This window comes from Oncorhynchus tshawytscha, linkage group LG12 (assembly GCF_018296145.1).
Source record: "Oncorhynchus tshawytscha isolate Ot180627B linkage group LG12, Otsh_v2.0, whole genome shotgun sequence".
NCBI classification, from domain to species: domain Eukaryota; kingdom Metazoa; phylum Chordata; class Actinopteri; order Salmoniformes; family Salmonidae; genus Oncorhynchus; species Oncorhynchus tshawytscha.
The window spans coordinates 39,233,372-39,377,550 of record NC_056440.1 but is presented as its reverse complement, the minus strand read 5'-3'; the positions used below and the strand labels follow the sequence as shown (position 1 = coordinate 39,377,550).

Here is a 144,179-nt window from a genome sequence, read left to right as displayed (position 1 = left end):
TTGACCCCACCTACATTTCAAAGTGCACAAATTATTGAACATTATTATTTTTTCATCACATACCCAGTGGGTCAAAAGTTTACATACCTCAATTAGTATTCAGGAGCATTGCCTTTAAATTGTTTAACTTGGATCAAACATTTCGGGTAGGCTTCAACAAGCTTCCCACAATACGTTGGGTGAATTTTGGCCCATTCCTCTTGACAGAGTTCTGCCCACAAATGTTCTATACGATTGAGGTCAGGGCTTTGTGATGTCCATTCCAATACCTTGACTTTGTTGTCCTTAAGCCATTTTGCCACAACTTTGGAAGTATGCTTGGGGTCATTGTCCATCTGGAAGATCCATTTGTGACAAAGCTTTAACATCCTGACTGATGTCTTGAGATGTTGCTTCAATATATCCACATAATTTTCTTTCCTCATGATGCCATCTATTTTGTGAAGTGCACCAGTCCCTCCTGCAGCAAAGCACGCCCACAACATGATGCTGCCAACCTCGTGCTTCTCGGTTGGGATGGTGTTCTTCGGCTTGCCTCCCCCTTTTTCCTCCAAACATAATGATGATCATTATGGCCACACAGTTCTATTTTTGTTTCATCAGACCAGAGGACATTTCTCCAAAAAGTACGATCTTTGTCCCCATGTGCAGCTGCAAACCATAGCCTGGCTTTTTTTTATGGCGGATTTGGAGCAATGGCTTCTTCCTTGCTGAGCGGGCTTTCAGGTTATGTCGATATAGGACTCGTTTTACTGTGGATATAGATACTTTTGTACCTGTTTCCTCCAGCATCTTCACGAGGTCCTTTGCTGTTGTTCTGGGATTGATTTGCACTTTTCGCACCAAAGTACGTTCATCTCTAGGAGACAGAACCCATCTCCTTCCTGAGCGGTATGACGGCTGCGTGGTCCCATGGTGTTTATACTTGCGTACTATTGTTTGTACAGACAAACATGGTACCTCCAGGCATTTGGAAATGGCTCCCAAGGATGAACCAGACTTGTGGAGGTCTACAATTTTTTTTCTGAGGTCTGGGCTGATTTCTTCTGAATTTCCCATGTCAAGCAAAGAGGCACTGAGTTTGAAGGTAGGCCTTGAAATACATCCACAGGTACACCTCCAATTGACTCGAATGATGTCAATTAGCCTATCAGAAGCTTCTAAAGCCATGACATAATTTTTGGAATTTTCTAAGCTGTTTAAAGGCACAGTCAACTTAGTGTATGTTAACTTCTGACCCACTGGAATTGTGATACAGTTAATTATAATTGACATAATGTCTGTAAACAATTTTTGGAAAAATTACTTGTGTCATGCACAATGTAGTCCTAACCAACTTGCCAAAACTATAGTTTGTTAACAAGAAATGTGTGGAGTAGTTGAAAAATGAGTTTTAATGACTCCAACCTAAATGTATGTAAACTTCTAACTGTGGCATACATTTTTCTAAACTAATCCAATGGAGGCTGTTCACCAGCTAAAACACAACGAAGGATAGTCACCTGCCTATGCTGGTCTATGCTGTTTTTAAAAAATCTGAGTCGTGTTGAACTTTTTAACAAAATATTATTTTCTACAAAAAGTAGAAATGCACCGTTTTCACATAATAATAATGAAAATGGGGTTGAAAACCACTACCTATTATGTAGAAGCTATGAGAAAGTGAGAGAGATATGTTAAGAATAATCTCATCTTTAACCTACAGCTTTTCTCAAAGTATCTAAGAGTTAATAAAACAAAATAGACCAAGAAGAGATTGCAGAGACGCAAAAGCCATATATAGTAAAAATATCAAGAGGAGATGAACATACCTACAACTCAGTTAGCAGACAGAGCAGTGGAAGTACTCCAGGTCTTCGTTCCATTGGACATGCAATCCCACCAACGCCTCATCCAAATGGATAGAGGAGCATTCTGATTATCAATCATCAATTTGTTAATCACCTACACTGGATGAGATAATAACAAACTACATAACGACCAACACATCATTCAGACTTTCATTGAGTAGATTTCACATGACAAATACCTCCTCAGATCAGTTCTGTTGCTTGAAAATCTGGAACATCTGGGTCTAGGATCCAATGACATTACTAATATTTCTGACTTTATATTTAAGGGACTTAGTAAATTGAGGTTCCTAAATTTGTTGTAACAAGATCTCTCAGTTTACAAAGAACACTTTCTTTGGCCTGCACGACATAGAGATCTTATCACGGGAACTAAACTCACTCCTACACATCGAAGCTTCTGCACTTATTTAGCTCACTTCACTGAAGAACATAGATTTAAGGGACATTCACCATCCAGCCAGCCAGTGGGAGGTGTATGACTTTAAATCTGATGCTCATATTTGGTGTCTTCCCTTTGGGATTGATGTACATGAACATTACCTCCTTTTTTGATTGTCTCAACATTATCATCAGCAGGAACAGTACCCCAGAACCAGGCTTGGCCCTTCAGCTCCGTGCCCAAAATGTGTCATTCCAGTACTGCTGGCGGCCATTCTTCAAGTCCATCGTCAGCCTCACAGCCATAGCGGAGCACCTCCTGTGTGGATCTCACTTCGCTGCAAAGTAGTTCCCCTCCCTGGAGTATTTTGACTTACAGTCTATGCTCTAGCAGACTGACCTGAATACACTTGTGCAGCTGAGGTATCTTAAGCTGAAATGGGTGGACCTCATCCTGCATCTAAGGCTAGCTATCATGCTCCGCAACCTGACTGGGCTGGAGAGCCTGAACCTCATATCCTGTCAGATCCTCACTCTAGAGGAGGAACTGAGCAGAGACCTGCACTCCCTCAGGCAGCTGTTTATCAAAGTTGAAGAGGAGTTCAGTGTGTTGGAAGACTTCCCCGAGCCCCTGACCAGCCTGATTTGCCTGTTGATTTTACAGACCTCATCTGCACTGCAGATGTGAAGACACCTGGATGGACACCTAGGCCAGGGGTCAGAGGCATATATAGGTCATCATCTGGCACCCCAATAAGGCTGATCTCACCTGGAATTATGAGCCCGCAGTTCCCTGGATGTGGGCTTTGTCCTGTTCATATTCACCACCCTGGGACTGTTCCATCAGCTGGCTGGGGACTACTTGCTGGCATGCTGCCATAGCGTCCTTGGATGGCTGGGGGAGACAGTGCAGAAGCCCAACCCCAGAGGGCGCCACCACTATAATGCCTTTGTGGCATACAGTGGTAGAGATGAGTGCTGGCTGGTGGAGCAGCTGCTGCCGGGCCTGGAGCTGAGGGGGCCTCCCTTCCTGCATCTCTGTCTGCATAGCAGGGACTTCCAGCTGGAAAAGGACATTGTGGACAATGTCACAGCCTCTATGGCAGCCGCCACACCCTGTGTGTGGTGAGTCGTCACTACCTTTCACAGTAACTGGTGCTCTCTGGTGCTGCAACTGTCCACCTTCAATCTGCTGGTGGAGCACAGGGACAACCTCATCCTGGTCTTCCCGGAGGACATCCCCCCTCACCAGCTGTCTGCCCACCACCGCTTGACCAGGCTGGAAAAAGACCAGGACCTACCTGAACTTGCCCCAAGACCCGGCCCTAAAGTCTGCTTTCTGGGACCGTCTGTGGACCAAACTGGTCCCTCCTGAACCAGATCCCAGACAGTAACACAACACAGATATACATGTTTACCTACAGTACATTCGGAAAATATTCAGAGCCCTTGCCTTCTTCCGCATTTCTTTACGTTACAGCCTTATTCTAAAATGGATAAAATATTTTTCCCCTCATCAATCTACCCCATAATGCTATTTTCAGGTCTCTCCAGAGATGTTTGATCAGGTTCAAGTTCGCTCTGGCTGGACCACTCAAGGACATTCAGAGACTACCGAAGCCACTCCTGAGTTGTCTTGGCTGTGTGCTTAGGGTAGTTGTCCTGTTGGAAGGTGAACCATGACCCCAGTCTGAGGTCCTGAGTACTCTGGAGCAGGTTTTCATCAAGGATCTCTCTATACTTTACTCCGTTCATCTTTCCGTTGATCCTGACTAGTCTCCCAGCCCCTGCCTCTGAAAATCAAATCAAATTTTGTTGGTCCCATGCTGTCACGTTCTGACCTTTATTTCCTTTGTTTTGTCTTTATTTAGTATGGTCAGGGCGTGAGTTGGGGTGGGCAGTCTATGTGTGTTTTTCTATGTTGCTGTTTTGAGTTCAACCTAGTATGGTTCTCAATCAGAGGCAGGTGTCGTTAGTTGTCTCTGAAAGAGAATCATACTTAGGTAGCCTGGGTTTCACTTTTGAGTGGTGGGTGTTTGTTTTCCGTGTGTGTGTTTGTTGCCACACGGTACTGTTTCGGTTTCGTTCATTTCACGTTTAGTGTTTTGTAGTGTTCAGTTTATGTCTTTAAATAAATGTTATGGACACTTACCACGCTGCGCATTGGTCCTCCGATCCTTCTCGCTTCTCCTCCTCAGAAGAGGAGGAGGAATGCCGTTACACATGCGCCAAATATAACAGGTGTAGATCTTGCAGTAAAATGCTTACTTACAAGCCCTTAACCAAAAATGCTTTAAGAAGTTAAGAAGAAAAATGTGTTAAGTAAAAAATAGATAAGTAAGAAAAATTAAAATAAGATAAACAAATAATTAAACATCAGCAGTAAAATAACAATAGCGAGGCTATTTACAGGGAGTACCAGTACAGAGTCAACGGGGGCACCGGCTAGTCGAGGTAGTTGAGGTAATATGTACATGTATGTAAAGTTATAGTGACTATGCATAGATAATAAACAGAGAGTAGCAGCAGGGTAAAGAAGGGGTCTGGGTAGCCCTTTGATTAGCTGTTCAGGAGTCTTATGGCTTGGGGGTAGAAGCTTTTAAGAAACCCCTTGGACCTAGACTTGGTGCTCCGGTACCGCTTGCCGTGCCATAGCAGAGTGAATAGTCTATGACTAGGGTGGCTGGGGTATTTGACAACTTTTAGGGCCTTCCTCTGATACCGCCTGGTATAGAGGTCCTGGATGGCGGGAAGCTTGGCCCCAGTGATGTACTGGGCCGTACGCCCTACCCTCTGTGGTGTCTTGCGGTCGGAGGCCGAGCATTTGCCATACCACGCAGTGATGCAACCAGTCAGGATACTCTCGATGGTGTAGCTGTAGAACCTTTGGAGGATCTGAGGACTCATGCCAAATCTTTTCAGTCTCCTGAGGGGGAATAGGCTTTGTAGTGCATTCTTCACGACTGTCATGGAGTGTTTGGACCATGATAGTTTGTTGGTGATGAGGACACCAAGGAGCTTGAAGCTCTCAACCTACTCCAAAACAGCACCGTCGATGAGAATGGGGGTGTGCTCGGTCCTCCTTTTCCTGTAGTCCACAATCATCTCCTTTGTTTTGATCACGTTGAGGGAGAGGTTGTTGTCCTGGTACCACACAACCAGGTCTCTGACCTCCTCCCTATAGGCCGTCTCATTGTTGTTGGTGATCAGGCCTACCACTGTTGTGACATCGGCAAACTTAATGATGGTGTTGGAGTCGTACCTGGCCATACAGTCATGAGTGAACAGGGAGTACAGGAGGGGACTGATCACGCACCCCTGAGGGGTCCCCGTGTTGAGGATCAGTGTGGCGGATGTGTTGTTACCTACTCTTACCACCTGACTCAGTCGGGAAAAGGTTGAAAATGTCAGTTAATATACTTGCCAGTTGGTCATCGCATGCTCGGAGCACACTTCCTGGTAATCCATCTGGCCCTGCGGCCTTGTGAATGTTGACCTGTCTAAAGGTCTTACTCACATCGGCTACGGAGAGTGTGATCACACAGTCGTCCGGAACAACTGATGCTCTCATGCATTACTTGCTTCAGTGTTACTTGCCTCAAAGTGAGCATAGAAGTAATTTAGCTTGTCTGGTAGGCTCGTGCCACTGGGCAGCTCGCGGCTGTGCTTCCCTTTGTGGTCTATAATAGTTTGCAATCCCTGCCACATCCGACGAGCATTGGAGACGGTGTAGTACGATTCAATCTTAGTCCTGTATTGACACTTTGCCTGTTTGATGGTTTGTCGGAGGGCATAGCGGGATTTCTTATGTATGTACGGCCACTGTGGGGACGAGGTGGGGACGAGGTCATCAATGCACTTATTGATGAAGAGAGTGACTGATGTGGTGTACTCCGCAACACCATCGGAAAAATCCCGGAACATATTCCAGTCTGTGCTAGCAAAGCTTAGCATCTGCTTCATCTGACCACTTTCTTATTGACCGAGTCACTGGTACTTCCTGCTTTAGTTATTGTTTGTAAGCAGGGATCAGGAGGATAGAATTATGGCCAGATTTGCCAAATGGAGTGTGAGGGAGAGCTTTGTACGCATCTCTGTGTGTGGAATAAAGGTGGTCTAGAGTTTCTTTACCTCTGGTTGCACATTTAACATGCTGGTAGATATTAGGTAAAACGGATTTGAGCTTCCCTGCATTAAAGTCCCCGGCCACTAGGAGCGCCGCCTCTGGATGAGTGTTTTCCTGTTTGCTTATGGCCATATAAAACTCATTGAGTGCGGTCTTATTGCCAGCATCGGTTTGTGGTGGTATGTAGACAGCTACGAAAAATACAGAGGAAAACTCTCTTTGTAAATAGTGTGGTCTACAGTTTATCATGAGCTACTCTACCTCAGGCAAGCAAAACCTCAAGACTTCATTGGATTTGTGCACCAGCTGTTGTTTACAAATATACATAGACCGCCACTACACAACATGATGCTGCCACCACCATGCTTCACCATAGGGATGGTGTCAGGTTTCCTTCAGAGGGGTTTTGGCCAGGTGGCGGCTCCCATTACCTCACTGCTGAAGGGTGGGCTGGCGCCTTCACGGTGGTCGGCAGAGGCGGACAGAGCTTTCAATCGGTTGAAGGCGCTCTTCACTGATGCTCCCGTGTTGGCACATCCGGACCTCTCTTTAGCGTTCATAGTGGAGGTGGACGCGTCCGAGGCTGGGGTTGGAGACGTGCTATCACAGTGCTCGGGCACGCCACCGAAGCTCTGCCCCTGCGCTTTCTTTTTGAAGAAGCTCGGTCCGGCTCAGCGAAACTATGATGTGGGGGACCGGGAGTTGTTAGCTGTGGTAAAGGCCCTGAAGTTGTGGAGACACTGGCTTGAGGGGGCCAAGCACCCTTTCCTCATCTGGACTGACCACCGTAATCTGGAGTATATCCGGGCAGCGAGGAGACTGAATCCTCATCAGGCAAGGTGGGCCATGTTTTTCACCAGATTTAGGTTTACGATCTCGTATAGACCAGGTTCCCTGAACACGAAGGCCGACGCGCTATCCCGTCTCTACGACACAGAGGATCGGCCCTATTCCCATCCTTCCAGCTTCTATGCTGGTGGCACCGGTGGTATGAGAGGTGGACACGGATATAGAGTGGGCGTTACGGTTGGAACCTGAGCCTCCACAGTGTCCTACAGGTCTTAAGTACGTGCCGCTTGGTGTTCGTGATCAATTGATTCAGTGGGCTCACACGCTACCCTCTTCGGGTAACCCTGGTGTGGCGAGGACAGTGCGGGGTCTTAGGGGGAAGTACTGGTGGCCCACCTTAGTTAGGGGCGTGAGGTTCTATGTCTCTTCCTGTATGGTGTGTGCTCAGAGTAAGGCTCCTAGGCACCTGCCTAGATGGAAGTTACAGCCCCTCACTGTTCCACAACGGCCGTGGTCTCATCTGTCAGTGGACTTTCTTACTGATCTTCCCCCATCTCAGGGGAACACCACGATCCTGGTCGTTGTGGATCGGTTTTCTAAGTCCTGCCGTCTCCTCCCATTGCCCGATCTCCCTACGGCCCTACAGACTGCGGAGGCCCTATTTACCCACGTCTTCCGGCACTACGGGGTGCCTGAGGACATCGTCTCTGATCGGAGTCCCCAGTTCACGTCCCGAGTGTGGAGGGCATTTATGGAGTGTCTGGGGGTCTCGGTCAGCCTGACCTATGGTTATCACCCCGAGAGTAATGGGCAGGTTGAGAGAGTGAACTAGGAAGTGGCTAGGTTTCTGCGGTCGTATTGCCAGGACCGGCCAGGAGAATGGGCGAGGTACGTCCCATGGGCAGAGGTGGCACAGAACTCACTCCGCCACTCCTCCACGAACATGTTACCATTTCAATGCGTGTTGGGCTACCAGCTGGTCCTGGCACCGTGGCATCAGAGACAGACCGAGGCTCCTGCGGTGGAGGAGTGGGTGCAGCGCTCTAAGGAGACCTGGAGGGCCGTCCAGGAATCCCTCAAGAAAGCTGGTGGACGGCAGAAGAGGAGCGCTGACCGCCACCGCAGTGAGGCCCCAGTGTTCGCACCGGGGGACAGGGTCTGGCTCTCGACCGAAACCTGCCCCTCCGCATCTGAGCATCCATTTCAAACACCTTTTCAAATAGAAAGGGAGTTCAAATAGGTTCAGGCACCAAGAGATACTGAACTAGTCAGAGAAAATAAGTCACAGACAAGACAACAGCATATTAAATGAGGTGGTACAGGAAGTTACAAGTATAGCTACAGACGTTTACTAAAGTAGAAATGTTTCTGAAATACAATATTTTGCTGTGTCTCGTGCATGTGTGCATCTGTGTGAATGTGTATAAATGTTTGCATGTACAGTATAAGGTTGTATGAATAAGCTAAGGTAGTTGTTTGAGGTATAGAGCTCTTGTTTACAAGTGGACAAACTACAGAGGAACTTTTAATCAAGAACCTTTAATGACAATGCTAATTAGCTTACGCTAAATAGACACAATCCAATTTCTGCAGGATCAGTGTGTGTGTGTGTGTGTGTGTGTGTGTGTGTTGGTTATTAACCTCACCCACAGCAATGTGTTTCTAGTTGGGATGTTTGTATTGTTTTTGAGGATGTAGTACACTTCATATACAAAAGAATGTGGACATCCCTTCAAATGAGTGGATTCGGCGATTTCAACCGTACCTGTTGCTGACAGGTGCATAAAATCGAGCACACCGCTGTGTAATCTCCATAGACAAACATTGGCAGTAGATCGTCTGTTGTCGGTTGCAACACTCACTACCGAGTTCCAAACTTTCTCTGGAAGCAAAGGTAGCACAAGAACTGTTTGTCGGGAGCATCATGTAATGGATTTCAATGGCTGAGCAGGCGCACACAAGCCTAAGATCACTATGCGCAATGCCAAGTGTCAGCTGGAGTGGTGTAAGCACACCACCATTGGACTCTGGAGCGGTGGAAACGCGTTCTCTGGAGTGATGAATCACGCTTGTCCATCTGATGGACAAATCTGAGTTTGGCAGATGTCAGGAGAACGATTCCTGCCCCATTGCATGGTGCCAACTGTAAAGTTTCGTGGAGGGGGAAGAATGGTCTGGGGCTGTTTTTCATGGTTTGGGCTAGGCCCCTTAGTTCCGGTGAAGGGAAATTTTAACGCTACAGCATACAATGACATTCTAGACATTCTAGGTCATGTAGTGTATGTCCTACAGTATTGTTTGTGCCCGTGTCTTACGACTCCCCAAGCTTTCCCACTGGGCAAAAACTGATTGAATCAACGTTGTATCCACATCATTTCAACCAAATAATGAAATGTGATGATGTTGAATAAACGTGGAAAACTGATTGGATTTGCAAAAAGTAATCGACGAAATCGAATTTCGTATTTTCTTTCACACAACTTCAATAACAGGGTGAAATATTTTGTTGATTTCACATTGAATTCGTGTTAGTTGACAACTGAACCAAATGTAAATCAGAACTAGACATTGAACTGACGTCTGTGCCCAGTGGGTTGTTTGTGCTGTGTCTGTTAGGAGTAGTTTTTGTATTTTGCGTTGTCTATGCTGATTGTGTGTGTGGGTGTTATAGTGTGTGAGACTGTGTGAGACTGTGTGTGTTTGTGTGTGTCCTGCAGCGTTGTTTCTGTTGTGTCTTCCAATGTGATGCTGTTGCCCTCAGTGAGAGCAGCCCAGCTAGCAGGCCCAGTTCTGTTTTGCTTCCATGTGTCACTCTGAGTCATCAGTCAACTTGTCATCGCCATGGTGACTAAACAGTGACATATGCCCGCTTGTCTGCTCTTTGACGGACACGTGAAAGACAGATACGTAGAGACGGAAACACTTTGTCAAATAAACTCACACCTCGGTATCTGGGTGCCAGTGTGTGTGTGTGTGTGTGGGGGGGGCTGCATCGATGTATGTGTATCTGTGTCATGGGTGTATCTGTGTTTGTGTGTGTATCTGTGTGCTCACAGAATTAATTCAATTCATAATACTCAGATTCCCAAAACAGACCACAGACTCCATTTTAACAAACCAAACGCAATGGTAAATAGGATCGCCAGTTGTATCGCTATAGGTTCCGGGGTGTGTCAGAAATATTTTCACTATTATCTCCATCACAATTATCGGCGTACTTGCTGGTGTTGGTGCGAAAGTGCTGGGTTTTGATGAACAAACAAATTGTGGGTGTGTCAAAGTTTACCCCCTCAATCAGAACCGACTCCAGGGCGAAATATGTGGTTGCCTCAAGTAATATATTCACAGACTCTTATGCATTGCCTTTGGAATCAACTCCATTCCAATGTTAGTCCGTTATAGTTTGTTAAATGGCTTACAGAAACAAAATAACAAAATGTAGACCTATCTTTGCTAAATACATTAACTTGAACCGATTTACAGTCCACATTGTTCTAAGTAATTGCATGGCTTTAATAGCATTCACACTAATATAGGGACTGGGCCTACTGTAAATTGCTTTATGGCTAAGCATGGACATGCCAAACATTGTCAATAAGCAAGATTAAATTAATTATTGATAAGGCCTATAAAAATATAACAAATAATTATAATCAAATTCTAAACATAGCGAAACTACAACTTGTTTTAAATAGGCTATGTCACACTTACAGGCACCATCATTTCTCCCCGTGGTCATATAATATTAAAACAACGCAGACTGTGGAGGGTTTTATGCTCATCCACACTTTTCACAGTAGCTGGGCAAAGATCGAATATAAATGGAAAGGGAGAATGCCCACTTACCGTTACACCACTCCCAAATAGACCTGTTTTTTTTTTACATAATCATAACCATCTTACAGATCAGATCGCATTCTTGCATTGCAAGTGCGCCACGGATGTTGTCACTATAAAACCAGGAAGGTGAATCATTCCAATAAGTTTGATTGTAATAAAAGTGAACGAAAAAACAAGCGATCCAACAACAAATCCATGTAACATGTAATGTTATCATAAAACCGCCAGGATAAAAACGACACATATTGCTGTTGAACCATCATTCATTACAGTAGGCTTCACGATGGGCTTGGGTTCTACATCATGAAGGGTTTTTACACACGTCCAAAACTGTATCTGTATGGATAACATAATGTGGGCCTGCCTACAATGCAGAGATAAAAGGGGAATGTCAGCTCACTGTTTTACTCCTCTCAAACTTCATATTTTAATAAAGCTTTGGTGATTAAGATTGACAGTCTTAACTACCTCGCTATTGCATTGGGCAGACAAAAACAAAGAGCCTTAATTGAGAGGAGGGGAGGTTTTTAAACAAATGAAACGAAATGGGAAAAAACATTTGTTTTTTTATATTTCTTCTGTAAATACTAAGTATACAGGCACCAAAAGCACATTAGGCTACTCTTGTTCCATGCGCAATATGGGCAGTGTGCATCGTGTCTGGATAGGTTGCGCTTCCGCTGTAAAAATTCATGCCTTAACCAACTGCGTTACTGCTAAAACCAGCTTTTGGTTGGTCTGAAATATCCCTATAAGCGCTGCCTGAAATTAGCACTGTCGATCATATTTTTAAGGACACATCTCAAATATTTCCACCCCGCCCATCTGAGCGCAAGCGAGCTGATATAAGACAGATAAATTGCCAAACCTGGCGTTAGGGCTGGAAAATGTTAATGTAACAGTTTTTACATGAAATGGACATTTGAAAAATAACGGGTGTTTGACGTTAGTGCCGCCTTAACGGCAACCGGAAGTAGAGCCCCACATGAGTAAACAATGCTGTCTGACACAATTTGTTAACTGTACATTTGCACATACATATGTATCTATTTTCACATATTAAGTTAGCGTGTGTATTTTCACATAGACGTGTATTTGGACGTATTAAGACGATGTTAAGTTTACGCATGCTAGCGAGTGGTTAAGGTAAGGGTTAGGGTAACATTAAGAAAACAAAAACATGCCAAAAAACAAACAAATACCTGGATTCGAACGGCTGCCACTCAGGGAATAGAAGTCCTGGATGTTAAGCCTTCAACCACTATCAAGCTACCAATCTGTTTGCCACTTCCGGTTGACACGTTTAATCTCGCCACTAATATGTTCACAAACACAAACTGAGCTTCCATACAAACAACAACTTGAAACAAAACCACTCACTTAACACAACCTGTCTTAGAATTGATTTCCAGTTCATGTTTGAGTGAATTTCTTCAAATCCCCCCCCATTTTAGAAAAATACTGTGTTTCTTTCAATATGAGACACCAGTACGATTTTTAAAGACAAAAAAAAAATGACTGAAGATTTGATGTTTTTGTTAAATCGCCCCAATGTCTGTACACCCCTAATGTGAGCACATACAGTGCGAACAGATCAAATGTCACCACTGGTCTCTAGTCACCCATATCTTACACTCAGGGCATATTTAGCATTTAAGCCTCCCGAACCAGGACTGCTAACATTTAACGCCAGGGAAAGGACACTGGCGGAGGTGTCCTCAGGCTCTCTGGATGGGCCAAGGGGAAGCTTTAATTCCTGCCATCATGGTTCATTTGTTCCCCAGATTCCCCAACTGAATCCCTGCAATGGCCACTCATGTGTGCATCCCCAATGAATTATTTAGGACAGGGAAGAAGAGGGGAAAGGGGAGGAGATGTGAGAGGAGATGAGGGAAGCTTGGAGAAGGGGGAGGACAGGTGTAGAGAGGAAAGATGTGAGGTGCATGAGAGTTGAGAAGAGAAGCGGGAGAAAAGGTGCGTGCGTGAGAAGTGACCGTGAAGAACAGGAAAGTGAAAATACTACAGAGTGACCGAGGTCCTCTAAGCACTGACTGAGACTTTATAATAAGAATAAGTGAATACTTCCAGGTATACTATCTGCTGCATGCGTGTAGGTGTATGCGTGTGTACGTGAGGTACACTACTTTCAACATCCTTTTCGGGTTGTATTGCTAATTTTCATTATTCATGAGACGTTCTCTCTCTTTCTCTGCTAATTAATTTATCTCTCCTCTGTACAGATTCACCCATTTGCCAGTGACATTGAATACCAGTGACTGTGTGCTGCATTGGAGAGCTAAAGCCTCTTTGTCTCAGTTGGATTCTATCAGATACAATTCTAATAGAATAGGATGAACGTGTTAATAGCATGATATACTATAGATGGTATATCGCAGTGTGTTTGAATTAGAGTAGCGGTCACCAACCTTTTCGGAGTCAAAATCCAAGCCAAAGATCTACCGCTCAATTTTTTTCAACATGACTTAAAAAATCTTAGCCTGTGCAACATGAACCTAATAAAAACAGTTATGTAGGATTGAGGTTTGTGCAGTAGGCTTAATACATGATCAAAATCATATTGGCTATACTTGGCCTGCCAATATTGTTCTTCACAGACCATATTATATTTCAAAACATGAGCTACGATAACAGCTATGATATCAGTTGTTGTATTACTTGGGAGGCACAGCTGAGCATAACAATTCCATTGAAATAATTAGCTTTTTTGCATTACTTGATTTTTCTGATGATCAGTCTCAGCAGAAGGAGGGACAGAGCAGCAGAGGGTCCCGTTCTGTCTCCCTTCCAATGGTGAGTCTGGCCAGAGAGATGGGACACCGTCTTCAACCTGATGGCAAAACTCCAGTCGCACTGCATTATTTCTGCCTCATGCACATATTCATGTTGCTGTTCCTACGGCCAAAGAAAGTGAAATATTCCTTGATATTAAAATAGACACGACGAGCCGGTAATAATACAAATGCAGGCCTATTGACAGGCTACCTTTGGCTACTCATTCATTGCAGCTGCATTGCTGGTTGGTTGTAGCGAGAGTGGAAGTAGGGAGAAGCACGTTTTACGGTTTGTCAAAGTGTTAAATGAAAACCATGTTAACAGTGCTGAATAAAAATGCATTAAACATGAACTCACTCATAAAAACAGCAGCTCTCTGTTGCATTCTTTAACAGTCTCTCTCTGTTCATAGTTTTGGGGCGGCAGGTAGCCTGGCGGGTAGGAGCATTTGGCCAGTAACCGAAAGGTTGCTGGATCGAATCCCTGAGTTGACAAGGTAAAAATCTGTCATTCTGCCCTTGAGCAAGGCAGTTAACCCACTGTTCCCCGGGCGCAGAAGATGTGGATGTCCATTAAGGCAGCCCTCTACGCCTCTCTGATTCAGAGGGGTTGGGTTAAATGCAGAAGACACATTTCAGTTGAATGCATCCAGTTGTACAACTGACTAGGTATCCCTTTCCCGTTTAAAAGTAATGTGAACAAGAAGCTGCCATGTGGGAAGTCGCACAATAGGTGGCTCATTTCAGCTAGTTTTATCTTGATCTTGATACCATGTCTTCTTTTGCGGTGTTTAGACTAATTTAATGTTAATGCTACTATGGCACAACATTTTATAGTTAGCTAACCAACAACTGTAATGATGTATTTGAGAAACAACAAGTGTTCATTGTGCAAATGTATTTACAGTATGTTTTCAATAAACATTTGGAGACTAAATATACTATAGTTTACATGTTGTCAACAATTGTTTTGCCCCATAGTTGCACATGTGTTGTTGCTAAACAACCAACCCGTCTTTAAGTACTCTTGATTTAGCTCTCTGGGCCCACCGGGTAGGTGGAGTTTGTACCTTCAGACAAATGAAATGGTTTAAAATGGGAACACTTCGCCTACCTGGCGTGCACGGCAGCTGAATCAAGTGCACCTACCGCCAACAGCGCAATACGAATTTAAAACAAATCGGAGCGGGAGACTTTTTTGATGGCATTTCTACATAAATGTTTGGCAATCAACTATGAATGCCTTGAAGATCGACCAGTTGATCGTGATCTACATGTTGGTGACCACTGAATTAGAGGAAGTGACAGACAATCATAGCTTAATTTATTTGGTGGAATAAAAGAAAAATATCTAGCAAATTAGCTAGCTTTGCTAGTTTGCTAGCAGTAAGATGTATGGTTACCAGCTAACTGTAAATAAGTGAATAGTTTTGTCCCACAGTTAGTCAAGATGGTTAGCTAGCTAGCTAAACTGGTTTGCAACTGCTTAATTAGCAACCGCTCCTATACTCGTTTACTAGCTCCTGTAAAGCTCTTATATCAAATGATGAGGTGTCTCCAGTTGTGTTTGCATTTTACCGATTGTGACGCAATCCACTTTCCAAGAATATTACTTTGACCCATTGCCGTTCATTCTAAAACGGCACAGTAAAAGTTGAGTAGGCAGAGTAAAGCTGGGCTGGTAGCCACGTCATAGTCTCTACCTGCAATCAACCTGCAATTAGGTGACATAACCAACTCAATGTGGGTTGGGTGAGAACTGGGCACAAAGTAACACTTTCAGTCTTTTGCTTATTTATGAAAATATAATTTGAGTTAGATTAAGAATGTTTTATTATATTATACAAATAATATACATATCTCAGCTACTTTTACACACTGTAATTACTTTTCTAAGACATACTAGTCATTTACAATTCCACTGAAAGTGGTGGAAGTCAAAATATTACACTCTCTTCAATGATAAAAAATGAAAATAATTCTCATTTGAAACGGATATTTGGAGGAAAATACACAAAACTGACAGGAATATATTTCAATTCAATCTTTTAAGCATGTCATATTGACCAAAAACAGAGTAGCCAGAATGTATATATTATTTAGTTGTTACACCAGTCTCCCCTACCTCATTGCATGCAGTACTGACAATGACCTGTCTCCAAGTGAGAGAGAGGCTTTGAAAACGTAAAGTTGGAACCCACCAATAAGTGGTTGAAACATTGTCAAATAAATCACATGGGAGCATAGAATGCAGTGTCTCTCTTTTCACCTTTTTATGAAACATTTTGATATCCACCTGCTCAGAGACAGTACATGTGCGCAATGTACAGTACCAGTGAATTTTTTGGACACACCTACTCATTCAAGGGTTTTTCGTTATTTGTACTAATTTCTACATTGCAGAATAATGGTGAAGACATCAAAACTATGAAATAACACACATGGAATCATGTAGTAACCCAAAAATAAATCCAAATATATTTTATATTTGAGATTCTTCAAAGTAGTCACCCTTTGCCTTGGTGACAGCTTTGTATATTCTTGGCATTCCCTCAACCAGCTTCATGAGGTAGTCACCTGCAATGCATTTCCATTAAAAGTTAATTTGTGGAATTTCTTTCCTTTTAAATGCGTTTGTGCCAATCAGTTGTGTTGTGAGAAGGAAGGGGTTGTATACAGAAGATAGCCCTATTTGATAAAATACCAAGTCAATATTATGGCAAGAACAGCACAAATAAGAAAAGAAATGACATGAAAGTCAGTCAATGCGGAAAATGTCCATAACTTTGAAAGTTTCTTCGATTGCAGTATCAAAAAACATCAAGCGCTATGATGAAACTGTCTCTCATGAGGACTGCCACAGGAAAGGAAGACCCAGAGTTACCCCTGCTGCAGAGGATAAGTTCATTAGACTTAACTGCACCTCAGATTGCATCCCAAATAAATCTTTCACAGATTTCAAGCAAAAGACACTTCTCAACATCAACTGTTCAGAGGAGACTGTGTGAATCAGGCCTTCAATTGCTTCAAAGAAACTACTACTAAAGGACAATAACAAGAAGAAGAGACTTGCTTGGCCCAAGAAACACAAGCAAATTGACATTAGACTGGTGGAAATCTGTCCTTTCGTCTGATGAGTCAAAATGTTAGATTTTGGGTTCCAACCGCTGTGTCTTTGTGAGACGCAGAGTCATGTGTGGTTCCCACTGTGAAGTATGGAGGAGGAGGTGTGATGGTGTAGGGGTGCTTTGCTGGTGACACTGTCTGTGATTTATTTAGAATTCAAGCCATATTTAACCAGCATGATGGCTACCACAGCATTCTGCAGCGATAAACCACCCATCTGGTTTGCTCTTCATTTGTTTTTCAACAGGACAATGACCCAACACACCTCCAGGCTGTGTTAGGGCTATTTGACCAAGAAGGAGAATGATGGTGCTGCATCAGATGACCTGGCCTCCACAATCACCCAACCTCAATTCAATTGAGATTGTTTGGGAGGAGTTGGAGAGCGTGCCAAGCTGTCATCAAGACAAGGGCTGGCTACTTTGAAGAATCTAAAATCTAAAATATATTTTGATTTGTTTAACACTTTTTTGGTTACTACATGATTCCATATGCGTTATTTCATAGTTTTGATATCTTCACTATGATTCTACAATGTAGATAATAGTGAAAATAAAAAATAAACCTTGAATGAGTAGGTGTGTCCAAACTTTTGTCTGGTACTGTATGTATGTAATCCTTTCCTACCCACTCATAAAAGCATGCACTCACACACACACACACACACACACACACACACACACACACACACACACACACACACACACACACACACACACACACACACACACACACACGCACGCACCAATGCCTTGTCTGAAAACCTGTACCTTATTTTTGACTTGCTATACTACTCTTTGACTACTGTAAACACTCGCTAAATAACCATTCCACTAGGAGGGTGAAGATAGGATGGGGGGTTAGAACATCCTCATGGGGTACGAGCTGATTGGATCCCCCCCTCCTCTCTGGCTCTGTCTGGGGGAGGTACAGTAAGCCCTGGCGGATTTGAGAGAGGCCCGGATTGCTCATTAATAAAGAAAGGATGAAACTCGGAGTGGGGGTTAGGGGGGAAGGGGCTGACTAAAAGGGAGTGGGAGAGAAAGAGAAGGGGAAAGACAATGTAGAGATAGAGAGGGGGAGGGGGAGAAGAGGGCTACTTCATATTAGACAGTAATTAAATAATCATGTTTCCCTTGTTCACCTCCTCCCCTCCGCCTCTATAAGCACCAGCGGCCACAACACCTGTCACAACTCATCGCCCTCACACAGGCGCGCGCGCACACACACACACACACACACACACACACACACACACACACACACACACACACACACACACACACACACACACACACACACGCGCGCACTGCCTCATACTGTAAACATTGCACAGAGACACACCTAAACACATAAAAAAATAACTCACACAAACGCAAAACAGTGATGTGTGTGAGTACTGTATGATGATGCTTTTGTGGATCAGTATATCTTATGGGAACTACTTAGGGGGATTTAAGGACAGGGGTCTTTAAAAAAAAATAGGGTATACCCCCCCACTGTGTAACGGATATCTCCCAAGGTGGGGGTTAAGCTCTGATCAGGCATGGGTGATCGGGGGACGAGTGACGGGGATGAGGAGCCACGGTACCGGGTGTTGAGGGGGTGGTAGACTGAAGGCTGGAACTGTATCAACAGTAATTAAAAACAACCCACACCAGGACAGAGCAGATTACTATGAAGACAATCACGCACACACACACGCACACACACACGCACACACACACTCAACATCAGATTAGGCTGCAAATCATCAATAACAACAGCTATGTCTAGTGTATGTACTATTGTCTCTAGATAATAGTGTTTATTAATGTTATTACCTCCAATGTGGATTTACTCATGAGGTTATCTACAGTGCTTTATTTGTAAATTGGTAGGTGACAGAACATCATTGAGCGTGAGAGGGGGTGTTGATCCGAGTACTGTCTCCGAGATACCTGAAAGCATGAGAAGAAAAGTGTCAAACACAACGTAGCATCGCAATAGACGGATCAAACAGTCAGTTAGCTTTTTATGGTGCTAAAATGGAAAGCGCTCTCCGGCGCTGAATCATTCAAATAATGTTTGATGTCATTACAGGGCCTAATTTCATATGAAATTACGCATAACAGAATACCGGAAAACATGAGATTTAAAAAAGTGTTAAACACAATGCAGCAGCGCAGCAGATCTATGTATGGTGCTGAAATGGACAGCGCTCGCCAAGGTGCTGATTAATTGAAAGCATTTTATATGGCACTGCTAAACACTTGTCATACGCATATGCCCAGATACTCAGCCGTGGGGCTTACCCGAACGTCATATCACTTTAAAAAAAATAGGTTAATATAGAATAGAGCAGAACACACATAAGAATGTATAGGCCTGTCACCTGTCTATGTGATAATCTGAAGCGCATATAAATCAAATCAAATAAAATTTTATTTGTCACATACACATGGTTAGCAGATGTTAATGTGAGTGTATCGAAATGCTTGTGCTTCTAGTTCCGACAATGCAGTAATAACCAACAAGTAATCTAACTAACAATTCCAAAACTACTGTCTTATACACAGTGTAAGGGGATAAAGAATATGTACATAAGGATATATGAATGAGTGATGGTACAGAGCAGCATAGGCAAGATACAGTAGCTGATATCGAGTACAGTATATACATATGAGATGAGTATGTAAACAAAGTGGCATAGTTAAAGTGGCTAGTGATACATGTATTACATAAGGATGCAGTCGATGATATAGAGTACAGTATATACGTATGCATATGAGATTAATAATGTAGGGTAAGTAACATTATATAAGGTAGCATTGTTTATATATTTACATCATTTCCCATCAATTCCCATTATTAAAGTGGCTGGAGTTGAGTCAGTGTCATTGTCAGTGTGTTGGCAGCAGCCACTCAATGTTAGTGGTGGCTGTTTAACAGTCTGATGGCCTTGAGATAGAAGCTGTTTTTCAGTCTCTCGGTCCCAGCTTTGATGCACCTGTACTGACCTCGCCTTCTGGATGACAGCGGGGTGAACAGGCAGTGGCTCGGGTGGTTGATGTCCTTGATGATCTTTATGGCCTTCCTGTAGCATCGGGTGGTGTAGGTGTCCTGGAGGGCAGGTAGTTTGCCCCCGGTGATGCGTTGCGCAGACCTCACTACCCTCTGGAGAGCCTTACGGTTGAGGGCGGAGCAGTCGCCGTACCAGGCGGTGATACAGCCCGCCAGGATGCTCTCGATTGTGCATCTGTAGAAGTTTGTGAGTGCTTTTGGTGACAAGCCGAATTTCTTCAGCCTCCTGAGGTTGAAGAGGCGCTGCTGCGCCTTCTTCACGATGCTGTCTGTGTGAGTGGACCAATTCAGTTTGTCTGTGATGTGGATGCCGAGGAACTTAAAACTTGCTACCCTCTCCACTACTGTTCCATCGATGTGGATAGGGGGGTGTTTCCTCTGCTGTTTCCTGAAGTCCACAATCATCTCCTTAGTTTTGTTGACGTTGAGTGTGAGGTTATTTTCCTGACACCACACTCCGAGGGCCCTCACCTCCTCCCTGTAGGCCGTCTCGTCGTTGTTGGTAATCAAGCCTACCACTGTTGTGTCGTCCGCAAACTTGATGATTGAGTTGGAGGCGTGCGTGGCCACGCAGTCGTGGGTGAACAGGGAGTACAGGAGAGGGCTCAGAACGCACCCTTGTGGGGCCCCAGTGTTGAGGATCAGCGGGGAGGAGATGTTGTTGCCTACCCTCACCACCTGGGGGCGGCCCGTCAGGAAGTCCAGTACCCAGTTGCACAGGGCGGGGTCGAGACCCAGGGTCTCGAGCTTGATGACGAGCTTGGAGGGTACTATGGTGTTGAATGCCGAGCTGTAGTCGATGAACAGCATTCACACATAGGTATTCCTCTTGTCCAGATGGGTTAGGGCAGTGTGCAGTGTGGTTGAGATTGCATCGTCTGTGGACCTATTTGGGCGGTAAGCAAATTGGAGTGGGTCTAGGGTATCAGGTAGGGTGGAGGTGATATGGTCCTTGACTAGTCTCTCAAAGCACTTCATGATGACGGATGTGAGTGCTACGGGGCGGTAGTCGTTTAGCTCAGTTACCTTAGCTTTCTTGGGAACAGGAACAATGGTGGCCCTCTTGAAGCATGTGGGAACAGCAGACTGGTATAGGGATTGATTGAATATGTCCGTAAACACACCGGCCAGCTGGTCTGAGCATGCTCTGAGGGCGCGGCTGGGGATGCCGTCTGGGCCTGCAGCCTTGCGAGGGTTAACACGTTTAAATGTCTTACTCACCTCGGCTGCAGTGAAGGAGAGACCGCATGTTTTCATTGCAGGCCGTGTCAGTGGCACTGTATTGTCCTCAAAGCGGGCAAAAAAGTTATTTAGTCTGCCTGGGAGCAAGACATCCTGGTCCGTGACTGGGCTGGATTTCTTCCTGTAGTCCGTGATTGACTGTAGACCCTGCCACATGCCTCTTGTGTCTGAGCCGTTGAATTGAGATTCTACTTTGTCTCTGTACTGACGCTTAGCTTGTTTGATAGCCTTGCGGAGGGAATAGCTGCACTGTTTGTATTCAGTCATGTTACCAGACACCTTGCCCTGATTAAAAGCAGTGGTTCGCGCTTTCAGTTTCACACGAATGCTGCCATCAATCCACGGTTTCTGATTAGGGAATGTTTTAATCGTTGCTATGGGAACGACATCTTCAACACACGTTCTAATGAACTTGCACACCGAATCAGCGTATTCGTCAATGTTGTTATCTGACGCAATACGAAACATCTCCCAGTCCACGTGATGGAAGCAGTCTTGGAGTGTGGAGTCAGCTTGGTCGGACCAGCGTTGGACAGACCTCAGCGTGGGAGCCTCTTGTTTTAGTTTCTGTCTGTAGGCAGGGATCAACAAAATGGAGTCGTGGTCAGCTTTTCCGAAAGGGGGGCGGGGCAGGGCCTTATATGCGTTGCGGAAGTTAGAGTAACAATGATCCAAGGTCTTTCCACCCCTGGTTGCGCAATCGATATGCTGCTAAAATTTAGGGAATCTTGTTTTCAGATTAGCCTTGTTAAAATCCCCAGCTACAATGAATGCAGCCTCCGGATAAATCGTTTCCAGTTTGCAGAGAGTTAAATAAAGTTTGTTCAGAGCCATCGATGTGTCTGCTTGGGGGGGGATATATACGGCTGTGATTATAATCGAAGAGAATTCTCTTGGTAGATAATGCGGTCTACATTTGATAGATAATGCAGTCTACATTTGATTGTGAGGAATTCTAAATCAGGTGAACAGAAGGATTTGAGTTCCTGTATGTTTCTTTCATCACACCATGTCACGTTAGTCATAAGGCATACGCCCCCGCCCCTCTTCTTACCAGAAAGATGTTTGTTTCTGTCGGCGCGATGTGTGGAGAAACCCGTTGGCTGCACCGCCTCGGATAGCGTCTCTCCAGTGAGCCATGTTTCCGTGAAGCAAAGAACGTTACAGTCTCTGATGTCCCTCTGGAATGCTACCCTTGCTCGGATTTCATCAAGCTTGTTGTCAAGAGACTGGACATTGGCAAGAAGAATGCTAGGGAGTGGTGCACGGTGTGCCCGTCTCCGGAGTCTGACCAGAAGACCGCCTCGTTTCCCTCTTTTTCGGAGTCGTTTTTTTGGGTCGCTGCATGGAATCCACTCCGTTGTCCTGTTTGTAAGGCAGAACACAGGATCCGCGTCGCGAAAAACATATTCTTGGTCGTGCTGATGGTGAGTTGACGCTGATCTTATATTCAGTAGTTCTTCTCGACTGTATGTAATGAAACCTAAGATGACCTGGGGTACTAATGTAAGAAATAACACGTAAAAAAACAAAAAACTGCATAGTTTCCTAGGAACGCGAAGCGAGGCGGCCATCTCTGTCGGCGCCGGAAGTGACAAGGACTCTTACTAAACTAGAGACAGCCAATCAGCATGACTTATTATTTGACATCATATCTATTTATGAGTGCCTTTTAATCACGTGTACTGTGTGTTTACAATGATTGCATTTCACTTAATTCCTTACATTCTCCCACATGAAAACCTCTTGGCTCCTGGTGTCTGTGCCATATCTGTGTCATTTAGCGATCCATGAACTCACATAGGGGACGAGGTTGAATTTGGTCAGGGGAGGACAAACAAGATTTAGAAAAAGTAGCTCTGATATGGTGGAGGTGTGCAGAGAGGTGAGGGTTGAGGTGCAAATCAGGTTAATTTGAGAAAATCCCTGCTCGCATTCTGCACTGGAGATGGGAACGGTGCTGACCACCGCCAACAGCTCCATCAGTCCATCTGGAAAGTGTCCATTACCATTGTTGTCCCTGTACTGTCTGTAGGCATGCATGACCGTGCGAGGACTGTCAATGCTAAACTGCTGGCATCGAGATTCTGAGGACTCTTTATTTTTTTATCATGCCTGAGGTAGAGGTTGCTGTACATTCCACCCACTCTTTTGCGAGTTTCCTTTTTGCGTGTTGTACAGACCAGTCTCAAATTTTGCATGATGAGCCAGGGGTTATAGGCTTGCTTGTTCTTGAACTGAACCTCCTTCCAAATTGCACCTGCTCCGGGCACTTCGTTGGTGGATACACCGTCCTCCTAGTCCCCCTCTCCCACCGAGTCTGTCTCGATAGTAAGCCTACTAGCTAATGGAGGTGGTATTGGTGATGCTGAACTGGCAGGATTAGCAGCGATGCTAGCAAAGGTATCGTCATCAGGAGCAGCTTCCTCAATCCTCTCCTCTGGCACTGGAAGTTCTCTGGCTTGTTTCGAGTTAGATGCTTCACCTTTTTGCTCTGGATTTTTGGACTTGAAAAACGTCATCAAACTAGATAGCCTTTTTTTAATCCCACGTTTCAAATTGAGAATGATCAATAGACAAGCGAAATGGCTAGCTAGCCTAGGCTATGTGACGTGATTATGGAGGGACCTCTTTTCTAGCCGACCACTACTAAGACCTGTTTCAAGATCAGGTACTTATCCCGCCAGCATCGCCATTAACCTCTATGTAAAAATAAGAGATCAGGTCTGAAATCAGTGTGGCAGGATAGGATGATTGCACAAAAGGGATCACCCCGCTTTTACGCAATGGTTTTTCTGGGAGGTGGAAGAAATAACCAGGAAGCAACTTGATTTAACTCTGATTGTTTTTATTAGAATGTGTACTGGGCAAACAGAGAAAAAAATCAACTAAATCATGGCACATGGATCTGGGCAAATAGGTGTCATAACGAACAAGGTCAAATCTGAGAGGTGCCAGATCTTGTTTTATTTGTCACATGCGCCAAATACAACAGATGTAGACCTTACTGTGAAATGCTTACTTACCAGCCCTTAACCAACAATGCAGCTCAAGAAATAGAGTTAAGAAAATATTTAGTAAATAAACTAAAGTAAAAAATGTAATAAAAAGTAACAATAAAATTACATGACAATAAGAAGGCTATATACAGGGGGTACCGATACCGAGTCAATGTGCGGGGGTACAGGATAGTCGAGGTAATTCGTACATGTAGGTAGGGGTAAAGTGACTATGCAAAAATAATAAACAGCGAGTAGCAGCAGTGTAAAAATGTAAATAGTCTGGGTGGCCTTTTGAGTAATTGTTCAGCAGTCTTATAGCTTGTGGGTAGAAACTGTTGAGGACCCTTTTGGACCTAGACTTGGCATTCCGGTAGAGCTTGCCATGTGGTAGCAGAGAGAACAGTCTATGACTTGGGTGACTGGAGTCTTTGACAATTCTTTGGGCCTTCCTCTGACACCGCCTAGTCTATAGGCCCTGGGCCGTACGCTCTGTATTGGGCCGTACGCACTGCCCTCTGAAACGCCTTACGGTCAGATGCTGAGCAGTTGCCATAGCAGGCGGGGATGCAACCGATCAGGATGCTCTCGCTGGTGCAACTGTAGAACTTTTTGAGGATCTGGGGACCCATACCAAACCTTTTCAGTCTCCTGAGAGGGAAAAGGTGTTGTCTTCACATCTGTCGTCTTCACGTCTGCCGTCTTCATGTCTTCACGTGTGCCGTCTTCACGTCTGTCGTCTTCACGTCTGTCGTCTTCACGTCTGCCGTCTTGACGTCTGTCGTCTTCACGTCTGTCGTCTTCACGTCTGCCGTCTTCATGTCTTCATGTGTGCCGTCTGCACGTCTGTCTTGGTGTGTTTGGACCATGATAGTTTGTTGGGGATGTGAACGCAAAGTAACTTGAAATTCTTGACCAGCTCCATTACAGCCCCATTGATGTTAAAGGGGGCCTGTTCGGCCCTCCTTTTCCTGTCGTCCACGATCATCTCCTTTTTGCAAACGACTGGCTCAAATAAATCCCTGCTTATCTGGATATATACATGATTCAGTATAATTCAGGAGTAAATGTAACTCTGTTCCCTGTGTAGGGGACATGAGTCAGACTCATGGTCTCGTGATGAGGTAGCCTTGCCTTCAACTTCAAAACCGAAAGGGAATTTCCTCTTTGTTTAAAGGTCAAGACGTTGGTTTCTCCAGTGCGAGACCTGGGTTCAGATCAATAGAGGTTCCTCAGAGGAGAAAGGGGAGGACCATCCTACTCAGTGAATTTCACAAAAATAAAAACAGTGAAACAACAAGTGATCCTGTTTAGATAAAACTATGTCAACAAATAACTACAGTCGACTCAACAGCACCCTCTAGGGTAGCACCATGGTGTAGCTGGGATAACTATTTTCCGTCCTCCTCTGGGTACATTGACTTCAATACAAAACTTAGAATGGTTCTCACCCCTTCCATAAACTTACACAGTAATTATGACGACTTTTGGAGGACATCCTCCAACCTATCAGAGCGCTTGGAATATGAATGAACATCTTGTCCATCCAATCAAAGGATCAGAGAATGAATCTAGTACTGAAAGCATAAGCTACAGCTAGCTAGCACTGCAGTGCATAAAATGTGGTGAGTAGATGACTCAAAGAGAGAAAAGGACAATAGTTGAACAATTTTAAACAAATTAATTTATTCAAAAATTAAGGAGAATTAGCAGAGAGAGCTAGCTATATTTTGTATTTTTTTTCTTAGTTTACCTTTCACTTACTTAGCTAATGCAGCTAATTTAGCCTACTCAACAACCTGACTCAAATATAAAGGAATGCTATTTATGTTAGCTAGCTGGCAAAGGCTATCCAACACTGCAACTCTTCCAAGTGAAGGTAAGCTTTCGTTTTTTTTGCCAGGGGGCCTGCCAGTGTAACTGCTAAACTGCTTGCTGTACACTGTACTGTGTGATTGTACACATGGATTGCATAGTAGGTTCACTAACGCGTTAGTTCTAGGTTGTTGACAATGCTATGAATGTGATCTGAGTGTGCGAGTGATCAGGCATGTATTTTTCCGCCAATTCGGTTGCAAAACATTTCTTAAATGGAAGCAAACAGAACGAAACAGGGAGGGACCTACCTGAATTTGTCCAATAGAAACTCTCGTTTGATTTGCAAACTGGAACGTTTGGAATAATGATTACACCCCAGATCAGCTAGATGCAGGCAAGAGTGTGCAAGGTGGCATTGAATGTGTCACTAGCTAGGTTTCCATCCAATTGGCAGATTTTCATGTGAAAATTCAAAAATACGCATAATGCATAAATTTCCCACCAGTGGTGTTTCCACCAAACTGACTTGTTGCAGATAAAAAGCAGTGTGTGATGACATAGTGAGCAAAAAAAACAAGTTTATCGCTTATGTTTTCATGTACCAAATAAAAATCTAAAGTTCAATGTTTTTCCATTGTATTTTCAACTCCACCGATAGTTTTGTCACAAAAACTGTTGTGTTACATAGAAAATGTGCCCACTCTGGTCTTGGCACGTGTGCTGTAGCATCAGATATAGTGTGGGTAGCCTAGCCTACATGCGAAGATTATTACGGATTAAAGCAAGATCATTTTTATTTGTCAAACCGCAGCCAGGGATCGATCATCAGGTCACCAGAATAGATATTAATTGGAAAGGAGCATCAAACTCAACACCCTGCACTTTTACCATCCTGTGAAGTTCATCATAACATATACTGAACATAAATATAAATGCAACATGTTAAGTGTTGGTCCCATGATTAATGAGCTGAAATAAAAGATCTCAGAAATGTTCCGTATACAGAAAAAGCTTATTTCTCTCAAATTTGGTGCACAAATGTGTTTACGTCACTGTTAGTGAGCATTTCTCCTTTGCCATAGATAATCCATCCACCTTAACAGCATGATCATTGCACAGGTGCACCTTGTGCTGGGGACAAATTAAAGGCCAGTCTAAAATGTGTAGTTTTGTCACATAACACAATGCCAACATTCCTGCAGTCAAGCGTGCAATTGGCATGCTGACTGCAGGAATGTCCACCAGAGCTGTTGCCAGAGAATGTAATATTCATTTTTCTACCAGAAGCCTCCTCCAATGTCATTTAGAGAATATGGCAGTAGGTCAAAACGGCATCACAACCGCAGACCGCGTGTGTGGCGTCGTGTGGGCGAGCGGTTTGCTGACGTCAACGTTGTGAACAGAGTGCCCCATGGTGGCTGTGGTGTGATGGTATGGGCAGGCATAAGCTATGGACAACGAACACAATTGCAATTTATTGATGGCATTTTGAATGCACAGAGATACCATGACGAGATCCTGAGGCCCATTGTCGTGCCATTCATCTGCCGCCATCACCTCATGTTTCAGCATGATAATGTACGGCCCCTGTACACAATTCCTGGAAGCTGAAAATTTCCCAGTTCTTCCATGGCATGCATACTCACCAGACATGTCTTTGAGCATGTTTGAGATGCTCTGGAACAATGTGCACGACAGAGTGTTCCAGTTCCCGACCAATATCCAGCAACTTCGCACAGCCATTGAAGAGAAGTGGGACAACATTCCACAGGCCATAATCAATAGCCTGATCAACTTTGTGTGGAGGAGATGTGTCGCGCTGCATGAGGCAAATGGTGGTCACATCGGATACTGACTGGTGTTCTGATCCACGCCACTACATTTTGTGTTGACCAAGATGCATATCTGTATTCCCAGTAATGTGAAATCCATAGATCAGGGCCTAATGAATTTATTTCAATTGACTGATTTCCTTATATGAACTGTAACTCAGTAAAGTCTTTGAAATGGTTGCATGTTGCATTTATATTTTTGTTCAGTATATTTCATCTATAGCCTAATAAACTGCATGCTTTCCCGAGTTGAAAATGTAGCGACAAATGTGCTGTTTCCGTCAGGCCTGTCGTGTCATTTCTTATCCAACATGTACTTTACTTGCATAAAAAAGTTTGATGGAAACATGGTTAGTGTCTGTCACCTTGATTACTCCAATGTGTCTCTCGACCTGTGCACCTGCATTATGAACGTTCATTTGTAGTCTAGGTTGTAGCAACATGATGCGTATAGCGAAAATTTGAGTAGTAGCCTAAACCTATCGATGTTACATTGAGCTGGATGAATGGAATATGAATGACAGTCATCCAGTAGGATGTAATAGAAATCAGGCCATGTTCGTAAAAAAAAATAGTCTTCCCTAATCATGAACGGCACTAACCGTGCCACTGGTTCAGATCACGGCCGTGACACCTGGTTGTGCCTCTGGATTACAGAGAGAGTGATGTCGGCAGGGATTCAAACAAAGGCACATAAACGACGTGTGAACTACTGATTGACCTTTACATTTTTTGGTATACTCTGTATATATTTTGGGTGCCTTATTCTAATTTTGCATCATTACGGTTTGCTGTGTTTCTCAGCTTGTGTTTCCTAATTTATTTGTTTATAGACTCCCCCTTGGCTTGTCTCCTTGGAGACGGGAGTTAGCCCAGGTCTGCCACACCTGGGCCTGATTTACTTATTATTAAGCTCCCAGCTCACTCCTGGCTGCTGAGAGGCAGAGGGAGGGTTGAGATGGCGAGGGCAAAATTGTTGTTTGAAGATGAAAGCACGTTGGGTACAGTTGGTGAGAAAGATGTGTGGACAACAGTGAAGTCCAAGAATGGAACAAAAAGGGCTACAATTGTTGTGGAAAATGAGTCTGATGAATCGTTGCTTGTTGGAGTACGTTTTTTGGGGGGATGAGGATGTTCATTTGGAAAACCCTTTAGAAGTCACGAGGACGGTGAAGAAGGCGTTGGGAGAAGTGGATGCAGTGAAAGTCCCCAGGATTGGTGTGGTGTTGATATCATGTGTATCTAAAGAGTAAAAGGAGAGTGCACTGTGGCTTGCGAAATTATCGATGCATGAAGTGGACAGCTTTGATTTTCGAAGCAGGGCGCCGGTAAAAGGTGTTATCTCTGCAGTGCCATTGGACATTGATAATCAATATCATAGGCTGAAAATTCCAGGAGTAGTTCATACACGTTGCTTGACCTGTGTGGAGAAAGGGCAAAATTGTTTTAAGAAGTCCAAGAAGGTGGACGTCATTATATCTGCAGCTGAGAAGTTTTGGGCCTCCGAGACATCATGTTAGAAATCCTGTAAGGACTTTTGGATCCTTCTGAGCCTGTGTTAGGGACCTGATTAGAACAGAAAAGCAGGCTGATTTAGTTTAAATCCAATTTCATTATTGATTGTTTGTATGGAATTTTTTTATTATATATATTTTTTTTACCCCACATTATTTCCTTTTTGGGATCTTCATTATCTACCTGTATAGCGGAATCTGGGACCGAGAGACTGAAAAACAGCTTCTATCTCAAGGCAATCAGACTGTTAAATAGCCATCACTAGCACCTTAGAGGCTGCTGCCCAATATACATAGACTTGAAATCACTAGTCATGTTAATAATGTTGACATATTTTGCATTACTCATCTGAAATGTATATACTGTATTCTATTGTATTTTAGTCTATGCCACTCCGACATTGCTCATCCAAATATTTATATATTCTTAATTCCATTCATTTAATTTAGATTTGTGTCTATTGTTGTGACATTTTTTTGGTATTGCATGTTCAATATTACTGCACTGTCGGAGCTAGAAACACAAGCATTTCACTACACCCGCAATAACATCTGCTAAACATGTATGACCAATAATATTTGATTTGGAATGTAACACCCCGGCACCGATGACCTTGCAACCGAAGGGGGACCACGTGTGAGTGTGGTCGAATACTTCTGTTCAGAATGGCTCCCTGCTCATGCATGGTCACCCCCTGGGCTGGAAGTCAGACGCTTGATCAACAAGGACGAAGAGGAACGACTGGCAACGGCAGATGACGAACCGACAAACGTTGGCCGTGACCCCGAGATATTTGTAATTAAAAACCTTATTAGCCTGGGATCAAAAAAGCCTGTAACTTTGACATCAACACACACAAACATTCTACTAACACACCTACATTATGTCAAGCAACATCCATATTTGCTCCACCATAACATGCATTCCATACATTACACTGTACCTTTAACGACAACGGAAAGATATTAGATTCTACACTTAATGAAAACATGTCAGATGTACAACATACCCAACTATCCTTTAAACATCCCATACGTGATGGTGTAATACCCCAATCTCCATTTGCACAGAGCTACACCAGACTGAGTGCATACACACCCAAAAACAATTACATTGGCAACACTCTGGATACCAAATAAACATGGAGGTTACATTATGTATAATTATACAACATCATATGGCTGTGGAGACTGCTGGCTGGGCCATCAGTGTTTGACTTTAAGGTTGTAGGTGGGCTGTGTAGCCGGTGCCTGTTCCATCACGCAGGTTAGCCAGAGGCAGGGTAATGTAGCATATTGGTAATATGGGCTGTTAATATGGCCACCATTAATGACGGTCATCTACAGTGGCTTGCGAAAGTATTCACGCCTCTTGGCATTTTTCCTATTTTGTTGCCTTAAAACCTGGAATTAAAATTGCAAAATATTTTTTATTGTGAAACAAGAAATAAGACAAAAAAACTGAAAACTTGAGCGTGCATAACTATTCACCCCCCACCCAAAAAAAAGTCAATACTTTGCAGATCCACCTTTTGCAAAGTCTCTTGGGGTATGTCTCTATAAGCTTGTCACATCTAGTCATTGGGATTTTTGCCCATTCTTCAAGGCAAAACAGCTCTAGCTCCTTCAAGGGTGATGGGTTCCTCTGGTGTAGTTTAGTTTATTAATTTGACCATTTATTTAAAAAAAACAAGCACACACAAAACTTGAAAAATCCATACATGCACATGAATAAAATCATCAAGGATAACACACAATAAAGTCTGGGACTTATTTCCGTTGTGGTCCTCTTGAGACAAGATGGCTAGACAAGATCCAACACAGTATGGCAGTGAAATAATAAAACAAAAACAGAGAAGAACATCTGCCTCGTCATTCCAGTTACATCATAGGTGTTATTCATATGGGCACAGAAGACATCAAACAGGGAGAACGTTGTTTTTATGGGCAGAGGCAAATCATTCTATTTTGAGGCTCTAGCATACAAGAAAGTACCTTTACCAGCATTACTCCTGAACCTATATAAGCACGTATCAGCAACACCTGATAGGGTGCTGTGATTGTGTGCATCCCTAACACGAGGAAAGTAATCACTTAGATATCTGGGCGCAGGACCATAAATACCCCTCTAAACCAAACCTAGTCTAATCTGGGACACAACTAGCCTCAACAGGCAGCCAGTTTAGTTCTTGAAAGCAGCTCCTGCCTATGTGAGTACGTGGACTCACCTTTAATACTACCCTGATCAGCTTATTCTGGAGCTTCCCCTTCATAAGTTTAGATAAGCCCACAAACAAGGAAGTACTAGCATAGTCAAAATGGCATTGAATGAGGGCAGTAGCTAGCACTTTCATAGAGTCCTTATCAAGCAGCTTGGACTTTCTAGCCAAAAACTTAGTCCTGGCATTAACCTTACCTAGCACCTTATTGGCCATGCTCACACCTCCCAGGATTCCACCAAGGATACATCCCAAGTAGCTAACAGAGGTTTTAGTAGTCAACACCTCACCCCCTAACTCCACTCTGATTTCGGACGACCTACACAATGTAGGTCTGAATCCCAAAATAATTGCTTAAGTTTTCCCTAAATGCAGAGATAGCTTATTATCTCCAAGCCATTTGCTAATGTTAGTAAGCTCTGCGCTAAGTATGCTCTCCAACATAGTTTTACTTTTGTGAGACACCAGAAGTGTAGAGTCATCCGCATAAATAAAAAGATGGCAAGAACAAGCATCTTTCATATCGTTAATATACTATAAAAACAACAGAAGCCCAAGCGCGCTCCCCTGTGGAACACCACAACTCATTGGTTTTGCTTGAGACAGTGAACCATTAACCTCTACTACTTGCCAGAGGTGGGACCAAGTCATTGTTGTACAAGTCATAAGTAAGTCTCAAGTATTAGCACTCAAGTCCCAAGTCAAGTCCCAAGTCAAGACAGGCAAGTCTGAGTCAAGTCTCAAGACAAGACCGTCAAGTATCAAGTCAAGTCTCAAGTCCTAAACTTTGAGTTTCGAGTTCTAAACAAGTCATAATGTGCTCTTCACCAAATGTAATACCTTTTCATATTTTTAACAAGTGTAACAGTATTTTACATTCATGCAAATCATGAATGCTTTTAAAAATATCTATATATTTATTACTTCCCAAATAAACATTATATTTCCATGGAAATACATGGGTAGCCATGAGAAAGACACCCCCCCTGTAGTGATCGATTATCGAGGATCGCTATGGGGCGCAATCAGGCAATGTAGGCTTGTACACAATCTCCCAACCTTAAAACACACTCACACACACACTCTCTCTCCGTGTGGTTACAGTAGGCTAACGTATGTCAATGGTTTTAGGAAAAGCAGTAACTTCAGGCAGGATTTAGGCTACCAACTGCCTAGCCAGTTGTAGCTCAATCTGGGTGCAATGATCACGTTCCCGCACTGACTGACTGTGTGGAGGCTCATTGTTTTAACATTATTTAACGTTAGCCTACATGATACACCAGTAAAGTAATAAAATATATAGCTGTTGGCTATATTAGCCACGACTTACCATTCTTTGTGCAGCTTCAAATGTTGAATAACGTTGGAAATTGTTGCGCCTCCGTCTGTGATTTTCTTCCTGCTTGTTTTGCAAGTTGCAATCCGTTTTTTGTTGATACAGCGTCGTCTTTATATCCAAAAATAATAATTTGGGGTATCATCTTTCCAAGCGCTCTGTCTGAATTCACCTGCAGACATTCCTCTGCACTGCCACGCACAACTTTTTCACAGCTGGCACAATTTGATTGGCTGCTGTCCGATTCAAACTGTAATCCGTTAAATGTAGAGTGGATGCGCTGCACACTTTTTTTAATAGCATCATTTTTAATATTGGGGCTAGGGGAGGGTATCAAGTCAGGTCAAGTCATAATGCTCAAGTCCAAGTCAAGTCACGAGTCATTGGTGTTAAAGTCAACGTCGAGTTGCAAGTCATCATATTTGTGACTCGAGTCTGACTCAAGTCTAAGTCATGTGACGTGAGTCCACACCTCTGCTACTTGCTCCCTTCCTGATAAATAGGACTTTACCCAGCCTAGAGGGGTACTGCTTAACCCCAGTGCCTCCAGTTTGGAGATTAAGAGACAGTGGTTAACTGTATCAATGTCCTTCAGTAGGTCAAGCAGTATCATTCCAATCTTGTACACCAATCTTTAAATCATACCACAGATTCTCAATTGGATTGAGGTCTGGGCTTTGACTAGGCCATTCCAAGACATTTATATGTTTCCCCTTAAATCACTCGAGTGTTGCTTTAGCAGTATGCTTAGGGTCATTGTCCTGCTGGAGGTGAACCTCCGTCCCAGTCTCAAATCTCTGGAAGACTGAAACAGGTTTTCCCTCAAGAATTTCCCTGTATTTAGTGCCAACCATCATTCCTTCAATTCTGACCAGTTTCCCAGTCCCTACCGATGAAAAACATCCCCACTGCATGATGCTGCCACCACCATGCTTCACTGTGGGGATGTTGTTCTCGGGGCGATGAGAAGTGTTGGGTTTGCGCCAGATATAGCGTTTTCCTTGATGGCCAAAAAGCTCAATTTTAGTCTCATCTGATCAGAGTACCTTCTTCCATATGTTTGGGGAGTCTCCCACATGCATTTTGACAAACACCAAATATGTTTGCTTATTTTTTTCTTTAAGCAATGGCTTTTTTCTGGCCACTCTTTCATAAAGCCCAGCTATGTGGAATGTACGGCTTAAAGTGGTCATATGGACAGATACTCCCATCTCTGCTGTGGAGCTTTGCGGCCCTCTCTTGGCAGGTTTGTTGTGGTGCCATATTCTTTCCATTTTTTAAATTATTAAATTTTATTTTAATTTGACCCCCTTTTCTCCACAATTTGTGGTGTCCAATTGTTAGTAGTTACTATCTTGTCTCATCGCTACAACTCCCGTACGGGCTCGAGAGAGATTAAGGTCGAAAGCCATGCATCCCCTGAAACACAACCCAACCAAGCCGCACTGCTTCTTAACACAGCGCGCATCCAACCCGGAAGCCAGCCGCAACAATGTGTCGGAGGAAACACCGTGCACCTGGCGACCTGGTTAGCGTGCACGGCGCCTGGCCTGCCACAGGAGTCGCTAGTGCACGATGAGACAAGGATATCCTTACCGGCCAAACCCTCCCTAACCCGGACGATGCTAGGCCAATTGTGCGTCGCTCCACGGACCTCCCGGTCGCGGCCGGCTGCGACAGAGTCTGGGCGCTAACCCAGAGTCTCTGGTGTTACAGCTAGAACTGCGATGCAGTGCCCTAGACCATTGCGCCACCCGGGAGGCATTCTTTCCATTTTTGAATAATGGATGTAATGGTGCTCCGTGGGATGTTCAAAGTTTCGGATATTGTTTTATAACCTAACCCTGATCTGTACTTCTCCACAACTTTGTCTCTGACCTGTTTGGAGAGCTCCTTAGTCTTCATGGTACCGCTTGCTTGGTGGTGCCCCTTGCAATTTTTTTATTTCACTTCACCAATTTGGACTATTTTGTGTATGTCCATTGCATGAAATTCAAATAAAAAATCCATTTAAATTACAGGTCGTAATGCAAAAATTGGAAAAACTCCAAGAGGGATGAATACTTTAGCAAGGCACTGTAGATGGCCTTATTAGATATAGGCATGCAAGGCAGTATCATCTGCTGGAAAATACATACTAGATTTTGAATCCTCTTTTTGTAAATGCTATGCCTGTGAAAATGTCAAATTAGTGGAGAACTATTATTGTCCTGAAAGCTTATTGTACATTTCAGACTCTATAGGCCTTGCGGTACAAGCTGTTAACCATTTGTTATGTATCTTTAAAAGAACACACCCACATACACACACTCTGACACATGCTCATTAACATGCAACAAAACAAACATACAATACTGTCACACACAAAAACATACACAAATGTATTTAACAAATGAGCATGCATGAAGATAAACAAAACTGTTTAAAACAAACGCACACACACACACGCACTCTATAGTCCTGTATCTACAGGAGAAGAGGAACCAGGATTTGATCATTGGAATTTAATCTCCATGTATGTAACGTGATAATGAAAAGGAATATTCATATTAGGGGAAACAAACTATTGAAAAGCTCCTCATTAGACCTCATAAATAAATGCAAATGCACTTAATTAGAAAGAGGACCTTGGGTGCCTCTGCGATTCCATCTCTTTGCGCTAGTTTTTTCCCCTTGTTTGTTTTTCTCTTGTTGTTGTTTTTAAAGTCATTTTCTGTTCCCTCTCCTCCTTCTTCCATTCTCCCGGTTCTCTCTTCCTCTCTTCCTCTCCTTCCCTGTGGTTACTCTTAATGTCTTTTCATCACTGTGGTACCGACCCGACCTGACCTATCCCTTCTCCCCGGACACCCACGGCTCTCTGCTCGTCTGTACTGGAGGATGGAGATGCTCCACAGGAGGAGCCCTGCTTTGGTGTCTCTCTCTATGTGTTGTTGTTCCGGCCAAACCCCCTCACACACCGTGATTGTCATGGGCCCAATCTGATATCCACATTGAGCTTCTAATAAACACACTTTCCATTGGGGCTGATGAATTCTTATCAAATCTTTATACGGTTGAAGTATGGCACCTTAACAAAGTCACAATGGACCTGTGCATGTTTTAGGCGCTAATATAGAAGTATTCCGACTTCAAGTTCAAGTTCAAGTTTAATTGAATTGCCAATTGTAACATTCTAATTTCTATTTGACGAGAGCTCAATAGTAAAAATGCAGAAGAAGAATATATATATATGTATATATATATATATATATTTAAATCTATACAAATAGACACCTGGGGTGCAAGTGGAAACACTTTTCAATCAGCCTGGGGGCCACTGTCAGCCAGAAGATAGTCTGGATGAGGCCGTGGGGGTCTCATTTCACGGTGAACATGCAAGTGTCAGTGAGATGTGTTGGACTTCTTTTCTCTGCTTGCAGTCAACTTGTTATATCACTTTTATTTTTGGCTCTTGGTACACCTGTTATTTTTTTTTTTCGAGACAAGCAATTGGCTTGTGTGGTCAGGGTAAGGGAATCAGTGGCTAATTGAACAGAGAAGTAAACTCTAGGTGCAGCAGCAGGCTGCCAAGAGGTGGCATGAGTGACAGCCCAACGGAAGCAACGGTGTTATGTAACATCATCACGGGGTGTGACAGGTTGTCCTAACACATGGCCTACATATAGACCATACATACAGGCCATGTGACACACATACATACTGTACATACAGTTCATATACACACTGACTCATACATCATAGTACGTACAGTAGACTGTTAAAAGGAAGTGATTCAAAATATGCAAATAAGCTGCCACCATTTTGGCAGTGTTGGGAATCACCGGAAAAGCTTTTCAAATGTTTTTCTGTGGATACTCGACAATTTTACTCATGATTTTTTGTTTTTTAAACAATACATGAATTACCTGTAATACTGCATTGTAAAGCATACCCAGAAACAAACACATCACAGATCCCTTTCAGGTGTTTCCCAACACCTGCAAAATGGTGGCAGCTGGGTGTATGAATGCATCCAGTTTTCTTGGTGTTTCAGAACAGTAAACATACAAATATCACCACTCTGGTGATTTTCCGGTTGCTGATGATCTCGACTCAATTCAATAAAACACACAGTGAATTGATGATATATAGTCTCTTATTCCAAGGGTCACATAAAAATAGGGTTTTGATACGGTAACTAAACTATTACCAGGTAGACTTCCGTCACAGTTAGATGGTTCCAGTTTTCGGACTTGGAAATAGACAGCTTACAGTCTGATAGTGCTCCCGCTGGACCGCCAACACATTCTCAAAGCGCTCAACAGAGGAAGCCGTTATGATTCTTTTAAAGTTACAAAAACACCCGATGGACAGCTCATTACAGTAAATTACCAATAAAAATCAACTTATCAAAACGGTCTTCATCTTACAGTCCATGAACTTTCCTTGTGATTCTCATGTTGTCCCCCCCCGTGCTTTTAATAAGTGAACATGAAAAATGATCTCTGATGACTAAAGAAAGCAATATTTAATTGGACTTAAAGAAAAGTCTTGCAATTTTCTTCTCTTTTATACGTTTCTTGCATTGTACCATTGGACTTTTTTTCTGCTTTCATGTCAGTTCATTACATTTAATTTATTAATATCCAATATTTAATGTGCCAAAAATGTCAAATTCAAAGACATGAAAATGGGGCATTTTTTTCCTCGTAAGGGGGATGCTCAATCTGTTTGGTGTCTGTTGTTGTGACTCAGGGGGATCATAGATGGAGGGAGGGGAAGAAGGAGTGAGACAGAGGGAGGATAAGAGAGCAAAAGAGTGAACTCATCAGTCAGACCTGAAGTTTATCTTTAAACCAAGTCCCAAACCACAGTGATGCTGTGTGCCAATAGGCACAACTTTACACAAACTAACCTCAAAACATGATATAAGACAGTTACAACTTCACACAAACCAACATCAGTTCATGACTGTATTGCAGGCAATAAGAATTTTACTCTAACTTAACCGGCAACATAAATACATTTTCACACAGTCACAATGCCGTCGGGACTGCAGAAGAGTTCATGGTGTATATGCATGAAGTTTAAATACAGACACACATACACACATATTGATCTGCTGGCTGTTTGCCCTTGACGTCTGTCCCTCTCTCATCAGAGGTGATCGATATTTCATTGACTTGCTGGGAAAGACACAAATACACTCACACGCACACACACACGCGCACACACGCGCACACACACGCACGCACGCACACACACACACACACACACACACACACACACACACACACACACACACACACACACACACACACACACACACACACACACACACACACACACACACACACACGCGCACACACACACACGCACACACACACACACACACACACACACACACACACACACACACACACACACACACACACACACAGTATATGTGAGTTTACTGCATCTGTGAGAACAAACATCTCATTTTCATGCCAATAATCTGCAACAGAACAGTTTGCTTGTCTTGAGTAGTATGCACCGTTGAAGGACATGTGGGAAACCACTTCGTTTAAGATGTAAGTCGTCCACGTTCCTTTTTCCTCTTTGTCAAGCAGCAGACTGTTGTGCTAGAAGCTCTGACGTCACCTCGTCTTTGATCAAAGTAGCAACGTGCATGCCCCGCCCACCTGAGAATCTGTATTTTTCGGCCATCTATTTCCTGTGTTTGATGGGTGAAACATCCACTTGTCACTCAAATCTCATTTGAATAATTGCTTTCATTTTACTCCTGCGACTGTTTCATACTCTTGCTCGTCCCTGTTGATTTTCCCCCGTTAACGTTGCGATGACGGAACTGTTTGCAATGACATGTCAAACAAACCCTGGTAACGGTTGAAATGGGTTCAATTGGATATATAGTTTTTGTGTTGAATCTATAAGAACGCTAAAGCTTCTTTCGGGGATGTAACGCACCGTCTCGACACTTACATCACAAGAAAGAGAAGAAAGAGAACTTTAGTTTGATGGATGTTCATTTTTTTGTGGAATTTGTTTTAAAGTATACAGTTGAACTATTTACAAATTAGATGTGCTGAAATGAAAGCATCTTCCCGAAAATTAACACTGGGATTATAAATCAAATCAAATCAAATTTTATTTGTCACATACACATGGTTAGCAGATGGTAGTGTGAGTGTAGCGAAATGCTTGTGCTTCTAGTTCCGACAATGCAGTAATAACCAACGAATAATCTAACCTAACAATTCCACAACAGCTACCTTATACACACAAGTGTAAAGGGATGAAGAATATGTACATAAAGATATATGAATGAGTGATGGTACAGAATGGCATATGCAAGATGCAGTAGATGGTATCGAGTACAGTATATACATATGAGATGAGTAATGTAGGGTATGTAAACATTATATAAAGTGGCATTGTTTAAAGTGGCTAGTGATATATTTTTTATATGTATGGCAGCAGCCACTCAATGTTAGTGGTGGCTGTTTAACAGTCTGATGGCCTTGAGATAGAAGCTGTTTTTCAGTCTCTCGGTCCCTGCTTTGATGCACCTGTACTGATCTCGCCTTCTGGATGATAGCGGGGTGAACAGGCAGTGGCTCGGGTTGTTGTTGTCCTTGATGACCATCGGGTGGTGTAGGTGTCCTGGAGGGCAGGTGGTTTGCCCCCGGTGATGCGTTGTGCAGACCTCACTACCCTCTGGAGAGCCTTACGGTTGTGGGCGGAGCAGTTGCCGTACCAGGCGATGATACAGCCCGATAGGATGCTCTCGATTGTGCACCTATAAAAGTTTGTGAGTGCTTTTGGTGACAAGCCGAATTTCTTCAGCCTCGCTGTCTGTGTGGGTGGACCAATTCAGTTTGTCCGTGATGTGTACGCCGAGGAACTTAAAACGTTCTACCCTCTCCACTACTGTCCCGTCGATGTGGTTAGGGGGGTGCTCCCTCTGCTGTTTCCTGAAGTCCACGATCATCTCCTTTGTTTTGTTGACGTTGAGTGCAAGGTTATTTTACTGACACCACACTCTGAGGGCCCTCACCTCCTCCCTGTAGGACATTTTGTCGTTGTTGGTAATCAAGCCTACCACTGTAATGTTGTCTGCAAACTTGATGATTGAGTTGGAGGCGTGCATGGCCACGCAGGCGTGGGTGAACAGGGAGTACAGGAGAGGGCTCAGAACGCACCCTTGTGGGACCACAGTGTGGAGGATCAGCGGGGTGGAGATGTTGTTACCTACCCTCACCACCTGGGGGCGGCCCGTCAGGAAGTCCAGTACCCAGTTGCACAACCCGGGGTCGAGACCCAGGGTCTCGAGCTTGATGATGAGTTTGGAGGGTACTATGGTGTTAAATGCTGAGCTGTAGTCAATGAACAGCATTCTCACATAGGTATTCCTCTTGTCCAGATGGGTTAGGGCAGTGTGCAGTGTGTTTGCGATTGCGTCGTCTGTGGACCTATTGGGGCGGTAAGCAAATTGGAGTGGGTCTAGGGTGTCAGGTAGGGTGGAGGTGATATGGTCCTTGACAAGTCTCTCAAAGCACTTCATGATGACGGAAGTGAGTGCTAAGGGGCGGTAGTCTTTTAGCTCAGTTACCTTAGCTTTCTTGGGAACAGGAACAATGGTGGCCCTCTTGAAGCATGTGGGAACAGTCGTGTCAGTGGCACTGTATTGTCCTCAAAGCGAGCAAAGAAGTTGTTTAATCTGTCTGGGAGCAAGACATCCTGGTCCGCGACGGGGCTGGTTTTCTTTTTGTAATCCGTGATTGACTGTAGACCCTGCCACATACTGTACCTCTTGTGTCTGAGCCGTTGAATTGCGACTTTGTCTCTATACTGACGCTTAGCTTGTTTGATTGCCTTGTGGAGGGAATAGCTACACTCTTTGTATTCGGTCATGTTTCCGGTCACCTTGCCCTGGTTAAAAGCAGTGGTTCGAGCTTTCAGTTTCGTGCGAATGCGGCCATCAATCCACGGTTTCTGGTTTGGGAATGTTTTAATAGTTGCTGTGGGTACGACATCACCAATGCACTTGCTAATGAACTCGCTCACCGAATCAGCGTATTCGTCAATGTTGTTGTTTGACGCAATGCGGAACATATCCCAATCCACGTGATCGAAGCAATCTTGAAGCGTGGAATCAGATTTGTCGGACCAGCGTTGAACAGACCTGAGAGCGGGAGATTCCTGTTTTAGTTTCTGTCTATAGGCTGGAAGCAACAAAATGGAGTCGTGGTCAGCTTTTCCGAAAGGCGGGCGGGGGAGGGCCTTATATGCATCGTGGAAGTTAGAACAGCAATGATCCAGGGTTTTACCAGCCCTGGTAGCACAATCGATATGCTGATAGAATTTAGGGAGTCTTGTTTTCAGATTAGCCTTGTTAAAATCCCCAGCTACAATGAATGCAGCCTCAGGATACAGTGGGGCAAAGAACATTACAGTCTCTGATGTCTCTCTGGAATGCTACCCTTGCTCGGATTTCATCAACCTTGTTGTCAAAAGACTGGACATTGGCAAGTAGTATGGTAGGGAGTGGTGCGCGATGTGCCCGTCTCCAGAGCCTGACCAGAAGACCGCTTCGTCTGCCCCTTTTACGGCAACTTCGTTTTGGTTCGCCGGCTGGGATCCGATCCATTGTCCCGGGTGGTGGGCAAAACACAGGATCCGCTTCGGGAAAGTCGTATTCCTGGTCGTAATGATGGTGAGTTGACATTGCTCTTATATCCAGTAGTTCCTCCCGACTGTATGTAATAAAACCTAAGATTACCTGGGGTACCAATGTAAGAAATAACACGTAAAAAACAAAATACTGCATAGTTTCCTAGGAACGGGAAGCGAGGAGGCCATCTCTGTCGGCGCCGGAAGTTATAGTGATATTATGTCTGATCGCACAAGCAATGTAAAGTATGTTTAGAGCCAAGCGTGTTTATTTCTAATTGGAGGGTATCCTGCTATTGACACACTTGTTGAGTTATGCAAGAGAACGTGACAACAACAGTAATTAATGAGTGCAGGTAGGGTAGACAGACAGTCTTGTTCCTCCCCTTTATGTTACTGTCCGCATATATGCAAATACACCTGGTGTGTTTATGCAAATGAACACATATCATTTTGTATTGTTCCGTTTTCTCCCCAATTCTGTGGAATCCAACTGGTAGTTACAGTCTTGTTTTAGAATAGTTTTTCAACCTTTTAACACTTTTGATGACCGTTGCTAATAAAAACGATCCAGAGCATTGGCCAGGCATAAGTCATGTAATTACTAAAGAATGAAGCCATGAATGGGATGACCGGGGCAACTATCATCATGTTTAATCATAGCACATTATTCTGTCCAACAACGGCACTCACCGAGCCAGTAAACAATGCTTTCCACATGAAACCTCTTCAACTCTTCAACTGTGACTGGAAAAACTGTGTACAAGAAAATAACTACTTGATGCGTTGATGTAAATGTGTTTGTGTGCTTGAAAGACAGAGGTGAGCCAGAGGTGAGTGACAGAGGTGAGCCAGAGGTGAGACAGAGGTGAGACAGAGGTGAGACAGAGGTGAGACAGAGGTGAGACAGAGGTGAGACAGAGGTGAGTGAGTGAGTGAGTGAGTGAGTGAGTAGTATTTGTAAAAGTGAACGTAAACGAGTCAAAATAATAGTCTCTGTCTGACTGTGTGTGAATCTGACTGTGTGTGAATCTGACTGTGTGTGAATCTGACTGTGTGTGAATCTGACTGTGTCCCATTAGTGGAATTGATTGACAATCATGTGTGACTTAATCACAAACACACACACATTAAATATAGAGTTTATATGGCAACCTCTGACTAGCACAGAATGTTCAGGAGACAGTTTTGCCAATTTGGTTAATTATGTCTTTGTGCCGGTGAATAGGGCTTAACTTGCCCCCACCCCACTCATCTCCAGCTACAGCCAGCCATAGTCCGGGCCGCACCAGTGCAGAGCAGAGTCACACACACACACACACACACACACACACACACACACACACACACACACACACACACACACACACACACACACACACACACACACACACACACACACACACAGGCATTGTTTGGGGGCAGGGAGCTGGCGGACACAGGAACATAGAGCACGGTAGCCCTAATGAGCGACTGGCTGTCAGGAACTGTTAAGGTGCTGCGCACAGGGAGGATGGGCCAGCAAGAGGCGGGGGCCAAAGTGTCCACACTCAGCCGTAGAGAAAGGGAGGACATCTCTCTCTCTCTTTCTCTATACCTCTCTCTCTCTCTCTTTCTCTCTCTCTTTCACTCTTTCTTTCTCTACATCTCTCTCTTGCTACATCCCTCTCTTGCTACATCCCTGTCTCTCACTCTTTCTCTCTCTCTACCTCTATATATATATATATATATATATATATATATATATATATATCTGTCTCTCTGTCTCTACATCTTTCTTTCTCTCTCTCTCTCTCGCTACATATCTGTCTCTCTCTCTTTCTCTCTCTCTACCTCTCTCTCTTTTCTACATTTCTGTCTCTTTCTTTTTCTCTCTCTCTACATCTCTGTCTCTGTCTCTCTCTTTCTCTCTGCCTCTCTTTCTCTACATCTCTGTCTCTCTCTCTCTTTCTCTCTCTGTCTCTTTCTTTCTCTCACTCTACATCTCTCTCTCTCTCTCTCTCTCTATCTTAGGGTTAGGTTAAGGGGTAAGGATAGTGTTATAGAAAACATGATTTTTAATGGTCAAACATTTTTACACTCCGCAATTTCACGAAAACAAAGCTGTGTGTTTGTGTGTGTGTGTGTGTGTGTGTGTGTGTGTGTGTGTGTGTGTGTGCATGCGTGGTCAAACGTGCCACCTCTTTAGTTCCACTCACTGAGTCCTGCTGTCCACTACATATGTTTTGTATGTTCGTCTGCCTCCATTACATAAATGTGCAAACCAGCTCTCAAACAACGACAACCATCTGTCTCCGCCTCCCCACTCCACCTCCAAACAAGAGGGGAAACTGTTCTGTTTTCACAGACGTTCAAAATCAATACACACAGTACAATGGCTCTTCAGAGGAGAATTGCTATGAATGAGTCTGTAACTTGCGCCACTGCCACTCACATTCCAACAGACGTCGGAAAGGTTGTGGAAACGGATTTATCAGGGCACACATTGGTAAACATTTGTTAAGCCTTTGCAATGAAAAATGTGCGTTTCTTATTGAACAAGTCTCATTCTCTTTTCTTCCATTTGGAACCTAATGAACCCTGTTCTCTACACTCTTAGATTTAGTAGTGGCTCGAGGAACCCTGGAGTTTCTCAAGGAACTATTGCTAGTCAATGGTTCATATTTGCATCTTCGGTTAGTTGAGGAGGAACCTTTAATGGTTCAATGTTTCAACAGGTGTCACGTTCTGACCTTTATTTCCTTTGTTTTGTATTTATTTAGTATGGTCGGGCGTGAGTTGGGTGGGCAGTCTATGTTTGATTTTCTATGATTTGGGGATTTCTATGTTTCGGCCTAGTATGGTTCTCAATCAGAGGCAGGTGTCATTAGTTGTCTCTGATTGAGAATCATACTTAGGTAGCCTGGGTTGCACTGTTTGTTTGTGGGTGATTGTCTATGTTAGTGGCTTGTGTCAGCACAGGTCTCATTTGTAGCTTCACAGTCGTATTTGGTTTATTGTTTTTTGTTACTCTTTTGTATAGTGTTCAGTGTGCTCTTTATTAAAATTCACTAGGAACACATACCACGCCGCATATTGGATCCTCTGATCCTTCTCGCCTCTCCTCTTCGGAAGAAGAGGAGGAAAGCCGTGACAACAGGTTCCTGAAGGAACCCTGGAGTGGAGGCATGGCTTAGTAGTGGCTATAATATAGATATATTTTTGGCCACCTGTTACGGTTTTCTAGGTGTGAAGGATAGTCGGACCAAAATGCAGCGTGTAGATTGCGATCCATGTTTAATCAACAAAACGTAAACACGATTTAACACAAACACTACAAAACAAAGAACGTAATGAACGAAACGAAAACCGAAACAGCCTATACTTGTGAAAACTAACAACGATAGGAACAAGGACACTAAGGACAATCACCCACGACAAACTCAAAGAATATGGCTGCCTAAATATGGTTCCCAATCAGAGACAACGATAAACACCTGCCTCTGATTGAGAACCACTCCAGACAGCCATAGACTTTGCTAGATAACCCCACTAGCTACAATCCCAATACATACACACCAAAACCCCAAGACAAAACACACCACAATACAAAAACCCCATGCCACACCCTGGCCTGACCCAATACATGAAGAAAAACACAAAATACTTAGACCAGGGCGTGACAGAACCCCCCCCCCCCTAAGGTGCGGACTCCCGAACGCACCTCAAAACAATAGGGAGGGCCCGGGTGGGCGTCTGTCCATGGTGGTGGCTCCGGCACGGGACGTGGAACCCACTCAGTCAATGTCTTAGTCCCCTCTCCTCGCGTCCCTGGATAGTCCACCCTCGCCGCCGACCATGGCCTAGTAGTCCTCACCCAGAAACCCACTGGACTGAGGAGCAGATCGGGACTGAAGGACAGATCGGGACTGAAGGACAGCTCGGGACTGAGGCAGCTCGGGACTGAGGGGAAGCTCGGGAGTGAGAGAAAGCTCGGGAGTGAGAGAAAGCTCGGGAGTGAGAGAAAGCTCGGGAGTGAGAGAAAGTGAGAGAAAGCTCGGGAGTGAGAGAAAGCTCGGGAGTGAGAGAAAGCTTGGGAGTGAGAGAAAGCTCGGGAGTGAGAGAAAGCTCGAGAGTGAGAGGAAGCTCAGGCAGGTAGGTAGATCTACCAGATCCTGGCTGGCTGGTGGTTTCAGCAGATCCTGGCTGACTGGCAGATCCTGGCTGACTGGCAGATCCTTGCTGACTGGCGGATCTGGCGGATCCTGGCCGACTGGCGGATCCTGGCCGATCCCGGCCGACTGGCAGATCCCAGCCGACTGGCGGATCTGGAAGAGTCTGGTTGACTGGCAGATCTGGAAGAGTCTGGTTGACTGGCAGATCTGGAAGAGTCTGGTTGACTGGCAGATCTGGAAGAGTCTGGTTGACTGGCAGATCTGGAAGAGTCTGGCTGAGTTGCAGATCTGGAAGAGTCTGACTGAGTTGCAGATCTGGAAGAGTCTGGCTGACTGGCAGATCTGGAAGAGTCTGGCTGACTGGCAGATCTGGAAGAGTCTGGCTGACTGGCAGATCTGGAAGAGTCTGGCTGACTGGCGGATCTGGAAGAGTCTGGCTGACTGGCGGATCTGGAAGAGTCTGGCTGACTGGCGGATCTGGAAGAGTCTGGCTGACTGGCGGATCTGGCGGATCCTGGCCGACTGGCGGATCCTGGCCGATCCCGGCCGACTGGCAGATCCCAGCCGACTGGCGGATCTGGAAGAGTCTGGTTGACTGGCAGATCTGGAAGAGTCTGGTTGACTGGCAGATCTGGAAGAGTCTGGTTGACTGGCAGATCTGGAAGAGTCTGGTTGACTGGCAGATCTGGAAGAGTCTGGCTGAGTTGCAGATCTGGAAGAGTCTGACTGAGTTGCAGATCTGGAAGAGTCTGGCTGACTGGCAGATCTGGAAGAATCTGGCTGACTGGCAGATCTGGAAGAGTCTGGCTGACTGGCAGATCTGGAAGAGTCTGGCTGACTGGCGGATCTGGAAGAGTCTGGCTGACTGGCGGATCTGGAAGAGTCTGGCTGACTGGCGGATCTGGAAGAGTCTGGCTGACTGGCGGATCTGGAAGAGTCTGGCTGATTGGCAGATCTGGAAGAGTCTGGCCGACTGGCAGATCCTGGCAGACTGAAAGATCTGGCTGCTCCATGCTGACTGGCGGCTCTGGCTGCTCCACGCTGACTGGCGGCTCTGGCTGCTCCATGTAGGCTGACAGCTCTGGCGGCTTCTTACAGACTGGCAGCTCTGGCGGCTCCGTGCAGACTGGCAGCTCCTTGCAGACTGGCAGCTCCTTACAGACTGGCAGCTCCTTGCAGACTGACAGCTCCTTGCAGACTGACAGCTCCGTGCAGACTGGCAGCTCCTTGCAGACTGGCAGCTCCTTGCAGACTGACAGCTCTGGCTGCTCCATGCAGACTGACAGCTCTGGCTGCTCCATGCAGGCTGGCAGTTCTGGCTGCTCCATGCAGGCTGGCAGCTCTGGCTGCGCTGACAGGGGGGAGACTCCGGCATCGCAGGAGAGGAGAGAGGCTCTGGCTGCGCTGAACAGGCGGGAGACTCCAGCAGCGCTGTAGAGGAGAAAGGCTCTGGCTGCGCTGAACAGGCGGGAGACTCCAGCAGCGCTGTAGAGGAGAAAGGCTCCGGCAGCGCTGAACAGACGGGAGACTCCGGCAGCGCAGGAGAGGAGAAAGGCTCCGGCAGCGCTGGAGAGGCGAGGCGCACTGTAGGCCTGATGCGTGGTGCTGGTACTGGTTGGTACTGAACCGAGAACACGCACAGGAAGCCTGGTGCGGGGAGCTGCTACCGGAGGGCTGGAGTGTGGAGGTGGCACAGGATGGGCTAGACCGTGAAGGCGTACTGGAGATCTTGAGTGCTGGCACAGGACGTGCAAGGCTAGGGATGTGCACAGGAGGCCTGGTGCGTGAGGCTGGCACCAACTTCACCAGCTGACTAACACGCACCTCAGGACGAGTATGGAGCGCTAACCCAGGTGCCATCAAATCCGACACGTTCCGTCGGGCGAATTCCATGCAGAAAGCACCAACACAGCAACTCCCTCATTTCTCTCTCCTCCAATTTCCCCATTAACTCCTTCACAGTCTCTGTTTCGCTCACCTCCAACACCGGCTCTGGTTCTGGTCTCCTCCTTGGCTCCTCACGATAAACAGGGAGAGTTGGCTCAGGTCTGACTCCTGACTCTGCCACACTCTCCCTGAGCCCCCCCCCCCAAGAAATTTTTGGGGCTGACTCTCAGGCTTCCTTCCGAGTCGCCGTGCTGCCTCCTCATACCGGCGCCTCTCCGCTTTCGCCGCCTCCAGTTCTTCTTTGGGGCGGCGATATTCTCCAGGCTGAGCCCAGGGTCCTTCTCCATTTAGGATTTCCTCCCATGTCCAGAAATCCTTATAGCGCATCTCCTCTTTGGGCTGCTCCTGCCTGTTGACACGCTGCTTGGTCCGTTGGTGGTGGGTGATTCTGTTACGGTTTTCTAGGTGTGAAGGATAGTTGGACCAAAATGCAGCGTGTAGATTGCGATCCATGTTTAATCAACAAAACGTAAACACGAATTAACACAAACACTACAAAACAAAGAACGTAATGAACGAAACGAAAACCGAAACAGCCTATACTTGTGAAAACTAACAATGATAGGAACAAGGACACTAAGGACAATCACCCACGACAAACTCAAAGAATATGGCTGCCTAAATATGGTTCCCAATCAGAGACAACGATAAACACCTGCCTCTGATTGAGAACCACTCCAGACAGCCATAGACTTTGCTAGATAACCCCACTAGCTACAATCCCAAAACATACACACCAAAACCCCAAGACAAAACACACCACAATACAAAAACCCCATGCCACACCCTGGCCTGACCCAATACATGAAGAAAAACACAAAATACTTAGACCAGGTCGTGACACCACCTGTTAGAGTAGCAAACATTTCACTACACCCGCAATAACATCTGCTAAATATGTGTATGCGACCAATACAATTTGATTTGATTGAAATGTCATTCCTGTTCCTCTGTTCTGTTGTATTGTCATCACATGCTAAGGTTGAACACTAACAGTTTTGTAGCTTCAATGAGGCTACCAGAGGTGTAGGAGTTCCTCAAGAGTCTATGCTAATCCCAAAGTTGGAAAATGTACCACTTTATTAATGTATGTAATCAGCAATGTTAATATCATTCATATTATCATATGTACTATACATAACTATTATTTGCAGTATACCAACTTTATGCCAACTGGTGACCAAAGAGAACTAGCTGAAAGCAACACCTCCAATTACCCACACCTCCAATCTGATAGGCTGCCAACTCTACAATATATTATTAAAAATGATAAAAATGTAACCCTCCCATTATAAAAAGATTCCTATTCGAGCATTTAAACAAGGGTCCCTTGAAGACCCTTTTCAGAAGGGTTTCTCATGGAACCTTTTTCTACTGGAAAGGTTCCGCCGGTGTAGCAACCCAAGAGGTTATTCCAGGCACCTTTACTTCAATCCAAAATGGCACCATATTTCTTGTATACTGCCCTACCAAGCAAAAAGGCAGAAACTGCTAATTTGGTCGAAAAGAGTTAATGTCCTTTTTGCAACATTAAATACATGCTTAATCATGTGGACAAGTATCCTGCCTCTATTGTATTGTGTTTTGGAGATAACGGGGGTCATGTTAGCAGTAACTGCATAAAGTTACTGTAAAACCAAGGTAAATTAAAGCCATTTTTTCTCAGTTCCATGCTATGAGCAGTTACTGCCTTTTTGCTTGGTAGGGCAGTATAGTTCACTACATTTGGCCAAAAGAAGTGCATTAAACAGAGAAAAGGGTACAATTTAGGAGAAAGCCTCACATATGTATTACAGTATACAGGGTTGTTGGGTAGGCTGCAGACAGGGATTCTGATATAAAACGGTCCGCTATGAAGTACAGAAATATAGGCCCAGATGTTTCATTAGAAAGGCCCGGGGTGTGTGTGTGTGTGTGTGTGTGTGTGTGTGTGTGTGTGTGTGTGTGTGTGTGTGTGTGTGTGTGTGTGTGTGTGTGTGTGTGTGTGTGTGTGTGTGTGTGTGTGTGCGTGTGTGTGTGCGTGTGCGTGTGCGTGTGCGTGTGTCTGAGAGAGAGCATGTCATGTGCGCTGATCCTGGGGTGGTTGTATTAAAGTTGTACCAGTCTCAGTCTGGATTGACAGGTGGTCCTTAATTCCACCCCTCCACACCATTCCCCCCATCTCTCTGTCCTCTAGTCCTTTCTAATCCCATGGCGGGGGACGAGGTGTGGTATAGGTTGTATGTGTATGTTTGCGGGTGGTGAGAGCGGGGGTGAGGGTAGGGGTCTCAGGGCGTGTTAGAGTGGGGATTGTGAGCTAAGCCTGTAGGGTGCCCACATCCCTGTGTGGTAAGGAGAACTTCGGAGGGAAAACAACACAGACACAGAAAGATGGAGCGATAGGTCGAGGGATGGAGAGAGAGAGAGAGAGAGAGAGAGAGAGAGAGAGAGAGACAGACAGACAGACAGACAGACAGACAGACAGACAGACAGACAGACAGACAGACAGACAGACAGACAGACAGACAGACAGACAGACAGACAGACAGACAGACAGACAGACAGACAGACAGACAGACAGACAGACAGACAGACAGACAGACAGACAGACAGACAGACAGTGAGAGAAATAAGGTGGTGTTACAATGGAGATAGAGAGTGAAGACAAATAAGGGATATGGAGACAGACAGACAGACAGAGAGAAGGAGGATATACAATCAAAACTAGAAAAGAGAGAGATGGGAGACAGAAAATGATGATGAAGACATAGGGTGGGGGGGACTTTAATGATCTATGGATGGATACCCTTTCGACCACCCCCCTGAACCACCAGCCTCGAGTAATCTGATGAATAGTTGTGGATTACAGTTAATTCAGATTATTTTTTGACATTGCAGAGGAGATGCTGAGGATGATTGCTAACATTACCATAATCATTACACTTTGTCTGCACGTGTGTGTGTGTTAAGTCGCGTGGCCGCGGAAATACTGTATACCCGCTCGCAGAGGTTTATAAATGCATGCATATTCATTAGCATTCTGTCTAGACATGACATCACATTTATCCTTTTGTTTTCCATAAACAATATGCATTGACCTTGCGTCAGCAGGGGTGGCATCTCTACTTACGCTTTAAGACCGGCAGATAACAGCACCACAAATAAAAAATACTTTTGTCTTAAGAGAAGGGGGGCAGGAATCAAAGACTAATTTCCCATCTCCCCCTTCTCTCCCATTCCGTAGACGAGGGTAAGACATGGATTTGAACAGAATTATGAATACATGGATAATATGATAATGTGGATAGATTACAGGAGCAATGTAGTAAACAGAGGGATGCTGATTCAATGTCAAGGATAGGCCATAGTGCCCATGGAGTAAGTCAACATTGTTTTTAGTTCGCAGTGGATTTGAAACTGTGGGAAACTGTCTCTCTTGACCTGGCACATATACTACTTTCGGAGGTTAAATCTTTTGAAAATGAAAGTCTAAAAAAGAGAATACAGATAAAGGATCTTAATTTGATCACTCTTTTTGTTGAAGATAACTCAGTGTGGCAGACTATGCGGTGGATTTCCGCATGCTAGCAGCGGAGGGTGCCTGGAACCCGGAAGCGCTGTTCGACACTTTCCTGCACGGATTATCAGAGGAAGTAAAGGAAGAGCTTGCAGCCCAGGAACTACCTACGGATCTCGACTCACTCATCGCTTTAACCATCTGGATCGATGGACGGCTACGGGAACGTAGGAGGGAGAAGAGACCTGATTTGGTCCCAATCGCTCACTCAAGGATCCCACCTTGCATCTGATGAACTTCGGGAAGGCTATGTCCCGGAGAGGATCCGAGCTTACCCGAGAGCCTCCAAAGACTGACGATTCACCTCTTCCCGAGCCGACGCAGCACGGCAGAGCTAGGCTGTCTCCAGTCGAATGCGTATGCAGACTTAACACCCAGAGTTGTCTGTATTGCGGTATTGCCTGTCATTATGTGTCTACCTGTCCCTTCAAGAGACCTAGCTCATTTGTAGGAGAGAGTACTCTGGTGGGTCTTACAGATACTTTTCCTTCTCCCCTTACAGTCCAAGTCTCTCCAGGTACTCATCGACTCGTTGGCCAATGAGAGCTTTATGGCGTCCGAGCTGGGCATCCCCACTCAACCCCTCTCCATTCCCATCCATGTAGAGTGCTGGATGGGCGCTCTATAGGCCGGGTCACCCACCATACCACCCCCATCAACCTACGAGTGTCAGGGAACCACAGCGAGATGCTCCAATTCCTGCTAGTTAAGTCTCCGCAGGTTCCAGAGGTATTGGGATTCTCTTGGCTCCAGTGACACAATGGAAATTGCTTGGAGATTGCCCCAGACGTCTCCGACATTTCCGCGAGTACCAGGACATCCGTGAGTGGTTTGGTAAGGCCCGGGCCACTTTGCTTCCGCAGGACCGACCGGTATCCAAGGATGTCAAGTCAGATGCGCTGGCACGCCGCTATAGCCCCGCGACTACACCCCCGGAAGCCGAGAACATTCTCCCCTGCTCCAAGCTAATTAGCCCATCTGCTGTTTGTCTTCTGTTGCCCTCGGTATACATCTTACTTTTCATGTGTCTAGAGTTAAACCCATGTCTCACAGCCCTTTGTCTCCTATTTCCAGCATCTTTCAAGAATTTTATGTAAATTATCACAAGACATCTAGTGGCCCTTTGGGGGGTACTTCAGATGATCACAGGTGTCTCTGGCCCTCTCTGGCCCTCTCTCTGGCCTTATCACATGTAAAATATCTGAAATAATTAAAGATAATAGATAATTTTTAAATATAAAAATGAATGACAAAGCTGTTAAACATTATCCTAAATACAAAACCATCAATTTAGTGAATACCATTGGTATTTAATATGAGGGTTTCAGCATGAAATATTCTTCATTTTATTTTATTACACAATTTCAATAATATTTAAATAAATAATTTTACTATGTCAATATATATTTGTTGTCAATGTGTTGGACGAGTTGCAGAGATAATTGAAAATTGTGCCATTGTTAATTAGAAGCATTCTTTTTTCATTAATTAGGCTATTTTCTTTTGAACCAAATGGTCTATCTACTAGACACTCATGAACAACATGGACACAGATATAAACTAAATTATACTATACTGTATATGAATACGTTTTTAAAAAGTTATTCAAGTATAAATTATCAAAGTTACGATAGTTTGTCATAGATTTTCTGTTAACAAATTTACTGAAGATTCAGGCCTCTTTAGTAAATTACTGGTAGCTTTGCAACCCTAATTGTGGCAGTAATATAGTGTGGTGGTGGTGCGACAGACAGGGGCTCTATCCAGTGAAGTCAGGTTAAAGTGATGTCATATTTCTTAGAGATATCCTCGTACTGTTTTATTATCTGTCAAACGGTTACCATTAATATTACTATCCCCCCAAAGAGTTCAGCAGCTTAGCTGAATGACAAACAAACAAAAACAGGGCGTAACAGAGGGTGTTACATTGTCTGCAGCATAATAATGAAGGGCATTTTCATGCTTGCCCATGCTATGTCTAGCACACTCTGGAGTCTGCGTTTTAAAAACAATACCGCCCAATTATGGTTTAATGAATGTGGGCAGAGGAGGGTTGTTTCGGGGGGGGGGGCTCTCTCCATCTCTCTGTGAAATGACAACACTGTAGCAACCCCAGACAACAGGGAGGAACAGCACAGCCATTTCCTGGTTTCCCAATGTGGTGATGTGATTGAGAGAAACTCTTGCACAGCTCCGCTCGTGCTTAATTAGACGTTTTGATAACATGTGTAACATTGACTTCAATCATGGCTTTTGAAAGAACGCATAAAAATACAGTACCTGTCAAAAGTTTGGACACACGTACTCATTCAAGGGTTTTTCTTTATTTTTAAAATTTTTCTACATTGTAGAATAATAGCGAATATATCAAAACTATGAAATAACATCTATGAAATCATGTAGAAACCAAAAAACTGCTAAACAAAAAGATTATTCAAAGTAGCCACCCTTTGCCTTGACAGCTTTGCACACTCTTGGCATTCTTTCAACCAGCTTCATGGGGTAGTCACCTGGAATGCATTTCAATTAACAGGTTGCCTTGTTAAAAGTTCATTTGTGGAATTTCTTTCCTTCTTAATGCGTTTGAGCCAGTCAGTTGTGTTGTGACAAGGTAGGGGTGGTATACAGAAGATAGCTCTATTTGGTAAAAGACCAAGTCCATATTAATGGCAATAACAGCTCAAATAAGCAAAGAGAAGCAACAGTTCATCATTACTTTAAGACATGAAGGTCAGTCAATGTGGAACATTTCAAGAATTTTGAAAGTTTCTTCAAGTGCATTCACAAAAAACATCAAGAGCTATGATGAAACTGGCTCTCATGAGGACCGCCACAGGAAAGGAAGACCCAGAGTCACCTCTGCTGCAGAGGATAAGTTCATTAGAGTTAACTGCACCTCAGATTGCAGCCCAAATAAATGCTTCACATAGTTCAAGTAACAGACATCTCAACATCAACTGTTCAGAGGAGACTGTGTGAATCATGGTCGAATAGCTGCAAAGAAACCACTACTAAAGGGCACAAATAATAATAAGAGACTTGCTTGGGCCAAGGAACACGAGCAATGGACATTAGACCGGTGGAAATCTGTCCTTTGGTCTGATAAATCCAAATGTGAGATTCTTGGTTCCAACCACGGTGTCTTTGTGAGACGCAGAGTAGGTGAACGGATTATCTCTGCATGTGTGGTTCCCACCGTGAAACATGGAGGAGGTGGTGTGATGGTGTGAGGTTGCTTTGCTGGTGACAATGTCAGTGATTTATTTAGAATTCAAGGCACATTTAACCAGCATGGCTACCACAGCATTCTTCAGCGATTCTCCATCACATCTGGTTTGCACTTAGTCCCACTATCATTTGTTTTTCAACAAGCCGTGTAAGGGCTACACCTCCAGGCTGTGTAAGGGCTATTTGACCAATAAGGAGAGTGATGGAGTGCTGCATCGGATGACCCGGCCTCCACAATCACCCGACCTCAACCCATTTGAGACGGTTTAGGATGAGTTGGACTGCAGAGTGAAGGAAAAGCAGCCAACGAAGGCTGGAGCCAGGGATTTAAAACCCAACCCATGTCTCCGCACTATCACTTAACCAAACGACAGCACGATAAAGAAGCCAGTTCTTTCCATCACAGAGAGATTGTTAGCACTCAAAGTCACCGGATGAATATCATTTGGAGTGGGAGACATTAAGCTTTGTGAAACATCGTTAATGTTACTATAGGACATCCCTGCCAAACTCAGGCCAGACGCGTGAGACTCCGGGATGGAGTCTCGTTGGACACAGAGAGGCGCGGGGAGAGACGAGGCTGTCGCTTCAGCTGTTTGTCTGTCCCTTGCGAGGGAAGCGAGAAGGGCGAGACTGGGTGCCCCTAACGAGCAGGTCCCTGAAGGCCCGCCGATTACCCTAATTAAGCCGTGTCTGATTCAGTTTACACACTGACACGCCCACTGCACATCACATCACCCCCCCCTCCCAACATAGATACCCCGCACCTTCACACATGTACATACACATTCCCCCAGAGACACACACCCTAGTTCCATTGCAACCCCCACCCTCCAATGGATACAGAACATACACTCGCCCCCCTCACCCCCGCCGCCTCCCTAAAGCTCACACAAACACGCCCAACCCTGTTACTCCTCCCATGAAGCAACCCAACTCATTAGAGTTATTGATTTAATGCACCAGGCCTGTCGTTTTGTCTGAAGGACATCGTCACACACATAGCCTATACAGTAACCGTGAGGACACACACATACAGACATACAGCGTGCTCCTCTAGTCCGTCCTGTCGTCTGGCTGTCACAACCCCATGGCTGGGCCTGCTGCTCAGTCAGACAAGCCCTCTCTGGGCAGATCAAGTTTAGCCAGATTAGAGAACCCACGTCCAGCTGTCTACATCAGCAAAACACTGCCTCTGTGATCTTTTAACCCGATACGACCCTTTCTCTCTGTCTCCCTCTCTTTCGCTCTCTGTCATCACATCCTGTCTTTATTTGTGTTGGCTTTACAATAAGAATGTAATTTGGTGCTGGATGTTTGTCGACTGCTGTCAGAGAGGATTTTGCTGCTGAATTAGATGAAGTTAAGGGACTCCCAGAGATCAGTAGGTTTTTCTGTGCACGGCTGTGTAAGCCTTTTTTCCTCTTTCAAAAGCATTGAAGAACACATACCGTTTTTCATGTAAAGAGAGAGAGATTGATGATCTAAACCTATTTCCCTGTTATGGTAAATAACAACGTTTGTGCATCTGTGTGTGTGTGCGTGTGTGTGTGTGTGCTTATGCATGTACCTGAGCATGTTTGTGTCAGTATGTGTGTGTTGGTGTATGCCTCATGCTTGCCTATAATAAAACGTTTTTCCCAACCCACAAACTGTAAATGTACCATAAAAATCTAATTATCTCTGCTTGTTTCTGTTTACATAAGACCACTTCCCCGTTGGAGCCAGAATTAAAGAAGATTTTACAGGTTACTATCCTCAGGGACTGCCGAATGGGAATGAGCCTCCTGTCAAAAGCCAAAAAGGCTGCCGTCTGTGCTGGTGAATGAAACAGATCCCCCCCCCTGTCAGGGAAGTGTGTGATGGCTGAGGGCTATTCTAGTAAATGGAGCGAATCCCCCTTGCTTAAACCTTTGTCACAGTACCCCTCCTCCATAGAGTTCTAATGGCACAACAAGCGCTCTAAAGGGGGATTAGAGGTGCTTATAGTACATGGGCGCTCAATAGACCTCCACTTTGCACCCCCCCCCCTGTCGTTATCTGCCAGTATGTATAGCAGGTGAAGAGATGGGGGAGGAGGGAAGCTTATAGGCCCCACGCTCCCTCCTCAGAGAGGAAGAGAGTGACAGAGTGCAGAGCGACAGGTCTGTGTAGGTTGAGCCCATTGAAAAGACGATGACATGAACAAAACACAGCCCTATGTAAGGCAGCATATGCATTTCTCTGCTGGAAAGGTATTTTGGTAGTTTGTTTTCTCTCTTACTGTGTTGTTATTTACCTCACATGACTAGTAGGGGTATCCAAGATGACACAACTTACTTTTCATTAGGCAGAACACGGCGCACACACACACAAGCCTCCCAGGCTTTCTCAGAAAGAATGTTTTGATTTTCAGCCTGAAGTGAGAGGGAGTGAATGCGGTGAGAGAAGCAGAGGAGGGAAGGAGAGAAAAAAAAGTATGGACGAGTGGTCTGCACCCTCCAGTGCTGTTGAGAGAGAGATCTCCCACTGCGGGCGCCAGATTGGCAGGATATTCCCTGCAGAGGGGAGTGCCTCTACGGAGAGACACTCCTGCCACGGTTACCATTGTTGTGACTAATGTATGGATCTATATCTCCTTGTCCTGACACACTTAGTCACACTTAAATACAGTGCATTCGGAAAGTATTCATACCCCTTCTCCACATTTTGTTACATTACGGCCTTATTCTAAAATGGATTTTAAAAAACAACTCATCAATCTACACACAATACCCCATAAAGACACTCCAGAGTTCCTCTGTGGAGATGGGGGAACCTTGCAGAAGGACAACCATCTCTGCAGCACTCCACCAATCAGGCCTTTATGGTGGTGGCCAGACGGAAACCAGTCCTCAGTAAAAGGCACATGACAGCCCGCTTGGAGTTTGCCAAAAGGCACCTAAAGGACTCTCAGACCATGAGAAACATGACATCATGGCCTCCAGGTCACCCTGCGCCCGCACACACATACAGTACTTCAGATAGGGAACGGCATCATGGTCTCCAGGTCACCCTGAGCCCGCACACACATACAGTACTTCAGATAGGGAACGGCATCATGGTCTCCAAGTCACCCTGAGCCCGCACACACATACAGTACTTCAGATAGGGAACGCATCATGGTCTCCAGGTCACCCTGAGCCCGCACACACATACAGTACTTCAGATAGGGAACGGCATCATGGCCTCCAGGTCACCCTGAGCCCGCACACACATACAGTACTTCAGATAGGGAACGGCATCATGGTCTCCAGGTCACCCTGAGCCCGCACACACATACAGTACTTCAGATAGGGAACGGCATCATGGCCTCCAGGTCACCCTGAGCCCGCACACACATACAGTACTTCAGATAGGGAACGGCATCATGGCCTCCAGGTCACCCTGAGCCCGCACACACATACAGTACTTCAGATAGGGAACGGCATCATGGCCTCCAGGTCACCCTGAGCCCGCACACACATACAGTACTTCAGATAGGGAACGGCATCATGGCCTCCAGGTCACCCGGTACAGTACTTCAGATAGGTCATCATGGCCTCCAGGTCACCCTGAGCCCGCACACACATACAGTACTTCAGATAGGGAACGGCATCATGGCCTCCAGGTCACCCTGAGCCCGCACACACATACAGTACTTCAGATAGGGAACGGCATCATGGCCTCCAGGTCACCCTGAGCCCGCACACACATACAGTACTTCAGATGGAACGGCATCATGGCCTCCAGGTCACCCTGAGCCCGCACACACATACAGTACTTCAGATAGGGAACGGCATCATGGCCTCCAGGTCACCCTGAGCCCGCACACACATACAGTACTTCAGATAGGGAACGGCATCATGGCCTCCAGGTCACCCTGTAGCCCGCACACACATACAGTACTTCAGATAGGGAACGGCATCATGGCCTCCAGGTCACCCTGAGCCCGCACACACATACAGTACTTCAGATAGGGAACGGCATCATGGCCTCCAGGTCACCCTGAGCCCGCACACACATACAGTACTTCAGATAGGGAACGGCATCATGGCCTCCAGGTCACCCTGAGCCCGCACACACATACAGTACTTCAGATAGAGAACGGCATCATGGCCTCCAGGTCACCCTGAGCCCGCACACATACAGTACTTCAGATAGGGAACGGCATCATGGCCTCCAGGTCACCCTGAGCCCGCACACACATACAGTACTTCAGATAGGGAACGGCATCATGGCCTCCAGGTCACCCTGAGCCCGCACACATACAGTACTTCAGATAGGGAACGGCATCATGGCCTCCAGGTCACCCTGAGCCCGCACACACATACAGTACTTCAGATAGGGAACGGTATCATGGCCTCCAGGTCACCCTGAGCCCGCACACACATACAGTACTTCAGATAGAGAACGGCATCATGGCCTCCAGGTCACCCTGAGCCCGCACACACATACAGTACTTCAGATAGGGAACGGCACCATGGCCTCCAGGTCCCCCTGAGCCCGCACACACATACAGTACTTCAGATAGGGAACGGCACCATGGCCTCCAGGTCACCCTGAGCCCGCACACACATACAGTACTTCAGATAGGGAACGGCATCATGGCCTCCAGGTCACCCTGAGCCCGCACACACATACAGTACTTCAGATAGGGAACGGCATCATGGTCTCCAGGTCACCCTGAGCCCGCACACACATACAGTACTTCAGATAGGGAACGGCATCATGGCCTCCAGGTCACCCGGAGCCCGCACACACATACAGTACTTCAGATAGGGAACGGCATCATGGTCTCCAGGTCACCCTGAGCCCGCACACACATACAGTACTTCAGATAGGGAACGGCATCATGGTCTCCAGGTCATCCTGAGCCCGCACACACATACAGTACTTCAGATAGGGAACGGCATCATGGCCTCCAGGTCACCCTGAGCCCGCACACACATACAGTACTTCAGATAGGGAACGGCATCATGGCCTCCAGGTCACCCTGAGCCCGCACACACATACAGTACTTCAGATAGGGAACGGCATCATGGTCTCCAGGTCCCCCTGAGCCCGCACACACATACAGTACTTCAGATAGAGAACGGTATCATGGCCTCCAGGTCACCCTGAGCCCGCACACACATACAGTACTTCAGATAGGGAACGGCATCATGGCCTCCAGGTCACCCTGAGCCCGCACACACATACAGTACTTCAGATAGGGAACGGCATCATGGTCTCCAGGTCACCCGGAGCCCGCACACACATACAGTACTTCAGATAGGGAACGGCATCATGGCCTCCAGGTCACCCTGAGCCCGCACACACATACAGTACTTCAGATAGGGAACGGCATCATGGCCTCCAGGTCACCCTGAGCCCGCACACACATACAGTACTTCAGATAGGGAACGGCATCATGGTCTCCAGGTCCCCTGAGCCCGCACACACATACAGTACTTCAGATAGAGAACGGTATCATGGCCTCCAGGTCACCCTGAGCCCGCACACACATACAGTACTTCAGATAGGGAACGGCATCATGGCCTCCAGGTCACCCTGAGCCCGCACACACATACAGTACTTCAGATAGGGAACGGCATCATGGTCTCCAGGTCACCCGGAGCCCGCACACACATACAGTACTTCAGATAGGGAACGGCATCATGGCCTCCAGGTCACCCGGAGCCCGCACACACATACAGTACTTCAGATAGGGAACGGCATCATGGTCTCCAGGTCACCCTGAGCCCGCACACACATACAGTACTTCAGATAGGGAACGGCATCATGGTCTCCAGGTCACCCTGAGCCCGCACACACATACAGTACTTCAGATAGGGAACGGCATCATGGTCTCCAGGTCATCCTGAGCCCGCACACATACAGTACTTCAGATAGGGAACGGCATCATGGCCTCCAGGTCACCCTGAGCCCGCACACACATACAGTACTTCAGATAGGGAACGGCATCATGGCCTCCAGGTCACCCTGAGCCCGCACACACATACAGTACTTCAGATAGGGAACGGCATCATGGCCTCCAGGTCACCCTGAGCCCGCACACACATACAGTACTTCAGATAGGGAACGGCATCATGGCCTCCAGGTCACCCTGAGCCCGCACACACATACAGTACTTGCACACACACAAACACAAAGAAAATGTATCATACAGTCACATGGCCTCCACGTCATTGACTTCCTCAAGTCATTGCCATCTCCTGCTAAGAGTTATTAAATAGTCCCCCGCCATCCCAGCTGAGCCTCCTTGACATAACCTTAACCAAGGCTGTCGCATAAATAATAGAGAAATGAACCGGCAATGCAATCCAAAGCGGAGTAACTCCTTTTAATATAAAGGACATGGATCGGCACCGACGTGTATGTCCTAACACCTTTCGGAGTTCCTAAAGGGAAACCTAAAGATAGAATGTTCCCATTGGGAAAGTTTTTCCTTTATTAATCAGAAGAATACATCTCAGCTTGGGAAGGAGGAAGAAGATGATGGTGAGGATGAGGGGGAAGAGGAGTAAAACAAAGCAGGAGACAGAGTACAGGATACAGTAGTAGAGTAGCTATAGCGTGTGGAAGACGTATCAGATGGAGAGAGAGGTATCCATGTCTCTTATTATTCTACAAACAAACATAAAGTCATCACCGGGAGAGGAAACACTCCAACACCTGATGCTCCGGCTCGTCCCTTACCTCCCAGCTTAGGTTACCCAGCAGGCCATTCTGCTGTCCGCGAGACAATAGCCGCGCAAAAAGACGACACCTCTTCCCCCTCTGGGTGTTCCGAGGCGCCAAAAAAGAAGAAGCAACACTATTGTTTGCGGAGATTAAAACATGTTGCAGTCTCTACCTCCCTGTTCTTTCCCCGATGGTAACTGGATCTGGCGAGAGATGAAAAACAGTCAGTGAACTCGCTCTCTCTCTTTCTGTTCATGCTTTTTATTTTTATGAATGTGATTTTTTTTTTTATTTGTCCCGTTTACTTTTGTTTTGGGGTGTTATTGTGTCCGTGTGTCTCGCGACGGTACGCTTAGCGGCTTAGTGCCTTAGTAGCTTGGCTCAGGCTGAATGGGGTAGCCTGTCCTTTCCCTGCATGTCTATGTAATACAGGTATAAGGTTGGTGTTATGACCACCTCTGTGTCCCATCTCGATTGTTACTGTGTGAAAAGAAATAGCTTCAAGTTATAAAAGAATCACGGGTGTCCCTTCCTTGTGAACCTACACTGGGAAACCTTATGTGGACGATATCATGCTGTGGGGATGTTTTTCAGCTGCAGGGACTGGGAGACTAGTCAGGTTTGAGGGAAAGATGAACGCAGCAAAGTACAGAGAGATCCTTGATGAAAACCTGCTCCAGAGAGCTCAGGACCTCAGACTGGTGTGAAGGTTCACCTTCTAACAGGACAATGATCCTAAGCACACAGCCAAAACAACACAGGATTAGCTTCGGGACAAGTCTCAGAATGTCCTTGAGTGGCCCAGCCAGAGCCCGGACTTGAACCCGATCTAATATCTCGATAGAGACCTGAAAATATTTGTGCTGCAACACTCCCCATCCAACCTGAGAGCTTGAGAGCTTGAGAGGATCTGCAGAGAAGAATTCGAAAAACTCCCCAAATACAGGTGTGCCAAGCTTGTAGCGTCATACCCAAGAAGACTCGAGGCTGTAAACGCTGCTAAAGGTGCTTCAACAAAGTACTGAGTAAAGGGTCAAAATACTTATGTAAATGTGATATTTCGGTTCTAAATATGTTTTTACTTTGTCATTCTGGGATATTGTGTGTATATTGATGAGGGAAAAAAAAAACAATTTAAGCAATTTTAGAATAAGGCTGTAACGTAACAAAATGTGGAAAAACTGAAGGTGTCTGAATACTTTCTGAATGCACTGTATATACTAAAAGCATAACAACTGGTTATAAAGCCCATCTCTATTTCACATCAGTTTCTTCTGGGTCCAGTTGCCCTGACTGCTGTCTCCTACAGAATCTAGATGTACAGATTCAGGCCTAGATTCAATCAGATCAAGCGTTAACCTTCGATAGCCGACTCCCACATAGCTGATGTTTTGGCGATGTTGGATTTATTACTGAGTTGGAGCTGTCAAATTGGTGAGCAACTATTCTTGACCATTGTCGCAGAGCCACACCCGTAACACTTGCGTTAGAAGTCCATAAAAAGAAAGTGTAGGCTATATAGAAATAATGATGCTCAAATTCAAAATGATTGAATAAATGAATGAGGATTTCTGTCAGCCTAATCGAGGTGTAGATTAAGTCTCACATTCCAGTCTTTGAACTTGTAAACAAGGCTGCATGGGATTTCTCTTAGGGCGCTATTCAGTCTGTAACGCTGAAGAGTTCCAGATTCCGTTATAGAAAGTTTAAAGGTCATTTCTGATTGAGCCGACACATATTACCGGAAATGCAGTCTACGCCAAAGCGGGAACATTGCCTTTAAATTTCAATCACACTGTAAACATGAACTTCCGCGATGCGGATTGAATAGGAACCTTAATGCAACTCCGTGTCGCCAATGGCATTGTACTCTTTAGGTATAATTCCAGGAGCCGCTTGTGGATTTGACAGCTCTAACCCAGTTCCCACCCGACACTGCGGCTAAAGAGGATCTGATTGAATAGAGCCCCTAAAAATCCAGAGACAGGACTGTCACAGGTGTGACTTATTTTCATGTTTAACCTATCTAACAGTCCTATTGGTTCATTTTTGTCTTCTAGGCAGCCGCCCACAGGAAGTGAATGCAGTCCGGAGGCATGGTGGAACCCAGGTTGTGGTGGCGGTCCTCTGCTCGGACGTTGCATGCATCAACTAATGGTTGCGTGCCATGTCATCGACAGTGCCGCCGGATTGATAACATGTGATGTGCATAAATACCTATCCAGGCGTTGTAAGATCTGGCATGTGTCAGCAACGCCTGGGCACAGGAAGGCATCCTTTTTCTGAGCATGCAGCGGCTTCGTTTGGTGAGAGCAAATGGCGTTTGTGCTAAATGGAGAGCTTGAAAAAATGGAAGCCTGCTCCCTGGGCTGCACCACTTCCTGTGCCACGTTTCTTTCATTTTAACTATGATGGTTTTTAAAGTTACAAATATACCCACCATAAATTCATGCCCTATTAAAATATGTTGTTTGTTGAAAGTGCTGTCTTCGTCTACTTCACTAAGCCTTCTCAATCCAGATCACTTTTCCACCTCGCGACAGGTCCGCCACAAACTTGAGGTACAGCATACAGAGAATGTGAGCACACAAGGGCAGATGATGGCCAATTAGGCTTGAACGCTGCAACCACTGGTTGTATTTGTTTCCCATTCATCATGAACAAGATCACAGCTACTGTACACATCATTACAATGAGTGGGGGCTTGAGGTGCCTGGATAAACCTTTTATATCCCTCAAATTCAAATCTGGACCTCGGCAGACCTGGGACACCAGGTGGGTGCAATTAATTATCAGGTAAAATAGAAAACCAGTACTCCGGACCTCATATTGTAAAAAGGGTGGCAGGTAGCATAGCGGTTAGAGAGTTGGGCCAATAACAGAAAGGTCTCTAGTTCAAATCCCTGAGCTGACTAGGTGAAAAATCTGTTGATGTGCGCTTGAGGAAAGCACTTAACCCTAATTGCTCCAGGGTTGCTGTTGATAATGGCTGGCAGTGACCCCACTCTCTCTTTTTACCTTTATTTAACTATTTAAGTCAGTTAAGAACAAATTCTTATTTTCAAGGACAGCCTAGGAACAGTGGGTTAACTGCCATGTTCAGGGACAGAACGACAGATCTTTAACTTGTTAGCTCAGGGATTCGATCTAGCAACCTTTCGGTTACTAGTCCAACGCTCTAACCACTGGGCTACCTGCCACCCCACAATTCAAATTCACACGTGTATAAAACACACTTGTGAAATAGTCCAAATATAAGCACCCACCAAATCATTAAAAGACTTAAATACCCCTGCTTTATATAATACATTTTATGGACCCTGCTGTTCACTTTTGAAAGCGAGAAAAGTTTCACATTTACCTTTTAAGGTGTATTCATTTGAAAAACAATAGTTATACTGAAATGAAGAGGGACCTGGACAAAATAATGTCTGCAAAGTGAGTAACAATAACTTGTTACCACACTATTACCAAGTTAGTATCGTGCTGTAACGTAAAGTGCTACCATTTTAAGAATGCAGAATGCCACCGTGGCTGTTACCTTATCTTGACGAACAATCACTGCACTCCTATGCGCTAATCAGTGGAACCCATGCACTCAGGAAACCTTGACTGTGTATAGAGCTGAGACAGCAGATACTGTGACTGTGAGAACCAGAATCACAATGGCTGATCGGGATGTAATAGGGTTGGAGCCTGCCTTGCAGAACAGAGGCAGGAGCCACAGCAGGGCTCAGATTCTCATTAGCTAAGGCCTGAGGAGTAACCCTAGCCGTGGGGATGGATAAATACTGTAGCAGCAGTGGTGTCTTCCCTTCCCTCTGAGTTGGCTCTCTTACCATGTGGATGACAGTGCATACAGTATGCAGCACAGATCACGTGACTGTAGCGACGATCTCAACATCATGTACATTCTGTTACTAGCCTCTCCAGCTAGGGTGATATCTCTTCTGGTGAGAGACAAGTGGTCCATGGAGGTCATCGAAGACAGAGATTTCAGAATTGGGAGCATCACAGGATGGTCTAGTCCTACTGTTCACTGCTCACCCTCATTTAGGTAGTGCAGGCCTAGCTAGCGCTTTCTTCTTATTATATCTGACCATGTTCCATTTCAACTCTGCTACTTTACTGGGGGAATTTAAAGAGATTGATGCACAAAGTAAACAGCAGTATCGGTCCGACATCCGCAACAACTAAGGGATGGATTCAATTGGTATCGCAGAAGTATTGCGGAAGATCCGGGTTATACCTCGATTGAAAAATAAAGGCAATGTCCCTGCGTTCCATGGAGACTGGATTCACGGCAAATGCTGCATGTCGGCTCAATGGGAAATGACCTTTACATTTGAATGCATTTCAGAGACACGGACTGAATCCAGCCCTAAGAGCACAAAACTAAACTTCTTGGCTTTTGTTGACTTGCACTTATCACGTTGCAGCAGAGGTGAACCTGTGCACACGCGCAAATACTCTGTGTGAGTCAGTGTAGGCTGGTGGGAGGAGCTATAGAAGGACGGGCTCATTGTAGTGGCTGGAATGCAATAAATGGAATGGAGTGAAACGTGGTTTGATATCGTTCCATGAATTCCATTCCAGCCACTACAATGAGCCCGTCCTCCTATAGCTCCTCCCACCAGCCTTCACTAGTGTGAATGGATCGTCGTGCATCGCGCTCACCTGCAATATCTTCGGTTCCTCCTGATGATTGTAGCAACATCATCACGCTGAGTTTCAGTTTAATCTTCAATTCACAAATTGGAATTTACCCATATTGGTTTCAATGAGTTGAAATCAGATTGTACAGACCCCGGTATCTGTCCAGTGTGTAGTAAGAACAGCTGAACATATGCATTCAAGTAGAATCCTAAATTCCATAGTCATTCCACTTGAACAGTAGTAATTTTCATAAATAATCTGTACTCCCAGACAACATAATCAGTAAACTGTTTTTAGAGGCTGACTCTAATCTGCATGAATATCCCATTGAGAGACAAAACATAGCAGTGTGTTGGCGATAGCACCATACCTTCAAGTGTGCGTTTGTGTGCGGCTCGTGATTCCACCAATGCACTTACGAAACAATACAAAAGGGAGACATGCTTGGTCTATGGTGATGTGTTCAGTACTGGGAGCTAGTACGTATAGTGAAGTACTACTGTAAAAAGTGATGGAAGCTGGTCTGTAGGGACAAATCCAATAAAGAGGGGCATATAGAGTCGTTTCTGATGGGTGGAGATGTGACAAGCTGCCAGCTCATATGCTGTTGTGGTTGAGTCACTTCACGGTGGGTCGCGGGTCCCTCTTGCCCCCATCCCTGGCCTCACCCCACTTCGCTCACAGCCTCGTTTGAGCCATTAGGGCCATGGCAGAAGACGCCCCATGTTTCAACCCACCGCTCCACTCGCCCAAACCCCCACCCGCCTCTTCCCTCCGCTACTCCATCCCTTCACCCTCTCTGCGTCTTATAGACAACCTGCCATGACACGTTGGCTGAGGGTTAACTGCACCACGCCACGGTGTTTAAGGGTGTGTTGTGAAAAGCCCTCCCTGACAATGTCATGATTACATGTCTGTCCATCAGCCAGCGCGGTAGCAGCTCCACGGCTCTACGAAGACACACCAGGAATTTGAAGGGGTTAGCTGCATTTGCACGAGTGATTGAACTGAAGTGATTCATCAGGAAACTCAGCTTCACATTGATAAAGCTCAGTCGAATGAATAAGCGTCTGTGAGTCGTGTCTTTGTGTTGTGCAACTTTGATGTATCCGTTTCAGTTTCAATACTTCCCAGAGAATCTAATATTTGATCGTGTTATGCCATGCCCTTTTAGCTGGCAAGGAAACAACATTTCTTGGCTGGTAGGACTGTTTTGTCTGGACTTTCTGCCTGCTTACCTACAATGCAGAGGCAGACAAGTGTTGGGTTTCCCCCATATCTGGTAAATAACACCTGTAGGAAATACAAGGATTACAACTGGTTTGAAACAGCCAAATTAGGCATTGTAATGCTCCAACAGTGTTGTAATCCTGCAGGAAACCTGAACACGGCACATGTAGTGATACCATCGCTTAAAGTTGAGTTTGAATTTAAAAGGGTCTTTTGTTTAGATGGTCATTCGCTTAGTTCTTGTTCTCAACACCTGTGTTTTCATTCTTCGACAGCGAGAGCCCAACATAATCAATGTGGGTTGAGAATGTCTATACCACCTGTGCTTTCTGAGAAATATCAATGCTGTAGCTAGAATGTGATGAGTGTGTTTCATGAAACAAGACAAGGGGAGCGGTATAGGAGGAGAGAGATGCAGGTTGACTTGGCGGAGGATTCACCCTTAGGGCAGATGTGCTAATGGGAGACGATGGGGTCTCTCTCTCTCGAACACACACACCAGAGCTATGGTTATCAGGAGGGCCCAGATGTAATGAGATCGTGATCCAAAGTGATATAGGGTGGATATATGGGAGGCGTGTGTGAGGAATTCATAATTGTGTCCCAAGATTTGGCATGGTGAAATGGTTAGCCTAAATCCCATTCAGTCACTGGATATAAATGGGTATGATATACCGGTGTTACGTTGATATTAAAGCTAGACTCAGCGAGGCGACGCCGCACGCGCGAAGTAACAGTGTCAATTTGTTGAAGCAGAGCTAAGTGCCGCAGCTGTTTTGACCCCACAGCTACGTTGTAGCAGCGTGAAGCACACCCATGCACATCGCGGTCATCTAAACGGCATAGTCTACCTTTAATGTTATGATTCCATCTTTACAGTTTACAGGTATTGACTGTGATTTCTTTTTAGACTGATGCCAAAGTAATGGTCTTAAAAATGGGTAGGTTCAGGTAGAATATATATATATATTTTTTTACAGGATGACATTACTACAGTGACAAGCAGACATACACGGCGGCACGTAGACATTTGGGTAGCAGCTTTATTTTTGTGCAAGTCTCTCAGCACGTGTCAGAGACAGGGGGGGTGCTTTGCAAAATGCTTTACATTAGAGTGGGCTTGGCTGCATTGGTCAGTGACCCCGCTATTCATGCCAATTCATAACATGGCTGCTCTGGTTCTATGTCCCCCTGGCTGTCCCTATCTGAAACTGCCTAGGTCCCGTGTCACCTCCCTGACCTGTCATCCCCGTGACTATCTGTTATATTATCATTCAGCCATCACAATGAGAGATATGGTCATCAGAAGACAGACGGTATTCGATCGGTGTGAGGCATTGGCTCAGTATTTGCGTTGCTTTCCCAGTAGATGCCTCTCGCCAGTCCAATGAACTGTTCGTAAACAAAAAGCAGGCACCACAATGTAAGTTGCTTCAGCAGGTGTATGTTTCAAGCCCACTAAAAAGTGACTTGATAAGGTGTGTGTAATTTTTAATAACTTTACACATAACAGAAACAAGTAATATCAGCAGGTAGTTGAAAAACAAGCAGCAGTAGTCTATGTAACATAAAAAAATAAGCGTTTTTCCCCCTCCAGAATCCATAAAAACAAAACCTGAATCCATTAAAAAAAAAAATCCATCCAATCCTTGATAACTTGCCACCATGCATTATGTAAGGCTTTAGTTCCCTAATTGCGCTAACAAACCTAGACTAGATGACGCTGTGTAATGGTTTAAGCTAGCTATCTCTAATCAAAATCGTACTCGAGCTAGCAAATGTTGTACTATACAGCTCACTAGGCTTCTGCATGTCTTACAGTGTGAAACAGAGGTAGTAGGGATTGGTAAACGTCGCCACAGAACTAGTGCAATGGCAAACTGATAAGACATACAGAACCTTCATCGCTGGTTCATCCCTGGATAAGTATTACTGCTGGCTTAAGTTTTATTGGTGGCTTGGCATATATGAAAATGTCTCAGATGGTATGTCCTCCAATAACCCCTGAACAGCTTTCCCCTATATTGCTCTCCCTATCCCTTATGCTACTGATCCAATCCTCCAACTCCATACAACTACTCACCGGCGTCCTGGAAAAATCTCCAACCCCACACCCACCTTTTTAAACGACTCAACTGATCATCGACACCTCGAATAGCTTGATCAGACATGTTAGCACTGGGCAATTAAAAACTGCATGCACACAGTATTACTCTCAAAGACCAGGGGGTTGGGGACCACTGAGTGAGAGGGATTGTGTTGGCATGGATCATTGCTGGTTTGGATGGGGGGGTGCTAAAGCAGTTACATAAGGGATGGTTGAGCTGTTGGGGAAGAGCTTGGGCTGTTCTTTCAGCTGTTCCCTGAGGGCCCCGGTATCCGTGGCCCTCCAGACGTGGAGGGCTGTACCAGCCGAGAGAACCAGGAAGAGGAGGAAGGCGGTGGGATAACCCACCCAGTCCACCAGACCCCCCGCCAGGGCACTGAACATCAGCTTCCCCAGTACCTCCAGGGTGGACAAGAAACTGTAGTGGGTGGCCTGTAGGGAGAAGAGGAGAGGGGAGAGAGGAGAGGGTTAAGTAGGGGCGAGGGCAGAGAGAGAGAAAAAAAACTGGACTCTGGTGACATCTCTGTCTCGGGTATGTGGTCATCGCTTGTCTTTTAACTGGTGTTTGCAAGAAAAATCAGTGGGGAGACAAACTCCCACAAAAAAAAGGAGGAGGGACAGGAGACAGAGAAAATGATGGAAATACTACAGAAGAAGAAAGGAACCAAAAGAAGAATTGAAGATGGAGCCAGAATGATAAAGCTTGAGATTTGTGTCTCCAATGTGTGGATGGAGGCCAGCTGGTGAGGGGTATCTGGGTTCAGGCCTGCAGGCTCTTAGAGGGAGAGAGAGAGAGAGAAATAGTGAGAGAAAGAGCAAGAGAGAGACAAGATCAACACAGATTACCTAACATCCCAGACTCTACCTCTCAGGCCCACTAACGCAGATTCGTGGGTCTCCACCCTCTACTGACACCTACACACGGTGCAACCCTATTCCATAAACATGTGTTTACGCCAACAGACATACAGACTTCAAGTGTGCCAATGTTGGTATTTCAAACCATTAGTATTTTCAAAAAGTGTAAAAAAAAAAAAGAATTTTAACCACTTTAAAAGTGGACATACAGCAACAATTGCAAAGCTTACTACATTAAATTACACAATTTAAAAAAGCCCATTTCATTGAGAATGTTACAAACTGGACTATCTTTAGCAACTTACTTGGAGGAGATGGTGATTGGGTCTAAATAGCTGTATGGTGTTTGGTAGTCTAGAGGTTAAGAGCATTGGGCCAGTAACCAAAAAGGTCGATGGTTCGAATCCCTAGCAGACTAGGTGAAAAATGTGTTGATCTGCCCTTGAGCAAAGCACTTAAGCCCTAATTACTCCTATAAGTCGCTCTGGATAAGAGTGTGTACTACAATATAAATTCAGTGTAATTTCTCCCAAAAGTCAGACTCTTTTCGCATACAAAGACAATTTTCTCAGATACATCTGCATTCACCACATTAGTGTGGTTATCTTTAGATATATTCTCCGTAATTGTTGATATTTTGTAAATTTTTTATTCTAGATAACATTTTCTTTGAAAAAATGCACTTCATCATTAAACAGATAGAAAGATGAAAAAAGTATTTATGGACAGGTCAGGTCCTGGAGTGTTAACACAATGAAACAAAAATATTTAGGCATACTTCATCCAGTGTCCAGATGTTATTTTTTTTGCGCGCGATATGCAAATATGTGCATATTTAATGAGACATTGCCTCATTTGCATATCTTAAAATATTTCAGAAAAAATGCAAATACAAAAAAAGTATTGGTGTTTGTACATTCAACTGGTAAAAGTTGATTGTGATATCATTAAGGGTAAACAAGTACCCTATGAGTGTGGTGCCTGGCCTTAAACCACCTCCACAAACGAAACTATGCAAACTACTAACCACTTAACAAAATTGATTTATTTCAGCACAAAACACTAAAGCATCTGCTGTGGCATGCAGTGCTGGCTACGCCTAAATCCACATGATCAAAGTGAAAGGAACCTAACTCAATAAGAGGAGTAGGTTGCCGTGGAAAACATTGTTGAATGATTACGGTGAGCAGATGACTTAGATTATTCAAACTTTGTGCTGTGAAAAGGCCTTCGTTCGTTGTGCCTTTGACGCTGTGTAATATAGCTCCTGTGTGGCTATGAGAAACTTAGCCAGTTACCCGACTCGGACAAATGTCACTGGTGGCAAAATGGGCGAGCTGTAAAGGAGACATTTCCCAGGCATCTTTGCTGGGTCTCAGTAGAGTCCAGTGCTGGGTTGAACCGGGTTCACACAGCCGGAGCGCCTGTAGACCCGAGTTAAGTGAAGTGCTTTTATTCGAGCGAACTTGTTTAAGGGATTCCATTTCTCTCTCCTGGGCCCTCGACAAGCACTCATGGTATCAGCTTTCCGTCACTGGATATGACCTTAAAATAACAGGCAGCTATATGTGTCATGAGAACATTTCAAATTAACCCCGGAGGTTATCGCCTGTCTTTATCATCAAGGATTTGTGATGAGCTTTGTTTCATTAGCTTTTTCTTCCTTAATTGCTCAGACACAGCCCTGTATCCTCCTTGGTGTAGCTTTCCTAGTCGCCGACTCCTTGGTAGAACCGAGGCAACTCATCACCTTCAGAATTGATTGAGTGATGTTTGAGAGGCTGCAAACGGATCACCTCCAGGCAGCGATGGCCCAGTTTGAGTGGGACAAAAAAAAAGTTATGTCAAAGAAGAGGGGGAGAGAGAGAGATGGAAAAAGGAGAGAATGAGAAAGACAGAAAAAGGGAGAGAGGGAGTGAAAAAGAAAAGGGCTCGTCAGTCCCAGATGACAGGTGGGTGTTGTTGCTTTTAGGAGGGCTACCTGTCCTGCCTGTTGACACCACAGGATATGACCTAACTCCATAGAAGGAGCACTTTAAAAAGAGAACAGTGGGGAAAGCAGAGAGGGAACAGAACAGAGCAGGTTAGCCTGCTCTCTTTGTTGCGTTTGTTCACAGCCAGGAGTTTCTGTTTCGATGACTTACATAACAGAGCACCCCTGTGGCCGTGACAGGGTTCGGACAAACCCTCGTCTTCTTAGGTAGAAGCCTCTCCTCCAAGCTGAGGTAAATGGTTGAGAGCTCCACTCTGTAAATGTGTGCATGACCTTCAAAATGTGGGGCACCAACAAAAATGTAAACAATGGAGCAAATGCATCCCTACGACATTTTAAAATTCCATGAGAATATCTTTATGTATTAAAACATGATGTCAAGCTGAATATAATTTGTTTCTCACACCTAGGACCTGACTTGGCCATGGGAAATGATGTTCTAGGTGTTACTTTTCTTTACATCTGAACGGTGTAGCTGGGAACAAACGCGTTACATTCATTTCTGGAACTAGGCATCTTTTATGTATTTTCTTTAAAGATTCCACCTACGCCTTTGTGAAAATGTCGCCTTTCATCTAAACCAGCTTTGGCAAGGACTAAAGCATGAATATTCTATTGTTGTCCAACACCAAACTTGTCCTTGTCGTTATGAAAAAGTATAAACACAAAAACGACAGTCTAAGTCTGCATGACATCGCAGCAGCCTGGTCCAAATAGCATAGCTACCTGCTCCATCTTTTCACCCCCCCAAAAAACTTGAGTTTAAAAATGTCAATCTACCAAGCAAGGCACCTAAAAATAGGCAGAGCAAACCTGTTTTGGTTATTTCTGGTACACTATATGACCAAAAGCATGTAGACACTTGCTTGTCGAACATCTCATTGCAAAATCATTGGCATTAATATGGAGTTGGTCCCCCCTTGTTGCTATAACAGCCTCCACTCGTCTGGGAAGGCTTTCCACTAGATGTTGGAAAACTGCTGCGGGGACTTGCTTCTATATAGCCACAAGAACATTATGCTTGGTTCGCAGTCGGCATTCCAATTCATCCGAAAGGTGTTTGATGGGGTGGAGGTCAGGGCTCTGTGCAGGCCAGTCAAGTTCTTCCACACCGATCTCGACCAACCATTTCTGTATGAACCTTGCACATGGGAGTATTGTCATCCTGAAACAAGAAAGGTCCTTCCCCAAACGGTTGCCACAAAGTTGGAAGCACAGAATCTTCGAGAATGTCATTGTATGCTGTAGCGTTAAGATTTTCCTTCACTGGAACTAAGGGACCTAGCCAGAACCATGAAAAGCAGTCCCAGAGCATTATTCCTCCTCCACCAAACTTTACAGTTGGCACTACACATAGGGGCAGATCGTGTTCTGTGGCATCCGCCAGAACCCAGATTAGTCCGTCAGACTGCCACTGCTCCAGAGTCCAATGGCGGTAAGCTTTACACCACTCCAGCGTCGCTCGGCATTGCACATGGTGATCTTAGGCTTGTGTGCGGCTGCTTGGCCATGGAAACCCATTTCATGAGGCTCCCGCCGAACAGTTCTTGTGCTGACGTTGCTTCTCGAGACAGTTTGGAACTCTGTAGTGAGTGTTGCAACCGAGGACAGATGATTGTTACCCGTGTTTCAGTACTCGGTGGTCCCGTTCTGTGAGCTTGTGTGGCATATCACTTCGCAGCTGTACGGTTGTTGTTCCTAGATGTTTCCACTTCACAATAACAGCACTTACATTTGACCGGGGCAGCTCTAGCAGGGCAGAAATTTGACAAACTGACCTGTTGGAAAGGTAGCATCCTATTACGGTGCCACATTGAAAGTCACTGAGCTCTTCAGTAAGGCCATTCTAATGCCAATGTTTGTCTATGGAGATTTGCATGGCTGTGTGTTCAATTTTATACACCTGTCAGCAATGGGTGTGGCTGAAATACCTGAATCCACTCATTTGAAGGGATGTCCACATGGGGCGGCAGGGTAGCCTAGTGGTTAGAGCTGGTGTCAGTGGTTAGAGCGTTGGACTAGTAACCGGAAGGTTGCAAGTTCAAACCCCTGAGCTGACAAGGTCGTTCTGCCCCTGAACAGGCAGTTAACCCACTAGGCTGTCATTGAGAATAAGAATTTGTTCATAACTGACTTGCCTAGTTAAATAAAGGTAAAAAAATATATTAAAAAATACCTATGTATGTATAGTGTATATCATTAAAAAAATCGTTTGGACTCATTCAGCAGTTTTAACTACAATACCATTGGAAATTGCTGTTGAAAGTTCAACAGCAATTTCCAATGGTATTTAAAACTTCAGTTGAAAATGATGACGTTGCTGCTTCCTGTTTATAAGACATATTGATAATGTAAAAACAGTTTTAATGTGTCCAAATTAATAAGCCATTATTAATTATCAAATAAACGATGATTCCGTGAAGCTGCCATCAAGGAAAGGGAAACAAATCGCTTTTTCTTAGTTAACTTCAACAAATCAGGACCCGCCATAGGATATCACCAGTGTCAACGGTTGGCTGCTATTTCAGTGAGAGTTTAACTGTCAAGTCCGCGTACCGTTTGTGAAAGAATAGGAAAAGTCCTGCGACCCTCAGCTAATATGACAGAAATCAGCATTACAAAAATCAAAGATATTAGTCTGTTTTAAGCTACTGGACTTGTGTCATCGTGCTGACTATAAACGTTTATACTAACATTACCAATCTGAGGTAAAAAGGATGTGGTTAAGACGTCAGCTTGTGTAATGTAGAAACACATACTGTCCACATGGAAAGCAGCGTCATTTACATGAATTAGACATGGCAAAATATTTCAATGTCTTAATTTAAGATCGTAAATGAAGCAAATTCACATTTGTTCACTGATCAAATATTTCTCACTAGTTTAATCATTGAGAGACAAAAAAATACTCACAACTAAACCAGGCGCTCTAGACTAGAGCATCCATAGGATCTGTGCAGCAGCCAGAACCTTTGATGTCCCTACTACATTTTAATCAACTTTCTATCTAGACAATGTTTTGGTTCGGATTAAATGGATTAAATTGCGATTTTGTGCCACTGGTCTACACACAATACCGGACAACGTCAAAGTGTTTAGGCATTTCTTACAAATATATATATATATAAAAAAAGATGAAATGTCTTGAGTCAAGAAGTATTCAAACCCTTTGTTATGGCAATCCTAAATACATTCAGGAGAAAACTACAGTGCATTCGGGAAAGCATTCAGACCCATTGACTTTTCCACATTTTGTTACTTTACAGCCTTATTCTAAAATGGATTCTTTTTAAATTCACCCTTATGAATCTACACACAATATTCCATAACGACAAAGCAAAAACTGGTTAAGAAATTTTTGTAAATGTACAACAAATATTACATTTACATAAATATTCTGACCCTTTACTCAGTACTTTGTTGAAGCATCTTTGGCAGTGATTAGTGTCTTGAGTCTGACGCTACAAACGTGGCACACGTGTATTTGGGGAGTTTCTCCCATTCTTCTCTGCAGATCCTTTCAAGCTTTGTCAGGTTGGATGGGGAGCGTCGCTGCACAGCTATTTTAAGTCTCTCCAGAGATGTTTGATTGCGTTCAAGTCCAGGCTTTGGCTGGGCCACTCAAGGACATTCAGAGACATGTCCCAAAGCCACTCCTGCATTGTCTTGGTTCGGTGCTTAGGGTCGTTGTCCTGTTGGAAGGTTAACCTTTGCCCCAGTATGAGATCCTGAGCGCTCTGGAGCAGGTTTTCATCAAGGATCTCTGTACTTTGCTCTGTTCATCTTTCCCTTGATCCTGACTAGTCTCCCAGTCCATGCTTCACTGTAAGGACGGTATTGGCCAGGTGATGAGCAGTGCCTGGTTTCCTCCAGACGTGACGCTTGGCATTCAGTCCAAAGAGTTCAATCTTGGTTTCATCAGACCAGATAATCTTGTTTCTCATGGTCTGAGAATCCTTTAGGTGCTCTTTGGCAAAATCCAAGCGGGCTGTCATGTGCCTTTTATTGAGGAGTGGCTTCTGTCTGGCCACCATACCATAAAGGCCTGATTGGTGAACTGCTGCAGTGATGGTTGTCCTTCTGGAAGTTTCCTGGTCACCTCCCTGACCAAGGCCCTTCTGCCACGATTGCTCAGTTTGGCTGGGCAGCCAGCTCTAGGAAAAGTCTTGGTGGTTCCAAACTTCTTCCATTTAAGGATTATGGAAGCCACTGTGTTCTTGGGGACTTTCAATGCTGCAGACATTTTTTGTACCCTTCCCTAGATCTGTGCCATGCTACAATCCTGTCTCAGAGAATTCCTTCGACCTCACGGCTTGGTTTTCGCTCTGACATGCACTGTCCACTGTGGGGCCTTACATAGACAGGTAGATGTCTTTCGAAATCATGTCCAATCAATTGAATTGACCACAGGTAGACTCCAATCCAGTTGTAGAAACATCAAGGATGTTCAATGTCTCAAAGCAAAGGGTCTGAATACTTAAAAAAAAATAAGGCATCTGTTTTTAATACATTTGCTAACATCTCTAAAAACCTGTTTTCACTTTGTTATTTTGGGGTATTGTGTGTAGATTGATGAGGATTTTTAAAAATGTATTCCATTTCAGAAAAAGGATGTAACGTAACAAAATGTGGAAGTCAATGGGTCTGAATATCCCTTTGAGCATGGTGAAGTTATTACACTTTGGATGGTGTCTCAATACACCCAGTCTCTACAAAGATGCAGGCGTCCTTCCTAACTCAGTTGCCAGAGAGAAAGGAAACCGCGCCAGGATTTCATCATGAGGCCAATGGTAACTTTAATACAGTTAGAGTTTAATGTCTGTGATAGGAGAAAACTGAGACTGGATCAACAACATTGCTGTTACTCCACAATACTAACCTAAATAACAGTGAAAAGAAGGAAGCCTGTACAGAATAAAAATATTCCAAAACATGCATCCCGTTTGCAATAAGGCACGAAAGTAAAACTGCAGAAAATGTGGCAAAAAAATGAATTTTATTTCCTGAATACAAAGCATTATGTTTGGGGCAAATCCAACAGAACTAAATCACTGAATACCACTCTTCATACTTCCAAGCATGGTGGGGGCTGCATCTTGTTATGGGTATGCTTGTCATCGGCAAGGACGGGAGTTTTTAGGATAAAAGGAAACAGCCAAGCACAGGCAAAAATCCTAGAGGAGAACCTGGTTCAGTTGGCTTTCCAACAGACACTGGAAGACAAAATTACCTTTCAACAGGACAATAACCTAAAACAAGGCCAAATATACACTGGAGTTGCTTACCAAGATGACATTGAATATTCCGGAGTGGCCTAGTTACAGTTTTGACTAAAAGTGTCTTGAAAATCTATGGCAAGATTTGAAAATGGCTGTCTACCAGTGATCAACAACCAACTTGATGTGAAATTACCATATTGTACAATCCAGGTTAGAAAATCTCTTAAGAGATTTACCCAATACTCATGTATTGACTCAGGGATGTGAATACTTATGTAAATGAGATATTTCTGTATTACATTTTTCAATAAATTTGCAAAAAAACGAATAAAAACTTGTTTACACTGTCATGGGGTATTGTGTGTAGATAGAATAGATTATATATATTTTTTAACCTATCCATTTTGAATTCAATCTAACAACAAACTGTGGAATAAGGGGTATGGGGGTATGATGAATACTTTCTGAAGGCACTGTAGGTACTGTATTGACAGGTGTGTAAGAGAGTGGCTCTTACCTGTACACTCTCCTCCGCTCTCTGTGTGCAGTGCATCATGGTCGTGAAGGTGAGCGTGGTGATGAGGCCGCCCAGGAAGTGCTGAACGCTCAAACTCAACACAGCCATAACTGAGGGGCACAAACACAGCCTGAGAAACTTGACACGTCTCAATGTGAACACCGTAGCACAATGCTGCGAGACATTACGGCACATCCGGTTCTACGTTAGCGCCATTTTAAACCTCCCTTTTCGCTCAGAAATTCCTACTGGATGGATGGTGTGAGGAGAGCTCTGTGGCACAACGTGCATCAGAGGAGACTGATTTGTTGCTGAACAAAGGTAGAAGTGGGGGAGGGGGGGGTCGTATCCTCACGTTCCCCCAATCAAGTCGTTCCCTCTCAGGAGAAGAGAGCAGAACACAGGCAACACAGAGCATCTCTCAGCTCCCACTGACGGTGAATTATTCACCAGAGATGTCGAGTTTTGCTGAATAAGACTTCTCCATTTCATAAGATTCAGAGAGCGAGACACTAACTCAGCTCATCAGAGTGAGAGAAGGGGGCACTCATGTAATATTAAGAATTTTGCGGCAAAACATTGTCACATTTTTGGATCTTTGACATCACAAGAGGGAGGCCTCCACTTCGAGGTTTCCAGAGTGAACAGCTCAACAAAGGTTCAAACAGGTCACACAGACAGCTTCTGTTCTTCGTTCAGCTTTCCTTCATTTGCATGAGATTAAAACGGAGAGAGCAGAGAGGGGGGGTCTGAGATTTGTAGATCTACAAAGATATTCTAGTGTATCCTAGCAGTGAATCCCTTTCATTCTTTTTTGACAACAATAATTATTTGAACCCCTTTCTGCTTGGCTGGGGAGCACGCATGGCTTATGCAACATACTGAATGGACTTTGGGATGGCAGGTAGCCTAGTGGTTAGAGCGTTGGTCCAGGTTGCTGGATCGAATCCCCGAGCTGACAAGGTAAAAATCTGTTGTTCTGCCCCTGAACAAGGCAGAGCTCTGGAACACCATGCTGTTCCCCGATAGTCCGGCATTGTAAATAAGAATTTGTTCTTAACTGACTTGCCTAGTTAAATAAAGGTTAAATAAAAAATAATATATTTATTTTTATTTATCCGTTATTTTACCAGGTAAGTTGACTGAGAACATGTTCTCATTTGCAGCAACGACCTGGGGAATAGTTACAGGGGAGAGGAGGGGGATTAATAAACCAATTGTAAACTGGGGATTATTAGGTGACCATGATGGTTTGAGGGCCAAATTGGGAATTTAGCCAGGACACCGGGGTTAACACCCCTACTCTTACGATAAGTGCCATGGGATCTTTAATGACCTCAGAGAGTCAGGACACCCGTTTAACGTCCCATCCGAAAGACGGCACCCTACACAGGGCAGTGTCCCCAATCACTGCCCTGGGGCATTGGGATATTTTTTATAAAAAATGGAGTATCAAATTTTATGTATAGACCTAAATGTGGATGGTTGCACATGACACAACGTGTTATTTGTTTCGCCATGGGGACAAGGGGTTAGAGGACGCAACCTGGACATCCATGAATCGACATATGCGAACGTGAGTAGATTATCTTGAAAACAACGGTCGGACATCTTGGACGCAGTCCCCAGTTCTGTATACCCCAGTGTGTTAGAGTGAGGACGCATGTATGGGTATCCGGTAAAGTCCATCCAGTGCAGCTTTCATGTCCAAAAGCGGATCGATCTGGGAGCCCTGTGGGTCTGTATATTCTGTGGGTCTAATATCTAATATGTATATTCTGTGGGTCTAATATTCATAGCTACCTGTATGAGTCAGTGAGGCTACATCGAGGTGCCTGCCTTCATTCATCAGTCCCAAAGTCACCTGCTCCCACATGGTAAAAGGAAATAAAGATATCGAGCTACGGATGGACAAATAGATGTGGCTAGAGGGGGACTAGGGACGCGCGTGTAAATCGAGATCAGTGGCTAAGGACAGGCTGGTTAGAGTCAATGATGTACTTGTATGTCCATGGTTAAGTGGGTGAACTGATGCCTATGCTGCCTAGTCAAGAGTGCGGCCGGGTCTTCTCTCACCTTTCATGAGTGGGGAGGGTTCCAGCACAGTCAGGAGGGAACTCTGGAACACCATGCTGACCGTCCGCATTACAAACACCCGCCTCATCAGAGAGCCAATACTGTGGAGACACACAAGACAAACAATGAGTCACACTCTTAGAAATAGAAGGTTCCAAAAGGGTTATTTGGATGTCCCCAAAGAGGAAACCTTTTTGTTTCCTGGTAAAAAAACATTTTTGGCTCTGTGTGTGGAAACGGTTCTACTTGGAACCAACAAGGGGTCTCTTATGGGGACAGCTGGAGAACCCTTTTAGGTTCTAGATAGAAAACATTGTGCTAAGAGACAAATGCAATTTGACACACACACACACACTGATAAAGAATACTGTGAAGTATGTGCATGCTAACAAAAACAAACACAATATTTCCCCTCTACAGTTGCTCACACGAGTGAGCGCATGCACACACACGACGTGTCGCCAGACGCTAATCGATTCCCTGATAGTCTAAGAGCTTTGTCTCCCGGTGAGCATGGCTCATGTGGTAATCAATAACCTAGGGACCTCCCCAGCGTGGAAGTGAATTAATGACCATCAGGACACTCGCCCTCTTAGAGCAGTGTGCGTTGTGTGTGTGTGTGTCACCTAGGGATTACCACTGTGGCAATCATTCTCCAAAAAGGTCCCTGTCAATCAGACAAACCTGGCCCGTGTCACTGTCTGATATCTGAAATCTATACAACCCATCTGACATTGACCTTACCACAGCTTAGTTTGAACTCAGGCTAATGTGAGCATACAGTCGGTTTCATGAGAATTCACCCCCCTTGGATTTCTTCACATTTTATTGTGTTACAAAGTGGGATTAAAATGGATTTAAAATGTCTTTTTTTTGTGTCATCTACAAAAATACTTTGTAACTATCATGTCGTAAAAATTTATGTAAAATGAAACACTAATATAGTTTGATTAGATAAGTATTCACACCCCTGCGTCAATACAAGTTAGAATCACCTTTGGCAGCTGTGAGTCTTCTTGGGTAAGCCTCTAAGAGCTGTCCACACCTGGACTGTGCAATATTAGCCTATTATTATTTACAAAACTCTTCAAGCTCTGTCAAGGTGTTGGGTGTCACGGCTAGAAAGTCACTTTCACGTCAAGCCATGGATCTTCAAGCAGATTTACGTCAAAACTAACTTGGCCACTCAGGAACATTTGTTATGTTATAGGTTATTGTCCTGCTGAAAGGTGTATTCCTCTACCAATGTCTGATTAAAAGTAGGTTTTCCTTGAGGATCTTGCCTGTGCTTAGCGCCATCTTGGTTAATTTTTGTCTTGCATCTACCAATCACTATCCTTCTTCATGAGGCTTCCGATATGCTCCCTGGTCTTTTTAGTTGAATCTGTGCAGAGGAAGGGGTAGTCATTCAAAATCATGTCAATCCCTGTTATTTCACACAAAGTGAGTCCATGTAACTTATGTGATTAGTTAGGCAAAATGTTACTCCTGAAACTAGTTTAGGCTTGCCTAAACAAAGGGTGTGAATAATTATACTATATTACAGTTATTTCATTTTTATTACATTTGTAAACATTTGTAGAATTTTCTTTTCACTTTGACAACATGGAGTATTTTGTGTAGATTAACGGGGGAAAAAAAAGGCACTATTAAATACATTTCTATACCACTTCGTAATGCAACAAAATGTTAAAAAAGAAAGAAAAAAAGGGACAGATCTACAAACTATCCCAAAATGGTATATCAAATAGAATCTGTCTCCTTCTGCCCATTCTCAGTCTGTAAGCCTACAGGACCTACAGGGTCCTTCCAACCTGAAAAACAATCTGCTATCATTCACATGCTAAAGACATTCTTTCCCTTCGTTCATTATTCCCTCCCTTCTCAATGACACTCTTTGAAATCTGGCTCTCTGGGGAGTTGCCGTAGTGATGGGGCGAGAGAGGAGAACCTGCCTCGCCACTGACACCTCACACTGGCTAGGCCCCGATACCATATAGGCTCTCAGGTTGCCGATGGCGATCTGTGTAAGGGGGTCAGTCTCTGGCCACTCAAGCGTTTCTGATGGGGCCCAGGATAAGCGTCCAAATGAGCTTTTAGAGCATTGAAACGGCCTGGTGGATAGGCTTTGTGTAATGTGTGTGTGTGTGTGTGTGTGTGTGTGTGTGTGTGTGTGTGTGTGTGTGTGTGTATGCATGTTGGGACATGGGGGAGAGGGATGGGAATCACTCTGTGGGAATCTGGACTGAGTGTACAGTGTCAGGTGAACGCACCTCCGTGTGTGTGTGTGTGTGTGTGTGTGTGTGTGTGTGTGTGTGTGCGTGTGTCTGCGTGTTGGGACATGGGGGAGAGGGATGGGAATCACTCTGTGGGAATCTGGACTGAGTGTACAGTGTCAGGTGAACGCACCGCCGTGTGTGTGTGTGTGTGTGTGTGTGTGTGTGTGTGTGTGTGTGTGTGTGTGTGTGCGTGTGTGTATGCGTGTTGGGACATGGGGGGAGAGGGATGGGAATCACTCTGTGGGAATCTGGACTGAGTGTACAGTGTCAGGTGAACGCACCGCCGTGTGTGTGTGTGTGTGTGTGTGTGTGTGTGTGTGTGTGTGTGTGTGTGTGTGTGTGTGCGTGTGTGTGCGTGCGTGTATGCGTGTGTATGCGTGTGTATGCGTGTTGGGACATGGGGGAGAGGGATGGGAATCACTCTGTGGGAATCTGGACTGAGTGTACAGTGTCAGGTGAACGCACCGCCGTGTGTGTGTGTGTGTGTGTGTGTGTGTGTGTGTGTGTGTGTGTGTGTGTGTTGGGACATGGGGGAGAGGGATGGGAATCACTCTGTGGGAATCTGGACTGAGTGTACAGTGTCAGGTGAACGCACCGCCGTGTGTGTGTGTGTGTGTGTGTGTGTGTGTGTGTGTGTGTGTGTGTGTGCGTGTTGGGACATGGGGGAGAGGGATGGGAATCACTCTGTGGGAATCTGGACTGAGTGTACAGTGTCAGGTGAACGCACCGCCGTGTGTGTGTGTGTGTGTGTGTGTGCGTGTTGGGACATGGGGGGAGAGGGATGGGAATCACTCTGTGGGAATCTGGACTGAGTGTACAGTGTCAGGTGAACGCATCTCCGTGTGTGAAAATGTGACAATTCTACTGGAGTCCTTTACAAGAAAGAAAGACAGAAAAGAAAGAAGTACCCTCAAAAATATGAGAGAACATTGGTGAAAGAGATTTCAAACAAAAAGTATTTGGACTTATTTTACAGGTAGTAAAGGTAAAAAACCTCAGAGCAAGCTGTGCAGACTTCTTAATACAAAGACAATATATTGGTATTCTCTTCATATAGGGCATATTTCAGATCGACGCTAATGGTAGTATTAAGCAATAAGGCCAGAGGAGGTGTGGTATAGGGCCAATATACCACGGCCAAGGGCTGTTCTTAGGCACGATGCGACGCGGACACTAATAACGTAATTAAAGGAAATGTTTTGTCATACCTGTGGTATACGATCTGAAACACCATGGCTTTCAGCCAATCAAAATTCAGGGCTCAAACCACCCAGTTGATAATTATCATTAACCCATCTAGCTTTGTGAGTGCTATAGATGGACATGGTGCTGTGTGATCCACGCTAAAGCCTTGTGTGGGAAAATACATACGCAATGTTATTTATAGATTGCATTACATCTCATGTGCCGAGGGCGGAAGCTATAAAGTGAAGCTATGGGCAGATGTATGGTCTTATGCAATGCAGGATGAGTTAGGGTACTGTATGCGCTGTAATGGTAATTGCTGAAACTGTAAGGTTAAGTAGCAATTGAAAGGAGTACTCAAAGTGCTACAGCCGAGGCACGGTAGTGATATTGTGTGTACAGTGATAACTGCTTAATGACTTCAGCCCGGCTTTGATGTGCAGGTGTTTTATTTCAAAACGCACACCACATGGCCAAAAGTATGTGGACGACCCTTCAAATTAGTGGATTTGGCTATTTCTGCCCTGCTAGAGATGCCCCGGTCAACTGTAAGTGCTGTTATTGTGAAGCAGGAGCAGTAACAGCTCAGTTGCGAAGTGATAGGCCACACAAGCTTACAGAACAAGACCACCGAGTACTGAAGCGCGTAAAAATTGTCAGTCCTGGGTTGCAAACACTCACTCCCGAGTTCCAAACTGAGCTTCATGAAATTGGTTTCCATAGCAAAGCAGCCGCACAAAAGCCTAAGATCACCATGCACAATGCCAAATGTCGGCTGGAGTGGTGTAAAGCTTACCGCCATTGGACTTTGGAGCAGTGGAAACATGTTCACTGGAGTGATGAATCACGCTTCACCATCTGGCAGTCCGACGGACGAATCTAGGTTTGGCAGATGCCAGGACAACGCTACCTGCCCCAATGCATAGTGCCAACTGTAAAGTTTGGTGGAGGAGGTATATTGGTCTGGGTCTGTTTTTCATAGTTCAGGGGAGGCCCTTTAGTTCCAATGAAGGAAAATCTTTAAAACTACAGCATACAATGACATTCTAGACGATTCTGTGCTTCCAACTTTGTGGCAACAGTTTTGGGAAATCCCTTTCTTGTTTCAGCATGACAATGCCCCCGTGCACAAAGTGAGGTCTGTATAGAAATAGTTTGTTGAGATCAGTGTGGAAGAACTCTGGCCTGCACAGAGCCCTGACCTCAACCCCATCGGACACCTTTGAGATGAATTGGAACACCGACTGCGACCCAAGCCTAAGCTCGCAACATCAGTGCCTGACCTCACTAATGCTGTTGCGGCTGAATGGAAACAAGTCCCAGCAGCAATGTTCCAACATCGAGTAGAAAGCCTTCCCAGATGTAGAATGATAGTGAAGACATCACAACGATGAAATAACACATATGGAATAATGTAGTAACCAAAAAAAAGTGCTAAACATTTCAAAATATATCTTATTTTTGAGATTTTTTTGCCTTGATGACAGCTTTGCACACTCTTGGCATTCTCTCAACCAGCTTCACCTGGAATGCTTCTCCAATAGTCTTGAAGGAGTTCCCACATATGCTGAGCACTTGTTGGCTGCTTTTCCTTCACTCCGCGATCCAACTCATCCCAAACCATCTCAAATGGGTTGAGGTTGGGTGATTGTGGAGGCCGGGTCATCTGATGCAGCACTCCATCACTCTCCTTCTTGGTCAAATAGCCCTTACACAGCCTGGAGATGTGTTGAGTCATCGTCCTCTTTTGAAAAACAAATGATAGTCCCACTAAGAGCAAACCAGATGGGGTGGCGTATCGCTGCAGAATAATGTGGTAGCCATGCTGGTTAAGTGTGCCTTGAATACTAAATAAATCACTGACAGTGTCAAAAGCAAAGCACCTCTCCTCCATGCTTCACAGTGGGAACCACACATCTGGAACCAAAAATCTCACATTTGGACTCATCAGAACAAAGGACAGATTTCCACCGGTCTAATGTCCATTTGCTTGTGTTTCTCGGCCTAAGCAAGTCTCTTCTTGTTATTGGTGTCCTTTAGTAGTGGTTTCTTTGCAGGAATTTGATCAGAATCCTGGAAAGCTTTGTAGTCTAGTCAGATCTGCTTGTGTGGAATCAGAACCTTAGGTCCTGCGGTATGTGGACTGCTATACAGGGCATTCTGCCTGATGCATGCAGTCTTCTCTGAATAGTTCATGTTCAGATGTGTCTGTTACTTGAACTCTGTGAAGCATTTATTTGGGCTGCAATTTCTGAGGTGCAGTTAACTCAAGGCAAATGGTTGCTACTTTGAAGAATCTCAAATATATTTTGATTTATTTCATAGTTTTGATGTCTTCACTATTATTCTACAATGTAGATAAAATAAAATAAATAAATGAATAATAATAAATCCTTGAATGAGTAGGTGTGTCCAAACTTGTGACTGAACTTCAGGCTATTGGGAGAAGAAAAGATGAGGTCAAAGAGAGTTCAACTTACACTGAGTGACATTTTGCACAGTATAAAAAACAATCTATGAGTTTTTGATCTATGATCTCTTAAAAAAAAGTAAAAAAAGACCATTTCTATTGACCTAAACAGAAGTTGTTGATTATTGGTGGATGGTTTTGCATTATCAGATGTAAAAGTTACAGGGCCTAGTGTTTCTGTTGGGGCCTGTCTCCTTACCTCTCTAAGAAATATTGGAGGCTACACAGCATCTCCCCATGCTGCTATCATACCACACATCTCATACTGGGGGGCCACACACAGAGACAGAGAGACACAGAGACAGAGAGAGAAAGAGAGCGAGAGAGAGGGGCTACACAGCTCTGAGGGCTGTGTTCACTTCCATTAAAACATACATATACATCCCAGTGTGTGAAGTGGAGGTGATGTGATATCTGTGCCACAGAAAGGGATGCTTCTGAGACATGTGAAGCTGAAATGGGCACTGTAGATAACAGACAGATGATTTGAAAACAGCTGGAGAGTATTTCAAATGAGTTACAAAACAAGTCATGGAAGCATGTGAGTTAGGTAAAGCTGAAATCAGAGTGTTGCCCCTGAACGCTACCTGAACTGAAAACGCTACCAGGGGCGTGTTGCCCCTGAGCACTACCTGAACTGGGAGAGCAGCAGGCCGCCGAGGGAGGAGCCACAGATGGAGAAGCCCATGGCAATCACGCCATTCCAGAACCCCAGCTCGCGTGCTGTCATGTGATTGTCTAACAGGAAAAGAGGGAACATGGTCACCGCTCCCTGCTCACCTATGGGTGGAGAGAGAGAGGGGACACCAGTTAGAGTTAAGGTTAGACAAGCGAGAGGCTTGTCGCAAATCAGTTCATCTGTAATTCTATCTACAACACAGTCCTGTGTCAACTACAATGGATTAGCCATTGTAGGGGGGAAAAAACACACAAACATCTACAATCCACCTTCCTGTGACAGAGCTATTCAAACGATAAGAGGAAGAAGACAATGGTGTATTCCTTCCATGTGAATGAAAGACAACTCCAATGTTCTTGAACACGGTGACAGTGCACAAGGTAGTTAACCTGCTTAATAGACTGACTGGACACTGTTATAGTAGTGCTAATGTCTTTTCTAAATGCAACAGCACACACTATTCCTAGATAGTGTCAATAATAGATGTTCCACAGGAAAAATAATATCCTCTGCCATTTTTCTAAAGGGGGACGACGACGACGACGACAGAAAAACGCAAAACTTCCTCACACAACACAAGTCTCAGTCACAAGAGCTCTCGGTTGAAATAAAAGTTTTGCCAGGCAGACAATTGTCTTTATGTCGCTGTGTGGCGTCAAAGACGGGATAATGTACTGCCGAGCGACAGCGTAAAATATTCAGCAACACCGCCATTATTAATGGAGAGTGACTTCACAGAGACAGGAAGACTGAGCACTGAGTGACAGCTCAGAGACTACTGTCAAAGAGACGACACACACAGCCACAACTTGGCCAGGAGAAGAACAAAAATAGACAGAGAGAGAGAGACAGAGACAGACAGAGACAGAGACAGAGACAGAGACAGAGACAGAGACAGAGAGAGACAGAGAGAGAGAGAGAGAGAGAGAGAGAGAGAGAGAGAGAGAGAGAGAGAGAGAGAGAGAGAGAGAGAGAAAAAGCCCTTCACATGAAATGGAGAAGGAAATCAAAGAGTTCAGAGAAGCTGCTGAAAACCTCCCGGCGCGCGGGAACGCTGCGACGACGCACGCGTAAACGTTCTGACAATGCTGTGTGACAGCCCAGCTAAATGTGTGTCAGGAGAATGAGTGGGATAAACAGAGGCTGCGATGATGACATATTCATCACATTCAGCATCTACATCTCCTGTGTCTGTCTCTACGAGGCAGATCTAACATCAACAGCTATTCATCTACATCTCCTGTGTCTGTCTCTACGAGGCAGATCTAACATCAACAGCTATTCACCTCCACGCAGACGACACCATTCTGTATACTTCTGGCCCTTCCTTGGACACTGTGCTATCTAACCTCCAAACGAGTTTCAATGCCATACAACACTCCTTCCGTGGCCTCCAACTGCTCTTAAACGCTAGTAAAACCAAATGCATGCTATTCAACCGTTCGCTGCCTGCACCCGCACGCCCGACTAGCATCACCACCCTGGATGGTGCCGACCTAGAATATGTGGACATCTATAAGTACCTAGGTGTCTGGCTAGACTGTAAACTCTTCTTCCAGACTCATATCAAACATCTCCAATCTAAAATCAAATCTAGAGTCGGCTTTCTATTCCGCAACAAAGCCTCCTTCACTCACGCCGCCAAACTTACCCTAGTGAAACTGACTATCCTACCGATCCTCGACTTCGGCGATGTCATCTACAAAATAGCTTCCAATACTCTACTCAGCAAACTGGATGCAGTTTATCACAGTGCCATCCGTTTTGTTACTAAAGCACCTTATACCACCCACCACTGATGACCTGTATGCTCTAGTCGGCTGGTCCTCGCTACATATTCGTCGCCAGACCCACTGGCTACAGGTCATCTACAAGTCCATGCTAGGTAAAGCTCCGCCTTATCTCAGTTCACTGGTCACGATGGCAACACCCACCCGTAGCACACGCACCAGCAGGTGTATCTCACTGACCATCCCTAAAGCCAACACCTCATTTGGCCGCCTTTCCTTCCAGTTTTCTGCTGCCAGTGACTGGAACGAATTGAAAAAATCTCTCAAGTTGGAGACTTTTATTTCCCTCACCAACTTTAAACATCTGCTATCTGAGCAGCTAACCGATCGCTGCAGCTGTACATAGTCCATCGGTAAATAGCCCACCCAACTTACCTACCTCATCCCCATACTGTTTTTATTTATTTACTTTTCTGCTCTTTGCACATCAATATCTCTACCTGCACATGACCATTTGATCATTTCATTCCAGTGTTAATTTGCTAAATTGTAATTATTACCTCCTCATGCCTTTTGCACACAATGTATATAGACTCTTTTCTTTTTCTACTGTGTTATTGACTTGTTTATTGTTTACTCCATGTGTAACTCTGTGTTCTTGTCTGTTCACGCTGCTATGCTTTATCTTGGCCAGGTCACAGTTGTAAATGAGAACTTGTTCTCAACTAGCCTACCTGGTTAAATAAAGGTGAAATAAATAAATACAATTTTAAAAAATATACATCTCCTATGTCTGTCTCTACGAGGCAGCTCTAACAACAACAGCTATTCATCTACATCTATGTCTGTCTCTACGAGGCAGATCTAACATCAACAGCTATTCATCTACATCTCCTATGTCTGTCTCTACGAGGCAGCTCTAACAACAGCTATAAATCTACATCTATCTCTGTCTCTACGAGGCAGCTCTAACATCAACAGCTATTCATCTACATCTCCTATGTCTGTCTCTACGAGGCAGCTCTAACATCAACAGCTATTCCTCTACATCTCCTATGTCTGTCTCTACGAGGCAGCTCTAACATCAACAGCTATTCATCTACATTTCCTATGTCTGTCTCTACGAGGCAGCTCTAACATCAACAGCTATTCATCTACATCTCCTATGTCTGGCTCTACGAGGCAGCTCTAACATCAACAGCTATTCATCTACTCTACTACTCACCATCATCAGTTTAAACCTGGGAAACGTTTTAACATCCAACGGTGTAGGTGGTTTGACCATTTGTAATTACGGCAGGACTTTACATAAATGGTCAGTCTGTGATTTCCACATCCATTTTTTGACTTGTAAATGATTGATATACACCCATTGATTCCTGAAGAATATAACTTATAACTCATGGGCTTAGTTCAATTGTCGTACCCCATCAGATCCCAAAATATAAGCTTGATTGACTTCTTTGTTTGTAGGCAATATAGGTCTTCAACACTGTTTAGCATCAAAATATGGTTATAATTATAAATGTGGAGCTCATGGATGGTCAGTCCTTGTAATTCTATACATTTGAGAGTGACTACATTTCTCCAACCCCATCGCTCAGCTATTTAACAAAACACTGACGGGGTGAACGCTTTACTGTTAATGGAACTGCAGATTGCCCTTCAAGAGCCTGCAGGTATAATGGTTTAAAAACCCATTATAAGCACTATAAGCCTTTATAATGTCTAATAAACCACAGACTACTGTTCCAGTTCATACTTCCTACACCCATGTCTTGATTCTGTGGTTCGGTCTTCACAGTGTTCAGTGCTGAAAATCCATGCAGACAAACACAACAAGGCTGATTATTCATTTATATAAATACTCTCAAAGCAACAATTGTCATTTTCAGAGGATATTTCATTAGGCATCCACAAAGAAGAAACTAGTTGAGAGGGGGAGAAACAGACAGATGGACGGACGGACGGACAGGACAAGACCAGACAGAGAGAGAGAGAGAGAGAGAGAGAGTGAGAGAGGGTAAGGGAGAAAGGGGGTAAGGGAGAAACATGGACAAACAGAGAGAAGGGGTAAGGGAGAGAAACAGACAAACAGAGAGAAGGGGTAAGGGAGAGAAACAGACATGGTTTGAGAAAGGAAAGGGAGAAATAAAGAGCGAGAGATTCAAGCGAGAGAGGGTAAGGAATTTGGTGCAGAGGAAGGGCTGACAGGTTGCTGATGGAAAATGAGAGGTGTTTGTGTGTGTACGAGCGAGCGAGAGAGAGAGGAGAGGAAACTGAGCTGCACTTCCTAACCTCCTGCCCAATGTATGACCATATTAGAGAGACATATTTCCCTCAGATTACACAGATCCACAAAGAATTCGAAAACAAATCCAATTTTGATAAACTCCCATATCTACTGGGTGAAATTCCAGTGTGCCATCACAGCAGCAAGATTTGTGACCTGTTGCCACAAGAAAAGAGCAACCAGTGAAGAACAAACACCATTGTAAATACAACCCATATTTATGCTTATTTATTTTCCCTTGTTCACTTGAACCATTTGTACATTGTTACAATGCATATATATATATATATATATATATATATATATATATATATATATATACATTTGTAATGTCTTTATTGTTTTGAAACTTCTGTATGTGTAATGTTTACTGTTCATTTTTATTGTTTATTTCACTTTTGTATATTATCTTAATCACTTGCTTTGGCAATGTTAACACATGTTTCCCATGCCAATAAAGCCCCTTGAATTGAATTGAGAGAAGAGGAGGGCGGATCAGCATGAGAGGGTAGGGGGGTTGAAGGGTCAATGAGGACACAGAAGGATCACAGAGTGGTCACATGAAGCTCAGACAGAAGAGGCCAGGATCAGAGGGGATCACGGACACTTGGGAGAAAACAACAAGACACAACCCACCCTGGGGACACGATACAGAGAGAACCAGTAAAACACAAATCTACAGTACATAAACCATCCATAGGGAATAGAGACCCCACACACTCACATGACCAGCCCTACTGACACACTAACAGCTATCCCTACAGGTGTGCAGGGTGTCACAGAGTTTGTTGACCCCCTAAAGGACTAGGGTGAAGCATGGGAAAAATACTGTGTGTGTGGCTATTGACCAAGGGTAAAAGCAAGGCAACTTGAACCCCAACCCCCAGATGGGTCACTTTGCTACAATGCTGTTATGTTACCAACTACGTTTTACTCCCATAACCACATGAACTACAACCAAATGTTCCCTCTCATTTTCTTCAGCACGGGGGCAAATTTCAGGTCTGCTGAAAGCAAACTTGAACTTCATGAAAATGTTGTGCCACTTCCGGTGGGCATTTACTGTGAACCCCGAGGCTGTAGCCGCTTTAAGTTACACGTTTTAACAGTGGCCAAGTAGGCTATTTGATCATAATGTAGGCCGACCAGAGAGGCCTACCATCAAAAACAATGGAGAAAATGCTTCCCATAACATTTTAACCTGGAAATAGCTGTTCTATCATTCAGCCTACAGTAGCAGCCAATGTGTGTTGTTCAATGTAGGCCTACAATCTACTTAGGGCTTGACAATTGCCAGGTTAAATAAAGGTAAAATTTAAAAATTTTTTAAAAACAACCTGTTTATCCACTTGTGTTTCAGACAAGGTGACTGGAAATGTGTTTGATTCAAGACACCACTTTACAAAATAAAATGCATTATTATTCCCGTACCATTGTTACAGAGAATCAGACAAATGACGCAACGCTCTGCCTATTGGCTACTTTGCTTTTTCAAGATGTCTCAAAATACAACATTGCCCCTTTAAGAAACCAAAAAAAAAAATCGCTTTCCCGACTTGATTTTCAACGACGACTAGAAATGCACAAATGTTGTGCTCTTGTTAGAAGCAACCACTCCCTCGTTGTTGACCCCTCATACTGTAGCCTAAACGCAGTCCAGTTCAAAGTGAATGGCACAGATATATAGTGCATTCGGAAAGTATTCAGACACCTTCACTTTGCCCATATTTTGTTGTTACAGCCTTATTCTAAAATTGATTACATTGATGGGGGGGGGACAACAATCTACAAACAATACCCCATAATGACCAAGAAAAAACAGGTTTTTAGCATTTTTGCAAATTTATTAAATAGAAAAATTAAATATCATATTTACAGAAGTAATCAGACCCTTGACTCAGTACTTTATTGAAGCACATTTGGCAGTGATTAAAGCCTCGGGTCTTCTTGGGTATGACGCTACAAGCCTGGCACACCTGTATTTGGGGAGTTTCTCCCATTCTTCTCTGCAGATCCTCTCAAGCGCTGTCAGGTTGGATGTGGATTGTTGTTGCACAGCTATTTTCAGATTGGATTCAAGTCCGGGCTCTGGCTGGGCCACTCAAGGACATTCAGAGACTTGTCTCGAAGTCACTCCTGCATTGTTTTGGCTGTGTGCTTATGGTTGTTGTCCTGTTGAAAGTTGAACCTTCGCCCCAGTGTGAGGTCCTGAGCGCTCTGGAGCAGGTTTTCATCAAAGATCTCTGTACTTTGCTCCATTCATCTTTCCCTCAATCCTGACTAGTCTCCCAGTCCCTGCCGCTGAAAAACATCCCCACAGCATGATGCTGCCACCACCATGCTTCACCGTAGGGATGGTGCCAGGTTTCCTCCAGATGTGACGCTTGGCATTTAGGCCAAAGAGTTCCATCCTGACCAGAACATATTTTTCTCCATGGTCTGAGTACTTTAGGTGGAGTTTGGCAAACTCCAAGTGGGCTGTCATGTGCATTTTACTGAGGAGTGGCTTCCGTCGGGCCACTCTACAATTAAAAGGCCTGATTGGTGGAGTGCTGCAGAAATGGTTGTCCTTCTGGAAGGTTCTCCCATCTCCACGGAGGAACTCTGGAGCTCTGTCAAAGTGACCAACAGGTTTTTGTCACCTCCCTGACCAGGCCCTTCTCCCCCGATTGCTCAGTTTGGCCGGGCGGCCAGCTCTAGGAATAGTCTTGGTGGTTCCAAACTTCTTCCCTTTAAGAATGAGGAGGGCACTGTGTTCTTGGGGACCTTCAATACTGCAGAAATATTTTGGTATATAATCCCCAGATCTTTGCCTCGACCCAATCCTGTCTCGGAGCGCCGTGGACAATTCCGTCGATCCCCATGGCTTGGTTTTTACTCTGACATGCACTGTCAACTGTGGCACCTTATATAGACCGGTGTGTGCCTTTCCAAATCATGTCCAATCAATTGAATTTACCACAGGTGAACTCCAATCAAGTTGTAGAAACATCTCAAGGATGATCAAAGGAAACAGGATGCACTAAATTTCGAGTCTCACAGCAAAGGGTCTGAATACTTATGCAAATAAGGTATTCGTTTTTTAATATATTTGCAAAAATGTCTAAAAACCTGTTTTCGCTTTGTCATTATGGGGTATTGTGTGTAGATGGATTTATAAAAAATAAAAAAAACGTCAATTTTAGAGTAAGGCTACACGCAACAAAATGTGGAAAAAGTGAAGGAGTCTGAATACTTTCCAAATGCACTGTATATATGGCAATGGCTATTTGCATATAGGCTTACTTGAGCTCTGATTGGTTATGGCGCACAGGTCTGTGTAGAGTACGGGTCTGTCATGCCTGTCGATGCAATAGAACCCTACTCCAATGTCAAATTGGGTGTCAAATGAAAGCTAAGAGACTATATTTTTGAGAAATTAAGGCATATAGTATTATACATTTTTCAACCATTTTCATACCCCAAAATTTGTAATAACCAACGGCTTTGATTTATGGTAACAGATGGAAAAGGGGTCTTGGACAACATCTACCAGAAAAAGTCATAAAAGGTATTATAAATACATAAATGTTTAGAACCCCTGCCAACTAATATCAACACTTAGATTTAGTTTTGTAGAAATTATTTGCTTTTGGTAAGTTTAGTTAACATTGCCATGTGCCTTGTAATTCTGTTTAAAGATGTTTTTCCTATTTCTCTCCCTCATGAGGAGGAAGTATAATGAAAGTTCACAGAAGTAAAAGGTAAACCTACCGATGAGTTGTGTTTTTACTGATAACAACTTTGTTTATGAAGTGATTCAGAAGTAATAATTCTTAATAAAAAACAAACCAGTAACGGAATTACTGCAATTGAATTGGCTACAATGGGACAGAGTAGTCACAAACCACAGTTGGGTCACCTGCTACTGTCCTCCCGTCCACTGGCATACTGCTATGTTCAGCTCATTACCGGTTTATTTTCGCTTTTTGTCATCTGGTGGTCAAAGCATGTCACCTCTCCCGGCTCTTACTGATACCATGACACCTACCACCCATCCTCTTTCCATTTCTTGTAACAAGCATCCTCACCCACTGAGTAGCGACTGACACGGACGGCCATGGACGTTGAAAAGTAGTTGACATTTGGTCAGTCCACCCTGGGGGACCAAATCTGAACCAATCATAGACGTCTATGTTTCACAAGTTTGGACAGCACAGTAATGTACAGTATTATACAACGGGTGGTTCTAATCCTGAATGCCGATGGGTAAAAACCACATTCCAGCCGGTGTATATTCCACAAGTTAATACCAGCTAAATCGATGACATTAAAAAGCCTATTTACTCGGTTTCATCTGACTGCGCAATCCATTGTCTCATCAGGCCAGCCAGGCACTTTATAAAATTGGTCTCCACTATAAAAAGCATCTAGACATTATCTAATTTCTTTTAGACTAACATTTGGTTTTCAACAGTGGAGATTTGTATAAACATTGTGGTCGGTCCGTCCGACATTTGCAACATGGTTTCAAAATTCTAGATGGATCTCCAGGTGTCCCATAGTAATGAATGTTTCGGGAGTCGGGACGAGACAGGCAGGCTGCTTTTCTCAGCCAGTCGAAATCATGAATCAGCGCAGCTAGTTTGCGGTCTTTCCAGCTTCCGTTTGATGTGATTGTGTTCGTTGTGTTCTAGATGGATTAAACGTATGTTTTTAACCTATTAACCTAAGCACTGCTGCGCGGGGGCTAGAGGCTGGCGCTCTATTGCTGCAGCTGCGGTGTGTGAGAGATGGGAGTGAGCAGACGGGGAGAGACGACAAGGTAACTTGGCTACAGCCGAGACGAGCTAACTTTTAGCAGCCACAATGTTGTTAATCATCCTAGTGCCCGTCTTGACTGGAGTAGCCCAGAGAAGCTAATCGAGGCCACATGCTGCGCTTTCTCTCAAACCCCCTTCATATAAAACAGTCATTTTATTCCATCTTGCATTGCATTAGTGAACTCTCACTCCACTTCCTACACATTGAGCCCATTAATCCCTTTGATTGGCCATCATAAGCAACAAGCTACACACATCCACTGGTCGGCTACTGCTTTTTTTAAATTAAAAAATATGTATAGATTTTTTTTTTAAATGGGGCGCACTGTGCACGTAAAAACTACACTGAAAAGTATTTTTATTAAATCAAATCATTTGAAATGTCATGGTATATCTGTGTGTAACAATGTCACATGGATGTTTTGATTTAGAAAAAGCCTTTGCAGTGTTAAAAATAGGCCTATAATTGTTTTTTCTTGCAAAAATGAACTCGTAAGTATTGGAACACAAATGCCTGTTTGATATTCGACTAACCGTGCCCATCCCATAGTATAATGTACTGTATTGTACTGTAAAGTACACATCTACTTTACTGTACTCTACTGTACTGAACTCCACTGTGATGTCCAAACTTGTGAAACACTTGTGAAACACAGTACAGTACGTCTATGATTGTTTCAGATTTGATCTGGTCCGGACCAACCAAAAGCCAGTGAGTATAATAATAGTCAAATATGCAAAATAAGGATATTGCCGAATTCTATTCAGGATACATCACCATGAAGAGAATGATATTCATAATTATGTATTTCTATAAAGTACAGATCAGAGACCCATGATGTAAATCCACTTCACCTACTGACGTTCAATAACCAAAACAAAAAAATATCAAATTCGAAGTGTCATAGCTTACACCCCATTCTTTCTGCAAGCATTTTTTAAATCTTAATTCAGAGCAGAGGGATAACAGTTTTCTGGAAACGTGGTCGCATAAACGAAGGGAGGCATTACCGTAATTCGGTAATCAAACATTGCATCTGCAAAGTTCTTACAGTAAATGTGTTTTTGTGAAATGTGTGTAAATTGTTCAACGTAATCTTTGTGCATAGAGTTGTATGGTTTGTTAAACTTTGAAATCAATGGTTTTTGTTTGGCAGCCCTACTAATGTACTGACCAATGATGTACAGTACCAGTCAAGTTTTTTAATTTTAAGTTGACTATTTTCTACATTGTAGAATAATAATGAACACATCAAAACTATGAAAAAACACACATGGAATCTATGTCCCTAGAATTTCTAAGCAAACAGCTGGAGGCAGGGCTTTCTCCTAGAGCTCCATTTTTATGGAATGGTCTGCCTACCCATGTGAGAGATGCAGACTCGGTCTCAACCTTTAAGTCTTTACTGAAGACTCATCTCTTCAGTGGGTCATATGATTGAGTGTAGTCTGGCCCAGGAGTGTGAAGGTGAACGGAATGGCTCTGGAGCAACAAACTGCCGTTGCTGTCTCTGCCTGGCCAGTTCCCCTCTCTCCACTGGGATTCTCTGCCTCTAACACTATTACAGGGGCTGAGTCACTGGCTTACTGGTGCTCTTCCATGCCGTCCCTAGGAGGGGTGCATCACTTGAGTGGGTTGAGTCACTGACGTGATCTTCCTGTCTGGGTTGGCGCCCCCCCTCTTACAATCTCCACCCGGCACAGCCAGAAGAGGACTGGCCACCCCTCATAGCCTGGTTCCTCTCTCAGTTCCTTCCTAGATTTTGGCCTTTCTAGGGAGTTTTTCCTAGCCACAGTGCTTCTACACCTGCATTTCTTGCTATATGGGGTTTTAGGCTGGGTTTCTGTACAGCACTTTGAGATAGCAGCTGATGTAAGAAGGGCTATATAAATACATTTGATTTGATGTAGTAACCAAAAAAAAAGTGTTAAACAAATCAAAATATATTTTATATTTGAGATTCTTCAAAGTAGCCACCCTTTGCCTTGATGACAGCTTTGCACACTCTTGGCATTCTCTCAACCAGCTTCATGAGGTCCTCACCTAGAATGAATTTCAATTAACAGGTGTGCCTTGTTAAAAGTTAATTTGTGGAATTTCTTTCCTTCTAAATGCGTTTGAGCCAATCAGTTGTGTTGTGACAAGGTAGGGGTGGTATACAGAAGACAGCCCTATTTGGTAAAAGACCAAGTCCATATTATGGCAAGAACAGGTCAAATAAGCAAAAATAAATGACAGTCCATCATTACTTTAAAACATGAAGGTCAGTCAATGTGGAAAATCTCAAGAACTTTCTTCAGGTGCAGTCGCAAAAACCATCAAGCGCTATGATGAAACTGGCTCTCATGAAGACTGCCACAGGAAAGGAAGACACAGAGTTACCTCTGCTGCAGAGGATAAGTTCATTAGAGTTAAATGCACCTAAGAAATTGCAACCCAAATAAATGCTTCACAGGGTTCAAGTAACAAACACATCAACATCAACTGTTCAGAGGAGAATGTGTGAATCAGGCCTTCGCGGTCTAATTCCTGCAAAGAAACCACTACTAAAGGACACCAATAAGAAGAGACTTGCTTGGGCAAAGAAACACGAGCAATAGACATTAGATCGGTGGAAATCTGTCCTTGGTCTGATGAGACCAAATTTGTGATTTTTGGTTCCAACCGCCGTGTCTTTGTGAGACGCAAAGTAGGTGAACAGATTATCTCCATGTGTGGTTCACACAGTGAAGCATGGAGGTGGTGGTGTGGGGGTGCTTTGCTCGTGACACTGTCTATGATTTATTTAGAATTCAAGCAATATTTAACCAGCATGGCTACCACAGCATTCTGCAGCGATAAGCCATCCCATCTGGTTTGCTCGTAGTGGGACTATGATTTGTTTTTCAACAGGACAATGACCCAACACACCTTCAGGCTGTGTAAGGGCTATTTGACCAAGACGATTGATGGAGTGCTGCATCAGATGACCTGGCCTCCACAATTGGTTACTACATGATTCCATATGTGTTATTTCGTAGTTTTTGTGTATTCACTATTATTCTACAATGTTGAAAATAGTAACAATAAAGAAAAACCCTTGAATGAGTAGGTGTGTCCAAACTTTTGACTGGTATTGTCAACAAGATGGGTTGACAAAGCAAGCGAACACTGAAAAGGCAATCCAGGGGAGCAGTGTTATGGACAACCAAACATGGCCACTGGTGGGTTTGCTTTACAAATAAAACCTCTGGGGGAACCCCACCCACAGTATTGGAAAAGTAATGTTATACCATCCTAATACTGTCCTCTCTCTTTAGGCCTCTTTGCCTTTATCCACCCCTTTCTATGTATCTCTGGGCACCATGTGGTGGTTCTTCATTAATTCATCGCCCCCTCCAGCCTCCCTGCAGTCCTCTTTCTCTCTGGAAATTAAACCCCACACCCTGCACTACTCTCTCCCCCCACTTACCAACCTCAAACCCTCCTCTCGCCCCCTCATCACGCTCTACCATCATCTCTCCTGTGTCACACAGGCGATCCTCCTAATCCAACCTACGGCTGTGTATGGCGGGGAGAGGACGGGACGGGGGCAGTCTCATCTAATCCCACCCCATCCACCCGGTCACTTCCCAGAGGAATCGCCCATGCTGTCTTCTCACAGACACACGCAAAAGACTGATTCCCTGACCTATCAATGTTTTTAATTTGCTGTTTTTAATTTTGTTATACTCTTGTGAATTCTATGGTTTTTACTAGATTACTTGTAGCTTTTCATGTTGTTTGTCTGTAATTTTTGTAATGACTTGGTGCTGCCTATCTTGCCCAGGACGCTCTTGAAAAAGAGATGTTAAATCCCAATGAGCCCTTCCTGGTTAAATAGAGAAAATGAAAAAAACACTCTCACCATCACTCACATCTCCTCATGCCATCCCAGCACCAGTCCTGCCTCCACACTACAACATCCATCCACAGAAAACTCACTGTGTTCATTAAGAGTGCGTGGGAGAGAGGGGTCTGAGTGGTGTGTGTGTGTGTTGGGCGGGGGCGGGGGGGGCTTTCACTCCCAAATCTCACACATGTAGTTAGACACACGTACACACCCTTGCACATACATAATACCATCTCACGTTCACACGCATTGTCGAGTCTCACCCGACAGTTGCACACAAACACAAACAGTCTGACCTTTCAGTCTGAATAGAAGAGCGAACAACTAAACTAATATGATGATTACTAGGGCTGTGACGATACCAATATGACAATATTTTTTCCATGGCAAAAAAATTGAAATACGAAGCAGACCAATTGAACCTGCGTGATTTAAAATATGTGCTACAGCTTGTAAAATAAATACATGTGACTCTGGATGACAACATGATGTTTGTTTCCAACATTAGAGCTGTTCTCCTAAAGAAGTCAAATACGCTTTGTGTTTTGTTTCCTTGACACGATACTAACGAGTATTGCGATGATGGTATCATCCTGGGGCTAATGATGATGTTAACGATAATGGCGACGATTGCGATGGAGAAGGTGACAGTGGTGATAACGATGATATGGAACTGATGCTGGTGAACCCTCATATGGATTAGTGTCATGGAGGGGTCCTGTCTAGGGTCTGCCTGGGCACATCTGATTACCATGCCAACCCTACCACACTCTCAAACATACACACACACACACACACACACAGGAAAAACTAAAATTGCACACACAAGCAAATATAAGCAAATGTAAAATAGAATGTTTTCCCACCACCCACACAAACATCAGTGTGATGCTGCGTCTTCCATTTCATTTTCCGTGAAAAAAAAAGAGCCACAGACACAAAGACACTCCAGGCCTAATCCTTACATAATCTCCTTCTGTTACCAAACACCAAACTCTGTTTACCATAAATATTTGTATCTTGCAAATATGAACTACAAAACAACTGGTTTAAAAAGGACAACATTTCTAACATCTCACTAGGTCTAATACATACCTGTTGATTTGTACATAAATGCTATTCACACAGCTCAAAGTGTCATATTTTCTAAGAACAGGACTTTTAGTAGGTTCTGGACTCACTACCAAATCCCTGGTTATAACCCCATTCCCTTCATTCATCAACAAGATGAGCAGGGCTCTCTAGTCTATGGTATGGAAACAGAGACATCTGGTGGTAAGAAATGAGACCACAGCTGAATGGAGAAAAGGACTCAAGTCTTCCTTACCTCACAAAAGCGGCTATGGGACTGCATAGTGTTCATTTAGGCACCAAACTGTAGAAAACTGACAAACAGCGAGGGGATTACTTGGATTGGACCAATGTAAAACGCATAATTGTGTTCACCATTGCAAACAGTCTAAAAATGTGTTCTGTTGCCTGCATTAGTAAATACTACACAGGAAGGGATTATCAGAGCTTGTCCAATAAGAAATGCTTGTTCTGTTTTCTGTTGCAAAAGGGTTTGCGACATAGTGCACTAAATGAATACAACCCGGAAGGTTGTCATGTTCTCTCATAGAACTCAAACAGATACTGTCCGATCAATACGCTCCAATCCCCACTTACCCAGAGAATGAGTTGAGAATGTGTTAAGTCATTTAAATGAAAAATGTCATCCTTAAATGGTATGAAACTTTGGCTATACTATAGTTGGTAAAGCTTTTCAAAGTGGAGATAGATTATGACGTGACAGGACTATTCAACATAGATATAGTAAAACATTAAATACAACATATAAAGTGTTGGTCCCATGTTTCATGAGCTGAAATAAAAGATTACAGAAATGTTCCATATGCACAAAAAGTTTCTCTCAAATGCTGTGCACAAATTTGTTTACATCCTTGTTAGTGAGCATCTCAAAAACTGAGCATCCCTGATTAAGCAGCATGATCATTACACAGGTGCACCTTGCGCTGGGGACAATAAAAAGCCACTAAAATGTTGTCACACAACACAATGTCACAGGTGACTCAAATTGAGGGAGTGTGCAATTGGCATGCTGACTGCAGGAATGTTCACTAGAGCTGTTGCCAGAGAATTGAATGTTCACTTCTCTACCATAAACCGCCTCCAACATCGTTTTAGAGAATTTGGCAGGACGCCCAACCGGCCTCGCAACTGCAGACCACGTGTAACCATACCAGCATAGGACCTCCACATCTGGCTTCTTCATCTGCGGGATCGTCTGAGACGAGCCACCCGGACAGCTGATGAAACTGGGGGTTTGCACAACTGAAGAATTTCTGCACAAATTGTCAGAAACCGTCTCAGGGAAGCTCATATGCATGCCCGTCGTCCTCACCAGACTCTTGACCTGACTGAAGTTCAGCGTCGTACCAGACTTCAGTGGGCAAATGCTCACCTTCGATTGCCACTGGCACCCTGGAGAAGTGTGCTCTTCACGGATGAATCCCGGTTTCAACTGTACCGGGCAGATGGCGTGTGGGCGAGCGGTGTGCAGATCAACGTGGTGAACAGAGTGCCCCATGGTAGTGGTGGGGTTATGGTATGGGCAGGCTTAAGTTACGGACAACGAATACATTTGCATTTTATCGATGGCAATTTTAATGCACAGAGATACCGTGACCTGATCCTGAGGCTCATTGTCGTGTCATTCATCCACCGCCATCACCTCATGTTTCAACATGATAATGCATGGTCCCATGTTACACGGATCTGTACACAATTCCTGGGGGCTGAACATGTCCCAGTTCTTTCATGGCCTGCATACTCACCAGACGTGTCACCAATTGATCATGTTCGGGATGCTCTGGATCGACATGTAAAAGAGCGTGTTCCAGTTCCTGCCAACATCCAGCAAATTCACACAGCCATTGAAGAGGAGGAAGACAACATTCTACAGGCCACAATCAACAGCCTGATCAACTCCATGCGAAGGAGATGTGTTGCGCTGCATGAGGCAAATGGTGGTCACACCAGATACTGACAGGTTCTCTCATCCACGCCCCTGCCTTTTTAGGCATCTTTATTCCCAGTCATGTGAAATCCAAAGATCAGGGCCTAATGAATTTATTTCAATTGACTGATTTCCTTATATGAACCGTAACTCAGTAAAATCATAAACATTTTTGCATGATGCGTTTATATTTTTGTTCAATGTAGATTCATCTCTGTGCTTTTCAACTCGGGCAACGCACATAAATGAGATGGTAGCCTAGATCTCTTGGACTACTACGAGAAAACATGTTTTGGCATTCGGTCTAGTCATTTTTGACATAGTGGGTTTCTTATGTATGTAGTAGCCTCACAGTGGATTAGGTTTAGTCTGTAGGCTGAGAGTTGAGGTTTAGTGTTAGGACTTTTAGCTACTTCTCCAGTTGGTACAATAGGCAAGTGTGCATGGTTGTCCGACAGACTAGCAGACTTACCCAGTTTGTATGTGAGAACATAGATTATGGTCCAGGGCGTCCCAGGTACTGACAGCAGCTTCCGCCACACCCTCCAGGGATGCACAGCGTCCGACTGGACACCCCTCCTCCCCTCTGCCTGGCCCCTCAACAGCTCATCATCCAGCACGGGGGCCCCCCACACAAACAGCGCCACACCGAAGTACACAAAGGCCAACAGCATGAACATAGGGCCCCACCCGACCACGTCGATCACAGCCAGGAGCCCGCCCCCGGCAAACACCGAGCCGGCCTTGTAGCCCACCACCTGGGCCGTGTTGCCCAGGCCCAGCTCGCTACGGCCCTTCAGCAGTCCCACAGCGGCCCCGTCCACCGCGATGTCCTGAACCGACGCCAGGGCATTCATGGCCAGTAGTGTCCCCGCCACACCCCAGATGTGGGCCTCTGGGGACAGGGTGGCACTGAAGAGGCAGGTGAACGCCAGGCCAGAGACAGTAGCCACAAGCCAGAGCCGCTTGGTGCCCACACGGTCCACCAGAGGCGCCCAGAGGACTTTGAGCACCCAGGGGAAGTAGAGGATTTTGGTCAGGCCGATGCGTGTGAGGGAATGGCCAGCCCCACGGAGGTAGACGGGGAGCAGCGAGGACTGGAGCCCATAGGGGATTCCCTGGACAAAGTACAGGAGGCCCAGGAAAACCAGCTTGTCATTCATGATTCAATGGGAACAGGACAGTTCTTCAAGTCATGACGATGGTCCGGCAGGAGCTGATCGAATGGGTCGATCAGGCTAGGAGATGGGGAAGAGAGAGAGGGGATCATTTCACTGACAAAAAGTTCACAAACATAAGCAAATGGGTGCCGGAGTCTGGTGTAGTGGTAGAACTGCTGACTCCAGACCACACATGCCACCTGGAAATGGGGTTACAAATCCCACCTCGTTCCCTATATCTCCTTCTCTACCTGTCACTATCCTTAAAAGAATACAAAAAAATACGTATTTATTTTTAAACATGAGCAAACGGAATTGAACTCGCAAGAAACATAGTTTGGGGTTTTATTATGCAAAGTGAAAAACACATTATTGATTATTGCAGACTGATGCATCAGACAGCTGTCGAACGTTTGCTTTTTCACCAGCAGGAATGAACTTTAACTATGAACTAAATGTATGACATAATGGGATAATGTCTAGATACAACTTTACAGCCCAAACTTGACCTTTAGATAGTAGCAAGCTAAAGGTTAGCAAGCTAATCTAACAATGTCTCGGTAAATAGGCTAGACATACCACTTACAAACAATACGCATGCATGGCCAATAATCAAGCTAACGCTGTGATACCAAATCCAATTCAGAACAAGTATCAGCGCGTGCCAATAGCTAGCAATTTCGGTCGTAATTTTTCAAATATTATAAAACGTTTATCTCACTGCAATCTGTTTTCAACGTTGTGTTGTTACATACTGGAATAGGTGAATCTGTTAAGACGAAGCCGATCAGCTTCCGCCCTGCCCTTGAAAAACTACTTCCGGGGCGTTTGGCTCTGTTGACCTAAAATAGCCGTTCATTTGACTCCCAAACGGCTAGTAAGTGCTTAAAAACTATGCAAAATATAACATTTCTACCGTAAAACCTAAAAGGTTGCCTACCACTATGTCCACTAGATATTTTACATTAATACTCTATTCTCACTATCTATTGCCCCTGCAGTGAGGAATTACCATCTTCAAATAATGTTTTTTTTTTAATAACTTTACTTATCTACAGATAATCATTGTATTGAGCTCAAAAAGCAGTAGCTGCAGTGTACAAATCTGGGAGCGAAATGAATGTTTTTTTCACAGATTCTTCTTCTTCTTTGGAATATTGACGATTGCACAATTTAGTGTGCATTCCCGCCACCTACTGTGTGGGATGGAAACAGGATTCCCAAAAATGTAAACAAAATATATATAGAAAAAACGACCAAGCTATCAAAAACGAAATAAATAAACTAAATAAAACAACTTTTCTGTTAAAAAAAAACTATAATAAAACAGATCTGATCCCTACACATGCTCAAGGGGAACCTGGGAGGGCGGGTCTTCCGGCGGCAGTACCCCTTGTAAGTATTCACATGTAAAATCCTTAAGTCACAAACACTTTTCTGCCGCAGCCACAATAATGTCAATTGTCTTAGATTTATTTGAGACCTGTGCCGTACAATTCATAACTGTGGCAATGAACGCCACAAATCCACAGGATTTCTTTTGACGGGGAGCAAACATTTACTACAGGGTTCGTCCACTACCATAACTTCACTAGTTTTCTCAATTATTTGAATCGCCTCCGCATAGGAGATTCGATTGACCGCTCTAACTTTTGCCACCTGAATCTCCTTCACCCTTACAGTGCACTCCAGGAACTCGGGATCATGATCGGCACCACAAATGCAACACTGTCGTCCTTCTACACACCGTTCTTCAATATACTCTGTCCATCTGTACACACTTGAAACATGGCCAAATTCTTTTAAATTCTTACACTGCAATGGTTTCGGGACAAAAGCTCTTACAGCATATATTACATAACCAAGCTTAACATGCGTTGGTATTTGCTCTTTACCAAAAAACAACAGGACCCAACAGACTTTATTATTTTTCCCCATTCACCCAGCGGGGCACCAACCACACCAGGAATTATATTCAGGGGTTCCATCGTCACCCCTGAGAGAACTCCTTTGACGGGTGCTCTACTCCAAAGTTCAAAACACAAGACTTATGTTGTCCAGATTATTTTTAGGCTCACTGAAATCTTCCTCTGTTCTTCAGAAATACAATTAATCAAAATAAGACCATACCTGGTCACTCTGACATACTCCACTTTTCCCATCGTATACTTCACCATTTTCAACACATGAACAGGTCTCCCACATATGCATCCCAATAAGAAGTGATTCATTATCATTCATACACGTATCCTCCACTCCAATTTTAGACTATTTCCTTTTTGTTCCAGTTTTCAATACTGCTGTTGCCCATTCTGAACATTCGTCTTCACCAACTTTTTTCGACGCGCTGCTGGATTCGAACTCATCATCCACTTCCGCCATCTTTCCCAAGCACCACCACAGTTGCGATTCGGTCACAACGCTTCTTCTTATATATTATTACGGCGGTCCGCAAACATTCGTTAGAGGTGCATGCCGCCACTTATTGTGTGGGCTGTGTCTACCTACTGTTCTGTAGTGTGTATTCATTACATTTTGTGACACAAAGAGGGAAAAGAAAAGAGGAGAAAAATTGCCCTACCAACTAGCCCTACATCCATTAAAACCACTACTTGGCCGTATTTTATCCTACACCAGGCCGGCAGCCTCTTCACTGCCTCAGCAGACGACACCTTCTGTACTACTCTGATCCTGTCAACCTCAACCTGCCATTCTCTCACCAGACACTTCTGATCTCCAACACTATGGGTACCCTTACAGTTAACAAACACAGCTTTTTCCAGGGATACTGCACATTCCTTTGTCTCATGCCCTCCTGCACACTTCTCACATTTAGGAATCTTCTTCCTACCACACTGCTGCAACATGACCATAAGCTTGGCACCTAAAACACTGTAATGAGTTCGGGACAAAAGCTCTCAGACTCTGCAGCAAAACTCAGCAGGACATAGTGGGCGTGTTCGAGCTGATCACTTTTGTCAAGTCAGTGACCATCATTGGTCACCACCTTTCAAAGTGTGTTGCATCATGGTGATAAAAATTGTCAGACTTGCGCCTAAATTACTTTATAAAAATCATGTGATCAAAGTTAATGAAGTTTTGACTGCAGTCGATTGCAAGTTTCAGCAGTTCCTCTTCAACAATTTCATCCTGCAGCCATCGCCTGCCTGCATTGTGGGAGGCTTTATTGTCAACCAATCATTAGGGTGTTTTTGTGTCAAACAGGAACTAACTTTGCCGTAATTCACGTAGGCCTATACAGTGGATATGTAAAAATGAAGTGATATTTGAGGCTCTCTCACCAAATGATTGTAAAATGTACATACTTATTTTGGCCACCCCTCAGAGCCTGGTTCCTCTCTATGTTTCTTCCTAGGTTCCTGCCTTTCTAGGGAGTTTTCCTAGCCTGCGCACTTCTACATCTGCATTGCTTGCTGTTTGGTGTTTTAGGCTGGGTTTCTGTACAAGCACTTTGTGACATCTGCTGATGTAAAAAGGGCTTTATAAATCAATTTGATTGATAGATTTTCAGTTTTTGATATTGAGGTTGGAGACATTTTTATTTCAACATTATAAAGAACAACTTTTATAAACAATGGCAACACTGGCATGTTGCACTGAGCCTTGCTGTTGGAAAACCACAAGTTTTCGCAGATGCACCTCCCCCGACTTCACTCCTCAACTTTTGTCTACAGTTGGTTGCATTCGCCTTACCACTCAAACGAGCCCAGTGTCTTCTCTATTTCAGCAGGCTCTCCACCAGGTCTGTGTGGCACCAAACCATGGGTGTCACAGACACTGGGAATCTTCCATTTCAGATGATCCTTCTTAACACTTAGTTCCACCCCAGTTATCACTCCTTTCAATGGCACCCTGCTCCGGAGAGCAATGCAAGTCACGTCTTGTCCCGAGGCGTGTGGTACGGAGCACCCTGTCCCTCTGGGCAGAAGACACACCAAAAAAATCATCACAAGTCCACTTCGAGTGACTTTTACCGATTCAACAGTCCCCAACCTCTTCTCCACCCAACCTGACACCACATTTGGATTAGCCAGAAGGCAAGGGTCCATTCTCTCCAAAAATCTCACTCCCACTGGACGAGGCTCAAACTCGACGGTCTTCACTGCACCTGCCACCACAGGTACTGTAATTCATCCTCAGTCTCATCAGGGTACATTTCTGAACTACTGGAGTACGTCATTATTTTTTTTGTACTTAACGCCTATCTTCCTCACCACACTGCTTCCCTCTACACTCAGCTCCTTTCCTTCTTCCTAGAGGTCCATTTCCACATCTCCACGCTCTTTCCTGTCCTTCAAACGCTGTAGTAGAAAGCTGTTCAAATGATTCTTCCCATTGGGCACAAACTGTTTGAATCAATGTTTTTTCAATTTCATTTGTCAATGTATTGTGATGTGAAATCTGTGGAAAATAAATTGGATTTCAAAAAATCATGGTCTCCCATTCAGGGTTTTAATCAAGCTCAGTCCTACTTAGCTTTGGTAGTAGTCAGTGACATATATCAATGTGCTATTGTGAGAAGTCTGTTGATAGCTAAATATATTCATTGTTGCTAGCGAAGTCAATCCAGGAAAATATTTACAAAAGTTGTTTCTTTTAAGTATATTAAAAAAATATTGGAAGTAACTCAATAAAATAACGAGGCTATTTACAGGGGGTACACCAGTACCGAGTCAATGTACGGGATACAGATTAATCAAGGTAATTTGTACATGTACAGTGGGGGAAAAAATTTAGTCAGCCACCAATTGTGCAAGTTCTCCTGCTTAAAAATATATGTAATTTATCATCATAGGTACACTTCAACTATGACAGACAAAATTAGGGGGAAAAAAATCCAGAAAATCACATTGTAGGATTTTTAATGAATTTATTTGCAAATTATGGTGGAAAATAAGTATTTGGTCAATAAAAGTCTCTCAATACTTTGTTATATACCCTTTGTTGGCAATGACAGAGGTCAAATGTTTTCTGTAAGTCTTCACACACCGTTGCTGGTATTTTGGCCCATTCCTCCATGCAGATCTTCTCTAGAGCAGTGATGTTTTGGGGCTGTTGCTGGGCAACACGGACTTTCAACTTGAAAGGAACAATGCTGAATGCTGAACTGTAGTTAATGAACAGCATACACACGTAGATGTTCCACTTGTCCAGATGTTACAGCTGTGTGAAAATCAATGTAAACAGTATATTCCATGAATCTGTTGGAGTAGGTCCAGTGTGCCTGGCCTGCTGGCCTTAATGTGGGCCATGACCAGCCTTCAAAGAACTTCATGATGACCAAGGTGAGCGCAACAGTCAAGTTATTGAAATTAGGCCCGCCTTACATTTACATTTTTTTTTAGAAGTCTGTTTGTTCCTCTTCCGGTCTTCTTCTTCTTCAAAAAAAAATGGCCTTACTATAGAGGAAGCAGCTACAGGATGGTCTTATTTTAATGGATAGAATAAGTGGAACGGCATCAAACATGTGGTTTCCGTATGCTTGATACTGTTTCCTTTACTCTATTACATTGAGCCCATCCTCCAAAAACTGCCCCCCCCCCCACCAGCCTCTTCTGCTTTACATGCACTGACATCACATGACCATCTTAGCTACTGTAGATTTAATACAATTAAAGCCATTTACAAATCGAGAGCGATATCCTTCATTTGTATTAATCACACATACCATGTCTGCCTGTGTTTTACAATGTGAATTGAGCTCACAGCATGGTCTTAAGTTGTTGATTCTCAAATGAAACCTTAAGCTATATGCTGCACTTTGAAAATAATAAACATGCAATGTTGCAGAGACTTAAAAATAGACACAGATTAATTCAGAGCCACAAAACACTTTATTTGCACAAAGGACCAGTTATCCAGGGCACGCCACTGCATATTCTTGCCACACAAATGGTGTCTGGTATATTGCACTATAGATCCTCAAGTCTGCTGAAGCTTGGCTAAATATTTGTCAATGTTGCTTACCATGTTTACTGTGCTCATTGCTGTTAGCAGGTAGAGAACAATGCATCATGACTGCCATTTTAGAGTTGTCATGAACCATAATATTTTGCATTTGGGGGGGGGGGACATTTAATCATGTACATTATTCTCCATTGGCACTCATGCACTGTGGTAATTGGCTCCAAGTGAGATCTGAGAGAAAGTTAGTTGTCACTTCCACACAGGGCCAGTAGGATCTTCTCATAGTCTCCCTTGGTGTCATCCTAAGGAGGTAAGAGACAGAGCACAGAGTTACTCTGCAAAATGTAAAGGTCAATCGTGTTTAGACATGTCACACCATTATAACATTTTAGTTAAATTATTTTCAGATGCCATATTTCCCAAATGGTTTGTCTTTTGTCCAGATGCCGATTGGACCTAGTAATCAGAATGCCTTATACAATGTGATGCATTACTTAACTCGGAGGGGGTGGTGTCAAGTCCCCAGACCCCGATTAAGTCTAGTCCTGGATATAAAACATTCTCAATGGAGGATCTGTTTAATTAGATTTTTAGTCCAGTACTATGCTTAATCTGGGAAAACAGTAACTTGTCTTTTATTGACACTAAAGGCAGCGGAGATGTTTGCTCACCAGAATTTCCTGGGAGAGGGTTTTCCCAAACGTCTTCTTGTACTCCTGTTTAATCCGGGCCAGGTCGACTTCAGACCTGCTCACCATGACCCGGGTCAGAATATTGGTCCTGGTTCCTTTACCCTGGGGTATGGCACAGACACAAACTGAAGATGTATAACCGGATAGTGGAAGCTCCTTAGCCTGAATCCAGATCTGTTTGTGCTGTCTTGTACAGCATGTGCATAACCAGTGTTCTTGTATAGAATGTCACATCTTAAAACAAGGTTGTATTCCTTAAGTAGAAAAATGTACTAAACAGGGACACTACCAGGATTTTTCCAACAAGAAATGCTAATTTTTGTTTTTAATATGCATTTCTGTTATGTACCATAATGATCAGGACCCAGAGCAACCTCTCATCTGGTACATAAAACCTAACAATGTTTAACAGTTAACACACCTTCATTGCCAAGTTGAGCTTCTCAGCAAAGAAAGCAGGCTTGCTTCCAGCACACTTCACTGAAAGACAAAGGAAAAACAGTCAAGTGACAGCATCGACAAGGGTCATTCTCCAAAACTGTCTCAAGGTAGGGACTTGCTTAAGGCCCCCAAAGGGCTAAGGTTGGACAAGAGGGATAGGTAGAGGGGATTCAATCAAATGTTAATTACACATGCTTTGTAAACAGGTGTAGACAGTGAAATGCTTACTTACAGGCCCTTCCCAACCATGCAGAGAAAAATAGACAAGGAATAAATAAATGAGTAACAATAACTTGGCTATATACACACGGGGTACAAGGACTGCGGCGATGTGCAGTGGTATGAGGTAATTGAGGTAGATATGTACATACAAGTATGGGTAAAGTGACTCGGCAACAGGATAGATATGCCTCTAATGTCTATGTGAGGAGTCAGAAGAGTTTGTGCAAAAAGGGTCAATGCAGTTAACCAAATAGCTACCCCGGACTAACTATTTAGCAGTCTTATTGCTTAGGGGTAGAAGCTGCAGAGGATCCTGTTGGTTCCAGACTTTGTGCATCAGTAACGCTTTCCGTGTGGTAGCAGAGAGAACAGTCTATGACTTGGGTGTCTGATGTCTTTAACAATTTGTAGAGCCTTCCTCTGACACAGCCTAGCATAGAGGTCCTGGATGGCAGGGACCTCTGCCTCAGCGATGTACTGGGCCGTACACACTACTCTGTGGTGCCTTGCAGTCAGATGCCAAGCAGTTGCCATACCAAGTCGTGATGCAGCCAGTCAAGACATTCGATGGTACAGCTGTAGAACTTTGAGGATCTGAGGGCCCATGCCAAATTTTTTTCAGCCTCCTAAGGGGGAAGAAGCGTTGTTGTGCCTTTTAACAACTGTTTGTGTGTGGACAATGACAATTCCTTAGCGACTGTTTCGTGTAGTCCACAATCCGTTCCTTTGCCTTGCTGACGTTGAGGAGAGGTTGTCCTGGCATCACACTGCCAGGCCTCTAACCTCCCTATAGGCTGTCTCATCATCGTAGGTGATCAGGCCTACCACAGTTGGGTTGTCAGCAAAGTTAACGATGGTGTTGGAGTCGTGAGCGGCCACGGAGTCGTGGGTGAACAGGGAGTACAGGAGGGAACTAAGCACGCATCCCTGAGGGGCCCCCGTGTTGAGGGTCAGTGTGGCGGATGTATCATCTACCCTCACCACCTGGAGGCGGCCCTTCCGGAAGTCCAGGACCCAGTTGCAGAGGGAGGTGTTTAGTCCCAAGGTCCTGAGATTAGTGATGACCGTTGAGGGCACTATGGTGTTGAACACTGAGCTGTAGTCAATGAATAGCACTCTCACATAGGTGTTCCTTTTGTCCAGGTGGGAAAGGGCAGTGTTAAGTGCAAAAAAGACAGCATCATCTATGGATCCTTTGGGGTGGTATGCAAATTGGAGTGGGTCCGGGGTGTCTGGGATGGTGGTGATGTGAGCCATGACCAGCCTTGCAAAGCATTTCATGGCTACAGATGCCATTTAGACAGGTTACCTTGGCATTCTTGGGCACAGTGACTATGTTGGTCTGCTTGAATCATGTAGGCATTATAGACTGGGTCAGGGAGAAGTTGAAAATGTCAGCTAAGATATTTTCCAGCTGTTCCTATGGTCTTTTCTTAAGTCAGACAGAGCTCCATTGTCCTCACAAAACAGAAGAGGAATGAAATGACAGGCATTTGCAATCAGTAATTGGATAATATGAATATGCCACCACATTTATATATAAAAAAAGGACGATTATTTTAGTCTCAAGACTTATTTTACTCAGTGTGGCCTTACTTGAATGAAGAAAATGGAGCCCATGATGTAATGTTACAGGACTAAGGCCTAGTGAAGGGTGTGATGCAGCAGAAGACATGGATTGAGGGTGATTTCCTCAAATAATCTGTATTGGAATATTACTAGGCTTGGACCTGGCTGTGCTCTCTCACCTACGGCAGTCAGACAGTTCTCAATGTCCCCCTTCAGTTCCAGGTCAATAGCCTTTGCCACATCCACCTTACTGTACTTGGAATACCTCTCAAACGCTGAGAGAAAGAGAGAGTGGGAAAGGATTATGTACTTGAAATTATTATACAGTATCAACCATGTGTGTTTGTACATGCAGTGTATGAAAAAGAGAAAAAAAACACATCTAGATTCTATTAGCATTTGTGGTGTGTTGACCAAAATTAACATGAATTTTTTATCATTGAAGTCCACACTCAGGTATTTGCAGTGAAAAGAAATGTATGAAGTGTCTAAAATAAATTCTGGACAAATGTGTCGCCTGACTTCAACGGGAAGGGTGTCAGACTAATTTTGCGGGCTGCATTCGGTCTTCACTGAGGTTCGGAGGGCCACACTTAAAATGTACTATACATCTTCGCAGTAAAAATAAGGTCCTATGTCACTTCCAATGCTCCCTGACTGTTAGCTTTCGTTTCAATGACTGTTAGTAAGCTGGCCAGAGTGACAGGACTATGAATGTAGGTCCATTACCATTTGTAGTCTTGATTTCGTTTGTCATTTAAAATGTTGACTGAATATATAAAATAACCCCCCCCACCCCTACCAAAGCACCCGCAGGCCAGATTGAATGTGCTCGTGGGCCACATGTTTGACACCCCTGGTCTAACTGATGACAGAAACAAATCACACTATAGGGCTACGACATAATGAACAGGTGGTGAGAAAAGAAATAGTGTAAGCTTACTGGGCAATGTCTTCTTTACCAAATGTGTATATACATGTGCAGTTTGTGTGTATATTCACCTTGGCGGAGCTGAGGAGCACTTCTGGTGGTCAGAATGTCAATGAAGACAGAGCAGTCTGTTCCCTTCCTCTTCTCTCCAGCCTCATACAGGGCCTATAGACAGATACAGTAGGCACGGGCATCACACACAGGGTTCACATTACACAGCGACTCTTTGCGGTGCCCAACCTTGATTCTGACACATTCACTCTCTTCCTCTCCTCCATACCCTGGCATCACTGTCAGCAAGTTCCTGGTTCACCATGGTGTCCTCATTCCTAGTAGCCTACAGTAAGCAAGAGAGAGAGGGTGAGTGATGTTAATTGTGCCAAACTATTTAGCTTTAAACCAACTATAAACACAAAGAATAAAACACACCTTGCAGAGCGAGAGCAGAGCATTCCTGAAGTCTGCGCCTGTGTCAGATTTGATGTCATCCTCTAGCTCCTTTTTGTATTCTAGCAATGAAAATGCCATGATTGGTTAATTGTAAATATCACATACAGGACATTTACATAGACATATTTACATATTGCGGACACACCTCCCTTATAGACTTTCTTTATCTCTCTGATCTCCTTATTGGTCCTGGAGGCCAGAATCTCAACCAGAGTATCCTCGTCTGTGCCCAATCCCTGAGAGAGAAGTTGAGGGGAGGGGTGTGAACAGTCAACAAGGACAAAAGGGTCAGGTCACATCAGTCGTAAAGCTAAGAAAAGTCCAGGATCGGATAACACAAACAGAAAGTGCAGGGCAGTGTTAATTATGCCCCAAACACAAAACATGGAGGGACTACCTGCACTTGTTCAATAATAGCTCATTTTCAAGTCTACCGCTATACCAGACACATCACACACACTGCACATCATGAAATCTAAAGTACAGTAGATACTAGTCAGCACCGTCTCCTCACATATTAAAACAGTCCCACCAGTTGTAAAAGTCCCATCTTTTTGCCTCTCACAACATTGTAATAATACATCAGAATGAGTCACTCTGGGCTGAATGTGAGGAAGTGGGTGGGTGTGACTAAGCAGCAGACCAAGAACACTGAATGACGACATCGCATCTCCTTCTTTAGAACTGATTCATTACTCAGTGGTGTAAAGTACTTAAGTATTACTTTGAGGTACTTTTACTGAAGTTGTTTTTTGGGGTATTTATATTTGACAACTTGTACTATTACTTCCCTAAATTCCTAAAAGAATAATATTATTTTTTTAATCCATACATTTACCCTGACACCCAAAAGTACTCGTTACATTTAGAATGCTTAGCAAGGCAGGAAAATGGTCCAATTCACACACTTATCAACAGAACACTTGACCCTGGTCATCCCTACTGCCTTTGATCTGGCGGACTCACTAAACACAGGCTTCGTTTGTAAATTATGTCTGAATGTTGGTGTGCCCCTGGCTATCTGTAAATAAAAAGTTATAAAAGTGCCATCTGGTTTGATTAATAATATTATTTATACTTTCGATACTTAAATACTTTCACTCAAGTAGAATTTCACTGGGTGTCTTACTTGAGTCCTTTTCTATTGAGGTATCTTTACGGTTACTCAAGTTGAAAATTGGGTACTTTTCCCCACCACTGATTACTCTTTAAATATTTGTATTCTGTTACAGTCTCTAGGCTTACCCAAACAAGAGGGAATCTGCACAGTTGTTTGTAATCTAAGTAGTAGTATATTCAGAGTTAGTGAGTGACTAGCTGCGTGCACGTTTACCTTCATGGCCAGTTTGAGCTGTTGGGCGTCATATTGGGCTGGGGTCTTGAGCAGAGCCAGAACCACATCCTCCAGGTCTCCCTTTAGGGCTGACTTCAGGGCAGTCTCCAGAGGCTGCAGAGAGAGGGGTGACACTCTTCCACAGTCATACACAAGTGTGTGTGTTAGGCTGGAGTTTGCACAATTTGTATCATGCCATCGGTTCTAAAGTGCAAACTCCACCCACCCGCTGCATATCCTAAACCAAACTGTGTTGGTAAGTGTGTCACAGCTTACCTTGCCACTAGCCTTCTCATAGGTAGCTTTGATCTGCTGTCTCTGGGCGTTGCTCCTCCTCACCAGCACATCAATGATGGTGTTCTCATCCACACCTACATCACAAGATGGAGGACCTTGTTCAATAAGAAAGGCTGTTGCGTATGTTGCCTAATCCATGAGCCCTTTTTTTTACTAATACAAAATCTCTGCATGGCCCCAGTCAAATGGTGAAGCAACCCTGACTACTCACCAGCAAGAAACAATGAACACTGACCCGGACATGCTCACACTACTGTTGTCATGAGTCAATTTTGTACTTTGCTACCAGTGTTAGTATCACAATATTCAATACAGAAACGATACTCGTATGGCTCAGTTGGTAGAGCATGGCGCTTGCAACGCCAGGGTTGTGGGTTTGAAAATGTATGTCACTACTGTAAGTTCTTATTTACAGAGGGCATACACATTTGTTAAGGCACACAAAAGTTCACATGTTCCAGAAGGCATTTCTGCCCCAAAATTTAAAAAAAAAAAAGTTTACATTCAAATGGCTCTCCTGTGAAGTAGGTACACGAGACATACACTTAGTGTCCTAACACGAGTCACATATTTCCAACTTAACAGAGTGAATGGGGCGATTAAGGAATTGTGTGTGATTGATGTATATCAATGTGCTCGTCTCAGCCAAAGCTGGAAATATCTAACAATTAATGATAGTGCTGCTGGAAATGTGTTGTTTAATTATATTATTTATGTCTGCCACATGTGAATTGTTTTGTTTGTTGACTGAAAAACAAAAGGTAATAAAACTTTAAATTGAAAACAAAAAGTGCATGGAGAGACATTTTGTGGTACGGGGACCTAGCTAGGGGTGAAAGTAGATATGTAACACACAGACATATAGAGTATGTCAATCTCACCTTTGGCCTTGATGGCCTTATCCAAGATGCCTACATCCCCATCGACACTGAAATGCGGGTCAGGAGTCACAGTGCCCTGATTGGGTAAGGTCTGAGAGAGAACACTTAGTTTCCATGCAGTGAATTAATGTATATCTTCACAATACAGAACAATGATATAGAAGCAAAGAAATGAACAGCCCATACCACATAGAGTATGTTAACAATCATACAAAGAATATGTTACTAACAGGGGAAAGCACAGGAATTGTGCAGTTTTCCCCCGGTTTCAACTGTTTCTGAAGGGAAGGGCTCCTAAATTCCTTTGAGTCACAAGTATGCTCCTCCCATTATTTTGTATCTCAGATTGACCCCCTTTCTTTATCTTTAACAGCCATCCGTTTTGGTCTCACTTCTCTGTCCTACCTCCCCGGTCCCCCTCCTTTCTATCCAGCTACACATGTACAAACACTGCCTGGTAACTTTCCACACATGCATACCACAAGAAGGGGGGAAGGAGATTTGGGAAGTTCCCCCTAGAAAGTGGAGCAGAACCTCACCGAGTCATCGGGCAGGCCCAGATAGACAGTCTGCTGCAAGAAGGCTGCGATGAAGGACATGGTGGCACGGTCTGAAGAGAAAGGACTAGGGGGATTCAATAATAACCACAGTATTAATAATATCCTTTGTATTGAACACCAAGGCCTTTTCATTTAACACTCAGAAATGCGAGGGATGAAAGGCTCTTTCTTTGTTTCCAGAATATGCTACAGTACAAGACCAATTTGGTCAATTTAAAATTTCAGTGGACTCATCCAACAACCTCGTACACTTTATGCCTCATTGAATCTGGTACAAAAAAAAAAATATTTGGCTATGACTGCCACTTACATAGGATAATCATCATTACATAGAGTAAAATTAAACATGCCTATAACATGTGGATATAATTCGTGTTTATGCACAAATGATGCATTTGTCACCGCAGAACAAATTGCCCCCATCTATTTCACAACGGTATGGCAAAAGTCGTGTGATGACCACGCCTAGAATTAGAATCATGTAGAACTCGCCCAAAACTTTAACCGTTTCGTCAATTTTACTCAATTAGTTCAATGGTTTTCAAGACATAACAGGATCCCCTACATAAAAGTATTCATCAAAAATAATTATGAAAAAGTTACTACTACGCCAGCCACGCACACACGCCTACCTAAACGACAAACAAGGATGTAGGCTAAGTACAGTAAAGTTCCTTGACAACGTAGCCGTATTTAGAATGTAGGCTAGCGGGCAAGTTAGTTTCCCAGTTTAACACGGTTCAAACAAATTACTGTTACCTGGGCTCGATGTCGCGGTGTTCAATTTCCTGGAGTAGGTCTATTGAATCAAAAATAGGATATTTTACCCGCTGCCCAAAGAAAGGGACTGGAAAACTTTCTCAGACTGAGCTTGCAGAGGCGTTGTGAAGTTGCGCTCATGTATTTATACAACCACACGATAAACCCCACCTAGCAACGTGCATCCCACAATCGCGCTTCACTGCCATGACTGGTACTACGGAAAAGTTTCCATGCAGTCCAATAAGGAAAATTGAGAAAAAAACGGAAAATCCTGACACAATTTGGTTATGTGGAATGTTCAATTACCCTCTTGAGTTGATGTTAACAAATGACATATTTAATATATACACTACAAATTGAGAGGTAAAAATAGATTTCTTAAACCACGTTTCCATTCCAGTTTTGTATGTGAGTAAATCAAAACAGCTCTGATGGAAACAGGAAGTTTAGGTAAAATGTTAGAAATGTGCAAATTGAATGGCATCCAACACGTGGAAATAATGTGTTTGATGTATGTGATACCATTCCACTTATTCCGCTCAAGCCGTTACCATGAGCCCGTCCTCCCCAATTAAGGTGCCACCAACCTCCTGGTGAAAGTGCAGAGTGATCTTGATGCGCCTTTCTAATAAACATCAAGGGTCTTATTCTGGTGACATGATGCTTGACTGCTGTTTGAGAAATACAAGTATTATCGCTCTTATCAATAATAATCTCATCATCTAGACTAGTCTACCCCATACGCACTACACAGGACGCACTGCAACTGCCTCTGCAACGCAATGCAGCAAGGCAAACCCAGCGTTCTATTGGAAATGTATGTACTTCGGGGCCCAGATTCACAAAACACTTCTTACGCAAAAATGTAAGAAGCTTCTTAAGAAAAAAATTAAGAAGTTCATAAAATGCTTCGTAAGTCCAATTACTCAACAATATCTCAAGATTTAATGATTTTCTTCTGAAAAATCGTATTACAAATATTATTAAGATGTTTGTTGCCAGGCAACCGTTTTTGCTAGCTATCTAGCTAAACATGTTCAATTGCTTTCAATTGCTTTTTCTCTCACTGACCTGAGTTTAAGACGGTTTAGCTGTCTTGGAATTAAGAACATTTCCAATAACTTTATTTTCAAGAATCTAATTTCTTCTTAATTTTTTGCTTAAGAAGAAACATAAGACATTTGCTTAACTTTCTTCTTTAGGAAAAATGGCAGTTAAGAAGACATTTCTTCTTAAGAAGGTTTTGTGAATCTGGTCCCAGGTGTACCAAAATGAAATAACTACAAAGATTTTTATAACTAAACCAAGATAGACCACAACCTGTCGTTTCCAATGGGAATAAATGAGTCATAGTGGGCAGAACAAGCAAGGAAGTGGGCATAGCCAAGCACGAACTAGCAAGATTCAATTGACGCGTTCTAGCGTGCACCCGCATATTTCCGTCAGGGAACGCCACCTCTGTGAAGTGCACGTGTGCAATGACTCCATTCGCCTTTGTACTCCTTCTAAACAACGTGCTTTTTAAAAGATTTTTCAAAGGGTAAAGTCTACAAAACGTAGTCCAGTTTGTTGATAACTATATTGAGATCAAATGTGTCATCAGTGAGAAAATCTGCAGAATGTCTGCCCAAAACCACTCCCACAGCTGGCCAGTAGGCTTCCTCTCACTACCATATTTGGTATATTTGGTAGTGAGTGGAAACGCAAAGTGGATGCTTCAAATTTATAAATCTGGTGAAATAACTGTCTCATTGTTCTATCTGCGTAGCCAATGTTGGTGTGATTGAGGCGTTAGGCTATGAAAGTTTTGCCTCTGGGAGTGTAATTGAGCCAAAAGGGGTTCCCTTAAAGGTGCAATATGCAGAAATCACTACACCATTTCCTGGTTGCTAACATAGTTTGTCTACTTTCCGTTTATTTGACAAAACAAGCAATATATCGTGTAAGTAATCATTGTCCCATCCAAACCACTGTGAAATATATTTTCAATAACCAAAAATATTGTATTTTCAGCTATTTAAAGCTGGTGTACAAAACTGAAAGTAAAAGACCCCAAAAAACGAAACATAAGAATGGGAAGCATAGAAATTACGCACATACAGTTGAACATATCTACTGCTTCTTAGACTTGCTTTCAATGAAAATGACATATCTATAACACACATTTTTATGTGAATTTGGTCAGATCGCCCAAAAAGTTACATATTGCAGCTTTCAGAGGTCGAAACAGCAGCTGCCGTAGAGAGAGAGAGAGAGAGAGATTCAAAAACAGCAGGTTAGCACAAACTCCCCCTGACCTGTGGGAGCTGTTTCCGGATAGGTTGCTAGGAAGGTTGTTAGGGGGCCGGACATCTGCTCATCCTCTTAACCATACAGGTCACACAATACTTGCAGTCTCCCTCAAGCAGTGGTAGAGAGCAACATCTTTGTCTCTGCCCATCAACAACTGGACTCACTCATATCGCTGGACTTCTAGGATGGTGTGCGTGCCCAAAGTGAGTTGTGTGAAGTGTAGATTGTTCTTAACAGTTAGTTGTTACTAATGTTTTATGCTGCCTTGGTGTATAGCTGTATTGCAATATGTGCAGGTAGAAGAAGCGGGGGTCCTGGGCTACATGGTTACACGTGGTCTGCGGTTGTGAGGCCAGTTGGGCATACTGCCAAATTCTCTAGAACGACATTGGAGGCGGCTTATGGTAGAGAATTGAACATTCAATTCTATGGTAACAGCTCTGGTGGACATTCCTTCAGTCAGCATGTCAATTGCACGCTCCCTCAAATCTTGAGACATCTGCGGCATTGTGTTGTGTGACAAAACTGCACATTTTAGAGTTGCCTTTTATTGTCCTCAGCACAGGGTGTACCTGTGTAATGATAATGCTGTTTAATCAGCTAATTGATATGACACACCTGTCAAGTGGATGGATTATCTTGACAAAGGAGAAATGCTCACTAACAAAGATGTAAACAAATTTGTGCCCAACATTTGAGAGAAATAAGCTTTTTGTGCATATAGAACATTTCTGGGATCTTTTACTTCAGCTCATGAAACATGGGACCAACTGTCATGTCTAGTCCCACTCCTCCCCTCCGACATTCGACGTCGCCGGTCAACTAACCACTGGTCCTGGCAACCCATATTTACACACACCTGGCAACCACCATTTACGCATACCTGCGTCTCATCATCACTCACACCTGGACCTCATTACTCCCTGATTACTTACCCTTCTTATATCACTCTTTTATCATTTGTTTTCAGGTAGTATTGCTTGTGTTTTCATGTCAGGCGCTGCTCTTGTTTTGGTCCATGTTATTGAACTCACTAACTGTGTCCTGATTACCTGTGTCTATGTTACAAAATACTACCTCACCAAATGGAATCAGCGGTTAAGTTACGCAGGACATCTCCCAGATGGTCAGCAAATAGAGACACTTACTTCTCCAACACCACGACCAGCTGGCACAACTGGGGATGGCTATGGAAGAGGTCCTCTGGGTTCTTCGACATTTCCAGAGGGGTGTCACCTCCAACCACTGGAGGATTCTCCACCACCGGTCGAGCCAGCACCCCAGCCTGTCCAATAGTCCGCCCATGTCAACGATGCCCGTTTGTCCCTCCCAGACAAATGACGGGTATCCATCCAAATCACGTGGCTTCCTACTCCAGTGCTCCCTCTTTCACTCATCAGATGAGAGCCCACACCACTGAGAGGTCTAAGGTTGCCACGGTTATTTCCCTGCAGACCAGGTGAGCGTTGGAGTGGGCTACGGTTGTCTGGCGGATATTGGTTCCTATGAAGGGTTCAGCTGGGTCTTCAACCATCCACCAGAGGGGGGTGAGCGCCTACTCCAACTACGGCAGGAAGGCCAGACCACGGTGGCATAAGCACTCACCTTTCAGACAGTAGCAGCATCCAGCGGATGGAATGAACCGGTGCTCTGCACCCTATTCAGAAGAGGGTTGCGCGAAGAGGTCAAGCTGCAGTTGGCATGCTGAGATGACACTTTAACCTTCGACTCACTCAATCCAATGGTCATCCGTCTGGATAACCTTTGGGAGCGTCTGTACCCCCCCATTGCCTCTCTCCCTCCTTGTTGACCATTCTGAATCCGAACCTGAACCCCATGGAGGTAGGGGCAACACCTCTCCGTGGCATCGCCAGAGACAGCTGGGTCTCTGTCCCTATTGCGGCCAGGAGGGTTACCGGCGTCAGTGGTGTCCGGTACGCCCTAACCTCCATGGTTAGGGCATCCACTGGTATGTTCCACTAGTGCAGAGGGGCGGCCACGTGACCTTCCATATCCCAGGGTTGGCATGAGTATTCCATTTTCATTGTTTTCTGCCAAACCCTTTACGGTTCCTATTTCGCTGGCTGTTGCTCAAGTGTTGTATCTAGCTCTAGTGGAACTTCATCGACCAGGTCTTCGCTTCCTCCCTGAACTTAACCTCATACCTGTTCTCCTCTCCTTTTCCTATCCAAGCTCTGGACACAGAACCTTTGGGATTCAGCTCAGTGATACACACGGTGGGACCTATGCACCAGGAAAGCCTTCCCTCCGCACCTGTACACAAGGTAATCCTTGATCTCCCGTGGCTCCAACATCACATGGTCAAGTAGGAAAATTACCGCTTGGTGATCAGGATGTCTGAGGACCTGCTTTTCCGTATCCTGTGGTTCCATGCCGGTTGAGAGCCCTGTGAGTGTCCACCAGCCAATCAATTGGTCCTGCCATATTTTTGGCCCTGTGTGTTGGGATGTAGATGTGGACATCCGCCAGGCTCTGGAGTGAAACCCACTCCTGCCACCTGCCCTCCAGAGCGCAGCTATGTTCCCACAGGGGTGAGCGTTAGGCTGTTGGCCTGGGCACACACATCCCTCGCCACTGGACACTCTATCACCCACACTATCAATCCCTTTCTGATAAATACTAGTGGCCCACTTTGGCGCAGGACGTAGCCCACTGAGCACAATCTGAACCTGAATTGACAATCCAAATCCCCCCGCAACGCTCCAACAGTACAACTCCTTCCTGTGCCTCAGTGTCCGTGGTCTCGTCAGTCCATTGACTTTGGTACTGATCTCCCCTCTTTTGATGGTTTACCATAATTTTGCTGATAGTGGACAGATTCTCTAAATCATGCCGTTTCACCCTGTCTGGGCTCCCTACCGCTCTCCAGGTCACTGAGGCACTGTTCCAGCAGGTCTTCTGGCACTATGGCCTTCTGGAGGCCCACAATTCACATCACGGTTATGGAAAGCCTTCATGGAGAAGCTGGGGGTCACAGTCAGCCTCACCTCCAGGTACTGGCCTCAGTCGAACAGGCAGGTGGAGAGAGAACCTGGAGCTGGGGAGGTTCCTGAGGAGTCACTGCCAGGACCGGCAGGTGGAGTGGGCCTGTCATGCCAAATAGTGTCCCCTCTGCACCACAATGGGATTCGACGAGTTCTAGCTTCTGTTGCTAGGGCTGTTGCGAGAACATTCTGACCGGATTACAAAATGAACCAAAGCGTCCATTGCTATGCTGGTTGCTTGGCTCTATTTTACTTCATAGCGCTCGTGAAGGAAGGAGATTGCAGGCAGTTCTATTTCACCGCATAAACACTCGCGCAGTCCACGCAAAATTATTTCCTCAGAATTGCTATCCATGGATGGTGTTTTTGATGGTGACAACCTGACTACCTGCTGCTTCAGAGGACTGGAAAGAGAACACACTTTCTTTACCATGTCTTTATATAATAATTTAATCTGTTTTTAGATTGACGTTACTAGCTACTGTACTTATTTACCTCAGCCTGCCTAGCCATTTACAGTGGCTGTTTTATTTATCTAACTCTAGCTAACTACTGTTATTGTAGCTTGCACTTCAATGGCAGATTTTTCTTTTTATCTTTCCAAACAGGCGAAGTACTATGAAGAAACCACTGATCTCGACAACCATTCAGGGTAACGTTAAGCTTCTATTAGATAACTGGATGTATGTAGCTATGTACAACCATTTTCCATCTTGCTAGCTATACCTATTGTTCAGTGGTGGCTGCTGAGGGGAGGATGGCTCAAAATAATGTCTGGAATGGCGTGAATGGAATGGTATCCAACACGTGGTTTCCATGTGGTTGATGTCATTCAATTGACTCCATTCGAATCATTATTATAAGCCGTCCTCCCCCTCAGGAGCCTCAACTGATGTAGTTATGTCTGTCATATTGAGGTGTCTAGCTGTAAGGTAAACCTGATTAATCAAATGGATAGGTGTAAGCAATTATGGTAACTCCAAATGACCTTAACTAGGTGTCTTCGCTAGACAGAGGGGAGGGGAGGTGTCCCATCCACTGGAACCAGTGAGTTCAGATCACTCTGATTCTTTGTGCTCTGAGTCGGAGGGGGACCAGCTTGAGGTAAGCTATACCTTCCAAAAGTGTTAACGTACATATCTCCCATTTCTAACACCGCACTAATCATCACATTTTCTCACAGTAAAGTGTAACCTGTGTGTTTGTCTCGGTCTCCTACCTGTTCCCTCTAAATTCTGCTCCTGTTCTCCAGGAGCTAGGGGTTCTGCCTAACACCCAGACCTGGATACACCTGATGTCCTCCATTACCAACTACATAACATCAGATACTGTTGTCATTATCTGTTAAGTTTTCTTGCTTTATAATGTGAGACCCAGATAAAAAATTAAACGGATTTGCTTATGAATGGAGTGGAGACTTACTTACTTCGTAGAGTAAGTAACTTTAATGTGTCACGCAGATTACACTTTGTTTGCCAGTAACGTAGCGATGTTTAAGACATGGATTTCAAGGTACCCAAAAGTAGTTTGAATTAATGTTTTCATTTGATTAGTTAAGCAACTTGTTCAAACAGTGAAATTGTAGTCGGAACTCTGCCTTGTTTGCATAGCGACGATGAAAAGAATGTCATTTAGGCGGTAATCTCAAACTCTAATCATTGGGTCATCACACCGTTGATACAGCAACAGACGCTAATAGTTTATAGAATCCCTTTGTGACGCAGAGGACACTATTTGTCATGACAGGCCCGATTCCTTCCTTGGGTGGAGTATGCCCAGAATTAGTTGTGTCATTCATCCCCCAGGCTGACTACCTTCCAGTGTATTCTGGGTTACCAGCCAGCCCTGGCCCCATGGACTCCAAGCCAGACCGAAGCGTCATCTGCCTCAGAAGGAGCAGGTGGTTCACCACAGCAGTGAGGTGTTGTGGATATTCTAATCCATAATGAGGAGAGACATGAACCATTAACAATCAGATATTCTTTATTCAAAAAGTATTAATAAGGGAGCAAGTCAGCATACACAGTGTGACTAGAGCGAGCTCAGAGATTCTGATTTGGGGCTTGCTTTATAAAGCCCAACCTTGTTACTTCTCCTTAATCCACCACAACTGTCTCAATGTGTCAAACCAACTGATCTCTACTGGATGAGGTGGCCAAATATTCTGAGTCCTCTGTGTTCTCTTGTGAGTTAAGAACGGGTTGGTCTTAGAATAGAGGATAAGGAGAGACTTTGTTCAGAACGGAGATGCCTCATTTCGAACATGCAAGTTTTAGAGTAGAGGGTGGGGTTAAGAACATGAGCTGTGCACAGCCGTAGTGGAAACAGCAATTTACACAACCAGTGTACATGACTCATTTAAAGTAATACCCCCCCCTGCCCCCACACAGGCGCCCATGTTCGATCGCATCTGGCTCTCCACCAGGAACCTCCCACTCAGTCTTCCCTGTAAGAGGCGGAGTCCTGTTTATGGGGCCATTCGGGGTCCTCCGGAGGGTCAACAACTAAACATACAGATCATAACTCTCCTCCAACTACCAGACTACCCTCTTTTCACGTTTCCCTCTTAAGGCCAGTGGTTCCTGGTCTCCTGGCTGACGATGTCCCGCACAACACTCCACCTCTCCTGGACATCGAGGAAGCCCCGCAAAAATTGTGCATGCTAACGGGGGGGGGGGGTGGGTGTAGTGTATTACTTTAAATGATGGTAACATGATAGTTATGTACACTGGTTGTGTAAATTGCTGTTTTCACCTGGGGGGGGTGTTGTACTCCGTCTCCCCCCTTCGACATCACCGGTCTACTAACTACTGGTCCTGGCAACCCATCTTCATGCACACCTGCATCTCATCAGTCACAACGGGACCTCATTGCTCCCTGCTTATTTACCCTTCTAATAGCACTCTTTTGTTACTAGTTTTCAGGTAGTGTTGTTTGTTTCTGTGTCAGATGCTTCTCTGATTTTGCATCATTCCAGGTTCATTGATATTAAACTCACTAACTGCACCTGCTTCCTGCGTCTACGTTACACCTTATGTTACGTTTATATTTTTGTTCAGTATACATTCCCATACTCATCTTCCTTGTGTGTTTAAATAAAGTTCCTTTGTAACACTAAGGCTGCTTTATTCCCCTCTAACTGGGGGCGGTGTCAATTGGGCACAAACCAGTCAAATGCGTAGAGCATTTTACTTCTTTCAGAAGTGTTTCCATACTTGAGGGGTGTGTCTATACACTACCGTTCAAAAGTTCGGGGTCACTTAAATGTCCTTGTTTTTTTTTTGGGGGGGGGAGTTTTTTTTGGCCATTAAAAAATGACATAATTTTGATCAGAAATACAGTGTAGACATTGTTCATGTTGTGAATTACTATCGTAGCTGGAAACGGCAGATTTTATTTATGGATTATCTAGAGGCCCATTATCAGCAACCATCCCTCCAATGGCACGTTGTGTTAGCTAATCCAAGTTTATCATTTTAAAAGGCTAATTGATCATTAGAAAATCCTTTTGCAATTATGTTAGCACAGTTGAAAACTGTTGTGGTTAATAAGCAATAAAACTGGCTGCCTTTAGACTGGTTGAGTATCTGGAGAATCAGCATTTGTAGGTTCGATTACAGGCTCAAAATGGCCAGAAACAAAGAACTTTCTTCTGAAACCCGTCAGTCTATTCTCGTTCTGAGAAATGAAGGCTATTCCATGCGAGAAATTGCCAAGAAACTGAAGATCTCGGACAACGCTTTGTACTACTCCCTTCACAGAACAGCGCAAACTGTCTCTATCCAGAATGGAAAGGAGAGGGAAGCCCTGGTGCACAACTGAGCAAGAGGACAAGTACATTAGCGTGTCTAGTTTGAGAAACGGACGCCTCACAAGTCCTCAACTGGCAACTCCATTAAATAGTACACGCAAATCACCAGTCTCAATGTCAACAGTGAAGAGGTGACTCCGGGATGCTGGCCTTTTGTACTTTTTTTGTAACTGCAGTAGCCTAGTGCAGGGCCACCGTGTGTCCCCCCTGCCGCCCCACAGTTTGGGAACCACTGGCCTAGTGCAGTCATTTTGTAGTTCAACTGTAGTTTATTTTGCAATTACTGCGTCCAAATGAACACTATTCATTTTTGTAAGGATAGGCAGATAACAAGGATTGCACATGGCAATGTTTTTTTTGAGTGTAGCATATTTGTTTGCTTTATAGATCAGTAAGATAGAACCTCCCTTTACACTGCTCTTGGCGGACCATAATTGAAAACACCTCACATTCCTGCGCATGATGAATGAGGGGATTGCATTGGTTTATTAGGGCTGTCACAATTACGCATAACTGTGTAACAGACTGTTATGGATGAAAATAACCTTCATAACTGTTTATATTCTTAGCAAAAACATTTTGTGGAATGAACAGCTGACTATATGGGATGGTAGGGCAATCATGTGGTTGAGTCCTTTTCACCTGTAACACGGACTCACAAAGTTTTTAAACCCAAAGGCACAACATCGCGAGACTTCCAGGAACGCTTGCGAAACAGACTAAACAGTTTGAGAAGTCAATGAGAGAAGTGAAAGATTCCTCCTTAGTTGTTAATTTCCTCAAAATCTAGTCAATGTCTTAAGAGGCTGAACATGTTATTACTCACATCTTGTGAAAGTGACATTCATTTTCGTCAAAAACAACTTCATATCAAAGGACTGCCTTTGATTTGAAGGCCTGCATACGCACAGTTCGCCACGAGATGACCGTTAGACCTGATAATGTGTTTCTACACTGAGTTTAGCTAGCCATTGGTTCCCAAACTGTGGGGTCTAAGGGGAACTCAGTCCAACTTTCAACTTACTCTTGAAAGCTGCAACAGTAGAATGCACAAGGTGCAATTTTGAAATGAGGTAGTGCTTGATCAGTTTTCCTCTTGTCATGTCAGTCATTGCAAACCTTAGAGCTATTTATAACTTGTCAGAAATGCCCAGATTAACTAGCCCATGCCAGCTAAGAATTTTTATCCCATATATTTTGTTGCAATGTTTGAGTCGCTCAAATATCACATGAATACACATTAGCCATGGCAAAATGTATAGAATTGCAATAAAATTCGCTCAAAAACGGCAAAATGTTCTCTGCACCCCATGACAAAATGTGGAGAATTGCATGAAATAAGCTTTAAACCTACAACATTTTCTCTCCGCCAACAAGAGGGGTGTGAACAGTTGGTGTTACAGTGCTTGTGCCCATTGAAATAGATGTGTCACGCGCGCAGGAGGGCACGGGATGTTCCCCAATGCTGGAAGGGGGCCTGAGTGAAAAAGTTTGGGAACCCCTGAGCTAGCCAACATCGCCATGACATCGCCTATAAGTGTGATTAGGGATTTCTATTGGAGAAGCAATCTTCTGAACCTATCTTCATACTGTACTGTCTTTGATGAAACTGTTGCCATTGCCATTCCAATATACCGTATCTGTGGGGTCATATTGCACTTCCTAAGGCTTCCACTAGATGTCAACAGTCTTTAGAATCGTATTTGATGCTTCTACTGTAAAGGGGGGGGGGGCGAATGAGAGGGGATTGAGTCAGATTGCCATGAGCTCGTGACGCGCGGTCATGTGAAAGTTAGCTTGCGTTCCATTGCTTTTCTACAGGCAAAGGAATTCTCTGGTTGGAACATTATTGAAGATTTATGATAAAAACATCCTAAAGATTGATTCTATACTTTGCTTGACATGTTTCTGCGACCTGTAATATAACTTTTTGGATTTTTCGTCGTAGGCCCCAAGCTTTCGGCTGGACTTGCACGCGCGTTTGGATTTGTTTACCAAACGACCTAACAAAAGGAGGTATTTGGACATAAATTATGAACTTTATCAAACAAATCAAACTTTAATTGTGGAACTGGGATTCCTGGGAGTGCATTCTGATGAAGATCCTCAAAGGTAAGTGAATATTTATAATGCTATTTCTGACTAATGTTGACTCCACAACATGGTGGATATCTCTTTGGCTGTTTTGGTCTCTGAGCGCCGTACTCAGATTATTGCATGGTATGCTTTTTCCGTAAAGTTTAAAAAAAATCTGACACAGCGGTTGTATTAAGGAGAAGTTTATCTAAAGTTTAATGTATAATAGTTGTATCTCTTTTCAATGTTTATTATGAGTATTTCTGTAAATTGATGTGGCTCTCTGCAAAATCACCGCATGTTTTGGAACTACTGAACATAACACGCCAATGTAAAATGAGAAATGTTTTGGATATAAATATGCACTTTATCGAACAAAACATACATGTATTGTGTAACACCAAGTCTATGAGTGTCATCTGATGAAGATCATCAAAGGTTAGTGATTAATTATATCTCCATTTGTGCTTTTTGTGACACCTCTCGTTGGCTGGAAAAATTGCTGTGTTTTTCTGTGACTTGGTGGTGACCTAACATAATCGTTTGTGGTGCTTTTGCTGTAAAGCTTTTTTGAAATCAGACACTGTGGCTGGATTAACGAGAATTTTATCTTTAAAATGGTGTAAAATACTTGTATGCTTGAGGAATTTTAATTATGAGATTTTTGTTGTTTTGAATTTGTCGCCCTGCACTTTCATTGGCCTTTGGCGGGGTGGGACGCTACCGTCCCGAATATCTCAGAGAGTTTAATGATAATGACTAAAAATATTCCACCCTGAAACCATATAATTGTATGAAATATATTAGAATCATAAAACTATAATCTGATGATGTGTGTAGTTTTAGTCAGAATTGGAACAAGGGCCTTTTGTTCCTTTTTAGTATGTAAGCAGGGTGCAAGTGTGAAACAAATGATAAGAGGAGCTATTGACAGACAAGCTGGACTACTGTGTTCCTTACAGGACATTCTGTCTCCACCCTTGGAGGGGAGAAACTGTTAGGCTTGCAGAAAATTATGAAACATGTTGCAGATTAAAGAAACTATGTATCTGTGTAGTGGAAAAACACTGACTGTCTGAGCAAGGCGTAGCTTAAGATTTGAACTTGTTTGAGTGTTATAAAGACTGTGTTTGCATTCTTGACTTTAGAACGTTCTCGTGAATAAACTGTACTAACCTTTTGCATAAAATGAGTCTGCCAAATTATTATTAAACCCATGGTCTTACAAACCTCGGGGGATGGTCAAAGCTATTGATTGTTAGTGATTATCATTAGAATTAAAATTCTCGTGACACCTATAAGGAGCATTGGTGGCAAATCTGATGGCCGAATGGTAAAGAACAATTAGCCCCTCGAGAGCACCCTTACCTGCCAATCTATAAATTACGTCTCCGTAATCTAGCATAGGTACGATGGTCAGCTGAATCAGGGTTAGTTTTGCAGCTGGGGTGAAAGAGGAGCGATTATGATAGAGGAAATCAAGTCAAGATTTAACTTTAGCCAGCAGATTTGATATGTGCTGAGAGAAGGACAGTGTACTGTCTAGCCAAACTCTAAAACCTCAGAGGTTGTAATCCCACCTGTGGAGAGAGGGGCATTCTTCTTACCAAACCACATTAAGTTTGTTTTGGAGGTGCTCAGAACAAGGTTAAGGGCAGAGAAAGCTTGTTGGATACTAAAGAAAGCTTTGTTGTAGAGCGTTTAACACAAAATCTGGGGAGGGGCCAGCTGAGTATAAGACTGTATCATCTGAATATAAATGGATGGAGAGAGCTTCCTACTGCCTGAGCTATGTTGTTGATGTAAATTGAGAAGAGCTTGGGGCCTACGATCGAGCCTTGAGGTACTCCCTTGGTGACAGGCAGTGGCTGAGACAGCAAACCAGGCTAAAGACCCCTCAGAGCCACCAATACTCCTTAGCTGGCCAACAAGAATGGACTGGTCTTCCGTATCAAAAGCTTTGGCCAAATCAATAAAAATAGCGGCACAACACTGTTTAGAATCAAGGGCAATGATGACATCATTGAGGACCTTTATAGTTGCAGTGACACATCCATAACCTGAGCGGAAACCAGATTACATACCAGAGAGAATATTACAGACATCAAGAAAGCCAGTCAGTTGATTATTGACAAAGTTTTTCCAACACTTTTGATAAACAGGGCAACATAGAAATTGGCCTATAACAGTTACTTTAGGAATCGCTTGATCTCCTCCTTTAAATAAAAGGTGCAGCGTGGCTGCCTTCCAAGCTATGGGAACCTCACCAGAGAGGAGAGACAGGTTAAAAAGGTCAGAGATAGGTTTGGCAATGTTAGGGGCATCAACCTTAAAGAAGAAAGGGTCTAAACCATCTGACCCAGATGTTTCTTTGGGGTCAAGTTTAAGGAGCTCCTTTAGCACCTCGGACTCAGTGACCGCCTGCAGGGAGAAACTTTGTAGCGGGGCAGGGGGAAAACAGGGACTAGGGGCTAGTCGCATTAGAATGTGTGGGAGATTAGGAAATGTTGGACGGGCAAGGAGGCATGGCTGAGTCAAATCCGAATCCTGACTTAATGAAGATCTCAGCCATGTGCTCCTTGTCAGTAACAACCACATGATCAACATTAAGGGAAATGGGCAGCTGTGAGGAGGAGGGTTTATTCTCCAGGCCTTTAACCTTTTCCAGAACTTCTTGGGGTTAGACCCACAGAGAGAGAACTGCTCCTTAAAGTAACTAACTGTGGCTTTCCGGATAGCCTGAATGCACATGAATGCACATCAAGAGCCAGTCAGCTTGAGTATGCGTGTGACGAGCCTTTCGCAAAATGGAATTCTTGAGGTGGAGTAACTCTGCATGATCACGGTCGAACCAGGGGCTGAACCCGTCTTTAATTCTCATTTTCTTTATGGGGGTATGTTTTGTTAACAATACCACTGAAAATATAAAAAAAGAAGGTCCAAGCGTCTTTGACAGAGGGGATCAAGCAGATTCTATACCAATTTACCAAGGTCAGGTCATGAAGGAAGGAAGGCTTGTTTGTTAAAGTTTTTTAGAAAGCGTCTATGACAAATCAGGACAGGTCATTTCACTGAGCAGCAATTACGAACACAGGCTGTAAAACAGTTATCACTAAAGTCATTACAGAAAACACCAGACTGATACCAATCAGGATTATTTGTGAGGATAACATCGAGGAGAGTAGCATTTTCTGGGTCTTTGGAGTCATACCTTGTGGGATTGGTAATAATTTGAGAAAGATTTAAGGAGCCCCATAAGCTTTTGGACTTGGTAAGATGGTTTAAGCATGTCCCAGTTCAGGTCACCTAGCAGGACAAGTTCAGATTTAGTGTAAGGGGCCAGGAGAAAGCTAAGGGCAGGTAGGGTACAGGCTGGTGCTGATAGAGGACGATAACACCCAGCAACAGTCAACAAATAGCTATTTGAAAGTTTAATTCTTAAAACCAGCTAATCAAATTGTTTGGGGACAGACTTGGTGGAGACAACCGAGCACTGAAGGTGATCCTTGGTAAAGATTGCCACCACCCAAGATTGCCACCAGCTTTAGAATAGGATGGCAGGCCAATAGTCTGTGTAACCAATAGAGACTCAGAGTCCCGAGTGTGGGAACAAACATAGTCTGTCCCACGGTTGGGTGAACAAGAAAGTTCATAGTCAACAAAGCATGCAGGAGTCATGAGGTAAATAGCATAAAGCTCAATAAAAAAAATATAACGACTTGTGTGTGTGTTGGAGGCGAGCGAAAGCTCGGGAGTGAGGGGGGAGTGTGGCGAGGGTATCTGTACCAGACAAGGGGAGACAGGCCAGGGAAGACGACGAACAGATCACCAGGTTCAATCCAAGCAGCAGTGCAGCAGGCAACGGGAGTAGGTGTCACACCCACTTGGGAGAAACATTTTTCTGGAGGCAGATATATTGTAGAAAATGCCAGTGGATGGTCTCTGAACAGCCTTATGGGGCTTCAAGGGCATCTGGATTTGTGTGGGGTATGCTGTGAAACTTTTCTGCCATTGTTGGGCTCAAAGTAGATTTTAACCTACTAATAACCTATTCATTTAGGCTGTGGATCAAAATCTACTATTTCCTTGTTGTGTAGTGCAAACTATTTTGTTTTGCTGGTGTTAAGATCGTGGATCTCCCTCAACTCAGATACATTTTTCTTTCTCGCTATTTTCACTTCTTTACTTGAAGTATACCAAAGTAACCCTCTCTCTGGCTGGCCTGGGTTCTATCCTCAGCTTTCCCTCCGTGGAGTGTCTCATCCAAGCTGCATCGACCCCCACACCGAATCTACTCACATGCGCACAAACTCACATACAGACATACATACACATAGTACCTCTCTCCCCTTACCTTTCCTTGGCCTCTATTTTTTACATCTCTCAGAGAAAATGACAATTTTTGTGGTATTGCTTTGTGCACTGACTATACTGAACTCTGGAGAAAACTAACATTGTCGCTGGGTGAGTACATCTGACACTGTGCTCTCCCGTCCATTAGACATTTTGTCTGCATGATGTGAACAGTACGAACTTGTGTCACTACCAAAGTCTAATGGTTTTAAATGACTGTTTTGTATTGTCTGGAAACTCACTTGTACAATTCGCTTGCAGTAGGTCTCTTAAAAAAAGAGAAGCCGTGCAAGGTTATTAAACAAAGGTGTCTATTTTCTTCTTTTGTTGATATCAGGTAATGTGCAACCTAATCCTGGCCCTGATATGCAATGTCTCCAAACCCCCTCTGATTTAAAATCTAGATCTGGTTTTTGTATTTTCATTTAAATGTACGCAGCCTGTTGTCAGAAATGTATGGGGTTAGGATTTGGGCTAAATCAACTGATGCTGATGTACTTGTGTTTTCTGAAACCTGGCTCAGCAAGTCTGTTCTTGATAAGGATATTTGTATAAATGTGTATCGCACTGATCGAGTTAAGAAAGGTGGGGGTGTGGCTATATATGTAAAGTCTAAATTCCTTGTAAATGTGGCAAAGTCTGAAACTATTTGTAAACAGAATTTCTTGCTTTGAATCTTGAGGTTTCAAAGGGTCTCTCTATAACTGTGATTGGCTGTTATAGACCCCCCCCCCTCCTCTGCATTTTCTTCTCTGATGCACCTTATGTCTAAACTTCTTTACGGTGAAATGGTCTTGATTCGTGATCTCAACTGGTGTTGGTTAAAGCTGATGATTTTAAAATGTTTTGTCATTCTATGATTCTTACCCAGTTGATTAACTCACCCACTCGCCCAAATCTCAAATGTCCAGAGAAATTTACCCTGATTGATTTGATATTGACAAATGTTCCACATAAATATTCTGCGGTTGGTGTTTTTTGTAATGATTTAAGTGACCATTGTGCTGTTAATGCTGTTAGAAATACTGAAGTTCCTAAAACAAAACCACGCTTTATTCGTAAGAGAAACGTTAGGAGTTTTAATGAGCAGGCTTTCTTTCATGATTTGTTTTATTTTGACGGGGGCAAGATTGAGTTTATTCCTGATGTGGAAATATCTTGGAATTTTAATTGATGACAGCCTCTCTTTTAAACTGCATATTCAACAACTTACATTTTTTAAGCTGAAGTTGTTTTTCTTTTGAAGCAAGAAAGAGGCTAGTATCAGCTACATTTTTTTTACTAGACTATGGAGATATTTTGTATATGAACATATATGTTTGAGATCAATTGACACCCTTTACCATGGAGCATTGAGATTTATTTTAAACTGCAAAACCCTTACGCACCACTGCACTTTATATACAAGGGTTGGCTGGCCTTCTCTAGGTTCAGTCACCGGTATACTTTTATTTACAAAGCCATTTTGGGTTTACTAGCATTTTATTTGTGCATTTTTATTGTTCAGAAATGTGGTGGGTACTCTCTTCGTTCACAGGACTTTATCTTGCTAAGGGCTTTTATGTGTTCTGCGCCATCAGCTCTGAACACCTTACAAAATACTTTTTAACTGGAAGAACTTGATCTACCCCAGCCTACCTGGCCACAACTGTTATGTCATCTCAGGTCTATGGTGTATAGAAACCCAAACACGCCAGGTTATCTTTTCTGTATTATCCTTGACTATGTGAGCAGTGATTCCTCAATAGATCCTCCTTTGAGGCTGGCAGTAAAGACAGTAAAGAGTGCCTCTAAGCCTAGGGTGTGGTTTGCTAGTTACCTCCTGCAGTTGTCAAGGCAACATGACTGTCTGGGTCCTGACACTAACTTTTTACTAGAATAGGATAGAATAAAAATGTATTGTCCATCCAGGATATACATTTTTCTTTATACACTCCACAAATTTCTTGTTAACAAACAATAGTTTGGCAAGTCGGTTAGGACATCTACTTTGTGCATGACACGAGTCATTTTTCCAACAATTGTTTACAGACAGATTATTTCATGTATAATTCACTGTATCACAATTCCAGTGGGTCAGAAGTTTACATACACTAAGTTTAAACAGCTTGGAAAATTCCAGAAAATTATTTCATGGCTTTAGAAGCGTCTGATAGGCTAATTGACATAATTTGAGTCAATTGGTGTACCTGTGGATGTATTTCAGGGCTTACCTTCAAACTCAGTGCCTCTTTGCTTGACATCATGGGAAAATCTAAATAAATCGACCAAGGCGTCAGAAAAACAAATGTAGACCTCCACAAGTCTGGTTCACCCTTGGGAGCAATTTCCAAACGCCTGAAGGTACCACGTTCATCTGTACAAACAATAGTGCACAAGTATTAACACCATGGGACCACGCAGCTGTCATACAGGAAGGAGTTGCGTTCTGTCTCCTAGAGATGAACGTATTTTGGTGCAAAAAGTGCAAATCAATCCCAGAACATCAGCAAAGGACCTTGTGAAGATGCTGGAGGAAACAGGTACAAAAGTATTTATATCCACAGTAAAACGGGTCCTATATCGACATAACCTGAAAGGCCGCTCAGCAAGGAAGAAGCCACTGCTCCAAAACCGCCATAAAAAAAGCCAGACTACGGTTTGCAACTGTACATGTGTACAAAGATCGTACTTTTTGGAGAAATGTCTTCTGGTCTGATGAAAAAAAATAGAACTGTTTGGCCATAATGACCATCGTTATGTTTGGCGGAAAAAGGGTGGAGGCTTGCAAGCCGAAGAACACCATCCCAACCGTGAAGCACAGGGGTGACAGCATCATGTTGTGGGGGTGCTTTGCTGCAGGAGGGACTGGTGCACTTCACAATATAGATGGCAACATGAGGAAGGAAAATTATATGGATATAGTGAAGCAACATCTCAAGACATCAGTCAGGAAGTTAAAGTTTGGTCGCAAATTGGTCTTCCAAATCGACAATGATGCCAAGTGTACTTCCAAATTTGTTGAAAAATGGCTTTAAGGACCACAAAGTTAAGATATTGGAGCTGCCATCACAAAGCCCTGACCTCAACCTTATATGTGTGGGCAGAAAATGTGTGGGCAGAACTGAAAAAACTTGTGTGAGCAAGGAGGCCTGCAAATCTGACTCAGTTGCACCAGCTCTGTCAGGAGGAATGGGCCAAAATTCACCCAACTTATTGTAGGAGAAACGTTTGACCCAAGTTAAACAATTTAAAGGCAATGCTACAAAATACTAACTGAGTGTATGTAAACTTCTGACCCACTGGGAATGTGGGTCAAAAGCTGAAATAAATAATTATTTCTACTCTTATTCTGACAATTCACATTCTTAAAATAAAGTGGTGATCCTAACTGACTTAAGATAGGGAATTTGTACAAGGATTAAATGTCAGGAATTGTGAAAAACTGAGTTTAAATGTATTTTGCTAAGTTGTATGTAAACTTCCGACTTCAACTGAATTTTGAACAACGTCTTAACGGAGTGTGTGCACAATTTCTTAATACATAATATCAGGAGTAATACAGCCATTTGCTCTAAACTTGGCAGGTAGTTCTGCCATTATTTAGCTTAGCTACTTTCGTTTCATTCCAGACCGTTTTATTCAGACAGGGGTCACATTTAACCCCATACCCATGTACACATGATGAAAAATTACAACCCTTGCTGATGAGGATCTTCTCCATGAACACTCCTGTGGTTTGGTTAAACCACCACACATACCCTGACTCATTCAGTCTAATAGCCTACTCCTCTAGTTTCCAACTTTCACCAAAAACATCCTTTCCAAAAGTGACGTTTACGAACGACCATAGAGGAAAAGGCGATGCGTGTCACGCCCTGGCCATAGAGAGGTTTTTATTCTCTGTTTTGGTTAGGCCAGGGTGTGACTAGGGTGGGCATTCTATGTTCATTTTCTATGTTTTGGATTTCTTTGTTGTTTGGCCGGTGTGGTTCTCAATCAGAGGCAGCTGTCTATCGTTGTCTCTGTTTGAGAACCATACATAGGTAGCCTTTTCCCACCTGAGTTTTGTGGGTAGTTAATTTCTATTTTGTACCTGACGGAGTTGTTTTGGGTGCGCGTATGTTACTGGTTGTATTTAGTGGTCAGTTTAATAAATAACATGAACACGTGCTGCGCTATGCTCCTCACCTTCTTCCACCAATGGCAGTTACAGAACCACCCACCACCAACGGACCAAGCAGATTGGTAAAAAGGAGATATGGACATGGGAGGACATCCTGAACGGCAAGGGATCCTACACATGGGAGGAGATTCTGGCTGGAAGGGATTGCCTCCCATGGGAATAGGTGGAGGCAGCCAGGAGAGCGGAGGCAGCAGGAGAAGGGAACCAGCATTACGAGGGAACACAGCTGGCGAGGAAGCCTGAGAGGCAGCCCCCTAAAAAAGAATTGGGGGGGGGCACACGGGGAGTGTGGCAGAGTCAGGTTGGAGACCTGAGCCCACTCCCCGTGCTTACCGGGGCGAGCATGTGACTGAGCAGGCCCCCATGCTATGGGGTGATGCGCACTGTGTCTCGGCCGAGCATTCACAGGCCGGTGTGCCTGGTGCCAGCGTCCCGCATTTGCCAGGTGGAAGCTGGCATCCAGCCAGAAAGGGTGGGGCCAGCTATGCGGTCGAGACCGCCAGTGCGCCTCCACGGCCCTGTGTATCCGGTGCCTCGTCCAAGGAAGAGGCTGCCTGTATGTCTCCCCAGCATGGTGAGTCCTGTGCCTGTTCCCAGAACCAGGTATCTTGTGTCTCCCTCCAGCCCGGAGCTGCCGGAGACTCCCGCCTGTCCGGCATCCGCTGCCAGGGTCCCCAGTCGTGAAGGCCCACCCGGACTCTCCCCTTTAAAGTCAGGTTTTGCAGCCGGAGTCTGCACCTTTGGGGAGGGGGGGGTTACTGTCATGCCCTGGCCATAGAGGTTTTTATTCTCTATTTTGGTTAGGCCAGGGTGTGACTAGGGTGGGCATTCTATGTTCATTTTCTATGTTTTTTTGGGATGTCTTTGTTGTTTGGCCGGGTGTGGTCGTCAATCAGAGGCAGCTGTCTATCGTTGTCTCTGAGAACAATACTTAGGTAGCCTTTTCCCACCTGAGTTTTGTGGGTAGTTAATTACTGTTTTGTGTTTTGCACCTGACGGAGCTGTTTCGGTTGTTCTTTTGTTACTTGTTGTAGTTAGTGTTCAGTTTAATAAATAACATGAACACGTACCACGCTGCGCTTTGGTCTTCACCTTCTTCCACCAACGGCCATTACAATGAGAGAGTGTCTACTCCGCCCAAAATCTGTCTGCATGAAAATAAGCATTAAGCAGACCAAGAAGTTTATTTTATTGGGGACAATAAGATAAAACTTAATTGCTATTTTGACACGTAAGGCTTATTTTATCAAATAGAAGTTTTATAATGCTTAGGTTTTATGAGTGTACTGATTTAGTTGTATGTACGGGATATCCATGGTATACTGTACATCGTCCAACGAAATGCTTACTTGCAGGTTCCTTCACAATGCAACAACAAAAAATAATTCAAGATAAGAATACAAAGAACGGCTGTAGAATAGTATAATACATTTTAGCATAGGCATAATACAGGAAGGCACAATTTATAGTCCAGTCTTTACACTTGTATTGGGGGATGGGTGGCAAGTATGTAAATTGAGCAGTATAGAAGTCTGGTGGCAGCAGTGGTGGGCAAAGTACTCAATTCTCATACTTGAGTAAAAGTAAAGATACCATAATAGAAAATGACTCAAGTGAAAGACATCCAATAAAATACTACTTGAGTAGAAGTCTAAAAGTTTGGTTTTAAAGACTTAAGTATTAAACGTATAAATAGTTTCAAAATCCTGAGATGAAGCAAACCAGACGGCACAATTTTCTTATTTATTTAAAAAATGTATGGTTAGGCAGGGTTAGACATTTAGACATGATGTTTAATGAGTCCGCCAGATCCGAGGCAGTAGGGATGACCAGGGTCAAGCGTTCTGTTGATAAGTGCATGAATTGGACCATTTTCCTGTGCTGCTAAGCATTTTTATTTATTTAATTTAACTAGGCAAGTCAGTTAAGAACAAATTATTATTTACAATGATGGCCTACCCTGGCCAAACCTTAACCTGGACGAGGCTAATTGTGCGCTGCGCTAAGGGACTCCCAATCACGGCCGGTTGTGATACAGCCTGGAATCGAACGAGGGTCTGTAGTGGCGCCTCTAGCGCTGAGATGAAAGGAATACTTTTGGTGTCATGGAAAATGTATGGAGTAAAAAGTACAATATTTTCTTAACGAATGTAGTTCAGTAAAAGTCAAAAATATAAATCGTAAAGTTAAGTACAGATGGCCCCAAAAACGACTTAAGTACTTTTACACTACTGGGTAGCAGCAGTTGTGATGTGTGTGTAGCATGTATGTATGTCTGTGTGGGTGTATGCATGATTGAGTGCATGTGCGCTAAGGTACGGAGAATCAGAGCAGGTGGTCAGTCCAGTTCAAGTGTTCAGCAGTCTGATGGCTTGTATAGACTGTTGGTTTCAGACCTCATGCTCCGATATCGTCTGCCCAAAGGTAAGGGAAAGAACAGCTTGTGTGTGTGGGGTCCTTGATGATGCTGTGTGCCTCCCTCAGGCACTGCTTCGAGTAGATGTACTGGATTGGTGGGAGTGTGGTCCCAGTGACGTACCTATGGCGTGTGAATAGCGATGTAAATGGCATCTTCCGTGGATCTGTTGGAGCAGTAGGTAAATTGGAGTGGGACCAGTATGCCTGGCATGCTGGCCTTGATGTGTGCCATGACCGGCCTTTTGAAGCACTTCATAATGACCAAGGTGAGCGCGACGGGCCGATAGACAAGTTTTGTTGAAATTTAAATTAGGCCTGCGTTCTATAAGATTTGTTTGTTCACGTTCCCTGTATTTTTCAAAAAATTGCCTTACTTTAGAGGCTGGTGGGAGAACCTATATTTATTTTACTAGGCAAGTCAGTTAAGAACAACTTCTTATTTTCAACAACAGCCTAGGAACAGTGGGTTAACTGCCTGTTCAGGGGCAGAAGGACAGCTTTGTACCTTGTTAGCTCAGGGATTTGAACTTGCAACCTTTCGGTAACTAGACCAATGCGCTAACCACTAGGCTACCCTGGACAGGTGCATTATTATGGATGGAATGGGATTAATGGAACGAAGTCAAACGTGGTTTCCATATGTTTGATACCATTTCCTTTATTCTATTACAGCCTTAACAATGAGCCCATCCTCCAATAGCTCCACCCACCAGCCTCCTCTGCCTTATATGTAGCATAGCTGAGGTCTCACATGACCATCCTTCCAAATCCCGTCTAGCTACTGTAGATTTAATACAATGAAGTCCATTTAAAATTGAGGGCGAGATCCTTCATTTGTATTAATTACACATACCATGTCTGTCTGTGTTTTACAACGGAGTCTTTTGTGAATATATTTCATGACAGGTCTTAAGGGGTTCATTGTTGGCGGGTCATTCTCAAATTAGACCTCATGGGCTATAGGCAAACATGCAAACATGCAATGTTGGATAGAATAAAAAATATACACACAGATCAATAAAGACAATTTGAAGCAACATAAAAAGCTTTATTTGCACGAAGGACCAGTTATCCAGGCCACTACATATTCTTGCCACACAAATGGTGTCTGGTATATTCCACTATAGATCCTCAAGTCTGCTGTAGCTTGGCTAAATATATGTCAATGTTGCTTACCATGTTTACTGTGCTCATTGCTGTTAGCAGGTAGAGAAAATACATCACGACTGCCATTTCACAGTTGTCATGAACCATAATAATTTGCATTTGGGAGTGGAACATTTATGTACATTATTCTCCATTGGCACTCATGCACTGTGGTAATTGGCTCCAGGTGAGATCTGAGAGAAAGTTAGTTGTCACTTCCACACAGGGCCAGTAGGATCTTCTCATAGTCTCCCTTGGTGTCATCCTAAGGAGGTAAGAGACAGAGCACAGAGTTACTCTGCAAAATGTAAAGGTCAATTGTGTTTAGACATGTCACACCATTATAACATTTTAGTTAAATTATTTTCAGATGCCATATTTCCCAAATGGTTTGTCTTTTGTCCAGATGCCGATTGGACCTAGTAATCAGAATGCCTTATACAATGTGATGCATTACTTAACTCGGAGGGGGTGGTGTCAATTCCCCAGACCCCGATTAAGTCTAGTCCTGGATATAAAAGATTCTCAATGGAGGATCTGTTTAATTAGATTTTTAGTCCAGTACTATGCTTAATCTGGGAAAACAGTAACTTGTCTTTTACTGCCACTAAAGAAAGTGGAGATGTTTGCTCACCAGAATTTCCTGGGAGAGGGTTTTCCCAAACGTCTTCTTGTACTCCTGTTTAATCCGGGCCAGGTCGACTTCAGACCTGCTCACCATGACCCGGGTCAGAATATTGGTCCTGGTTCCTTTACCCTGGGGTATGGCACAGACACACAAACTGAAGATGTATAACCGGATAGTGGAAGCTCCTTAGCCTGAATCCAGATCTGTTTGTGCTGTCTTGTACAGTATGTGCATAACCAGTGTTCTTGTGTAGATTGTCACATCTTATAACAGGGTCATATTCATTAAGTAGAAAATGGACTGAAACAGGGAAGAACTACCAGGATTTGTCCAATAAGAAATGCAAATTTTCTTTAAAAAAATATCTTTCTTGTGTACCCTAATGATCAGGACCCAGGGCAACCTCTCATCTGGTAAATAAAACCTAACAATGTTTACCAGTTAACACACCTTCATTGCCAAGTTGAGCTTCTCAGCAAAGAAAACCGGCTTGCTTCCAGCACACTTCACTGAAAGACAGAAAAGAAAAATAGTCAGGTGACAGCATCGACAAGAAGGGGCATTCTCCAAAGCTGTCTCGAGGTGTGTGTGTGTGTGCGTGTGTGTGTGTGTGTGTGTGGGGGGGGTACAATCAAATGTTATTTGTCACATGCTTTGTAAACAACAGGTGTAGACTAATAGTGAAATGCTTACTAACGGCCCTTCCCAATAACGCAGAGAGAGAAATTTAATTTAAAAAACCAGGAATAAATACATAATGAGTAACAATAACTTGGGTATATACACGGGGTACCAATACCAAGTCGATGTGCAGGGGTACTAGGTAGTCGAGGTAAATATGTACATATAGGCAACAGGATAGGTAATAAACAGTAGCAGTGTAGGTGATGAGTCAAAAGAGTTAGTGCAAAAAAGGGTCAATGCAGATAGTCCGGGTAGCTATTTGGTTAACTATTTAGCAGTTTTATGGCTTGGGGTTAGAAGCTGTAGAGGCTCCTGTTGGTTCCAGACTTGGAGCATTGGTACCGCTTTCCGTGTGGAAGCAGAGAGAACAGTCTATGACTTGGGTGTCTGAAGTCTTTGACAATTTGTAGAGCCTTCCTCTGACAACTCTTTGTAAAGAGGTCCTGGATGGCAGGGACCTCGGGCCCCAGTGATGTACTGGGCCGTACGCACTACTCTTTGTAGCGCCTTGCGGTTGGATGCCAAGCAGTTGCCACACCAAGTGGTGATGCAGCCAGTCAAGATATGGTACAGCTTTAGAACTTTTTGAGGATATGAGGGCCCATGCCAAATCTTTTCAGCCTTGTGAGGGGGAAGAGGTGTTGTCGTGCCTTCTTCACGATTGTGTTCATCTGTGTGGACAATTTGAATTCCTTAGTGATGTGGACACTGAGGAATTTAAGCTCTCAACCTGCCCCACTACAGCCCTGTTGATTTAGATGGGGGGCGTGCTCGGTCCTCCTGTTTCCTGTAGTCCACGGTCAGTTCCTTTGTCTTGCTGATGTTAAGGGAGAGGTTGTTGTTCTGGCACCATACTGCCAGGTCCCTGACCTCCTCCCTATAGGCTGTTTCTTCATGTAGGTTATCGGGCCTACCAACGTCGTAAAGTCTGCAAAGTTAATGATGGTGTTGGAGTCGTGTGCGGTCATGTAGTCGTGGGTGAACAGGGAGTACATGAGGGAACTATGCATGCTCCCACGATGAGGGTGTGTTGCTGCCTACCCTCTCCACCTGGAGGTGGCTGGTCCGGAAGTTCAGGATCCAGGGTACTGAGCTTAGTGATGAGCTTGGTGTTGAATGCTGAGCTATAGCTGCTGAACAGCATTCTTACATAGGTATTCCTCTTGTCCAGATGGGAGAGGGCAGTGTGGAGAGCAGTAGATATTGAGTCATCTGTGGATCTGTTGGGGTGGTATGAGGATTGGAGTGGGTCTTGGGTGTCTGGGATGGTGGTGATGTGAGCCATGACCAGCCTTGCAAAGCATTTCATGGCTACAGATACCGTTTAGACAGGTTACCTTGGTGTTCTTGGGCAGAGGGACTATGTTGGTCTGCTTGAAACATGCAGGTATTACAGACTGGGTCAGGGAGAGGTTGAACATGTCAGATAAGACACTTGCCAGCTGGTACCATGGTATTTTCTTAAATCAGACATAGTGCTCCATTGTCCTCACACAAAACAAAACGGCCATGAAATGATAAACAGGCATTTGCAATCAATAATTGGATAATATGAATATGCCTTGGGTAATGTGCCATCACATCTATTTATATAAAAAAGTGATGATTGTTTTAGTCTCGAGAGAGACTAATGTTATTTTGCTAAGTGTGGCCTTATTTGAATGAAGAAAATGGAGCCCATGATGTAATGTTACAGGACGAAGGACTAGTGAAGGGTGTGATGCAGCAGAAGACATGGATTGAGGGTGATGCACAGATTATTTGAGGACATTGGAACATTTGTGCAACGTTACTAAGCTTGGTCCTGGCTGTGCTCTCTCACCTACGGCAGTCACAGTTCTCAATGTCTCCCTTCAGTTCCAGGTCAATAGCCTTTGCCACATCCACCTTACTGTACTTGGAGTACCTCTCAAACGCTGAGAGAAAGAGAGAGTGGGAAAGGATTATGTACTTAAAATGATTATACAGTATCAACCATGTGTGTTTGCACATGCAGTGTATGAAAAAGGAAAAAGCCCCCACACACACATCTAGATTCTATTAGTATTTGTGGTGCGTTGACCAAAAGTAACATTCTATGATTAAAAAAGAAGGTCCACACTCAGGTATTTGCAGTGAAAAAATGTATGAAGTGTCTAAAATAAATTCTGAACAAATGTTGCTTCGCCCGACTTCATCAAAATGTGCGGTCTTCAAATTGAATAAATGTCCTCGCAGTCCCCCAAAATATGTTCCTATC

General features: G+C 44.0%; 4 protein-coding genes and 1 pseudogene across 12 annotated transcripts in view; 2 read left to right on the top strand and 3 right to left on the bottom strand.

Moving 5' to 3' along the window:
* Positions 1–3,625, top strand: part of LOC112264135 — a 23,576-nt pseudogene extending 19,951 nt beyond the window's left edge.
* A 64,886-nt stretch (positions 3,626–68,511) lies between these two features.
* Positions 68,512–104,198, bottom strand: LOC112263250 (major facilitator superfamily domain-containing protein 3). Of its 7 annotated transcripts, XM_024439317.2 has the most exons (7): positions 104,018–104,127; positions 102,609–103,374; positions 86,374–86,521; positions 79,808–79,908; positions 77,732–77,841; positions 72,147–72,268; positions 69,381–69,576 (listed from the first exon to the last, which is right to left on the bottom strand). In XM_024439317.2, the coding sequence occupies exons 2-7, from the start codon at positions 103,297–103,299 to the stop codon at positions 69,528–69,530; spliced, it is 1,221 nt and encodes a 406-aa protein (XP_024295085.1). In that variant the 5' UTR covers positions 103,300–103,374; positions 104,018–104,127; the 3' UTR covers positions 69,381–69,527. The 7 variants fall into 7 exon arrangements, with proteins under 7 accessions (XP_024295082.1, XP_024295081.1, XP_024295084.1 ...); XM_024439314.2 differs by lacking the exon at positions 72,147–72,268 and having other exon boundaries at positions 68,512–69,576; positions 104,052–104,198; XM_024439313.2 differs by lacking the exon at positions 72,147–72,268 and having other exon boundaries at positions 68,512–69,576.
* Positions 104,199–109,132: 4,934 nt separating this feature from the next.
* On the bottom strand, positions 109,133–117,518 carry LOC112263246 (annexin A1). 2 transcript variants are annotated; one of them, XM_024439305.2, is made up of 13 exons: positions 117,360–117,518; positions 116,580–116,664; positions 116,041–116,131; positions 115,139–115,233; positions 114,863–114,976; positions 113,675–113,765; positions 113,509–113,588; positions 113,360–113,416; positions 113,151–113,244; positions 112,328–112,423; positions 110,338–110,396; positions 109,896–110,018; positions 109,133–109,526 (listed from the first exon to the last, which is right to left on the bottom strand). In XM_024439305.2, exons 2-13 carry the CDS (start codon positions 116,637–116,639, stop codon positions 109,467–109,469), a joined length of 1,020 nt encoding a protein of 339 aa, XP_024295073.1. In that variant the 5' UTR covers positions 116,640–116,664; positions 117,360–117,518; the 3' UTR covers positions 109,133–109,466. The 2 variants fall into 2 exon arrangements, with proteins under 2 accessions (XP_024295073.1, XP_024295074.1); XM_024439306.2 differs by having other exon boundaries at positions 116,580–116,650; positions 117,360–117,514.
* A 3,099-nt stretch (positions 117,519–120,617) lies between these two features.
* Positions 120,618–124,122, top strand: LOC112263249. Its single transcript, XM_024439312.2, has 4 exons — positions 120,618–121,113; positions 123,268–123,311; positions 123,657–123,763; positions 123,912–124,122. Exons 1-4 carry the CDS (start codon positions 120,740–120,742, stop codon positions 124,005–124,007), a joined length of 621 nt encoding a protein of 206 aa, XP_024295080.1. The 5' UTR covers positions 120,618–120,739; the 3' UTR covers positions 124,008–124,122.
* Positions 124,123–140,516: 16,394 nt separating this feature from the next.
* The window catches only part of LOC112263248 (annexin A1), a 9,518-nt gene continuing 5,855 nt past the window's right edge, over positions 140,517–144,179 (bottom strand). Inside the window, exons 10-13 of one of the 2 annotated variants that reach the window (XM_024439307.2) lie at positions 143,767–143,856; positions 141,707–141,765; positions 141,263–141,385; positions 140,517–140,893 (exon numbers count right to left, since the gene is read on the bottom strand). In XM_024439307.2, the coding sequence (XP_024295075.1) occupies positions 140,834–140,893; positions 141,263–141,385; positions 141,707–141,765; positions 143,767–143,856 (332 nt within the window). In that variant the 3' untranslated portion in view covers positions 140,517–140,833. Of the gene's footprint in view, positions 140,894–141,261; positions 141,386–141,706; positions 141,766–143,762; positions 143,857–144,179 lie in introns of those variants that run through there. The other variant, XM_024439309.2, reaches the window with a different exon arrangement.

What these genes read in the sequence shown, in the direction of transcription:
- LOC112263250 (XM_024439314.2), bottom strand. Translation starts at nt 103,299, where the DNA reads ATGAATGACAAGCTGGTTTTCCTGGGCCTCCTGTACTTTGTCCAGGGA. An exon ending in TGTTCTCACATACAAACTGG is followed by an intron (nt 86,522 to 102,608) that starts GTAAGTCTGCTA and finishes CTCCACCCATAG; the next exon opens with GTGAGCAGGGAGCGGTGACC. An exon ending in CTGCTGCTCTCCCAGTTCAG is followed by an intron (nt 79,909 to 86,373) that starts GTAGTGCTCAGG and finishes GTGTCTCCACAG; the next exon opens with TATTGGCTCTCTGATGAGGC.
- LOC112263246 (XM_024439305.2), bottom strand. Translation starts at nt 116,639, where the DNA reads ATGTCCTTCATCGCAGCCTTCTTGCAGCAGACTGTCTATCTGGGCCTG. An exon ending in TGGGCCTGCCCGATGACTCG is followed by an intron (nt 116,132 to 116,579) that starts GTGAGGTTCTGC and finishes GTTCTCTCTCAG; the next exon opens with ACCTTACCCAATCAGGGCAC. An exon ending in CCCTCTCCCAGGAAATTCTG is followed by an intron (nt 109,527 to 109,895) that starts GTGAGCAAACAT and finishes TTACCTCCTTAG; the next exon opens with GATGACACCAAGGGAGACTA.
- LOC112263249 (XM_024439312.2), top strand. Translation starts at nt 120,740, where the DNA reads ATGGAATCAGCGGTTAAGTTACGCAGGACATCTCCCAGATGGTCAGCA. An exon ending in GATCTCGACAACCATTCAGG is followed by an intron (nt 123,312 to 123,656) that starts GTAACGTTAAGC and finishes GACCTTAACTAG; the next exon opens with GTGTCTTCGCTAGACAGAGG. An exon ending in CGGAGGGGGACCAGCTTGAG is followed by an intron (nt 123,764 to 123,911) that starts GTAAGCTATACC and finishes CCTGTTCTCCAG; the next exon opens with GAGCTAGGGGTTCTGCCTAA.